The sequence below is a fragment of the Macrosteles quadrilineatus genome, unplaced genomic scaffold (genome assembly GCF_028750875.1).
Source record: "Macrosteles quadrilineatus isolate MER2022 unplaced genomic scaffold, UCM_ALF_1.0 Scaffold_7__1_contigs__length_78375512, whole genome shotgun sequence".
NCBI classification, from domain to species: Eukaryota; Metazoa; Arthropoda; class Insecta; order Hemiptera; family Cicadellidae; genus Macrosteles; species Macrosteles quadrilineatus.
In genome coordinates, this window is record NW_026542600.1 from 32,232,252 (window position 1) to 32,354,147 (window position 121,896).

Here is a 121,896-nt window from a genome sequence, read left to right on the forward strand (position 1 = left end):
TTTCATTCATTTCATTTTCGTTTTTGTCGAAGGAACTAAAGCTCCCCGACGACTACCCGGTACCTAGTTGCCCTTAACCCAGGCCCTATGGCGTAGGCCGGAGCTTACGCACCAACCCTGAACACACCATGGGTGGATGAATTAAGGCCATCAAGCTCACCGGCTGCCAAACGGCACATGCCCATCGGAAAGAGGGTTGCCCCTCAGTCCTAAACAGGGATACCGGCTACTTGGTCCGGCGTCCACTCCACCTGGATTCCACCAGGTACGACACCCTGAAGGACCATAGTGGAATGCCCTGAACGCACCTAGTGCAAGCAACACTTGGGACCTATCTAATCCCTGACAGGCAGAACCCGCCATCAAAGCCAGGAGGAAGGGGACCGTCAGCGGAACCCCAACCACCTATTTGCACCACTCCCCGATCGAGGCCAACCCATTCACTGGGAAACAAGAGGGAGCCAGGGCGATAGATCCCCAGATACCCCTAGCGGGCTTGATCCCAGCACCCGATCTACTTCGTTTGCCCATCTATCCCAACATCACTGCCAGGCCATCAGGGTTTCCCAAAAAGAGGCAGGAATAGAAGTGGGTCCCACCCGGATGAACCTATCCACCAAAGGTGGCGACACCCTTAGCTCAATTGAGGTTCCAGGGAGAACCCCCCCCCCCCCACACTCTAGATAACCATACCTTCCGGGCTCAGAGACAGGGATTGGCGATGGAGTGCGCCTAGCCGTTGCCCTCACACTGCGGAAAGTTACGTTCACCTAGAGTGTCCCCGTGAGCTTACGGGTACTCGCCCGATTTCACCTCCAGGAAAGGCTACTTCCAAAGTGGAGGATTTGCCACACAAAATGTTGATCGCACACAGCAAGCAAGCCGTAACCCATAGAACTATACAGTCACAGGCAGGTGAGAGATTGATGGCGCACTTCCACCTCTCGCAGAGCTGAACATCCCACCAACCTGGATGGAGGAATGTTACTGGTTACTCTCCCCTAAGGGGCTGGCTTGTCCAGTCGTCCATAACTATGGCCTACTTGCAATGCCGATTCCAACACCGAGCAGTTACCTTCCCTTCGGGGGCTTTGCTTGCCCGTTTTTCACCTCCCAGGAAGAGGCTACTTCCAGAGCCGAGGATATGCCTCACATAATGTCAGTCGTACACAACAGGCAGGGCAAGCCCCAAAGAACCACAGCCGCAGGCAGGTGGGAGACCGAAGTCTCGCAGAGCTGAACACACACCATCCTGGATGGAGGAATGTCACTGGGTACTCTCACTTTGGGTACAACCCAAAGAGGCTGGCTTGTCCAGTCGTCCATAACTCCATATAACTGTTCAAAAGATACAGCAAGAAATATAAATTTACAAGATGGTGGCACTTTTTTTCAAAATGGCGGCTGTTCCCAACTGGGATTTCTTGGGACTTTGTGTGGGCCACTCAGGACGTTGTTTTGAACATTTCCACCAATTTTCAGCTTGTTATCAAATTTGTCCGGGTCATAACCTACTGTAATTGCACTGGACTGTTACTGCTTATAAAAAACAGTTGTTTTGTTTTTGTGACAAAAAGTATATTGCATGTAATTCTATCTCTCTTCTCTTCCCTTGATTTAATAGTAACTGGGCCAAAATTTCTTAGTTTACATTATTGTCTGTTGGTCTTTAGTATTGCTTGCAGAAGATCTTCGATTGTCCTACCTTTACAGGCTGATAAAAATACACAAAATATAAATTTACCCCTAGCACCTGCAGACTAAGCAAATCTCTATTTTTATGTGATTGTTTTTTTTACTAAAATATGTCCTTTAACATGACAGAATGATTATCTATTGTGTAAAAAAAACATAAATGTTTAAAGAGTGTACTTCTAGGTTTGCTGCTACAGAGAAAAAAATGTTTTTTTTTTATTGTTTATGGTACAGAGGAAAATAATAAGGATTAGGCCTAAATTTGGCAAAATTGATAAATAAATATCAATAAATAAGCAAACTACAACAGAGTACTTTTTCTCCATAAGAACAAGATACTGTATAGGAATTTTAAATGTGAATTTATTTGGTATATTTTTCTATAAACTTTTAATGTAGCCCAACAACGCTTCAATATAAAAATTGCTGTATTTGTTCTTTTAAATACCTTTAAAGAAAAGCAGTCTAATCTTTGTGGGTATGTCAGAAATAAAACCTGTACAGTTCACACCAAAAAGCCGAGTAGCGAACCCCTAGGCTAGCAATACGGGTGTAGCTACGGGTGTACGGGCCGATTTACCGAATAGACACGGTTGGCACGTGCCTAGGGCATGAGGCAGTTGCCTTTTGGGGGGGCGCCAAAAAATTGGGAAAAAATTATGGTTGTATTTGCATGTAATCGCAGTAAATTTCTGATAATCCCTCGCGGCTGTGTAGACATCGTAATCGTCTACCGCAACTGCGGCAAAATTTTGACTATTTTCCGCGGTTGTGTGAATACATGTGTGGATATAGTAATCGCCTCCCGCGATTGCGGCAAAATGGTAATCATCTCCCGTGGTCGTAATGTAGATCATCATCTTCGGCCAATGAGGCAAAATTCTGATCTTTTCCCACGACCATATGGATATTATCATCGTCATGCGCGATCGTGGCAAAGTTCTGATCATCCCTTGCGGACGTGTAGAAATCATTATTGCATCTCCCACGGTCCTTATGTAGACATCCTAATCGTCTCCCGCGGTCGTGAAGACATCATAATCGTCTCCCGCGATAGTGGCGAAATGTTAAATCCATAGTCGTGTAGTGGAGATCATCATCGTCTTCCGCGATCGCGGCACAATTCTTGCTGTTTTCCGCGGTCGTGTGGACATTATCATCTTATTACGTGATCACGGCAATATTCTGATCATCCCTCTTGGCTCTGTAAGATATCATCATCGTCTTCTGCTATTGCAGAAAATTCTGATCATCCCTCGCGGCCGTGTGTAGACATATTATCGTCTCCCGCAGTCACGGAAACGTCTCTGTTGTCATGCCCGATTGCAGTAAATTGACAATTCCAGGTAGAAATACAAAATTTACGCATAATAACAGTTAAAAAAACTCACGCATGGTTCCCGGATTTCCCGGTTGGTGGACACTCTGTTATTTATATTGGAAAGGGGCGCTGACAGGGTCAAAAACGGGCCTGGTGCAGTTTTCAAGAAAAATTAATAATCAACTGAAGTAGCATGGCTAAAAAATTTTTCAAATATTTTTTGTCATCAGATGTAAAATTGTTTAACCTTCATTAAATACCAGATTTTTCTTGTGTAATGATAACTCTAATGAAAATGTTTCACCCTTTATCTCTAGAACCCTGCTAAACATATTGTTGCAAAAGTTGCAAAAAATATTTATCCATTATCTTAAAGCTACAAGAGAATTATAAAATTACCTGTGCCCATGTTATTCTCAGGTCATCCCCCTTGTAGCAGTAAATAATAGGCTCTTCTTTTACAAGCAACCCTTTGCAGCATTTGTGTACTGAGCCGAGTTTGAGATCGTTTCCTGAAATGGTTAAGTACCAGGGCTGTCACTCTTTGTAAAAACAATATGTGTTCTTATACTAAATTAAAGTTTTAGCCAGGTAAAAAAAAATTCTTGGTATACACCCAATATAAAAAGTAGGCTATACAATAAATACTGAGCAATACAAATTTGGTTCACCAAGTTACTGTATAAGAAAATGGAGTAGGCTTTATAGGCCTGGGCAAAAATTTGTGTTTTATGAATGAGCGAAGAAAAAAAATCTATAGTGTAAATTTGCTCTAGCCTATTTAATTTGTGGTGTAACAAATTCAAATTCGTTTATATAGCCTATAGGTAGCCTATCAATTGTTTTTCAAATCCGCTACAACTCTCGACAAGTATCTATGTTAATTTCTCCCCTAAATATAACAAAAAAACTGCAGGCCCTACACATAACATGAGTTTAACAAATATTTAGTGATCTCAGTAAAAATAAATCAACCCTGGTTTAGCAAATTTCTCGCAATTGGAACCCATATAAAGCGAGTTTCTATAACGAAATTCTACAACTCTACTTACATTGCAACATGTAAAAGTACAATACCCCGTCACAGTAAACCTGCATACTGAGCTAAGTTTCCATTTACCGTAAAATAAATACATTTGGCATTTTTGATAAAAAAGTAGATCCATAAACAAATAAACTAAGTACAACAGTTTACTTATTCTAAAAAAAAAAAAAAACAACAACAACGCTTTGGATTCTAAATTGTATGTTTTGAGTGTCAAAAATGGGGAAAAACAAATTTTATCCCCTAAAACCCTTCAAAAGAACCACATCCCATAGTCTGATCATGCTGGTTTGCGAACTCATTTGAATAAACGTAGGTTTACATGTTTCATTTTTTGCTCAAGTTACCATGCTAATGGACGTATATATAACAAAATTTGTGTAATTTTATCCTAATATGAGTACCTATTATGAGTTTGAACGTATGGGTTTTTGGCCTATGAGGACCTCAACATTAAATACATCCGCCGCAGCAAACCTGCAGAATTTCCATTTATCTGGCTGGATTTCTACTAAAATATTCCCTAAAAATTGTCTGATTTATTTCTTATTTAAATAGGTAACATTAATTTTAGTAAGTTTTTACTTAGGTTTGGTGCTACACGGATGATATTGAGGTGTGTTTTTTATTGCAATGTTGATAGCTTAGTATGCAATAAACCAAATTTCAAAATTTGGTTAAAATATATCCATAAACAAGCAAACTACAAAAGTTTATTTATTCTCTACTCTATAAAACAATAACATGGGAGTTCTAAATTTAGAATTTTTTTCATTATCTCCGTAACCGTTGGGCATAGCCTACAACAACGGTTCAAAATACAAAATTTCTTTTTTTGAAGTCTACAAATGTTTTGGAGTGAAATTATGAAATTTTGTGTTTTTAGGGTAAAAAATGGGAAAAATCTATTTTTACCGCATAAACTCCTGTTTCCATAGTCCGATCATGCTGGTTCGCAAACTTGTTAGAATAAACGTAGGTTTACACATTTGTACCAAATTTCATAAACATCGGATCATTTTTGCTTGAGTTATTGCACTAACGGACATATATAGCCTATATATGAATTTGAACGGATGGTGTTTTTGGCCTCTGGGGAAATCAAAACGAAAAAGTATATTGGTCCCGGGTCTAGGTCTTACCATGAGACCTACGGTAATAGCTTATTCCCTGTATGGGAAATTCGCTAAAACTAAATCAGTCCTGGGTCTAGATCTTACCATGAACCTACAGTAATAGCTCATTCCCTTTATGGTAAATTCACTATAAGGACCCAAATAAACTTAGGAGAAAATGTATCAAATTGAACAAAATAGGCACTTTTAAGAACAGTTGGTCACCTAAACCTTGAGAGCGGATATAAATCATAGGTAACTTAATACTTTATCTAGGTAGCCAAGACCAACTATGTGGGGAGAATATATAATAATCCATGCCTGCCTTTTTCTTTTGTGATTTATTGAATTAACACATGTTTTATTATTTATTTGAAATGACATAGTAAGTTTTAGCACTTAAGTTATTATAGCAAAACTAGACCAAGATCACTCATTAGTCCTAGGCCTATCACCCAACGCAGAACAAATGTCTTGGTTAAGAATGCATTTGTATGGAAACAAGTTTTTAGGTACTTAGGCAACATAAACACACTACTAAACTAACATAACATAATATTTCGAGTCATACAGGGCCGTAGGCCTACTCAGACCGGTTTTCCGGACATTTTTACCGGGGCCCCGCCAAACATATACTTCAAGGGTAGGGGGAACCCGGCCTATTATCTTTACTTAGTCCTTCCATAGCTGGGTACAGCCCTGGAGTCATAGCAATAATTAATTCTTCTCAGCTAAGGCCTAAGCCTGATAGCTTAAGTTACCTTCTTTTGTAGTTACTTCAACGACATCTTCCAATTGTTTGGCTAACGCTACTGCGAGATACAAAAAAATAACAATAAAACAAAAATCATTTTTTCCTGCCATTCCTTTGCAATTATTTGAAAACTAAATACTAACACAGTCAACTAAAGTTTAAAAGAGATTTTACCCCACCAATCCGGCAACCAAATCCAAAATCAACACTAGCATCAAAAACAGGAAAACGGCATATTAAAATTGGGCGACAATAGTCACTTTGTTGCTTCTTGTTCTTCTCTTTGAGTTACCAGCAGGCAAGAGATTTAATCATGCAGTTTGCCAATGCACTACATAGTATAAGCATTAGGATGGTAGAAATTAGAAAACATATGCTGTACTAGCTAATATACAAATATTTTCTCCTGTAAAATCCTAAAAAGCACGGCAGACAAAAATCTGTATATTCTTCTACAGTAATTTGAAACAAAAATATTATATTTTAGTGTATCAGTAGCACATTCAAATTAATTGTGTCAGATTATTTTATTGATGATAAAATTTGATTTGCTTTCAAGAACTTAAATAGCCTACTTGTGTTTTATTTAAAAACCAAATTAAACTGTTATAAACTATAGGCTATGAATACAATCGTATTCATTGCTATATGTCTAAATGTTGTACGAGAGAATTTGGTCATAAATATAATTAAAAAATAATATTAATACACCATGGAACTATTGATCACGTTTCTTGGATGACTAACTTAACAACATATTATGTTTCTGTCTGTTGTCAAATTGTTAGTTTCATTAATTTTCTGCCTAAATTAAAATAAATTGTACTCATCATTTTGTTTTTATTCGAATTGCTTTTTACAATTAAAGTAAGCTTTAACCCTTCTTTTTTGTTTAAAAACTGCAAAATTTTAAGGGGGAGGACCCCCAGACCAGCCCCCCCCCGCTTGCCCACCCCCACCAAGGATTTGGTGAATCGACGCCACTGCACTCTATAAAACTGTAAAACAACACTTGATTGTGATTCTGTGTTTGTACAAGAAGAATGGTCCAACATTTGGAACTACAGTATTTACTATTTTACTAGTATTGTCATTCCAACAAGAGTTTTTTTTAGTTTTATTAGCAGGAGTCTATTGTACTATAAGTGTTATTTTAACCCAATAATAAGGTTCAGGATGGCGGATTTTATAAAAAAAATATATGTTTTCCAAAAGTATATTGAAATCTGTTTTGCATAGTAAGACAACTGAGAGCACCAAGTGCCCTTTATTTTTATCGAGCTCAAACTTTACAGCCTACATTTTTTGCATCACACACTTAGATAGAGGTCACTTGTTCAAATTTGAGTTTTGTTTATTTTCAGAGACAATAACTTATTTTTAACTGTACTAAGAAGTTCGAATGACTCAAATGATTTGTTCGGCCATCAAGCAATGCAATAGGCTATACAGTATAGTCACTCTCAATACAAAATAAATAATAACAAATATAGTCCATCTTGACTTACAAATGCAGCTAGATAATTATAATAATAGGGAAACAAACAATTTAGCAACAGGTGGGTCCCATATGACCGACAACCATTGAAATTTGATCGAAAAACTAAAATACTCCAATTTGACTGACGTCGCAAATGATAAACATCGCATGTTGTCGAAACTGAAATAGTATAATTTGATTCCATCGTTACTCGACGATACATTTGATCAACAAGTTTGTTCTCTCTATGGCAAAAATAACAAGTTTTCCGTTAGTCTCGTTATCTCTCTTCTGAGCTACTCTCGGAAGGAATCGTTTTCAAAATTCACACTTATCCTGAAGAGAAATAATTTTTAATGATTACCTAGTTATTTAACCATAAAGTTAATAGAATTGATGTAAGTAGATTTAGACCAACTTGAACCAATAATGCTATGACTTAGCTAATGCGACTTGTTTTGTTAATTCTGGCTAAATAGTATTCGATTTAATCCTACCTGCAGCCTAGGCCTAGGAGCTAATTCTGGATCAGCAATCAGTAAGGCGGGCCTATATTTCCTTCCGTCTATTGCCAGTGTAACGTCAAAATTTCATGGATACCTCAATACTGTTCATTTATGTTACAGGCAAAGTGCTCGTTCTGTACAAAATGAGGGACCGGAACTGAAACCTCTATTAAATGTGATTATAACACGCCAGTAGTTTTTCGTTTTGGTTATAATTTTGTTTGTTTTGTTTTATAATCTACTTTAAGTATGAAAAGCAGACTTCTCATCCTACAGTAAAATCTGAATCATCTGAAGTGTGTTTCATGTTTGTGTTGTTTGTTTCAAGACCACCTTTAACTCCAGGCCGCGGCCTTCATGAAGTTTCAACTCTGTCAGTAGTGTTGTCATGTTTGGAGGCAGCTGATGCCTATTTGTGATTTTTTAAGAATACGAAAGCTTGGTTACTTGGCTATGAAAAAATTGACCTAAATTAAATTTTTTTGCTAAACCATCTTTAAAATAACTCTGGTTTCAACCCTTTTACCCACTTTTTACTTATACGCATTTTCAAACATTTTGGAGCTTCAAAAGCTGTTATCTCAAAAATTTCAAATAGCAACATGGGTTTCATTACAAACTACGTTGCAACCCTTAAAGTTAGCTATAATCTTTGTGTTTAATGTCTTTTGGTATTTTTATTGGTTAAAGAGCTGAAGCGAAAATAGTGTATTTTAATGTTTTATTAAATGGTATTCAAAGTGTTTGCTGTATTAAATGTACACATTCAGGTCTCAAATAAAACTAATTACGTCTAAAAAAATAAAATACTGCCCAGATTGTTAAACTTGGAAGATTAATAAATAAGATTATCGTGGTTGTGGGCAGACGTGTATGTACACGTCAATCCACCACCTTGGTTTTTTATGGTGGTGGGTTGACGCCTCTGACCAAAAACACCGAGGTGGTGGTTTGACGTGGTGGCGCCTTGACAGTGACCCCCACTACAATACTCCATGGTGGAAGGTGGAAGGAAAATACATAGGTCTGGTGTCACATTCCCGTAATTTGCTGACGTCACCCAGATTACAAACAAAAAAATCAGCTGATTGTATTGCCATATAAGTATATATTTGTTTTGATTTGATTCAATTGTTATTGTTTTTATAATTTTTCTAAATGGTAAAATGGTGTTTGCAATCTGAGTGACGTCAACATTTGACGGGAATAGCACACCTATGAATTTTCCTTCCACCATGACACTATTGACACTACTCACTACTACTACTGCTGGTGCTGGTTGCTTTGCTGGTCGAGTGAGATCGAGATGAGATAATTAATATTAAACCATTGGACGTAAACATAACCAAATTAGTTTTAAATTAGGCAGTCAATGAATCCAGAAAATGCAGTTTCACTCTTGATGTGTTAGGGTACTAGAAACCCTTGATACAATATAGAAATGTATCATCTGTGCCTTTTTAAAGTACATTACTTAAACTAAACTAAATACCCATTTAAAATAATTTGTAGGTTAGTCTGTGAAAGGCTGTGCTAGTCTAATAAGTTAAGTGTTGTCTTAATCGTCATTTTTAAAATTTCAATCTGTTTTATAGTCAGTAGAATTACTGTATTAAATCAAAATGTCTAGTGAATCAAGTCCATTTAAGTATTTTCTATCTGGAGGTTTTGGGGGAGTATGTACTGTTGTTGTAGGACATCCTTTTGACACCATCAAGGTAAGAACTAAGATATGCCTAAAATTGATACCTTATAGCTAACGTGACCATATATTTTGGACTCTAAGGCGGAACACCCCATACCAGGGTGTATGGAATAGGCCCTTGCTAGACAGTGGTCGGGGGACAAATTTTGAAAAATAATAATTGTAAACTAGGCCTAGTGTTATATGCAATCTAGAAATAGGCTAATAATTTAATAAAATAAATTGGTATTTTAATTGGGTTTATTATATTTAACCTAGGCTATCTGATTAGGGTGTTCTGAATAAAAACATGAATTTAAATTCAGTTCATTGGATGAAACTTAGGCCATCCTTACTTAGAAATCTCCTCAAAACAGGATAGCTTTACCAAGTGCACGTAAACAGCAGGAACTGAGCAAAGGACGCAAATTTTCAGATGGAAATTGCGGACAGATGTTGGTGACGTTTAAACACTCGGTTAGAAACAATTTTTATTAGTACGGTACCGAGCGTTAAAAAAAAGTCGAACTCACCCGATCGATGACTTGTTTGTTGTAGCCTACAGATAACTAAATAGGCTAATAGGTCTGTTTTTTTTAGTTTTCCTCAACATTAGGCTACTAACTAGTATTCTTACATGAACAAAAAATTAGTGGGGAAAGGAGAATTTTCATAGTAAGCTTATGTAAATATTTCAAACGTCTGACCTCCGAGCCAAAGCGGACATTTAGGTGTTCCACAGCCGATTGTAGGGACAGCAGGACAATTTCATGTAAAACGGGGACTGTCCCGCCGACAGCAGGACATATGGCCACGTTACTTATAGCCCATTATTACATCTGTGTTGCCAAGTGTACGATAATTATTACGTTCATACAAAATTTTTACTCTTCCCCATCAAAAATAATTTTAGAAAATCGGCCTATTAGGCCTACCATAATTTTTACGATGTGTACCAGTATGATTATTGGCAAGAGAAACTAAGATTGTTTTCTGTTGCCATGAAAATAAAGTATTTAGCCTAATATTGATTCAAATGCATTTCCATGTGTATGCCACAAAAAAAAAAAAACACAACATAGTTTCTTTGCGGTTTGGTCTGATCTGGCAACCTTGGAAAAGCATCAGCTGTGTGGAGTCCAGCAGGCCACAGAGCTAGAGATACAACTGGAGGTAGGACTGAATGAGAGAATTGAGAGATTTGGACGCCATTTGTACTAGGGGTAGAGTATATCGCTCTTAGTACATTGGAAACAGGGGACTGAGGAATTGTTATAAAGTCATGAGTGTGCATACTCTTTGTCATGAGCCAATGTGCTGGTTAATTTCTCTAGTGGGTATCTACATAACTAAATTTCCATACAGCGTCTCGATTTTCTAGCAGAGATGCCATCCTAGGGTAGTGCTACCCAATGTTGTATTTCTAGTTTAGTAGTAAAGCGAGAGCGGTAAGCAGCAGCGGCAGAGAGAGTCAAATTTCCATAATTTCATTCTTTGCATTGCACTTTTATATCATAATATTAAATATGTTATGTGTACAATAATTATGCCCCAAATACAATAGATTTGGACTCTGGCCAATCTGGCAACACTGCATCTGATAAATTATACTTTAATTTTTTTATGATAGCCTATATATATTGTTGAAAGAAACTTACTTGCTCACTGTCTATTTAGAATCATATGGATTATTAATTATAAATCATGTGTATGTATGTTTACCTTGACACATTTTCTGGCTTAACACTGTTTAGGCTATAATAAAGTTTAACAACCTTTAACTAAGATACGGTACTATATTTTCTTTCTTTATTCAAAATATATATGCTAACCTGTCTGGTTTACATAAGCTTCTTTAGTACTTTACCCAGCTAGATGTTTGGTTAAATAACTTATATTAGATAGCACTTAGTGTATTTGACAAAGTAAGCTAGACTTTATGATCGTTGAACAACAGCTTTTAGTATATGAATGCATTGGTGATAGGAACTGTAAGAAAGGGGATTAACCCTGTACCCACAGTATTCATCTACGCAGACACTCTGTTCACATAACACTTAGTCGACCAGTTGGTGTGAACAGAGTTGAACAGTAGCATGAGCATCGATCTACAAATTCCTTTCCCAGCTGACGTGAGCTAGGCAATGACCGGTAGGGCTGACTTCCAAGAAACAGCTTTAACCTATAAGCCACACACCCTATCGGTAATCAGCCAATGAGAAGGGCTATTGAAGAAGGAGGGATGAGGAGTCTCAGAGCAGGAGGACCTCAAAGCATACCTTTATATACCTTCTTTATATACCTTATGTTATGTTATGTTATGTTTATGTACCTTCTTATATTGGAAACTATTTTTTTAGAAAACTTCCTAGCTTTTTAAAAAAAGAAAAAGACAAAACTAAATTTATGAAAAATCTGAAGGCATTCTTACTTGACCTTGCACCTTACAAAATAGAAGATTTTAGTAATTTCAATTTAAAATAATGTAGCCTATAGTATTTTGTTTAAATGTTTCTTATTGCTAATTTAGGTAGTAAGTATAGCTACAACTGAGAAGATTCATAACCAAGCAAACAGATCTCGACATCAGTCATTAGTAATAATTGCTGGAACCAATGATGTAATAAAAAAAAACAACCTCAAACATCTATAGCAATTTGGAAAAGTATCTGACACAACTAAGTAAGGATAAATCATCTGTACATATTACCACAATACCAAATCGCTATGACATAGGCTTAAATGATCCGCGTCATGATGATATCAACTTATTAAATAGTTATATCAGAGAATTAGCAATAAGAACAAACAAAGTGCATCTTATTGACCTGGATGAACTACAAAGATTTCATTTTACACGTCATGGACTACATCTAAATCATAGGGGGAAGAAAAAGCTATCATATATCATTATAAATTCTATCAGGCCTAACAAAGAAATATCAAACATAAGAGGAAAAGTCAACCATAGTCTACCTCCAATAAGTATAATTCAGACAAGCATGAAAAGCATGATTAATAAATTTCAAAACGACGAATCTGTTGGCTTTGCTCACACCATATCTGCAGACCTGGAACATGAAAGGAGTCTAAGTGCTGGTGTGGCAGTTACCTTCCGTAAGGAGTTTGGTAAACCATTACCCTCAGACTGCCTAAGCAGTCACCTAGCTTATCAGAAGACTAATAAGGGAGCTAGTGTCTTTAGCTTAATAACAAAACCAAAATACTATCTTAAACCTACAAACTACGATTACGACTATGCTTTCCAACAGTTAACTGAGGAATTCAAGAAGAAAAACCTTAAAGTTCTTATTTGCTCTGCAATGGGTTGTGTGAGGGATCAGGTGTGGCCAGATCACTTCATCAGGAATCTGGTTCAATTTCAAGAGGCAACCAAAGCGTCTGTGCAAATAATCTGCTACCATCAACACTCGAACCGCCCATTACACAATGGTGTTCCCTACCAATACTTCATCAAACGCTTACAGCAAGTTATTGATCATCATCATGAGCAGGAGTCTTCACCAGTTAATCAAGAACTTCAATTGGCTTCAGTTACTAGGACTAAAATTGTAGAGGAATCCATGGAACACTCATCTGCTATGGAAACATCCTTAAGTAGCCCATTAAACGATGACGTGTCAACCCCTTCAACTTGTAGAACCTCTACTTCAGACTTGAGATCACCAGGATCAAGTAGCTGCTTCTTTTGGCCCAAGTAAAATGAAAAAATGACCCAGCCTGTGGAGGAGTCACCAGCGCCTGTGTCATGTGATGGGGGGCTGTCTGTCAGGGGTTGTGATAGTGTTGGTGCAGTGAATGAAGTACCTTTAAATTGCCAATTGTTCACTCCTGTCTTGAATTCCCTACCCCTAACCTGTGATTCTATTAATACATCATGTCATAATGTAACCACTTTTTTAAGAAAAATAGGCCAAGATCTAGCAACCAATTAACACATTCTGTAAACAGCACTCAAAACTTTCTAATTCTTCATCAAAATATTCAAAATTTATCAACCCGTATAGGCATTTTGGAAGTAAACTTGGATGAAATTAAGCCAGATATTGTTGTTCTAACAGAAATTAACATGAAAGAGACAGATTTGTTTCATTTTAAACTGAAAAATTATAAAATAGCATCCTATTGGACCAGATCTTCAACCACTGGGGGTGGTGTTCTAATACTTACTAGTAACTATGTAAATTTTAAAACAGTACATATTAAAGGAATTCAAATACTTATTTTCGAGAAAGAATTTGAGTGCTGTATGACTGAAATCATACTAGATGGTATGTCGTTTATATTGTTAGGGTTATATAGAACTCCTGAATATAAATATATCCAACCTTTCTTAGCAAAACTGGATATTACTCTAGATTTATTAACAAAAAGGTTCAAGAACATCATATTAGCAGGTGATATAAATATTAATGTTTTAAATCATGATAATGTGTACAATCAATTTTTAAATATCATAAATATATATAACATGTCTTATAGGGTTGACTTTCCAACTAGGAATACTGATAAATCAGCTACTGCAATTGATAACTTCATTACCAGCATTTTTGAAACAAAATTAAATGTCTCAGGCGTTATTACTCATGTATCTGATCATGATGCTCAATTGCTTGAAATACAAAATGTTAACAGTACAAACAAAAAGGTAATGAAGAGGTTATGCAGAAAGTATACTGAAAATAATTTTAAAATGTTCCTTAGGGACTTAAGTAATGAACACTGGTATGATGTTTATCAATCTTCGGTGGATGCAAAATTTAATGTCTTTATGTCTACTTTCAGTCACATTTTTAACACCAATTTCCCCAAAATGATGTGTGTAGAAAAAGTATCAAATATATGTAAATGGAATTCAAATGAAATAATAAGGAAAAAAAGTGAAATCCATGAACTAGTAACATATACTAGAGCAAAAAGGAATTCACTGTTATATAAAACAATAAAAGTAAAGAAAAAACAGTTAAAGGAATCCATAAACAGTGCTAAACAAAAATTTTACCAAAATAAATTTAGAAAATCTAGGAACATAACAAAGACTACATGGAATATAATAAAAAATGAGATTTCACTAAAATCAAAACAAACTGTCACCTCCAAAATAATCTTAGTTCAAAATGATAACCAAATATCAGATCCTGTTGCTGTGAGTAATGTTTTCAACAATTTCTTTACAACTGCTGTTGAAAAGCTTATTTTGCCAAACATTGATTCAACATCAAATCACAACATTTTCACCCAAAAAAAAGTTACTGCCATGACAAACGTTTTTAAATTTGAAACAATAACAGAAGACCATCTTAAAAAAGTCGTGCTGTCATTTGAAAATAAAATTTCTTCTGGGCATGATGAAATACCAATTACTCTAATTAAAAAATCACTACTTTTCATATCAAAACCATTAACACATTTAATAAACTCCTCTCTCATTTCAGGCATATTTCCATCCAAATTAAAGTTGGCTAAAGTTATTCCCATATTTAAAAAAGGTAATCCTAAAGATCCATCATGCTATCGTCCCATTTCAATTTTACCTGCCTTTTCCAAAATTTATGAGCGTATAGTTTATATTCAGCTGTCTAGATATCTTGAAATCAATCAGTTACTGGACAAAGAGCAACATGGCTTTCGAAAAGGAAAATCCACAGTAACAGCTGGTATAGAATTTATAGAGTCTATAATAAATGCAATTGATAAAGGGAAAAAGGTGGTAGGAATATTCTTAGACCTCAGTAAAGCCTTTGACAGTGTGTCGCACAATAAATTAATTAACGTTTTAAATGAACTTGGAGTCCGTGGTAAAGAACTTAAATGGTTTGAATCCTACATTAAAAATAGACACCAGTTTGTTGAAGTGGATGACATCATAGAACATTATAAAATAAACTACATTGAAAAAATTCAATCACAGCATCGGACACTACGATATGGAGTCCCCCAGGGATCGATCCTGGGCCCTCTACTATTTCTTTGTTATATTAGGGGTTTGCCTGGGACTATTCCTGGGAGTGACGGATCCATGTGTCTGTATGCTGATGATTCTAATATCCTGCTAAATGGAAATTCTAATTCTGAAATTGAAACATCTTCTTCAAAAAATCTTCAAGTAACTCATGAATTTTTAAAAGAAAAAATCTTCTTATAAATGCAAATAAATCAAACTTCATATATTTTTCAACCAAACAATCAACAACAAAATTTGAAGCAAAAATTTGTATAAACAATGACAAGATAGACCAAGTTGAACAGACTAAATTTCTTGGTTTAATTATCGACAAAAATCTTACATGGGACAATCTCGTTAAACATGTTGTTAAAAAATTGACTTCTGGTGTATGTGCTTTAAGACAGATGTCTCAGATCTGCAGCATAGACACTTTGAGGATAATATACTTTTCATTACTGCATAGTCACATAGCTTATGGAATATCTATTTATGGAGCAACATCAAAGACCAATTTGGATTTTATCCTTATCAAACAAAAGAGAGCTATTCGTCTAATGATGAAACTGCAAAGAAAACAATCAGCTAAGAGGTATTTTAAGGAATTACAAATCCTAACGGTGTATAGTCTGTATATATATGAAGCATCTGTCTATGCAAAACAAATTCAATTGTCATCCACTTCAAGCAATACTGGTGACTATAACACTAGGTTTAAAATTAACCTACCCCGACATAAATTGGAATTTTTCAAAAAGAAAACTTATTATTCAGGTTTGATTTTTTTGCAACACCTGCCGGCTTATATAAAGACGGAAGACAATTTGAATAAATTTAAAAGAACACTAAAAGACTTTTTAATTAAATTTTCATTTTATTCCATAGAAGAATTTTTAAACAATAAAAATTAGTAGCTTACATAATTTGAACTCCATAGCAAAATTAGGGGAACAATTTAAATTTTCACAATGATTAGTAATACTTTTTCTTTTCTGTGTATATTTTTACTTAAGCCCGGAAAATGGGTATATGTTTTTTATTTTAATAACTGCTAATGTTATTGTGATTGCAATAGTGTTATATTTTTAATATATTCAATTAGAAATTCTTCACTTATCTTAATAGTATATTTTAATTTAAGCACTTTGTAATATGTAGTTATATGTATTTATAGCCTATTTGACTCTATTCAATACATGTTATTTTATGTATAATGAATAAAGAATGATTTGATTTGATTTGATTTGATTTGAAGTAACAATAGACAATAGACACTATTCATGTACGAAAATTTGTACTGTGTGAATAAAGACTCTTTGAATCTTGAATCTTGAAAGAAAAAATCCGGGAGATCATCTCGGGCGACAGGAGTAAGAAGATCGGAGTTTCGGAGTGCGTGTGCCTGTGCATGTGCTTCTGGGACAATTAGCAGTATGTAAACAAATAAATATTAGGCTACTAAGTTTCTTAAACATGTAAAACAAACAAGTCATATAATTTGTTGGTAACTCAATCTTTTAATTTTTATTAATTTTCTTTTCTTGTAAATTTACGTTGTATTTTTTCTTACTATGTTCTAGTTCTTCTTTGTTTTTTCAAAGTCCTTATTTGGTGTTGTCACCCTTTGTAGCTTTTGTTTTCTAAATTTATTTTGTTTTATTACAAGTTGAGTCACACCTTAGCAGTCTTGTGTTTCTTTCAACCTTTCACCTCTCGACAACAGCCAAGCGAGTGTAACTTTTGAGACCCCCATTTTTAGAGAGGCATAGGACTCGCACGGTGGAGGCGAAGACTGTCTTTTCATTCTGGCCTTAACGATAACGATCCTACATTTCTTTTAATACATTATCTTCCAAACAAATTATATGACTTGTGAATTATTTTTATTTTATAGTCAGTTAAGTTGAAATCAGACTCACGATTCGTAAAATGTATAGGGTGTTAATTTAAGATTAAACTTAAAGTCAGAATATGAACAAAACAATATAGGTCACTTAAAAAAAAAACAAAAAAAACTCGTAATTAGCGTAGATAGGCTCATAACGTTTATAGAACCCTCAACTGTAATATAGGTTCATCGCAGTACTAAAACTTAAAAGATAATTTTTGGATTTAGATTTTGAAATTGTTAACATTGAAATATATAGCTTAAACAAAACTGAGGCTTTTAGCTTGTCAACATAAAATATAACTCCCACCCATCCGAAACTCTAGCCAATCTAAGAACAAAGTTAGCTTTTACTTAAGATGTTTTCAAGACTGCATTTAGACATACCTACTAGTTTTGCTGAGGCATTAACAGACTTGTTCTTTAACAACATTCTAGAAGACCAAACAAAAGAACAGTTTAGAGATTTGCTAAAATTCAAGAAAATCCTTCAAGAACCAATATATGACACTGCACACACTTCTGACGACCTAACACAACCTGAAACTGAACATTCACAAAACCTTTACCAAAACAGGTCAACAATAGAACATGAATAGTTGTTACAAAGCTTCAATTCGTTTAATTTATATCAAGAAACCTATCAAAATCATAACCAACTGGAAACCCCTTTTAGAATACATCAACACAAATTGTCTCTCACCCTAAATCACATATAACCAATAAAAACATGGCTGATGATTTAAAAGAGAAACTTCCTTTAATAAAAGCAGGCACATACTCAGGTCTTCCTTCAGAAGATGTACATGAATTTATTCAAAAATTCAATATAAGTTTAGCATCAAGGTGCAATCATTGGTCCGAAAAAACAAAAATTGAACTTTTCCACTTGTTAGTGTCAACCAGACACTTAACATCTAACCCATATAAATTGTTTGCACTCTATAAACAAGGAAACACTGAAACTAGTTGGGCAAACCTAGAAACCGAATTCATCAAAGCATTCAGCCCAGTTGCCTTAATTGATGACTTACAGACATTCCTTGAAAACAGAACGCAAGGAGAAAATGAATCTCCAATAAAGTTTTTATACAAAATCATACACCTTTCCCATAGAATAGATCCCAAAATGAACTATGCAAAAGTAATCAAGTTTGTAATTCAGGGAGTAAAACCGGAAATTTGTAACGACCTAGTGAGGATGGAAAACAACTCACTTAAACAGCTAAACGAGAATCTGCTAAAAATTGAATCTCAAAGAGCGATTAGGGATAAAAATCAAAGACAATATCAAAACTCAGCTGAATGCGTTACCTTAATAAAAACTCAATCAAAATCGGTAACGTATGAAAATGACGAATTAGATAACTTAAAATCAGAACTTAGGGACATAAAAGATACATTATTGAGCCTTTAAAGTCCAATCTGCTGAAACAAACTAAAATAGGAACAACCCAAACAAAGAAACACACCATCGTTCAAGATCTACATACAGAAGAAACATTTCCCCTCATCACAGATATGACAGGTCAGCTGAAAAATATAGGCCCAGAAGCGCTTCTCGAAACTCACAAAATTTATCGAGAAGCTCTTCGCCTTACAACCCACAACAATCCAACAGACACCCTACCCCTAGAACCAGATTAGATTACAGGTCACCACACAGATCACAAAACACTACATTCTTTTGTCACATATGTAACAAAAACAATCAGGCCACAGAAACTTGTTGGTACAATGCTAGAGCTAACCACAGGAATTCTAAATACTCAAATACCCCTTCCAAATTTTGCTCATATTTGTGGGGTCTTGACTGGAATTAACCCAGCTAGATCCACATTTAATGAATATCGTGCTGATTCCACTACCCAATAGCACTCACAAAAAACCCTGCTCAGCATAAGCCAGCTTTGATAGGTCTCTAATAAATAGATTAACTACATTTTATTCAACTCTAACTACTCCTCGCCATTGTGAAACGCCTGCAGCAACTTGCCCTAGAACATGATATCGATAACTGTAAAGTTTAATTTAGTTACTTGAATTAATTTATTGTTGGTTGATCTTGGTCTAATTTAGAAAAAGATATGATTCCCCTTACCCCCTTTATCCCCCAAAAGATTACAACTAATTAGACATTATCGGTACTTTACCAACTGTTGACCAAGGATCAGGACCTCCTTCTTCTTCGGCGACGGATCCAAGACAAACCTGCTTGCCGGCGGTTGGTCTTTTCCGGTTGGAGTGCTAGTCTCGGTCCGACTAGAGCTGTCTGCCTGCCTTTGGATCAGCCGATGGGGTTGACTCTTACCTCAATATATATAATTATTGGCGGTGATGTGGGTTACTCCCACATATTGCAAAAGAAATAACCACACCATTAACCAGTGCTTTAGGTGTCCGGCTAAAAGAGAACAGTTTCAAAAAAACTTCTAAAGCAGGGAAGTCAAGTAACACCAAATAGATATTTGGCTTCCCAAAATAAACAGATACACACAAGATATTTCTGGAACACAACCAAACGTATACCTCATTTCAACAATTCATCAATCTTAAAAACCATACAATAATTCATTCAAATTTTAATATATTTTCACCATTTAGTCCTCTATATCAATACAACTTTCCAACAATTGATGATTCGTTTAGTGTAAAATATAAAGATAAAGTAACCCCAATGACATAATCATTTCTTCTAAGAACCACAGTAACATCAAGACATTTTCAACACACTCAACTCAAGAACCAGGTCAGCACCATTTCTACAGTGTCTGCAGAACCTAAGACGACCATGCAATCAGCTGATAAAGAGGATAACGCACCTCAACAAACGCCTACGTCACAAGCGTCGACTCGCTGCTGCCTAGGAACACCGACTCAGCAACTGACGTCATGGCACCGCACAGCTGATCAGCCCAAGACTCTACTTGCCACATCTGTTACCTCTTCACGTACGACCTTCAACATCGGATAACAGCTACAGCTTGAGTACAACTACATCACTTCCAGGAACCTCTATGGATAGCACGTGGATTCATCAACTGTAGGAGTTTGTTTAACCGCTAGTGAAGCAACAACCCTCCAGAATCAAATCGACAAAGAAGTTTTCCAACAAAGTTCTAAGCACTTAAATTTGAGAACCCTAATTAAATGTGATAAGAGACAATCTAATTGCACACTATCGGATATTTATGACTTAATTTTTAATGTTAAACAAACAAACAAAACCATTCCCTACATTAACACTAAATATTAAAATACTAGAAAATGGACAACTTATTCAGCTACTTTAGATACTGGTTGCAACGATTGCCTTATAAAATCATCAATTGTAAATAACCTATCCTTTCAAACAGATAACTTACCATTAATTGTAGCAGCAAACGATCAACCAGTAAAAGTCTTAGGCCCAGCGCACATGGTGTGACTGTTTTACAACAACTGTTGCAAACCAGTTGCGTCTGGAACCAGTTTGCAACTGAAACAAAACTTCTGTCCGCACACGGTGTGACTGTTTTACAACTACAGTTGCGTCTATTGTGCAATCAGTGGAGTGCAAATTTAGTGCAGTTACGATGTTTTAAGGCCTTAGGTGCGCTTACTACGTCGGACTCAGACGAAGAAGACGTTATTAGCTATTATCAATACCGAAGACAGCGAAGGGTACTGAGAGAGCATTGGGTTCACCTTTATTTGAGCAAGAATGTTAGTACTAGGCTGTTTGTAGCAGCTAGAGCTAGTCGGATAGGAAATTATAAACACTAATAACACTATACGGCCGTCAAAATACCACCAAACACCACAAAACACCCCGTGGTCTCGTGCAACTGAAGTCTGCAACGCAACTGCAACGTCGGGCCCACGGTTGCATGCAACTGGTTTCAAATGTTTTTTGAAATTGCATACAACCAGTTGCGTCGTGTGCGCTTCCCCACTGCAATACATTGCCGAGGTCACAAAACAGTTGCACTCGCAACTAGTTTGCAACGAAAGTTGTAAAACAGTCACACCGTGTGCGCTGGGCCTTAGGAAAACTATTACTACCAACAACAATTAATGGCACTGTGTATGCAACCGACTTTTATGTAATTGAAGATTTAGCAACTAACGTAATCTTGGGAAATTGGTTTTTTATTCCAAAACTGCATGGAATTGGATTTTAAGAAACAGGAAATCAGGCTAACGAATAAAGATAAAGTTCATTGTATCACAATGGACAAATCTTGGTTACTAAATTTAAAACCGTTCGTTCTAAACACACTAACAGAATCTAGAGAGTAGGTGAAAGGTTGAAAGAAACACAAGACTGCTAAGGTGTGACTCAACTTGTAATAAAACAAAATAAATTTAGAAAAACAAAAGTTACAAAGGGTGACAACGCCATATAAGGACTTTGAAAAAACAAAGAAGAACTAGAACATAGTAAGAAAAAATACAACGTAAATTTACGAGAAAAGAAAATTAATAGAAAATTAAAAGATTGAGTTACTAACAAATTATATGACTTGTTTGTTGTACATCTTTAAAAAACATAGTAATATTTATTTGTTTACATACTGCTAATTGTCCCAGAAGCACACACACTCCGAAACTCCGATCTTCTTACTCCTGTCGCCCGAGACGATCTCCCTGATTTTTTTTGAGGTCCTCCAGCTCCGAGACTCCTCATCCCTCCTTCTTCTTCAATAGCCCTTCTCATTGGCTGTTACCAATAGGGTGTGTGGCTGTTGTGGGTGTGTGGGGGTTATAGCTGTTTCTTGGAAGTTAGCCCTACCGGTCATCGCCTAGCTGACGTCAGCTGGGAAAGGAATGAGTGTCTGCGTAGATGAGCACCCTGGGTACAGGGTTAATCCCCTTTCTTACAGCACTTTAACCAATTTATACACTTCAGCTCTGAGGAGGTTTGCATAAAATTTAATTTTATGAGATAATGGTAGATTGAAGTCAAGTTAAAAACTTATTCATCTACTTATCGGTTTTATGTTTAGTAGGGTAAATGTTGTTAGCATAATGTATCCAGATCCAATCAATACATTAGGCTCCTCTATGCTGTCAAGAATATGTTCTAGGCTGAGTGATAAGAAATTTGCCATCAAATATATTTATGGCATGAAATAGCTTTTTTTAGGATTTAATAAACTAAGGTTTCCATCGACCTCCTGTCACGGCCAAGCAATTTACCTGCAATTTACAGTCACCAATGCAGTAATCTTAACTCCACGCACTTCTATCCTTGCTGGTTCCCATCCCTCTGCGAAGATAAGTCTTGTCATAGTAATTGAAAATTACGCGAAGAAAGTCTACGCTCCTGCCAAGTTTTAATCAGGTGATCAAATTTCTATTGTCTGAGGCGTAAACCACTATTGTAGTCCATCGTCGTTGATGGACGTAACTGGAGTAAAGTGATTGAATATAGTAAATATCTTAAGTGGTGTGTAGAGGTGGTTGTAAGCATTTTTACAATGTTAATGATGTTTTTCATGGTGTTAGTTGTGAAAAACAAAAGGCTGCTGACTTTTGTCAGTCTCGTTTGAGACAGTGACCAAAGCTAGGGGAGTTTGCATGTGAATTATAAGGTCACTCGATGAGCGATGGTTAAACTGATAGTGCTCATCAAGACTAAAAAGACAATGATGAACCTTGATAGTCTTAAAAATGTCAATCACCAATTAGGGTTTCCCCAACTTTAGTTACTGTATTAATGGAAACTAATGAATACCTGCTGCCGGCCTCATTGAACAAATCTGTTAGGTCTTTTGCAAAATCTCTTTAAGCCACTTATGAATTTTTTTTACTTTAATTTTTTTAACTTTTACAATAGGAGTTGACCCCCTTCCCACAAAATCTAATCACAGAATATGATTTACTTGGCAGAAACATCTATTTTCTCTCGCTCTCATATTTGGATACTATGACAAAACTGATTTTAACGTACGGGAAGAAACTAGCTGGAATAAGTAGTTAATGATGTGTTAATTAAAGAGCATGGCGCTGATGTAAGATTTGAACTAGTTCGCTTTTCAGTGATGGGACGTTGATGGAAACCTTAATTTATAGACATTTGATTGTATATTTTAGTTTGGTCATTCTTTTTTTTATCAGTATAGACTTAGTAAACTTAATGATTTCTTGGTAAAATTAAAAAAAATTCTTAGTAATATATTTAATCTTACCTGTAATACAATGCTGAAATCCTCATTTAAAAGAGAAATGACTCAGCTACTTGTAATATTTGTTATTAAAAGATAGAAAAGTAAAAGCTTTTTACTTAAAAAACTTGTATAATTTATAATGTTACAGGTAAGACTTCAGACAATGCCAAGGCCAACTAATGGGCAGCTCCCATTATACACAGGAACTTGGGATTGTGCCGTGAAGACTGTTAAGCGAGAAGGATTTAAGGGATTTTATAAAGGTAATTTATTTAACTATTTAATTAAAATTAAGAATGACTATCGTGTAGTAACATATAAGTTTTTCTCAAACAGTTTACTGTAGTACCTATAACAATTTCTTTTTCAATTTATGTTCTTTACTTTATTACTTTCCCAATACAGAAAAGTGCCCATTTAAGCATTTTTTCATCTACTTCAAAGTTAACCATAGCAGTTATTACGTAAAAAGATATCAAATCAATTTGTGTTGTCTTCCTGCTGTAATTTAATCTATCATTAAAAGTGAATTTTACTCTCATGTTTAGCTTCTGGGTCTATCTTACCATCATTACTCATTGAATGTTGTTGTTGGTCTCACTTTTACTTGTCCAAGATCAACCAGTGCAATGATGACTCTTGCATCGAATCTCAGCTTAATTCCACATTTGTGAAATATGTAATATTTTAGGTTTTCTTTAAAATGTTACTACTCTTTTAAGGTAAGTGATATAAAAAAAAAAAAAAAACTGTTGAGGATGGTCTGAGCGCTATAAAGGCTCCCAGTTAAAGTTCCACCAGTCATCAAAGGCTTCTTGCCAAATGTTTGCTGTCCAATTTAAGCAAAACCAATTAAAAAAAGTGTGATTTCAAGACCTTATATAGGCTATTTGTTTGGATGGAAATTGTTCCTACAGAAACTATAAAATAGTTTTATGACAAAATTTCGGGTAGAGAGACAAAATTAGATTTCAATACCGCGGTTTCGTGAAATATTGTGTAATAGTTGTCTCACCTAAAATTTGTCCTGATAACCTAGCCTACAATGAGATTGTCCAGGATTCTAACGTGTTCGTTAATTAATAATTGTCGTTTTGAGTTTATTGGCTCAGAATAATAATTAAAACAATGCTAACAATGTTTAGCTTACCTTTAAATGGATGCATCATAGCCACTCAAAAAATATTTGAAGATATTTTCAAATAGTCTAATAGTTTCTGCTATATCTTATGAGTTGTTAAATTTCCTCATTGAATAGGAAAATAACAAAAAATTATTGTTCAGTGCCATTTGACAATCCTTAGTGATATTCTGAAACAAACTGTTAAATGTAATTTCAGGAATGGCAGCTCCTATTGCCGGAGTGGCCCCAATTTTTGCAATTAGTTTTTTTGGCTTTGGAGTTGGGAAGCGATTACAACAATCAAAAGAAAATGAAACTTTGACTAAACCTCAACTGTTTTATGCTGGTGCATTTTCTGGAATCTTCACTACCGTCATAATGGCTCCTGGGGAGAGAATCAAGTGTTTGCTACAGGTAATTCATTTTACATAGTATTTTTATATTATTTTGTTTTGCTGATAATAATATAAATAATCTACACAAACATAAGGGTGAGAAAATGTGTGGATATCTTATCCTTTTGAAAGATAGGTCTAAGACAAGAAATTTGCTATAACTAGTAATCCGAGTGGTTCTAATACTTCTCTTCAAACCCAAAGGTTGGTCTGCTTTAATCCTGAGATGGACTAATACTAGATTCATTTGCCATTTACTCATTTGAATATTCTAATAATAGGTAGACATTAGACTAAAACAAACCAGCATTTGGATGGTTCACTAACAGAACCATAAAAAATGCCAGTGAAATATTAGTAAATAAAATAAAATAAACAAAGTCAACATTAGCAAAGCTAGGAAGGCACTATGTCCTATCTAAATTATTCTGCTGCCTCTAAAAAGAAAGGATTTCAGTGACTGAAAACATTCGTTGAAATTGACAAATCATAGAACTGCCTTTGGCCAAATTATCCTTACAAGTTAGTACTTGAGAGTTGTGATTAAAGGAACATTTCTTCCTCGTAGGTACAGCAAGATTCATCAGGCCCAAAAAAGTACAGTGGGCCTCGTGATGTCGTCAGAAAACTTTACAAAGAAGGAGGCATTCGCAGCATCTACAAGGGAACTGTAGCAACATTGCTTAGAGGTTAGTTGTTAGTGAATCACAGAATCAATGTTCCCAAGAATGCTGGGGCTGCTAAATCATTGCCTAATGATGATCTATTTGTTCATTCTTATTAGTTTAAATAGGTTTCAAAGTAAACAAAATTTGTACATGCCTGAAAGTTGTTAGTTTATCTAGAGACAGTGGCGGACTTACCGTAAGGTGCACTAGGCACGTGCCTAGTGTTGCCCACGCCACCCCATTTTTAGTCTAAAAACTAATTTTTATAAAACGAAAGAATACTTTTACTGCATTTATATCGGTAGAAGCTTTGTATACTTGAACGCGCACCATCCTAGACGTCCCTGCGTACCACCATTTGGGAACCGCTGCCATAGGGATTGTGAATATTTGTATGCTTTTTCATAAACTGAAGTAAGAATACCTCTGCTCTGTCATCATAGTTAATAAAATCTACTACTGAATAATTCAGTACTTTTGTTTATATAAACTTCTCTCCTCTTTAAATCCAGTAATTCTTTCCAGGCAATGTATCCTGCGATTGTTAGTATCTCACATTGGATTTTGGTTTTGATCTCTTCGCTGTTTTACTTAATTATACGAACCATCATCAACTACTCAGTGATAATTTCATTTTTATTTTTTAAAGTATTACAAGAGAAAAATTAACTGTTCCTTTTTTGCAATAGGCCTATAACCTTTTTTACAATATTACAGGTGAATGATTGTACTCTGAAATTTAAATATTTTATTTTAAAGTATATGTTTTCATATTTACAATACCTACATACAGTGACTTGTGTATTCTTGGCGAGTGGCATTATTGAGACTTCAATAATAAATCCTTCAATGTGTTAAACTAGAGAACATTTTGCATTAGCCAACACAGGAAATTTATTCTACAGATTATTATTAGATACATAATACTTATATTGAGAAATCTTCATAGTTCTACGCTATACAACCCAATTTTTACCTCAATCAAACAAATCATGTCTGGATAAAATGTGTTCAGAACCCTTGAGGTGTGTACAAAATACAAGTAGCCTAAATTGATAAGTTTCAATAACCTTATACTTATGATACTCTCATATATAATAATAAAAATATAATGCTTCACTGTGTGGAAACTGCTGTAGTAGGTACAACTTCTAACAATAATTCAATTTCTGTTTGGATTCTGTTTTCAATTTAGATACTTAAAATGTGTTTTTATATACTCCTAACGGATAAGATTTTTCATCCAGTCATTGATGATTATAAATCGTGGTTACAAAACAATCTCTGACACAAAAAAAAAAATATTTACTTAAATAATCTTCAAAATGTGGCACATTGTTTTTTCCCCAAAAATACATGGTACACTTGAATCGCATAAATTAAAAATCTTACTCCTAGTCCATAGTTGTAGCCTTATTTTTTACAGTCTTTATTTCTACTCCTCCTAGTCCTATTGTTATTATTATTTACAAACAGGCACCAATTTAAAACATCCTCACCTAAATACAAGACATACCTAGAAAATGAGTTGTGAGTTTGATATAAATAATTTCAAGAATACATTTCATTGGTAAGTACTTAGGATTTGAGTAAATACAATTTACTAATACAGGACAGTAGGAAGATTTAATGTTTTCTCATATCAGAAAAATCAAACTCACACAATTACTATGATACCCAATGTGAAGGTCAAACATGGAAAATTAATTTACATAAATGTTTAAGATTTTTTTGTGTAAAATACACCTTGTAAAAGTTTGAGGTAGCTCCATAAATAATGAACAATCCTTCCATGTATATTTGAAATTTAAAATTAAGATACTATTATTATTTTGTTTTATAGACATCACATCATTAACAATGATAACTGTCTAGTCATGATATGGCAAGAGAATTCATGAGTCATTCAAGATAATATGATTGACTCGGGCTTGATTATACTAAGTGAGTAACATTATCTATTGCTAAGCCCTTAATAGTTACACTGATTTATTTTGAGTTTCATCCCTGAATTGCCGAGGTCAATCACTTGTTTCACTGAAATTTTTTTATCTAGACATTTAAACATTGAAGGACCTTATAAAATATAGAATTAATTTATTGCTGTGATTTTTTGGGATAAATTTATTCATATCACTCATGTTAAATTTATTTAACTAATCTATTTCATTCATCCATTAAACAACACTCTAAGCAAAAGATTCTTTTGTTTTCTGTAAATGCTCTGAACATTATAATAAAAGTTTGTTCTAAAACATTAAAATATTTTCTTCATCAATTAAGGCAAGTCAGTTTCACTTTTGGGAACTTCATTTAAGTTTTCCATTGTATTTCTCATCTTCTGTTCCCACTTTTTCCGTATGTCAGACCTTTTCTTTGTTTTGGATAATGGATCAATGTGAATTTTAACATTGTCTTGAGTGTCTGTCTTCTTTGTTGCTGTAACAAATTTGAATTTGCTTTCCAACATTTTCTCCTTTTTTAGGAGTAGTTTGTATTTTTCCCTGTTCCTATCTGTCCACATATGCTGGTTGTCTGGTGTATCTATTATTAATCCTGTTTTCTTTTTACCAATGTTGATGTCTTTCGTTTTATTGAGACCAATATTGGTGTCTTGACCCTCAATCACATATCTTAAAGTAGATACTGATGGTTGTTCAGTGTTTGATTTTGTTCCTGTGCCATTCGTTTTGTTTGAATCACTTACACTAGGGAGCGTTGTAGGGTGTTCATTTACAGTAACTTCACTTTCTATTTTAGGGTGTTCTGATGTATGGTTGTGGCTAATTTTATGATTTATTCTGTTGACTTTTACTGGTTTGCTCTTGAGAGCTTTCTGTTTGTATATCAACTTGTCACATCTTAGATGTTTACGCAGCAGGTGAAACACACTCCAGTTGTTATATCTTGTAGGGGTAGCACATCTTGGGGTCACGCTTTGTTCATAAACATATTGATACATGTGATGAATACTACACATGCTTCCCTTGTCATACCGGGACTGACATAGCGAATTATCAGTGATCTTCACCTTCATTTTGTTGATTTGGGACGGTTCCCATTCATTCATCAAGCAGGTGCAGTGCCACGGGTTTTTATCTAATCGAATCAGTTTTGCCTTTGTATAAATGAATATTCCTGCTGGTAGAGTTGTCAACTTGTTATTGTGCAAGTTGATTTCTTTCAGAGAACGTTGATGGTCGAATAACGAGGGCGGCAAGGTTTGCAGCTCGTTGTGGGATAGGTCCAAAAATATTAGCTCGTAAAGACCGTAAAAAGCATCCATTGATATTTTGCGAATTGAACAGTTTTTGATGATGAGCTCTTGAAGTTTGGGAACCTCTGCAAAGGCATCAAAAGATAACTCATGAATCGTTCCCTCCAACCTAATCTCTTTCAAGTGAGGCATTCCTTTCAAGTATTCCCTTTCAAGAACTCCCAGTTGTATTCCATTTATACTCATTTTTTGTAATTTATTGAAACCTATAAATGAGTTTGGCCTGATTTCCAGTTTAGCCTTTTTGCCTCCAAGGTATAGTTGTTGTGTGTTGTTCATCACTTGGAATGTGTAAGGAAGTATGGTTTCTAGAGGGTTGTGATGAAAGTCAGCCGTAACAAGTGCTGGTAGAGGAGGAATAGAGAACTCTGTTAGGTGGGAAATGTTGTTGTATGAGAGGTCCAGTGTTTCCAGGTTGAGAAGACCAGCGAGACTCAAGCTTTGGAGATCCAACAACTTGTTGTGAGATATCACTAGATGTTTCAGGTTTGGGGTTCCATAAAATGCAAACTCATCTATAAACGGAATCTTGTTCCCTTCCAATGATAAGTATTGTAGTTTCTGCAGACCTTCAAACATTTCCCAGTTGACCTCTTTGATGCCACAGTGGAAGGCCCTGAGGAACACCAAGCCGTTGAGGTTTGCGAACGAAGACAGCCCCGCTCGTTCTTGTTGCTCTCGGTAAACACGGTAGGGAACAATATCCGAATCCCTCTCTTGTGGGACCAGCTGGATGGCTTCAGGCACTATGTTGTTGTCCTCCCCTTGTGACGTTAGTCCGTAGGTCTCTAGGTATTGTGTCCGAGATACTGGCGCAGGTCTGTTCCCATAACTTCTATCTCCCAGAAGATGTACGTGTTGCAGATTGAGGTACTGCAGGAGACTTAATTTCTTGAGTGCTTTGTTTCGTAGTTTCACATGACCAAGTGTGTGTGGAGATCCGTGTATTTCAAGAACCACCAGACTGTGCAGGTTTTCAAAGTATGACTCGTCCAAAGTAATGTTTTCAATACTGAGTCCATGAAGTAATGTTAGCACCTGAATCGATTTAAATATACAATGAAAATTTCATAGAAAACCAATAGGAATATATTACACTAAAAAATACTAATAGCTAAGTACTCCCTAGATACCTAAAGCTGTTTTGCATTTTACCTAAGAATTTCATGAATACACTTGATCGTAAATATTGTAAAAAACATTTTACTGAATATTTTACAGATATTTTTACCAGAGCCTTTTTTTTATCATTAGACACTGTAAGCACAAGTTTTTAGCAGAAACTTCTTTAAGACTACGCATAACATTTTCAATAATGGTGATAAACCTGAAGAGGGGTTATTCTTAGAAGAACATAGCCTTAATTGTATTTCAGTTGGTATCATTTACTCAGACTGTATGGGGTGTTACTGTTATTGCATGGTTTACTTGACATGAAATAGAGATTATTACCCGTTTGAAAGATATATTAGCACTCAGCCAAGTTTAAATTTTGTCTTTATTTGTATATCTGAGTCACTTTTAGTCCCAAATTATATTAAAATCCATGTATTAGCTTCTGAGCTGTAACGTAACTAAAAATAGGCTTTACCTTCGTCAATACAGCTCAAATGGTGTAACATGGAATATTCCCATTCCATTCAATACACGCTCACGAAAGAGCTAAAGAAACACAACGTTGAATTGGCTTTTAGAACGAACAACAAAACAATTAACAAATTGAATGTTTAAGGTTACGTAGGTGATAAAGGTGAAATGAGGTGAGTCAGATGTTTATAAAATTAACTGTGCAAGTTGCCCAAGCTTCTATATAGGAAAGACTGGACTCCATTCAAAACCAGATACAAAGAGCACACTTTATTTCCTAGAGCCCTCAAATAAAAGACATCCTTTGCACAAAACTTGGTTGACAAAAATCACGACATGAGCGATATGAACACTGGCTTAAAAATACTCCACAAATGTAAGAAAGGCAATAGACTGGACGGACACCCTAGAAGAGTTAACCAAAGCTTACACCGAAAATAATTTGGACGATATATTTTTAAACAACAAACTACGGTACAATTCACACTTTATATTCAATAGCATTTTAAATCAGAAAAGGAACCTTAAGCCAGGAGAACAAAGTTGTACTGATAAACTGATAAAGCCACCACATCAGGCACGACACAGGTATCCTCCAGTCGGCGTCTTGCTCGGAACGGGATAATGTCAACCATTATAGTTTGTACGACAGACCTGATCGTTTTTGTAAATTTTGTAAATTTTATTTGTATTGTTCGTGTGTGTTATGTGTTTTGGCTTCCACGACGCTACTTCTGTCGAGGTTTTGTTGTCTGATGATGGCATTGATATGACGAAACGGTGGTAACCAACGCAGTTACACAATTTGAGCTGGATTGACGAAGATAAACCTATTTTCAGCTAAATTATATAGTAAGCAAACATGCTAATAATTTTCGCAAAGTTTGACCTACAAAAGTTCAAATTTTTTCCACGCTAGATTTATAGTTTGTATGATGGAACCCTCCTGATCCTACGTCTATCTGGCCTTAAACCATTGGCCAGTCACCTGGTAAGTAGATCAGGATACAGGTTCCATCATACAGGCATCATTTAAGAGCATTTGTTTCTGTTCGTCAATCATTGTTTACATTTATATTTTTTCCTGTTGTTATTAAACAACATAACTGTAATAAAGTGACTTACTGTTGCTGCATCTTTTTCAGTCAACTATTAAGGATCATTTAAGGACCACCCTCTCTCCTTCTTAAGCATGTACCTTAATTTAACTTAATATTAGATTTACTTTCCTGTTATTAAGTGTTGTTGTTTTTGTGTGCTAGTCGAGATTGATTTGCATTGTCTTTATCAACAAAGCTTACTATTTTAAGTTAAGTGTGGAATGAAACACAAAGCATGTATTTTGATAGTAATTTTAAAAAATTTGAAAATGTGGAGAATAAACCAAACAACCATTTCAAATTTAAAAGTTTTCTAATAAAATAACGTCTTCTACTGAGACATTATAACTTCAGTACCTGAGATTAAGTACCTGAGAACTTAAATACCTTAAGTAACCGAGACAAGTTTAAATTTACTATATAATGTTTTTAGGACTAAAATCTTGTGCATCTAAAATCTGCATCTACTATAAACTTACTCTTGTCGTATGACTTCATGGTAATCCAACTATTTGTTCATACCAGCGTTTGAATCATGAAATGATCTTTTTTTTTTAAAAAAAAGAGGTTGGCGGCCTCTTTCAACCTTGCATTTGCCCGTCCACATAGACTAAGCGCCCGTGCGTGGATCGTTAACAGCAAAGCAAGGAGTGAGCCGGTACAGTACAAAGGTGAACTGTACTGATAAAATGTTATCGGCAGTGACCAGGATCCGAACCCACGACATCGCTGCCTTGGGCCCGAAGTCCGCGACGCTACCGACTGAGCCACTGACTCACTAATAATCTTGAATTTTTGAGGGATAAAAATATAGACTACTAAAACTATTTAGAATCTCTTATTATTAATGTGATTAGCGCACAGTGAGAACTGCAAGAGCCATAATAAAAACAAAAAATAACCTCCACAAAAATTAAATACATTTCTTGTGTCTTATCATTATGGCTGGAAAAAATCCTAAAATAAATCATTTAGAGTAGTTGAGTCTATTTTATTTCTGGATTACTGTGTGTTTAATAGCATATGTTGAAAATTATTTTCACAGTCCTATACTTTGTTAACTCAAGAAAATATAACTGCTTTGTTATGATTACAATGATGCTAACCTGAGTTTGAGATGGTAGGGACAGAAGTAGATTCAGATTGTCCGATGACTGTAGAACACATGTTACTGCTCTCAGCTGTTCATCTCCGAAACTGTGTTCAGCCTCTTGCTCATTAGTTTCATCCAATACCTGTGTTTTAGAACCAGAGTTCACAATAGGTCTCAAAATATCAGAATGCCCCAAAAATATATATTTTTTATGAATTAAAATATTCAGTCTCTTTTTCTTTACACTGTTGACTTGTTTTAAGTAGGCCTTGGTGCAAGTAACTGTAATCTCATTTTTCCTCCTGTGTCCACAGCTGCCTAGAAAAATCTGCTTCTGAGGCGGTCTTGAGATTGAATGCTAGGGCATTGAACACTTTAGGTGCAAGATATAAGTAAAATGTTTTTAAAGCGATTAGATAAGAAACGGTTGGGGACTAGCTAGAATACTAGTTAGTTGGGAAAGTAAAGGACATGACACTTTGAACTAACTCACTTGGTTGGGAGTAGAGCTCATAGATAGAGATTTTAATTTACAGATAGCTATTGTACCATCAGCACAATTATGAACTAGACCTAGACTACAATTTTAGTTATACACCAGGGACGCGAATCCAAACTAAATGGGACCAGACTGTTTTTGTATTATTGAAATGGTTAGATTAGCTGGAATGCAGTAAAATAGCATAATAAAATGAAACATGGGATTCTTATGTCCTTTGAATGGCCATGTATTGCTCCTACGACCACAAAAGCACCGTGATTGTCTCTCGTGATCATGAAAATACCAAGATTGTCAACCGTGATCCAACAACATTGTGATCATTTCCTATCATGTTCTTCTTACTACTCGATGACCTTAAAGGAGAACCAACAGAACACCATTAAAGAATGGATGCTCAGCCTTAGGCAATTGGCTATTACAGTTGAACCTCTATAAGACGAATTTCAAGGGGTACGGGAAAAATTCGTACTATAGAGGTATTCTTAATAAAGAGGGTCGTTTTATCGAGGTTTAATGCTGCTGTTATTCTTCTTATAGAGGGTTCTCCTCGCTCCAAGGTTTCTCCAAACAATGACTGAGGAAGGAGGAGGAATGGATGGGGGTTTCATGTTAAGACAAGCTTCTGTTTGTTTTGAAAACTACGTACTATGGAGGTTAAGATTATGATAAATTCGTCTTATAGAGGTCACGTTCGTCTTGTAGAGGTTTTGTCCTAAGAATATTCGTTTTATAGAGGTTAATCAGTCCTAGCCCATGTCACAAACAAATTCGTCTTATGGAGGTTTTTAACTTAATTACTACGTTGTATAGAGGTGTTTTTAGCATTGACCTATATGAAAGTGTCAAGGGGATTAAAAAATATTCGTCTTATCGAGGAATTCGTTTTATCGAGGTTCGTACAAACGAGGTTCAACTGTATTACACATTTGTTGGTTCCATACAAAATTGATGTGCTATTCTTGATTTTAGTGCCAGCTAAATAATAAGGTTAATTATTTAATTCTCTAATTACACTATTAAAGAACATATAGTTTTGCTTTAGTTTGAATACAACACCCTTTTTCCCTAACAAGTGGTTAGGACTAGTGGGACTCTGGTGAACTTTTATTTTATTAGTTATATATTCAAAATCATTACCTCATTTTTGCTCTGTTGACTTGGTATGTGTTCGTGTGAGATATCTTTATGCTGTGCCTTGACAAGCACTGAGTTTATAGGTAGACTGGAGAAAACTGTAGTTTCACAGGTGCATACCTTAGGACAGTTACCATCTCTCACTGCACCTCCCACCTGTAACATACACAAAACTGTAGTGTCACATGTGCATACCTTAAGACAGTTACCATCTCTCACTGCACCTCCCACCTGTAACATACACAAAACTGTAGTATCACAGGTGCATACCTTAGGACAGTTACCATTTCTCACTGCACCTCCCACCTGTAACATACACAAAACTGTAGTGTCACAGGTGCATACCTTAGGACAGTTACCATCTCCACAGCACCTCCCACCTGTAACATACACAAAACTGTAGTATCACAGGTGCATACCTTAGGACAGTTACCATTTCTCACTGCACCTCCCACCTGTAACATACACAAAACTGTAGTGTCACAGGTGCATACCTTAGGACAGTTACCATCTCCACTGCACCTCCCACCTGTAACATACACAAAACTGTAGTGTCACAGGTGCATACCTTAGGACAGTTACCATCTCCACTGCACCTCCCACCTGTAACACACACAAAACTGTAGTGTCACAGGTGCATACCTTAGGACAGTTACCATCTCTCACTGCACCTCCCACCTGTAAAATACACAAAACTGTAGTGTCACAGGTGCATACCTTAGGACAGTTACCATTTCTCACTGCACCTCCCACCTGTAACATACACAAAACTGTAGTGTCACAGGTGCATACTTTAGGACAGTTACCATTTCTCACTGCACCTCCCACCTGTAACATACACAAAACTGTAGTATCACAGGTGCATACCTAGGGACAGTTACCATCTCCACTGCACCTCCCACCTGTAACATACACAAAACTGTAGTGTCACAGGTGCATACCTTAGGACAGTTACCATTTCTCACTGCACCTCCCACCTGTAACATACACAAAACTGTAGTATCACAGGTGCATACCTTAGGACATTTACCATTTCTCACTGCACCTCCCACCTGTAACATACACAAAACTGTAGTATCACAGGTGCATACCTTAGGACAGTTACCATTTCTCACTGCACCTCCCACCTGTAACATACACAAAACTGTAGTGTCACAGGTGCATACCTTAGGACAGTTACCATCTCCACTGCACCTCCCACCTGTAACATACACAAAACTGTAGTGTCACAGGTGCATACCTTAGGACAGTTACCATCTCCACTGCACCTCCCACCTGTAACATACACAAAACTGTAGTGTCACAGGTGCATACCTTAGGACAGTTACCATCTCTCACTGCACCTCCCACCTGTAACATACACAAAACTGTAGTGTCACAGGTGCATACTTTAGGACAGTTACCATTTCTCACTGCACCTCCCACCTGTAACATACACAAAACTGTAGTGTCACAGGTGCATACCTTAGGACAGTTACCATTTCTCACTGCACCTCCCACCTGTAACATACACAAAACTGTAGTGTCACAGGTGCATACCTTAAGACAGTTACCATCTCTCACTGCACCTCCCACCTGATACTACAAATTAATGTTTGTCATTATAGGACAGTTACCATTTCTCACTGCACCTCCCACCTGTAACATACACAAAACTGTAGTGTCACAGGTGCATACCTTAGGACAGTTACCATCTCCACTGCACCTCCCACCTGTAACATACACAAAACTGTAGTGTCACAGGTGCATACTTTAGGACAGTTACCATCTCTCACTGCACCTCCCACCTGTACATATACAGAAAACTACAATGATTCTACTGGTCATTTTTGTTTATTATGGGCACGTGCATACCTGAACACCACAACATAAGAAGGTCATGGTGGAGGTGTACCAGGCAGAGAGGTATATTGGGTATAATGCGTGAGGCTTCTAGGAAACAAATGAATTAACGTTATCTGCAAAGAGGCCTCTCTATGATTAGGTTTTTTTATATCACCCATCCCATATTTTCAGTAGTGCACAAAACTATATTTATATTTGGATCTTGAAGCAAATATCTGTCTCCAATGTCTATCTCTAATGTATATTCTCACATATTTGTAAATAATAGGGTTATTTTTACGAAAATTGTAAGCTATTAATATTACCAACACAAATATATGGTTTAAGTGTAAGTGTAGGGGAAGCAGGAAGTGATATGGAGATAGTGCTAATGACAGTTTGTGATAACCAGGCTCAGTTGATACTCAGTTTCCCTTTGAAAATGCTATGTTTTATTGTTTAAGTTTCCCATTAAATTTTTCTCAAAATCAAAACTAATTAAGACACACAATTTATCCTTGTTAGTCAGTTAGTCACAAATCTCTTACTTAATGTTATTACAGTAATGATCTTTAAAACCTGCTGGATATTCAAGCATTCTGAAATATCCCATTGAAGATTATACGATTTGTACATTACTTTGCACAAGGTTTACACTTTACACACAACACTTCCACATTCAAATTTCCAACTTCGTGATGTGTAGCAAACCTTAGATTTAGGGATCTACAGATTCTAGGTTTTTAAGAAACACATAGAAAATATAACATATAAATATATAAATGCAGCTTGTAACTCTACTTTTCTTGCCAAAATAGTTATATTTTATAACAATTGAAGAGAGATTCAATTTTGTAAGGTTAAGTCCTTATGGTTTAAACTGATTTTTCATAGGTCAAATCACTAACAACATTAATATTCAAGCTTGTATTTAAATAAGCTCTTATTTATTTAGTTGCAATTCATATCTACTCTCAACACATAATCATATTCTCAGTTTCAACTCCCTAGGGAGTATTCTGACATTTCCCCCTAAAAATATTCAATACATTTTTTAATCACTAAAATGTATTTTCTGTACGAAGCTACATAAAAAAATAGTACACACATTTTTTAAGGGTTTGATCTGAAAATAATCTTTATCTCTGTGATGAGGGACATATTACTTATCTTTATCTAATTGCAACAAAATGTGGTTAATTTCATTCACATTTAACTTACTTATATATTTTACAACCTTTTTTCAAGGTAAACTTGCTTAGAGCACCAATAGGAGCAATAATTATAAGTTAAATTATAATCTTCAGTATTAACTTATGCCCCATAAGGAAGACGTATTGTCAAGAGGTATTAGTATGTATTCTTTAATAAGTAACTTAACACTTGACTCTTTTAGCGAATTTCTCTATAGGGAAGTAGCTATTACCGTAGGTGGCACGGCAAGACCTAGGCCCGGGACAGATTTACTTTTTCTTTTTGATGTCCCCAGAGGCCAAAAACACCATTTGTTCAAATTTGTATTTGTGTATTAGTCTGTATATATATATATATAAAGTTTAAAATTTTGATAAAATTTGGATGAAAAGTGTAAAGCGGGATAAACTGGGTGAGTTCGCGAACCAGCATAATCGGACTATGGCAACGGGGTTTTATGGGGTAAAAAATTGTTTTTCTTATTTTTGACCCTCAAAACACAAAATTTCCCAATTTATCTCTAGACCTTTTTAAAGAACTTAAAAAAAAACATATAAATTAGTATATCAAAGTGTTTTTGTGCGGTTATTGGTAACGGAGAAAATAAAAAAATTGTAAATTTAAAATTCCCATGTTATTCTTATGTAGAATATTGTAAAATGTTGTAGTTTGCTTATATATGGATATATTTAGATCAAACTTGGCAAATTTATTTATTTTATATTAAGCTATTAATATTTTACTAAATAATACACTTTATTAGTTTCTTTGTAGCAGTATACCGAGGTACTTGTTTAGCCTAATTTTATTTAAATACATTTAATTGAAAATCAATCCAGACAAATGGAAAATTGCTTAGTCTGTTAACTGCGGTGGGGGTATTTTATTTTTGTTGTTGTAGAATAGCCTGGGTAGATGAATAGTTAGTATTTCACAAACTTTCTAAAATGCTGAAGATACATGAATTTGTTCTATGAAAAAAAAACAATTTAACAAACTTTGATGATTCAAAACTTGACCTTGATCATTGTTTAAAAGATTCCAAGTTTTATGTCATCCAAACAAAAGCTGTTCTTAATTATTTGCAGTGTTGGGAAGTAGCGCGCTACAAGTAGCGACGCTACAGTAGCGCGCTACTTTTTTTGTAGCGTTAGCTGTAGCTACGCTACTTTTAAGATTTTGTAGCTTTAGCTGTAGCTAGCTACATTTTTAAAGTAGTTGTAGCGGAATTTTAGCTACTTTTCTCGCTACATTAACATTGTTTGAGATAGTGATTTTTATCATAACCTCACTTTACGTGAAACAACCTCTTTCAAACTGAGATTTTAAAAAAATTAAGCCTACTTTCTTGGCTTCATACAGCTGGTTGCAGCCGTTTCATTCCCTATTACAACGTTGTGTGGACATGGAGGCCATTAAATGAGTGTTATCCACATTTTTGGCTCTCATTTCCTTAATTTACTACTCTATGATTACTGTCAGATAAAATAAAATCGCTAGTTGCAGACGACGTTTAAACGTTACCGGTGACAAGAGAAGCTATTGAATGCTTGCAAGTGATTGACAGGGAAATTAGTAATCAAATTATAGTTTCTTTATTATATTGATAGTGTTTCAACTTGGGTTTTAATGGAAACCAACACTAAACCTTAAAATAATGAGAAAGCTGGTCTAGCTTCTCAGCTGTTGATTGTGGTTCATCATCACAAGCCCTTCCTTGGTTAGATTAGAAGATTTTTCAAAGGTTTACTAAATTAACAAACAGGAAATTACCTGATGAGAATTAAGATATGCCTAGACTACATGATAATTGTAACGAACAAATCTCCATAGGTAACATGAAACTTAGATTGAAAAAATAGCATAGTTTACTCCTGCTAACAGCTCTTTTATAGGACTATTCCTAGGCTATTCTATGATTTAAGACGAATACCAAGTTCCAAGTTCAATTATTAGGAATATATCTGTTTAGTCCGTGCAAGAACAAGCCTACTACTATAGCCAACTTGTTACATAGCCAAGTAGGCCTACATGTTATTTTTACTTTAAAAATTTCAACATGTTTAAATCAAAAGCCGATTTCAGGATAAATTGCTGAATACTGTTTTCTGTACCAATTAGGTTGAAGCACAATTTGCCCTATGCATAATGACAATAAAGGACGATTTCTTGACATTGAAAAGTGTTATTCATAGAACAAGTAACTTATGGTTAAAAGTTATAGCTATGTCGTTTTTAACATTAAAAGTAAAGAAATGCAATAAACTCCAATTTCAGTAGGCTAGGCTCTGTAACACTAAAAAGTATTTTTAAATAATCGTTTTACAGTTTTATTGGTCTTAATTGTTGATATAAAACATCTATAAATGAATCTATATTAAAGAAATAAAACGGGTTTTAAAATATAGTTTTGTTGTATGTCCTTAATGAAATTTGTAAATTTGAAAATTGTAAACTTAATGAAATTTACATATAAGATGCTTAAAAAATAATGCAATATTTAAAAATAAGTACTAAATATGATGGGACACCCAACTATTTGGTTCAGTTGTTGTAATTTTAGGTTTATAATGCCAACAAATTAAATACAATCTATAATTTGTTTTCCTAGTAATGGTAGATACTGACATTTTTTGTTTAAATGTTTGTTCAATAAAAATGTAGTTTCAATTAATTTTACATTTACCTAATGTGCGTGGAATAAAAAAGTAACGTCTTTGGAAAAGTAGCTAAAATTGTAGCTGTAGCTACATTTCATTGTAGCTGTAGTTGTAGCTAGCTACTTTTTCGGAACTGTAGCTGTAGCTGTAGCTAAGCTACTTTTATGGAAATGTAGCAGTAGTTGTAGCTAGCTACATTTTAAAAGTAGCTTCCCCAACACTGATTATTTGGATTGTAATAAATGATCCTTGCTAAAGAAGCAATTGGATTCATATAGCAATGCATAGTTATGTTTTCCAACAAAAAAAACTTGATTATACAAATTTTTACGCTGTATGTATTGTAAGACCTTAAGTTCAAAACAATTTCTTTTATTTCTAAAAATAAAAAAATGCATACCTTGCTAACCATATTTTTTGTTTATGGCACATGTAAACAAAAAAACATTGACCATTCATCTCACATTCATCTGAACCCAGTTAGATAAATACATTCGGGCGACTTCATGGTTAGGCGCTCACAACGTATACGTGAGAAAAATAACCTTGAAAACGCCGCAAGTTGATATTGGTGCATACCTATTTAAAAAACCTTGCTAACATAAACAACATTTCTATCACTTTCATAGTGTACATTTTTAGTACATTGTAAATAGATTATAGTATTTTATTTGTATTGTACATTGTTTTGTTTTATTTGTATGTTTAGATTTGTATAAACAGGTTAAGTGTAAGAGAGGGCCATGTGGCCCTAACTTTGCCTGACTAAATAAATCATTTTCATTTCATTTCATTTCATTTCATTTCATTTCATTCATTTTTCTGTTGTAAATATAAAAATACCCCTGCCGCAGCAAACCTGCAGACTAAGCGAATTTCCATTTGACTGATTGAATTTACACTGAAATGTCTATTTAAAAAATAACATTTATTCCCGATTTAAATAGAATTAGTTTTAACAAGTACTTAGGTTTTTCTGCATCAGGGAGGGTAAAACTGTTTTTTTTTTTGTAAAATGTTAATAGTTAGTAAGAAATAAAAACATTTTCCAAATTTGATCAAAATATGTCCATAAACAAGCAAACTACAACAGTTTACTTTATTCTCCATAAGAATAACATGGGAATTTTAATTTACAATTTTTTGGAATTTTCTCGGTAACCATTAGGCGCATAATAGCGCTTCAATATTCTAAATTATTTGTTTTTTTAAGCTCTACAAAATGGTTTGGAAAGAAATTGCTAAATTTTATGTTTTTTGGGTCAAAAATGGGAAAAACCTATTTTTACCCCATAAAACCCCCCGTAAACCCCCGTTCCCATGGTCCGATCATGCTGGATCGCAAACTCGTTTGAATAAACGTAGGTTTACACATTTGTACCAAATTTCATCAAAATCGGATCATTTTTGCTCGAGTTATCATGCTAACGGACACACATATATATATAAATATATAAAAATATATGAATTTGAACGGATGGTGTTTTTGGCCTCTAGGGACCACAAAATGAAAAAAAAATCGGTCCCGCGTCCAGGTCTTACCATGAGTACTACGGTAATAGCAGGGCCGGATTTAGCATTTTTGCGCCCCTAGGCCCAAATAATTTTCCGCCCCCTAGTCTGGTCACAGTTACTTTCCTTCAAACCTTTATTAAAAACTATATCATGCCCATAGGCCTAAGTTAGTTGCTTGAATACCACTCATCGTCGGAATCATTGCAGGTTTTTTTTTAAGAATTGACTTGTTTAGTCTTAACAAAATGCCGTCTTAAACACTTTTAGAAATTTAATGCTTTTAATAAATGCTCACGTTTGTGGCCATGGGACTGAAACAAAACAACTCAACCCACGGAGCATTCCTGCAAAAAAAAATGGCCATTGATTCCAATTCCAGGCCCAAAAACATGAACTCCATACAGTACGTGATACCATAGATTAAACATACTCCTTTAGTAGATTTGTCATCATTTAGGATTAGCCTAGCTGAAAACAATTCTTGTTATTTAAGGAGTATGTTTTATCTATTTTTAAACTTAGTTTATCCAAAATAAAACAATCTAATCATTAACAATAGTTTGTCTCCTGTTTATAGTAGCCTACAAGAAATTAAAACACACATAGAACTAACCCTAAAATAATAGAAACAAAATTACGTCAAAACTAACATCCAGTGTCACCAACATGAACTAGACATGAAAAAATTTTGAATTAACAATTTCATAAGAAGTCGACTTGAGTTATATTTAATCTATGGTTGTACTGCATAGTCTAGGTTATATTTCCAAAGCAAAACAGAGCAATATTCCGGCCAACCATACCGATCCTTAGGTCTGAGGAGAAAATGACAGCATTAATGCTTTGGAGGGTATTGAATTTTCCTAAAATCTAATGCAAACTCAGATTAATATTTTTTGTAAATTTTAAAGGTTAATTCATCGTTGTTTTAATATTCAACACAACATATTATATATTTTGATTACTTATTAACTTTTGTTTTGTGAGGTGAGGGTGGTAACAATGTCTAGCACGCATGCGCCCCTAATCACTCTGATCAGTAGTACCGAGCCCGATCCAGCATAGTGAGTGGCAGTGCAGTGGCAATACGATGCGTACCCTTTGGGCGCTCATCAACGTCAACATCCATACAGCCTACTCCCGTATAACCAATGTTCGTTACCAATTTTGTAACAAAATTGATGCGTAATTCGGAAAAATTGTTTAAATTTCCTAACAATCATTTCTTCTTATGAACCTCAGAATCACAATGCATTATTAGGCAGAGTTTTTTTTTATCAACTATGACTATTTATTTTTAGATATAAAAAAAATTTCCTCTCGGCCGTGCGCCCTCTAGGACCTTGCGCCCATAGGCCCGGGCCTACCGGGCCTATTGGGAAATCCGGCCCTGGGTAATAGCTTATTCTCTATATGGGAAATTCGCTAAAATATGTAAAAAACACAAAATAATCAACTTTATTGCTAACTACAGGGAAGATTCAAACCTCATTATCCTCTCAAATCATCAAGTACAAAATATACTCCTTGGATTAATTGTGGAATAAAAATCTTACCTGAGCACCCCAAATTGAAATTTTAAGGAACAAATTTAACTCATGCATTTTTCTATAATAATCATCTTACAAGTAACGAACCTGAAAACACAACTAATAATATATCATGCATATTTCTCATCATTAATGCCACATACTACCTTGATTTGTGGTAACTCTCCTCGTTCAAAAAAGATTTTTAAATTTTAAAAAGTAATATGAATTATTGACAAAGTTCCCCAGAGAACCGCTAATAAAAAAAAAACTGTTTAAACGTCTAAAGATTTCAAGTTCTAGCTTTTTACAATCACTACATGTTTGGAACTAGCATGTAGGGGTCATAAAAACCTGTCCACTTGTAGGGAGGCCCAACAAACTAAACATATTTTTTATTCCAGAAATAAAAATATTAAACCTGAAGCTCACAAATTATAAATATTGACGTTCTACCCTAAAAATCCTTAAAAGTTTTGACTTTTCCTAAAAAAATCTGTTCAATCTTTGATTCATTGGCGTTAAGAGGGCTGCTGGAATTAGGTATAAATGAACTTACCCATTCCATCTAGCTCAATTTTTTGTAGGGTGATTTGATTTTTTTCTCTATTATATTTTTCTAATGTTTAGTTGTTTTTTGAGAGAAAACAGATGTATTTCAATTTTAAGTCTTATATTCAACCATTGCCAATAAGTCTAGTCATTTATATGATGCACTGGCGTGTAATGCAATAAATAAATAAATTAAATAGGTACGATAGTGAATTTCCAGTAAGTAGTCAAACTTAGTTAGGTAGTGTAATAAAAATTCTGCTTGGCCAATATAAATTACAATCAAGCAGTAAATGTGTTTTGATTTCCTCCTCCTAACTATTCTACTCTAATACGTCTAAAACCGCAACTCATAGAAAGTATTCAGCTAAAATACTTAATATAGGTTAGTTCAAACATAATTTTAAAAGGCAGTGCACTTGAAGATTGAACTTGTTTACTTACATAATTTTATTTAGAGTAGTCATTTTTAAGGTAGGCATACATATACTTTATCTCCTCATAAACTAAGTCTTAACTGTGGTTTAAAAATGCATAAAATATGTTTGATTGTTGTTTTTTTGGAGGTTTGTTTGAATTACTTGATCATATTATTACTCTTGCATGGCTTTTAGTGGAGTCAGTTTTTCAATAAAGAAAATGTTCTTCCGGCTGAAATGCCTATCATTTTTTGTTTACAAACCCACTGGGTTGTGACATGATATGTAGCTAGAAAATGTATGTCTGACCACTAGACCCCTATATTTACATGAACTGATATAGTCATATAGGTGTTTTCATGTATTAAAAAGTTTGATTTCGAAGCATTTCATTAGAACTACAGTTCATTTTTACCATAGTCACTTATGTTGTAGATATTACTCATTGTTTGTATTTCAATTGATTTTTGTTACTTTTTTGAGTTTTTGTTTACAATGCTAATATGTAATTTTAAATATAACTATACATCTCGTTTAGTTTAATTAAATACTTTTAAATTTTATAATTCTTTTGCGAGAGAAATCTGAAAATAGTATTAGGGTTCATAACACAAACCTTTGTTAGCTTTCTCTCAAGTGGTAAAGATTTCAATAATATTTTAACTCAGTGCTGTGGGGAAAATATTTAATTTTTAAAAAATACTGTTTTAGTAGCATTTTTCTATAGATGTAGTAGCCATCCCCTTTTTAAAGAATTGGAAACCATGCCTTTATCCTGTATGTACATTTATGAAACTCTAATTTTTCACTCTAATAAAACACTATTTGATTAATTTACAGCCACCTTCTCATAAAATACACAAAATTTAAATATAATATGCCAAGTCATCCAATTCACAGGCTCATTTATTTTGAATAAAACCCTATAATACATCGGAATTAAGCTTTATGATAAGAAGTCTATAAAATCTAATAGGCCTACATTACAAAAAATCAATAATGGATTAACAAACTGCTAAAAAAATCAGGGTGTTTTTAAAACCATACTATAAAACCTGTAATCCCTATTTAGTTGTATAATATAGTTGATAATTCATCCATGCAATTTATGATAGTTTTAGTCTAGCCTATTTGTTTATGTAGTCATAATTAATTATTTAATTATCTTTAAACTTTCATTCGCATTGGTACTTATTCATGTATTTTTGATGATACACCGATTCATATTAGGTTTGTAATAATAAAATGGTAAGCAAACCTAAGACTTATCCTACAATGGTACTTACACATGATGTTACAAGTGCCACAAGCACGGGTATCAACAAGAGGTTCTTCATGGCACTGCCACATAGGGCTGAATGGCACTGCAGGAAGCTCACATCCCTGTTATCTCAGTTGTGGGTTGACACCTTCCTTCCCCCCTCTCAAACAAATCTCTTATTGTAATTATAACCTTGACATTCACGTCACCCTTAATCTCTATCAAAAAATATTATTTAAATGGTAAAAATATGTTTTCCGTAGAAAAGATTGAGTTGTTTACAGTTTTTGATCCAGGGTATATTTTTTTAATGCAAACCAAATTACAAGTATAATTTAATAAGACCATTTTAAAGTAAGACACATTTTAAAGACAAAACAAACTCATATGTTGGTATCCGTGTTTTCTTTACTTCATTGCCAATCAGCTAATATGCATTGTTGCATAGTTATCTTTGAGTTTTAGAGTTATTGGGAATTTATGTGAATAAGACTCATCATGGTGTTTTCGCAAGCTCAAAGCAAAGAGTATGTATTGTTTAAAGTAAATAATCGGTTTTTTTGCCAGGATAAGTTTAAAATTAAGTTTCAATGTGTTATTTCAGTACTAATAAAATCAACTATTCATAGAAATGTCAAGAATTTAAGGAAATCGAATCTGTAGAAACAAAAAAAACCTAGATGTACACTAGATACTCTATTTGAGCTTGCAAAAACACCACATTGTGTCCTATTTACATTTCATTCTCACCAACACTAAACCTCAGAGATATTTTTGCAACAAATGCATATTATCTGATTAGTAATGAAGTAAAAAAACAGGGATGTCAACACAACATATATAAACTGGTTTTGTCGTTAAAAAGTGTGTAACGGTTGTTGTAATTATTTAGTTTGCACCCCAACTATGCACAGTTAGCACATCTCCGGTCTGCTAGTATTAGCCTTGCAGGGTTCTGTAATTTATAATTTTGTTCAGATGTGCCTGCAAGTGGAATGTACTTCATGACCTATGAATGGGTTCAAGAGTTGTTGAAACCCGAAGGCTCCACAGAGTTTGGAATGCTCCGTACAATCTTTGCCGGTGGAATGGCCGGTGTTTGCAACTGGGGTGTGGGCATACCAGCTGATGTTTTGAAAAGCCGTCTGCAAACTGGTAAGACGATTAACAGAGGGGTATTTTACATCTTTTTTACATTACTACAGCAAACATTCTATTCATTAATCCAGACCACTATGATACAACTTTGTTTGATCTGGACAACTACTTGACAACTGTTTACAAAATTGTCATATAGCTATGTTATGAATGTGTCACTGTAAAATACGCAGTTTGTTGCGTAGCGTGTTATGTAGTAGGGTGCGATAGTTATTGTTTCAGTACAATGTTGCGAGCAGAGAGAGGGTTAGGCATACGAGCTGTTACCGTTGTAACTCTGTACCGTAATTTCGGGGTAGGAGACAAAATTAAATATAATATCGTAGTAAGATGTGTACGCCCCTGTTTGGCTTGCCATACAATGTGACGTAAAAGTTTGTTTGAGAACACAACAAAAGATAATAACGTCGCCTTTGTGAATACGTGTTAGTAATGTCTCACCCAAAATTAGTCACACCTTAAAATTTGATTATAAGATCATAATTACAACAATGCTAATAACTGTATTAGCTTACCTTTAACAAGTGATCATCATAGCCACTCGAAATATGCATTGAGATCGAATTTTGAATCAAAATGCCACGCAAATTAAGAATATAATGGAATAGTTCTACGAGGCTTAATAAAACGAAAATCGTTCATCGTACTTGGTTAACGCCAAAGTAAAACGTGTTATAATAATAACTGGGTAGTTGGATATATTTAAGTTTCATGATTTTAAATAAAATAATTCCTTATTTATATTTCTCCGTTTCAAACAATAACTTAGCCCAAGTAATATTTTCCTCTATTCAGCCACTCTTCCCAACAATACTTCTATCTTCTATCCGCACCATTTTTTCATCTTCCCGCAACTTTTGATTTCAATCTTCATATTCCATTTCAATTTAATTAGTCTCTACAGTAGGCTAAGTAGAAGTGACACCTATTTTATTTATTTCAATAAGAAATTACTTTTTGTTAATCAAACGGACAATGATTTATGAAATAGTGCAATAGTAGTTCAACATGTACATGGACACTCCTCGTTGACGCCGCCATTGTCCAGTGCTTCAAATCAGGTGCGGTACCCCAAACCAAACATCGCTTCAGCGCTAAATTAACCAGGCATTAAGCGCTAAATTAAGGTCTGTGACAGTAATTTTAACATTGTTTTGCACTTTTTTAACAAGATACTAAATTTCAATATTCAAAATTTAGTAGCCTAATTAAGATTGATTCATTTCATCCTACATCTATTAGGATCTATTTATTCACATTTCACCCAACATCGGTCAATCGCCTGAGTCATTCGTATCTAACTTTAACCGATCGCCAGATATTGTTGCGTTGGGGTTCGTGTTAAGTTAAGTTGACGGCTAAAGAACGACTGACTGCTCTGGGCGCTTCTTGAGTGGTACTCTCCTACCCCCCCCCCCTTGCATCGGAGTTGAGAACTACTGTCATCCCCTCCATCTGGCGTCACTAAGTCCAACGTTAATGCGGCCTTTTCGTGAAACAAATCAACGTATTTGGGATGACCGTGAGATATTACCCCCAGTTAATTTTTGACCCGTTGCAGCTCGTAAAACATAACATTAGTAAGTACAAAATGGACATAAGTAAGGTGAAATATATGTATTCCACTCAATACCTTATACTGTAGGCCCTACATACATTTTAGTACATCACCACTGTTTGTATTTTAAAATCAAAGCCATACTCTTTGAGCTTTTTTTAAGATTCATTATATACAAGGGATACCCAAACAATCCCGGAATAGAGCTGCAATTCTTCACATTGAGATAGTTCAATTTTATCTGGTTTCAATACTATCTGGATTAATCAGCACATTTTTGGAATTCAATTATTCGGGTTTACCGTAATACTCATTAATCTAAGTGAAAACAGTACGTCTTGCTTAATATAATTTAATCCTAGTTAAAATATTTGTGTTTACTGTATATATATTACTACTATCCAATGGTTGTGGGAAAATTTTAGTGCTTTAACTCCCATGGTTCATCTATAAAGCTGGAGATTATATTAAAAAAATTACTCAGTTTCAAGCTCAATGCTCTTATTTAATTTCTAGGTTTATGATTTAAATTATTACTGTGTTTATTTAATACAAAAATTATATATTCACCCTTTAACCATTTTTGTTTTGTGGTGAACAATTCCCAGTACTACATTTCCATACATATAATTAAAAAACAATTAAAAATATATTTGTATATAGATACTGTACTTCTTAAGAACTTTAGCCTGAAATTGTTTTTCCCATTAAAATGAAGTCAACGCAAGTAAGAATTTTCATTCTAGTTTGAAGAGTTAGTGTGATAATTTGTAGCTTCCATCAGTCTGCAAATGGTTTCTTGCTTCAAGCTGCAGTTATGCTCATCTACCATTTTTAACAATGGCCAAATATAATGTTTTGCTTATCGTAAAACAATTTTTATTCACTCTCTATCACTGCTCTATATTTTGTTTACAATCATCCACTTTTTGTTGTCTTACTTCCAAACTTTGTTTGCTCTTGCAGCCCCAGAAGGCGCGTACCCTGGGGGGTTACGTGATGTGTTTCGTCAATTGATCCGGGAAGAAGGCGTCACGGCTCTATACAAGGGCTGCACCCCTGTCATGATTCGTGCCTTCCCTGCCAACGCTGCCTGTTTTATCGGGTTTGAGTTTGCCATGAAGTTTCTCAATTGGCTAGCCCCAAGCCTCTAAACTTCGACTGATGTATCAATGCAACTGTTATTCAATCATGATTGTTACTCTTCAGAATATTAGTTCTGATATCATACGCTCATTATCTTAGTTTTAAGTGTTTGCCATGTATTTTATTTTAAGCGTATTCAGCCTTTGTGTTTAAATTATATTATCTTTTTGACAATGGTGTAGGATTGCACAAAAGTAATAAAATTTTCTTATCGTTAGCAAATTGCTGGTATCCGTAATGGAAGTTCTGGAACTGTGTCAGTATTCTTAGTCCGATGGTCCTCGACAACGATTACATTACATCTTCATCATAAACAACTAGCATAAGCCAAATTTACTGTGATCAACAAATTAGGGACATTTCAACTGTTGGGATCTGAAATATGATTCTGTATATTAAATGCATGCTTCAAGAGGTTTTATTTTAAGTTATTCATCATTATTGTATAGCCTACCCTTAACTTTTTAGCCTAGTCAATATTTTACCTCATGTATTAAACTTAATCATAAATAACCTAATATATTATTCAATACCCATTATGTTTTGATGTCAAGAGAAATTGCATTTTATTTTAATTGTGTAAAAACGTATATGCTTGTTGTCAAAGGTTTTAAATTTTAAAATGTTAAGATAAAAACTGTGCATTATTCTTATCATATGTTTTATTTGCTTGAATAAACAATGTATCTTAAAGAGATGTGTTTAGGTTTGTTTTAATTTGTTTTTATTCACATTGAACGTTTACATATTTAACTTTCAACCTCAACAGCTGATTTAGGTTCTTGTATCTGTCAGGTCTATTGTGAATCCTTTGATCAGGCGTTTTACTATTTTCAACCAATCCTGTGTCCACCAGAAACATTTTTTTAATGAGAAGTATGATTGTTGTATTCATGAGGAGAAACATTGTATAATTAATCAAATCAATTTATCCTAGGGTTCAAAGAGTAATTCTTCGTGCTCTGGGGCCCTATTTTTGAAATGGTTGACTGTTGAGTTGAGTGTCGAGTCATTCTATTTCCAATCGTTTCGTATTTTTGAAACGATTGACGGTGGACTTATACAACCAAAACTACTCAACACCTATCGAGCTGTTGAGTGGAGGTTGACTGCACTTTCTTCTTCCTCTCTTTCGGCAAAAAATTACTCTTTTTGAGTCGACGCCATATTGTTTTGTTATTGCTTTAATTTACTAATTGCGATTTAGAGGTTATGTATTTCATTTGTTGTCAATGTCTTAGCAAATAGCCATAAGCTTTAACCTAAATAAAAACACAATTAAAAATAACATGAAACAAAACGATGAAGAAAACTAAAATAAGGTGATGTGTTCTTAAATAGATACGAAGAAAGCAAATAATAATGTATTTAGGATATGCCTAAACTTATAATGAGCTACACCATAAAACAAACAAACATCCATAGTAAATTTTATTGTTAATACTTATAAGTTTATATAAGGTACTTCTGCAATCACTAAGATTAAAGCAAGACATAACCTCACTCAATCTCTCAAGAACGGAGTTGACACGTTGACAGTTTACCTCAGTATCTCGAAATATGGTAGATTGAGATTAGCTGATCCAGATTTTAGAGTAAGAAGAGGTAAAATCGATGATCACAAAAACTCTGCATTGTGATTGGTTTAAAATGACGTCATCTGAATTTCGGGCGGTCGTATGCTCTACATTTCCAAAACGAGTCACTCAACTAGTGATTTCCAACTCACTTCCAAACTGTTGGATTTCAAAAATACCAAATCCTGTTGTTGGTTGAGTTGAGTGTTGACTGTAGAGTCAACTGTCAACCATTTCAAAAATAGGGAGCCTGGTCTGTCACAGTGGCCAAAATGTATGCATCCTATGTTTGCTGTAACTGTGATTATGTACACATCACAACTGAAAGATTAACAACATTGTATGTAGTGTTTGTTATAATTTGTACTCATTTTTAGCATTCAAATCAATAGTGAAAATTATATTTAGATATCTTTAAATATATTGTTATGTAAACGGCTGTTTTCTATATGTCCTGTTGCATAGCTGTAGTACCTCTTTTATCCCTAGAGTAAAGAGAACCAGGAGCCAAGGATGAGTAGCACATTTTACACACTTGTAAACTTGTCCGCAAATTTTTCCAAAAATTAGCTCCCATCAATAAATAAATATACTATCGTATTGTTGGTAAAATTTATTTGGGTTCATCATCGTGTCACATTGCATATTTCACTGCAACAAATATCCCTTTATTGGTTCTTAGATTGGTTGAGAACATGAAATAGTTACTGAATTTCGGAGTATTATTTTAACTGTGCCATAAGGTCATTGAATAGTGATGGTCCTGCTCCAGTAAAGCTGATAGGTTATAGTGCTTGCCTTCAAATATGAAAGTTCCTGGTTGGACCCCACTGGGTTGATCATGGACCCAGATATCATTAGTCATTGATAAATTGATCAGTCATCAATCATCATCAATTGCTGATGCTATGTAACAAAAAGTTTGCGTTAGTAGTAACAAGACCAGGGTTTGGATTCCTTTAAAAAATGTACTTCTACTATAAAACTATTTCTACTTTTTAAGTCAGAACTTTTATTTTGATAGTACTGTATAACCAATTGAATCATAGTTTTAAAACATAACTGTTAGGCACAAGGAATGTATTTTAAGTACTGAAGTAGAACTCCTATCATCCGAATGCCAATTGACTAAATTAATGTTTATGAAAATATGATGTCAGGGTGTAGAGTATTGTTATATCTATATGTTATTTGTTTTTTTTTATAATAAAATATTTTCTAATTACATAATTATGGTGTTGTTATTATTGTGTAGTTACATTATTATCCTAGCTTGTCATAAGAAATTCTGGACTGTACAGAGAATTTTATAGTTGAGTTGTATAGTCCAGTATTGAATACATGACTATACATAAATACTATACATAAATGCATACAGGAATAAACATTTTTAAAAAAATTTCTAATAAAATTTTTTTTTTTTTTACTTTCTTCTTTATTTATTGAAAAACGATAATATAATGAAGTCTGCAGTTTGCGGGAATCGTCTATTGAGGTTGGGGTCCTAATTTCTGTGAATTAACGTTAACTTCCCATCTACCCCCTTGTAACGTTAGTTTCTTGTTTTGAACCCAAATCCTAGTGAGACTGATCACCTCACTAATGACAATATAATTGAAGTGACGCGCGCCTTCAATGTTTGGATGACCATAAACAGAACTGACAGAAAATTGCCAACTCTGCCCTGAAGGCACTAAATAAAGTCCACAAATGTATTGGGCTCAGCGTGGACAGCGCTATCGATCGGTCATTTGCCAAACAGCTGATTGAGATCATGTCTGTACTGGAGTGGAGGAGCACATGTGAACGCTCGTTAACGACGAAGCGGTTAGTAGAGGAGAAGCAGAGCCAACATCGTCAAGGACCCTCAGAGCACCTACACCGGTGGATTTTCTTGGATTCCCATTTTGGAATATTCTGAGGTAAGCAGGGAGAAAAATTAATTAGCTGTTTTGTTGGACAAAAGTTGTTTCACTAAATCAAATTTCCAATTAACTAGTTAGGATGTTAATTAAATCAATGTCGATTGGCCGTACGTTTTAACATGTTAGGGATCAAATTGTGTAGAATAAATGTAATAAATTCCGTAGTTAATTTATAAATGTTATTGTAGAATATTGTTTAACTGTAAATTTCGTTGTTCTGTGTAGGCTAAATTTGAGTTTAATGTCTTGGATCTTTCTAATGTAAAATATTCATTTAAGGTGTAAAATATTCATTTCATGTCTATGCAAACTGGTTTCATGAATATTGTGTTGAGTATTTGTTCTTAAAGCAAAAGTTAAAAATAGTTTATTAGTTATAAAAATTCACCAAACGTTTAGGTAAACACCATTAGGCTAATATTAACTACCGATCAACTGTGTGTTATATTCAGTTAAAATGAGAAAACCAAATAAATAATTCTTTGCTTTAGGAGGTTAAACTTGAAGTTCAGAGCCCTTGATTTGACCTTGTTAGATTGAAAAGTAGCTTGACTGGTTTTGTGGAAAATTTGTTACATTCATGGAAGTACTAGACGTTGCAAAAATAAATGTTTGTAATCTTAAACTAGTAAATTCTGAATTTAAATGTTTCAAATATGTTTTAAAGGTTTAAATGTTGTACTGTATTTGTGTGTTTATAAATTGTTAGTTTCAGGTAAAATCGTTTAACATAGCTGTATTTGAAAACAAAATCATTCATTTAGTATCTAATTATTTTGCCTTTTTAATGTTAGTAAAAACACTTGTAATTCAGTAGCCATTATTTTATTGCCAAATGTTTTATAGTTAAAAATCTGTTCATGAGTTTATGTGGCCTATTCGGTTTAAAAATGTAAATATCTGCAGTTTAAATAATGTGTTTACGTTTGAGATTTTAAAAGATAATTTTGCTAATTTGTTCTACGCATTTGCTAGAAAGATAATTATTTGTCACAGTTAACTAAAGTTCTCACCGTACATAAATTTTTGTGTTAGGAATTTTCCTCAGAAAAAAAATAGTGTTATTAAGGCACGTACTATTAATTTACTGTGTACACACAGGGTTTTTTATACCGACCCACTGCTACCGGAATTGTCACTACTACGAGAGGCTACTGTTTGGACATCTCTGGACGCCGCCTTGGTGTCAGCCGCTCCCGTACCGACCTGCCGCTCACGTACCGACCTGCCGCTCACGTACCAACCTGCCGCTCACAGCCTACCTATCTTGCTCACTCAACTGTTGGACAATACGTTTGCCTCAGACACCGGCCGGATATCTTTTGCCTTTTGCACACTGTGTATGAAGTCTAAATTTGGTGAGTGACTTTACAATTATTTATCTCCTGTGCAACGGACACTTGGACAGTGGCTAGTGTATCGTCGTGGGACATCCAGGACCTACGGATTTATTTGTATATTTGTATATTGTAATATTTTGTGCTTTGTATGTTGTCTGTTATAGGTGTTCCGGTGGCCACCGTCATTATGTACCATTTTGTAGATTTAAGATGGATTCTGTTTGATTGATTATTGATTAAGGGTTACTTATTAATTATTGCTGGATATTGATTTTGATTATTGAATTTTGATGATTATGGTAAATTGATTAATATTGATTAGTGAGTGCCGATTATTGATTATTGTTTGTAGATTATTAATTTTGATTATCTTTGAATATTGATTAATGGTTCTTGACTATTGATTACTGATCTTGTTTATTGATTTTGAATATTGAATATCGATTATTTTGGATTATTGAGTACTGACTATTAATTAGTAAAATTTAATTCTGAAGTACTGCTATCCTATTTACTTTGAAACTGATAATAGATTTCAATTAGCCTACATTTGCTCATTTAACTGTGTGATTTCAACTTGATTTGTTATCAGGGCATGCTTATCTTGAGATAAATAGAGCTTATCATACATATTTGGATTTTTATTTGATATTCCAGTTAGTTTCTATTTGGGGTCAAATTAGTACAGTATAGCAAATATTTATAGCTACACTAGTTCTTAAGTATTTTGAGTGATTTTGGTGACAATTAAATTTAGGTATTTATCGATTAGGTAAATGGTTAGGGCAACTCAAGTCAATGTAGAGTATGGTCAATTGACATCACAGATGTTAGGTTTACCCTGCTTACCACAACTATAGGCAACACTACTGGGAGATTGGTTCCTTGTGACAATCGACAGACAACTTGCCCATATCACAAGGTGGCGCCCTTTCAATTAAATACTATCCATCGTAGTGTAACACCTCACTGGCCTAAGACACATCGCACCCCGCCCATTGAGCTAGTCTGGAGCAAACTTGTTGGCAGTTGGTCAAATTAGTCAAACTGTTACACCCTTCCTCCCCCTACCCTTAACTTAAAAATTTTCAGTTGCAAGGTACCCCTTTTGAAATATGAAATGAAAGGTCATGAAAAAAAAAAATTTTTGGTGAAAGAACTTTTGAAATAAAATTATAAATTTGTGAGATATTTCACGATTTGTAACTAATACTTACAATGATCGCTTCAATATTACATTATTGCCATTATTAATGACTGTATTTACTTAAATGGTTTATTAAAACTCTGTTTTATTTTAAATTATTATAAATTGTTGAAGTAAAATGTATCATTCAAGAGACAAGAGATTTATTGGTCTAAGAACACAAAATTTACAGTGCATACGACCTTGTCAAGTACAATTATTAAAATAATAAAATTAAATATCACAGATTTAGCCTATATGAATAACAATAACACAGCTACCTACAAAAACAATTAACAGTATCACAGATTCAAACATCTTTCATAATACTCCTTAATACAGTAGGAAGGATTGTTGACTAGCAAAAGGTGAATGGCTTTTTTAAAACTAGGAAAAGGCAAACATCTTATATCTAAATTCAAATGGTTAAAAAGTCTAACACCTACACATGAATGGCTTCTTAAAGTTTTAGCTAACCTAGCTTGATCAATATGAACATTTCTACTACTTCTAGTGTTATAGGAATGGATGTCATTATTAAAAACAAGACTTGATTCATTTGATTTTATAAATAACAATAACCTAAAAATTTACAAACAGATAACAGTCATAACACCAGTTTCAGTAAAAAGAGGTTTACAGTGAGCTTTTTTCTTTGAGTTTGTTACTATCCTAATAGCTTTCTTTTGCAACAACAAAACATCAGTTATCCTGCCAGAGTTTCCCCATACAATAATAATACCATAGTCTAACAAAGAATGAAACAAAGCATAATAAACAGACAATAAATAAGTAACAGGAACGTAAAATTTTAAAGTTTTTAACAAATATACAATTTTTGACAATTTACTGCAAACTAAATCTATTTGGCTATTCCAAGTTAAGTTACAATCTATTTGCACCCCTAGTAACTTAATGCACTTAACAAATTCATCTGAATAAGCATTAATAAGATAACAATGTAATCGGTAATTTTTAAAGTGGCATACCTACCAGAATGTGGACTTAGATAACAATAGCATTAAGAATATAGGTAAGAATTAACTTTCACTCTTGTTTGTTGAGGTTTCTTGGAATTTCCAAGTAACCTTAGTTACCCAGGCTCATTCACGGGCCAACGTCAGAGGAATTATTTGGCATTCTTGTGGTGTTTAAGTAACTATTCACTTAATGTTAACCCTCCGAGTGTTATGTGTCGTAAAAGCGACTCATAACACATCCGCTGTAGTGTTATGTGTCGCTTTTGCGACTCACAAACACTGTTTACGGCGACGGCTCTGGGACTGACTGAATCGGATTGAACTGGATCGAGTTAGGTATTGTTTTTTTCAGCAGATTCAGAGCTTTCTCCTAATGTCTGTTTCTATACGCTTTTCATTTTAGTTCCGAAAATATTGTAGCAGACAGCTGACGTGCGTATTTGTAAACAGCTTGGTTAACCTCGCACCGATGACTGATGTGTTTTATTACGTTTATCATTGTTTTAGTGTTAAAAATCAAAAGTAGTGATATACGTGGTGCATTATAAGAAGATTTTAGTGATTTTGAAGGGCTGGTTGATGATCCTGAAGAAGTAGGTAGTGATATTGATGAAAATTATCAGCCAGATTCCTAGCTATGCATTCTTAGCTAAACGCTATGTACCGAAATCTGTTTTTTGCCCATAACTTATTTATTTGCAAACGTACTTCCTTATATTATTATATTTTTGGAATCCTCATAAAATTCTGAACAAAGTGGCTATTTTTAGATATATTTTTAGACTTGTAAATTATAACAATGTATTGAGCGCAAACATAAATTTTTTCATTTATTTTATAATTTTTAAGAAATGTTAACCCCACAAAAATTGTTGAACATTTTTTTTAGTAATGTTTTGTATGTTACATTGAAGCCCATAATTTTCCAAACAAAATGATATATAAAACAGTATACTTTACATTGTTTTTAAGTTTCTAAGATACATTTTAATAAAACCCTATGATTGCGCAATAAATGGGCAAACATTAAGACCAAAACTAGAGACACTTGGAGGGTAGGTATATGGAGACACTATTATTATATGTAATTATTTTTTAATTGGTTGTGGAGTTATGGGGTAAAAATTGCAGGAACGTATGAAAATTGTTTTTAGTTTTGGTTCTCAGAACTAGAGTACAATATCCACAGCAAGAGTTTTCAAAGAGCAGTATCCAAACCAAAATATTTCTCATCAGTATGTAGAACAATTAGTTTGTAAATTTCATGAAACAGGATAAGTAGGTAACATTCAGAGAAGTGGTGTACGAGTTCTTGATGAGCTAAATCAAATTGAAGATTTGGGTCACTTTACAGCAAATCTGTCAATATCTCTCAGCAAAGTTGCATATGAAACTGGGTTATCAGTTAGTTATGTATGTAAAGTAACCATAATGCATAAATTTCCTCCCTATAAAGTTCAGATTTTACACGAGTTGCACAATATTAATTCGGATAGGAGGTTACAATTTTGCAAACAAATGATAACAAAATAACGAAATATCAGTGAAGAAGAGTATATGCTTTTCAGATGAGTGCTCTTTTTTCCTTAACAGTTTTGTTAACAAACACTACTGACGTGACACTAACCCTCAAGCATTTACTAAAGGACATTCCCAGTGGCCACTAAAGTTAAACGTTTGGGCAGGGATTTATGGAGACACCATTGTTGGTCCTTTGTTCTTCGAAGACAATTTGAAAGGAGACAAATATCTAAACTTGAAACAAGAGATCAAACCTCTTATCGTGGATATAATTGAGAATACAGTAAATGAGCATGGCGAGATGGAGCATGATGAGAATGCTGTTTACTTTCAACAAGATGGAGCACCCCCTCACTACCAAACGAACGTAAGAGACTGGTTGAATCTGCATTTTACTGACCGATAAATGGGACCCAGGGGTTCAATTGAGTGGCCCGCAATATCACCAGATCTTATGCCATTGGATTTCTTTTTTGTGGGGGCATTTAAAACCGTAGTGTACTAAACCCTACCCGTTGATTTAGTTGATCTCAGAAATTTAATGTAACAGCTCTTCGAGAAGAAAGAGAAACATTCCAAAAAGTGAGGGATGAGTTTGAGAACTTTATCATTGATTGTATGGCGAAAAATGGTAAACATCTTGAAAACTTTCTTTAGTGTTACGTACCCCTCGTCCAAAGGGGTAGTAACGGTGGGGGGGGGGGGGGGGGGTGGTGTAGCTCAGAATAAATACACTAGGCTTACCTTAACATTCATCTTTACTGTTACTTGGTCCCTGACGCTCGTCCTCCCTTGTTCTGCCCTAAGTACAAAATCTGACTGCCCTCAGCCTACGCGACAGATAGGTCCTCTTCCTGTCGTCTCGCCCATCGTCCTCTCTCCCTCTGCTCTCCTCTGGGGGTTGATGTAGTCTCAGGATGACATCTTCCTCCTCCGTAGTCCCCGTGCCGGGTCCCGCACTCGTCCGTCACCTCCGACTCTCGACCACGCAACAACCACACTGCCTCTTGACTGACTGCCCTGTCTCTAACCCAGTGCTGCCACCTCTCTCCAAACACGGGGAACAGGGTGCCACAGTCGGGGAATTATGATGAGTGATTAGTCCCGACGATGGGAAAATGGGACCCATCGTCATACTAGGTAAGCCAAAATATGATAGGTTTTCAAATATTAATTATTACTTTAAATACATCATGCTGTAAACACTTTCTGTTAAATGTTGTACGTTTCAACTGACTTTTCATTATTAATTGTTTTTCTTGAAGTAAACCACAAACCACAGCTAACAGTAAAATTTACAGATCGTGAAAATATCTCACAAATTTATAACCCGATTTAAAAAATTTTGTTCATGCCTTTTCATTTGAAATGTCACAAAGGATACCTTGCAATTTAAATGTTTTAAGTTAAAGGTGAATGGAAACTTAATGTTTAATTCACAGCAATTAGGACCAAACGTCAATAGACGATTCCTGCAAACTGCAGCTTTCTATCTATTGCAGTTTTTACATAAATAAAAAACCAAATTTAATAGAACACCTGATTATATTGCTCTGACAATTATTAAAATTGTAAATTTAAAGTTCCTTTTTTTTAACCAGAACTAGTTATTAAACATGAAAATAGTTTACTTTCTCAATCATATTTGATCCAAACCATCTAATTTGAATCGGCAACATGGAGTGTTTTGTCAAAAGCGTTGGGTATTGGAATAAAATAACCCTGTTGTAGCTTTAAAAATTAAAAATAAAATAGTTTATTTGTTGAATAAAAAATATTATTTCTAGGCTACAAGATAGCAATAGTGGCAGTACAGTAATCTTAATTATTACATTATGGAAATCATTTCCACTTATAAAATTCATCAGACAAAAAACTTAAATTCCTTATTTACAACATGACCGGCCATTGCATGTTGTATGTTGCAATATTTCTTCTTTTAGCTTATTTTTAACAGTTTGTTGGAGTTCTTGGTAAATATTTTCCATCTGGTAAGGGTCTTGGTTGATGTCATAAAACTCTTTCAAGTATCCAACCTGAAAGTGAAACATCATAATGAGCTTATTATTTGCAAAGTTTTTTTACATTTTTGGCAGATTATAGATGAGTGTGAGAGTGGTTCCAAGCCAAGCTTAGAACAAAGATAACTGATGACTTGTTCTACCTTGTAGTTTACTAAAATCCAGAATGAAGACCTTACTCAGAACTCTCACTCAGAAAATAAAAACGTTGCATTACAATCTGTTAGAATTGAGAAGTGCTGCCATTAAAAATAGTAAGTTTCATTACTAGGACTGAAAGTGGAATTTTCCAGCATACACTTAAGTTTCACAGGAAAACCAAAGAGGAAAACAAAGCCGAGCATGAGAGAGTTATTTTCATGCACAAGGTTAAGCTGAGGATTGGAATAATTGAACAAGTGCCGGAAAATCACTTATGAAATCACTTATGAAAATCACTTTCTGCATGACTTATAAATGATACTTTTCATCATGGCGAAAAATACACACATACAGAATAACAAACCTTAGTAATATTGCAACTATTAAAATTCTCAACTAACAGTTTTTAAAAAATATAAAAAAAATCAAATGTTTAATAGCAAACCTGTATGATAACTTAAAAATTCGACTAGATTAAATGTGCTAGTTGTCCTAGTGTTTATGTAGGAAAAACGGGGCGCACTTTTAAAACTAGATATAAGAAGCATCATCCGAAACCGAAAGCTGACAAACAAAAGTCTACATTTGCCCAACATCTAATGGACAATAATCATGACCTAAATGACCTCAACACTGGCTTGGAAATCCTTCACACATGTACAAAAGGCAATAAATTGGACACCCTGGAAGAATTTGAAATTTACAAAGCACATACAAAAAATGACAATAGCGAACTTATTTCAAATGACAAACTACAATTCAAATCACACGTAATTTTCAATAGTATTTTAAATCAGAGGAAGGATTCAAGACCAAGAGGGCAAAGTACAAATGATAATGCCGCTGCTGACACGACACTGCAAGAATGACTCCAGTCAGCTACTTGCTCTTGTGCGAATATGTGTAATCAACAGGCCTGTTTAGTCAAAAACCCCCGTTTATGTTTATGTATGTGTACGTCGCGTGTGACAGTTTGTGTTTTTGTATATTAACGACGCCACTAAGGCTGAACGTCTGATGATGGCATGGATATGCTGAAACGGCCGTAACAATGTTACAACTTCTATGAGCTGATTGACGAAGGTAATCTTATTTATTGACTAGTCACAAGATCAGCTCAGGGGCTAAAAAATATGGATTTTAATAAAAATGAGAATTTCAAGATTATGTTTACTGTGCTGTTTTCATTGTTGGCGACAATCAGTCATATTTTTATAAGTTTTTAAAGTTTTGAAATACCCACTTCTTGTTCTTAATTTTAGTTTTAGACCAATCTTTATAATTGAAAATTTTCTTTACAACGTATATGGTTTCATGTTTATAGATTTCTCAGATAAATGTAAATCAATACTTCGTCACTTACTTTAACTAGTATTCCTCTTCACATCTTTCTCGTGAATTCTTTGGTGGAAGGTTATTTATTATCTCTAAAGCTTTATCAAATCATCAGAAATATTAAATAAATTTTGAGCAATTTCAAACACACACTATGCTAAAAAAAGCAAAAACAAACTAATGCCAGTTTCTGAATACATTTAGATTGTGCAACAATGAAAACAGCTGATTTAAATAATTAAAATAAACATAGTGGGTAAATGGATAACTAATCGAGAGCGAGGGAAAGTAAGTTTAGAGAGAGGGAAAACCAGCTGTTCGTTTTTCCCTCGCTCTAAATTAGAGCTTGGAGAAAAACTACTTTCTTTGATATCAGCTGTTATCGAAAATAACTGATAAAAAAAATGTCCCTTGTTTATTTGATTAGTGATGTCAGTTCTCTCTTCTACAGTCCCGACATCTAGCCTAGCCTACCAGCCAGGGACAGCAGTGCTCCTAGATACACATAAAACTTATACTCTTTATTCCGGGGAAAAAATGTAAATCAACACATAGCAGAAATTAAAATTGTGTAGGCCTAATCGATTCTGTAATAAAATTGAAAAGAGGAGTTTTATCATGTGATGAATTTAGATCTATTTCTTAAGTCTGGAAAACTTGAATATGAATTAGGAAAATACACAAAATATGAAATATCATCTATGAAAGAAGCAACTGCTAAATACGTACCTCTTTATAGAACTCACAGTAAATGTAATTTTCATCATGAGCAATACTACGAACACAATTGTAAGTGTTATTTAGAGCATCTTGACATTTACATGAAGAGGAGGGAGAGCATTCCTGAAACATCAAATCATGTTGTGTTTAAAGTTGTTTATGATAGTTCTTGGTGTATATGATGGGTGGTTCATGGTGCATATGATGGTTCATTGTGTATATGAGGGATTATAGTATACCTATTGATAATTCATAGTGTATATGATGGTTCATGGTGTATATGATGGGTGGTTCATGGTGCATATAATGGTTCATTGTGTATATGAGGGATTATAGTGTACCTATTGATAATTCATAGTGTATATGATGGTTCATGGTGTATATGATGTCTAATGGTGTATATGATAGTTCATTGTGTAGTTATAAGAAAATTAAAATGGTGAACGATCGATGATCGGTTTTATGTGGGTGAAGCGGAGCACAGAGTTTCAAAATATAATTTCGCTGCTCAATATTTAACTTTTAATATATACAGTGTGCTTGGTATAAGTGTGCCAGCTGTTTTATTCTAAAGTTATAAGAGAAAAATGTTAAATTGTAACTGCCTTGGATTTTTTATTTTAAAAACTTTAGTCAAGTTGAAAAAATAGTTTTAGCTGCCATTTTTCCAATATGGCTGCGAACTTTGATTTTTCTTATGGAAGACCCTATATTTTATGATTTTTCTATAAAGTTAATGCCATTTAAAAACGTTTTTATTCTTGGTATTTTTTTCTCTAAAGCTACTCATTTAGAAGTAACAGTGTGTTAAAACTAAGAAAACATGACTTGCGGTGTACATACTGTGCCATGTAGCTCCTATACGAGTAAGTTTGAAGAGAAAATGCTTGGAGTAAATAAGTCTTAAAATGGCATCTACATTCTAAAATGACCATTAAAAACATAAAAAAATATTGAATCCATTATTTCAAAAATGGTCGCACTTCAAAATGGCAGAAAGTTATAAAATAAGAAAACTATGTATTTTATGGGATTATTGAAATGTCTGTAACTGTTTAGGGATCAATAATTAGTCCAGTAAAAATTTGTTATGGAACTAATTAACAGTATCAAACAAAAACTACAGCCAAAGTGTTGAAATTGAACCCACATACAGACACTGATTTGAATGTAAGCTTCTTACAGACAGGGTGTAGGCATCTGCAAAGTGGCAGGATGAAGAGACGGTTTTTAAGTCTCCTTCTCCCACGTACTCTATGAGAAATGCCCGTCTCGGAGGCAAGGGCTCAACGGATGTGGCCATGGACAGAAAGGAGCGTCCATCCATGTATGTTGGGGGCTGGAGCCCTGCCATGGCCAGTATAGTTGGAGCAATATCTACATTGACTACCACCCCCTCCACAAGACTCTTCCCCCGCACCCCAGGCCCCCGTAGTAGTAGTGGCACACGAATATCTGTTTCATAAGGTTGTCTCTTGTCCCATGGCAGTGAAAATTGACCTGCAAGAAATCGAACAAATGCAATATTAAAATGTACAGCTGCCTAAAACATCGGTTGACTTGAATTCACAAGGTTTGTTTCCATTTTTTTAAGCCCTGCATGGAATTTGGACTACAGAATTTTGTTGAATGTCAAACAATGAAAAAATTCTCTCACAATATGTCCCCAGCCCCCACTTAAAAACAGTTTAGGGAAGGTAACTATTTGACAAGTGGCTTTCATTTATTTAAATTGTAATATACCTTTAGTGGTATTGATTAACTGATGGAGAAATAACCTGGAGATAGAATTTTAAAGGTGTAAATGGACAGTCTCATGATACTTGCATACTTCTTTACAAAACAGAGGTTGATAGCATAAACAATGTCTGATATCAAATCAAAAGTTCTTTATTTATTTCATGCACAATTGCATATAAATAGTGTCACAGTAAAAAACATCCAGTATTCAAACCTTGACTATTTAAAACAATTAAATTGTTCTTGTTGTACATATAGTGTAGGCCTATAAAGCCACAGCAATAGAACAAGTACTTACTCTATGCACTTATCACTTGGAACGCTACTCACTATGGTCCGAGTCACTTTACATCTAACCTTGGTAAGCTATAGTTGTAACCTGTAACTTACTACTAGACCTAATAGTTAAACATGGTGGCAGCTATGGTACCGGATTACCATGCCTTTTTTACAAATTGAATTGATGATTTTAGATCAAAATCAAGAAGTTTGAAGTTTTATTTTCATTGTGCGTGAGTGAAGTATTTCAGTTTTAATATGTAATATCAAATGTATCAATGCTATTGATGAGCATTAGAGTCAATGAGAGCTCTACGTTTGATTGACGATATAACTCTAGGTTTTGAACAGTTGCAATATATTTTCAAGTTTTGAGAATTACAGTCGGAAGAAAACCCACATTATCAAGAGTGGAGATATTTAGTTTCAATTAATCATATTCAAGTACAAGTTTTGCATTTTATTTTATTTTCCAAGATGTTGCAACGTGGTAAATTGCAAAGCTGTAAGCTGCAGGTTTGAGAAGGAAAGTTGCAAGTTCATGCACAAACCTGAAAGTTCAATTGTGCAATTTGTTCATTACGTCTATAAAACTCATATTTACTGTAAGTATTTAATAACAGTACATGGCTACTATATAAATCTGCTGAATTGAAGAGTGAAGATTTTATTGAAGTAGTTGTTGGAAATAATATTTTAAAATTAGCCTATTTTATCAATGTTCTAGGCTAGGCCTACCCATCTTGAGTGAACAATATTTTATAGCCTACATGAATTTCAAATTGTATCTGACTAGGCCTATCATTTAGAAACTACTGAAGTTGCAAATTTTCATCAATTTATCACTTAATAGTCTGTATTCTACATAGGCCTACTTGAAAAAAGAAAAAGTTAGGTAACTTAGTCTATGGATGAGCCAAACCTAACTGCGTTCCAACGTAGGCCAATGACCTGTTAGTACTAACACTGTCTGAGAAGTATTTTGTAGGCCTAGACAGGCAATAAGTCAAGTGCTGGACACTGTTGCGTCTACGTACTGTAGGCCTATTGGTTGAGTTACTTTGGCCTAGGCCTAACTTGGTCAAGCTGAGAAGAAAATTATTGTATAATAGCCTATGTCTTTTATTTTCGATACTATCCATATTTTATGCAATTTCATTGATTTTATGTGTACATGTCTAAATTATTTTATGTCATTTGAAGATGACTGGTTCTGATAGCAAGTCTACAGATGGAGAGCGAGTTGTCTCGTCTGTCAGTATGCATCTACCGCCGCCTTTGCCGGTAGAGATCAAAGGAGATGTTGTAGAGAATTGGAAGTTTTTTAAACTTCAGTTTGGAAATTATAGTGTTGCAACAGGACTAGAGGAAAAAGATGAGAGTATTAAAGTTGCTACTCTATTGTCAGTTATTGGTAAAGACTGTTTGAAAATTTTCACAACACTTGACTTAAACAAAACTCAAAAAGCTAAAGTCAGTGATATCCTTGCAGGTTTTGATAAATATTTTGAACCTGAAAAAAATGTGATTTATGAAAGATTTGTTTTTGGCTCTGCCAATCAGGAACCGAATGAGAAAATTGAACAATATATTTGTAGACTTAGACAACTCAGCTCAACTTGTCAGTACCAATCTTTGGAACAGGAATTAATTCGAGACCGTCTAGTTTTAGGAGTACAGGACTTGGGACTAAGGAAAAAATTGTTGTCCGACCCAAAATTGACCTTAGCTACAGCTATTGACCACTGCAGAGCACATGAAGCTACGGATGAACAACTGAAGCATCTCAACTTCAAGGAGAAGGTTGATTTTAAAGAAGAGGTTCATAAGATGCAAGGTACTAGTGGAAGACATCGCTCACAAGGTAGGACCCTTCCAAATTCTTTTAATAAATCCAGTCAATCCAGAAGAAAATGTTTGTTTTGTGACAAACCTCATGAATTTAAAAGGGATGTTTGTCCTGCTTTTGGGAAAGTCTGTGACAATTGCAAAAAACCAAATCATTTTGCTAAATGTTGTAGGAACACCTTTTCTACTAATAGGCCTAATTCAAAATATAAGAATAAATATGATAAATACTCTAACCGTAATGTTCATCTTGTAGAACAGATTGAAAGTGATGTTGAGAGTAGCTCAGAGTCTCTATATAAAATAGATTGTATTAACCTAGCGAGATCGGATGATCCAACTAGTCGTAAGGGACAGTGGTTTACTAAACTTGCCTTTTGCACAGATAGTAGTAATAACGTTTGTTATTTGAAGTGTCAGCTCGACACTGGAGCCTCTTGTAATATAATGCATAAGAATGATTTGGAGAAGCTTACTGTAGGCCTAAATAAGATTGATGGGATGGTTCTCAGAGAAACTGACACTTTGTTGAAGTGCTATAGTGGTAAAATCATTAAGCCCGTTGGTGAAGCAAAGCTTAAGCTTGTTCATGATGATAAGTTTCATAAATTAACTTTTAAAATAGTCAATGAATCGGCCTACCAGAAACCTCTCTTGTCTGCAGAAGCATGTGAACAACTCGGAATAATTCAAGTTAACGCTAAGCTATGTAAAGTTGAACAAGTTAGTAATTCCGAAGATATCATTGCCGAATATGAAGATGTCTTCAACGGTCTAGGTTGTCTTCCAGGTGTGTATCACCTAGAAGTTGATCCGAGTGTAGTGCCAGTCAAGAATCCGCCACGAAGGATCTCCATTCCACTTAGAAAAAAACTTAAGGACAAAATTAATGAACTAGAAAGTCAGGGAATTATTGTGAAAGAAACAAATCCTACAGATTGGATCAGTAATATTGTGGTTGTAATGAAAAATGACAAAATGAGAATTTGCCTTGATCCTAGAAATTTAAATTGTGCATTACAGCGCCCACATTACCAATTGCCTACCATAGATGATATATTGCCTGAACTGGCAAGGGCAAAGGTCTTTACAGTTTTGGATGCCAAAAATGGGTTTTGGCAGGTTAGGCTGGATGATGAATCGAGTAGGCTTACTACTTTTTGGACTCCCCAAGGAAGATATCGTTGGAAAAGACTTCCATTTGGGCTTGCCCCAGCTCCTGAAGAATTTCAAAGAAGACTACACGAGGTTGTTTGTGATCTCGAAGGTATTGCGGTTATCGCTGATGACATCCTTGTTTACGGATGTGGAGATTCTGAGACGGAAGCTGTAATGGACCATGACCAGAAGTTAAAAAGACTATTAGCTAGGGCTAGAGAAACAAATTTAAAACTCAACAAGAAGAAGATGAGACTGAGAGAAAAAGAAGTAACTTTTATGGGGCATGTGTTGTCTCAAGATGGACTTAAAACTGACATGACCAAAGTGAAGGCGATACTAGACATGAAGAAACCTGAGAATATTAAAGATATTCAACGATTCCTTGGATTTGTAAATTATATGGCTAAATTTGTGCCATCTCTTTCGGAAATATGTGAACCGTTAAGGCAACTTACTCGGAAAGATGTTCCATGGATTTGGGATAAAACACATGATCTGTCGTTTGAAAATGTTAAGAAATGCATCACGTCAACTCCAGTTCTTAAATATTTTGATGTGAAGGAGCCAGTAACTATTCAATGTGATGCCAGTAGTACCGGTCTTGGTGCAGCGATCTTGCAGTCAGGTCAGCCCATTGCATTTGCGTCCCGGACATTGTCAACTGTAGAAAGAAGATATGCTCAGATTGAGAAGGAATGCTTAGCTATTCTCTTTGCTTGTAAACGATTTCAATACTACATCAATGGGAAAAAAGATGTAACCATACAAACTGACCATCAGCCTTTGGTTTCAATTTTTAAAAAATCTCTGCTGACTGCACCGCGACGACTACAATGTATGCTTTTGAAACTACAAAAATTCAATTTCACACTAGAGTATAAGAAAGGTTCAGAGATGACAATTGCTGACACTTTATCAAGAGCAGCAGTATCTCATGACTCAATCAAGAACCAAGAAGACATTGAGACTTATCAGGTATATCAAATCACAAAAGAAGACAGGTGTTTCAAAGCACTAGAAAACATAGATTCAACACAACATTTGAATGTCACACCAGAACGTCTTAAACAGATGAAAGATCTTACAGCACAGGATGTAACTCTGCGGGCCCTGACAACCGTAATTACTGCTGGGTGGCCTAGGAGTAAAGAAGAGGTGAGCGCACAGCTAAGGGAATATTGGAATTTCCGTGATGAACTTGTGGCACATGACGGCCTCGTCTTCAGAGGGAATAGGCTAGTAGTACCTATCACTATGAGAAAAGAGATGCTAAAGAGAATACATTCAAGTCATCCAGGTCTGGATGCGTCACTAAGGAAAGCTCGTGAGGCGCTATACTGGCCCCGCATGTCAGAAGATATTAAACAAAACATTGAACAATGCTCAGCCTGTCTACTAAATTCTCCAAATCAACCACATATGCCAATGCAAACACATGAAGTACCTGATCTACCCTGGCAGCGTGTAGCGATGGACATTTTCACGCTAAGAAGGAAAAACTACCTAGTAACAATTGACTACTATTCAGATTTTTGGGAACTTGACGAACTAGAGGATACAACATCGTCAACATTGATTGAGATATCCAAGAAAAACTTCAGCCGATGGGGAATCCCCAAAACACTGGTTACAGATAATGCAAAAAATTTTATAAGTGAAGATTGGACTAAGTTTGCCAAAGAATGGGAATTTTCCCATGTAACATCTTCGCCCTATCATGCGAGAGGTAATGCTAAAGCCGAAGCAACTGTCAAGATTGCAAAAAATACACTGAAGAGACTTTTTGACAAAGCAGAAGAAGAAGATATCGATATATGGTTAGCCATTCTTGAGTGGAGAAACACTGAAAGTAAAGGTGTGGCCAGCAGTCCCGTTCAACGGATAATGTCACGTCGAACAAGGTCTTTAGTTCCCATGAAAAGCGAGCTCTTCAAACCATATGTTCAGACTCAAGTGAGAGATAGGTTGATCAAGAAAAAACAGATGTATAAGTACCAGTATGACAGGAGTTCAAGACATTTGCCTGATCTAGAAATTGGACAAGGAGTAGCGGTAAAAACTAAACCACAGCAAACCAATAGCAAGTGGGCGATGGGCACAGTTGTGTCAAAACCTTCCTCAAGATCTTACATTATTAAAACACCTGAAGGTTTGTACCGTAGAAACAGAGAAATGCTAAAACCAAGTTCGAGTCCTAAATGCAGCCACACAGCAAAAAAGTCATTGTTCATGTACGATACTCCATTTTCCCAGTCGACAGAACTTGTTGAAGTAAATGAACCTATCAGAGACCATGTTACACCGGAAAGAGCCCAAATGAAGACTACTCGTTCAGGACGTCTCATAAAAACGCCCGAACGTTACAAACATTAAAACAGAAATGAGGTAGAAGAAGATGTTTATTTTTAGTTATGTTTTGCAAAAATTATTTTGATTGAAGAGTGGAAAATATTTTTATTGAAATTTCGGAAGCAGTTTTTTGAAGTTCTAGAAGATATTTTTATTTGAATTTTAGAAGATATTTTTATTTGAATTTTAGAAGATATTTTTATTGACATAAAGAGAAGAAATTTGAGTTTTTTGAAAAAATCCTTGGAGGGAAGGATGTTGTACATATAGTGTAGGCCTATAAAGCCACAGCAATAGAACAAGTACTTACTCTATGCACTTATCACTTGGAACGCTACTCACTATGGTCCGAGTCACTTTACATCTAACCTTGGTAAGCTATAGTTGTAACCTGTAACTTACTACTAGACCTAATAGTTAAACAGTTCTCATTCATACTTTTATTTTTGTTGTGAACAAATAAGGTGGAAAAAGTCATCTAGAAATTCTAGAACCTTGTCAAGTGTGGAGGAGCTACCAAGGTGTTCCAAACAAGGAGGACAGTTTGTGGGTCCTCCCCAGAAAATTTTCCATTTTTAAAGCCGTTCAGTGACTTTTTAAAGCCATTTTTAAGGTCTAGAACTGTGTCCAAAAACCGCAGTTACATTTTTTATAAAGAAATGTATGTTTGAATTTCTACTTCCAGGGTCCAATGGGAGGGGGTTTTAGCTTCCCCTTTCGAACCGCCCCGGTTTATGAAAGACTCGGATTGTAAAACAACAGTGAGGTTACCTAGATGATACCCATGATCTGAGGTGTAGATGATGTAAGTGTTATCCAGTTGGCCGATGTCTGTTAGCTTATTGATGTTAGAAGCCACCATGTCATCAACGGACAGTAATGTTTCCCACCTCCGCGCGTAGTAGCTGTCTACCCTCGCCACTGTCTCTTTGGGCAATGGTGCCACTCCCATGTTTAACAGCCAGTGACGATTCTGCAACATTCAAATAATCATATTATAACATTCAAGTAATATTATGAAAATTTTCCATGACATACCTAGGCCTACATAAAATGTATACTATTAACATAGATCTCTGTTTAACAAGGTCTCCTTAACTGAAACCTCTGGGTCAATTGGTCCTGCCTGAACCAGAACACTGGTTACTGGAATATTCACCAACAAAAGGTGCTTGGCAACACAAAGGTTCGGGCATGGACATCCCCCATTCTCAACGTTGGTACGGATGTGGTCAATCCACCTTTTGGTCTAAATAACCATGCTCAGAGCGTTGAAGACAGTGGACACAATGTACCTGCCTGTACATTTTGTCAATGCAGTTCAATTTTTGTACTGGACTATAACACTTGTTTTGCTGGATATGTTCCAAGCACACATTAGAGTCCCACGAGGATGGGAAAGTCCAAGATTTAAAGAGGCCACCAACCTATTAAAAAAAAGATATAAATGTATATATTTGTATATATAGAGTTAGAAAGAAGAAAAACCGTTTTTGTCAAATGTTAATGGTATAAAAAACTAATTTTCAAAATTTTATCAAAACACATCCATAAACCAGCAACTACATGACGGTTTACTTTTTCTACATGAGACTAACATGAAAATTTTTAATGTACAGTTTTTTTCTAATTTTCTCTTAAACAATTAAGCGTACCGTACAACATTTTAGTAGGCTATGGTAAATTGTATGTTTTTTAGCTCTACATAATGGCTAGAATTACAATTGGACGTTTCCATGTTTTAAGGGTAAACATTTGGTAAAAACAAATTTAAAAAAAATTATACCCTTCCCATGACCCAATTTCGCTGGATTCAAGCCCAGCCCTATACCTGTAGGGCTGGATTAGAAGAGCTAGTTGAAAATGGGAGTTGTGTGATAATAGCTATATAAAAATAGCGATTTATGTGAAATTTCATCAAAATCTTATATATACCTGTATACAAATTTGAACCAATAGTGTTTTTGACCTCAAAATGGATTAGTAAATTGGTCCCGGGTCTAGATATTACCGTCCCCCTACAGCAAAAACTTCTTCCCTATAGGGGAAATTTTGCTAAAAAGTCAAATTGAAATGATATTTCCTTCAACAAAATATGTAAGTAAACATGAGGTCACTGTAAAATTATGGAATACATTTTTGTCAGAAAAAAGTTCTGACCGACCATGACAGGATTCGAACCTGCAATCTTCGGATCCGAAGTCCGATGCCTTATCCCTTAGGCCACACGGTTGTTAAAGGGAGGAGCCAAAATTGTATTTGAGAAACTGTCAATGATTGTGTTATTGTAACTTAGTTGTTTTATTGTTAAGCTATGCGTTTTGTAAACTGAGTACATGAGTGAAAATTTAAAAACGTACGTTTTCAGGAAAAGCACTTTGCAAATTTTTTTCCCCTTTTTTCAAAACTTTTATTATTTTTTTTATTTTATTAACATTTGAAGTTTCATAAAATGTCCATGGTAACGCAATATCTTTGGTAGTTTTTATTTTAAAGAGCATCTTTAGTGGAAAAACACAAAATCCTGTCACGACCATAACGGACGTTTAAATGAATATTAAAAATGGTTAATATTATTTTTATAACTATGTTTTGCTATAAACTAATTTACTTTTATGACCATTATACAATAAAAAGGTCACTGAGCTTTTGGCATATTTGGTCTTTCTAGAAAAAAATAAAAAAACTCAAAAAATTGAAAATAAGCCAATAAAATCTTTTTAAGTTTGTATAACTCCAAAAAAACTTACCTGAGACCCGAAAAATGATTATGTTTGTATAGAGGTGTGCTTTTTTTGTGTATAAAACTTTGAAATATGACGATATTTTAATTTTTGAAATTTTTATGATACAAATCATAAACGTGATGGTCAGGGACAAGCGGTACGGTCGTGAATTGTCTGGAATAATCTAAATCTTTCTAAACAATCCTTCAATTATACTGTTAGTTATAATAAAAATATGTGTTTCAATTGAACTTAACTGTCCAATTTACAATTATATTAAAGTTATTGTCACGACCAAACACACTATAATCCATAAGGCTGGATTGGTCGTGAAAAAACCCGCGATGGTCGTGAAACTTTGGTCGTGAAATTACGTGTTATTTGGCTGTGTTCTGGCAGTAGCCCTGCACCTCATGTTCGAGGATACAAAGTGGACTTCTAGGTTAATCTAGCAATTGAAATATCTAATAAACAAAAAATAACACCATGTCTACTACATCGAATGACTACGTACGGTCATGGACACACCAAAATTACAAAAAACACAATCTTTCCTTTATTAATCTTGTAATTCCTCCTTTCAACTCGAAACGACCGGCACTACAATCCTGACATACACCCCGAACTAGTCTCTAAAACCAACTAAATCCATCGACGCCAGGCTTGCCACTGTCGTGCTCCAAAGTTGAAAATTGTTCCCAAATGGTCGTGACGCCAAATCGAGGGACAGACTTATTTTGTCATGGTAGTCAGTTTGCAATGCCAATAAAATTATAATATGCCCCTTTTATGTAAATTTAATAATCATTGATGACATAAAAATATGGCTTTATATATTTCGGCATGAATAATTAGTCTAAAAACAGCGTGAAAGTTGGAAAATGTGCCCTAGGGACACGTCATGGTCGTGAATTTCGAGACTTTAAAAATACGAAAAAAGTACCTAGAACCTATTTAAAACCAAATAAATGTGTGTAACATGTTGCCCCCGTCCCAAAAAATATTATAACACATAATAATAAACTACAAATCCAGTATCTACGAAGTAAAAGGCCAGGGACATGAAAACGTACGTTTTTAAATTTTCACTCACATATGTCACAGTAGGCCTACAGTGAGACTCTCTAAATAAATGCAAGGAATTATTATTGCTTTTTTTACTTTTATTATAAGGGTTTTTCCTTATATTTCATGTGTTTAATGAAAATACCATGAAGGTTGAAAGAAAATTTGTATATATACATTTGTATAGTTGTATACAGTATCAATTAGTGACATGGACAATTTAAACAAAATTATTTTTGATTGAATTAAAGTTCACCAGTAGGAATTCTTCTACAAATATATTTTACTAAAATTTCCCAGCATTCATTAAAATAACTTACATCTAGAGACAAGTCTCCTGATATTTAAATTACACTATCCATTATGTTTTAAAGTTATACTGTAAGGATTGCTGTTGTGATAAATTTGTGGAGTTATCACAACTAATTAGGACTTTAGACAATTTCTGGTGATTCTATTTATTGATAAGGTTACCTTGAGTTTGTGAGTGTTGAAGTTTGGTGTTCGGGGGACTTTGATTCCATTGTATTTTCCTCTATACTTTGTTTCTGGGGTGAAGGGGGCATGGGGAGCAGGTGGTGCAAGTACCATCAAGAAACTTTCATTCTCTTTATGTCTCATATTCTCCAAAAAATCAACACTGTACTTTTCCTGTAAAATAAGAGACAATTTTTTTTTTAATCTTAATCTATAAAATGTAAAGCCCTCACTGACTCCACTGTCTGACTCACTCATCACTAATTCTCCTACTTCCCATTTACCTAGAATACTGAAATTTGGTAAACTGATTCTGTTAGATATTTTAATAATGTCACATTTAAATGCAGTAACTCAATTTTATTTTATTTAATCACGATTCTATTATGTAACTGAATCATCATATAAACAATAACAAATGAACAGAACATATGTAAATAAACAATTATAGTATAAGCCAGTACATTTGGAATGGACACATCAATCCTCCCCCTTAAATTTGGAAGGTAACATGTGGTTGATATGCCGCCTCCATATAGATCCATCATCCATTTCAGGAACGTAAATTAACTGTCCATCCTTGCTCTTTACTTTACCAAACATCCACTTGTTTTTCTTGTCTCTGAAATCATAAGCTTGAACTCTTTTCCCCCTTTTTGAAGTCTCTTATTCCCTTTGCACATTTAAAGTCATTGTTTGAAGGCATGTTATTTGTTATCATCAAATCTAGTCTTGTTCTCACATTTCTCTGAAACATTAGGAAATAAGAATTTGATCCAGTGGAGTTTCTTGATTGTCTCATTTGCATCAAGAATCTTTGTAACTTTATTTCCATATCCCCTCCTTCATCTTTCATGGCTTGTAGACCTTTCTTTATAGTTTGGACAAATCTCTCCACTTGACCGTTGGAAGAAGGGTGGAATGGAGAGCTTGTCTTGTGTAACACACCATAGTTTTTCAAAAATGTTTCAAAAGTATGTCCACAAAATTGTCTGCCATTATCTGAAACTAAAGTACATGGAATTCCAAAAGTAGAAAACAATTGTCTTAATTTTGTGACACACCAATCAGAAGAAGTATTTTTTGTTTGAAATACCTCGACCCATTTTGAGTAAGCGTCAACGTCAATAAAAAAGTAATTGTTTCCAAAACAAGGCCCAGCAAAATCTATATGTATTCTTTGCCAGGGACCATCAGGGGGTTGCCATGGATGAGGAGTCGTTTGAGGTGGTTTGTTTTGTTTTAAACAACATTGTTTACAAGTCTTAGCCAGATGTTCAATATCATGATCAATGCTTTGCCAATAGCAGTAGCTTCTTGCTAAAGCCTTCATTTTAACTATTCCCAAGTGACCAAAATGTATTTCTGTAAGTACTTTTGATTTCAAATTTTGTGGAACGACAACTCTATTACCTTTAAATAAACATCCATCTTGTAATGTAAATTCATAATCATTGTATCCAAGATTCTCAAGACTCTTTCCTTCTTCTAAATGTTGAATGATGGTTTTAAGGTGTTCATCCTTCAGTGATTCATCTGTAATCTGTTGTTTTGTTACTGGGAGTGTTTCTAATTGGTTGATTTGAAAGACAGAATAATCATCAATTGAGTTTGGTAGCGACTTTTCATGTGGAATTCTCGACAAAAAGTCTGCATTGCCGTGTTTTTCTGTTCCTCTAAATTCAACTGTATATTCAAACCCTGAAAGAAAATGAGCGTAATTGAAGATTCTGGTCGCTGCCATAGTAGGTAATGGCAGGTAGTAGGTAGTAGGTAATGGTCTTTTGAGGATCGAATATGGACACAAGGGGTTTATGATCGGTAATCAAGACAAACTTTCGACCATATATGTATGGAAAGAATTTCTTTAGTCCAAAATAAATAGCTGCTGCTTCTTTATCAATCTGACTATATTTTACTTCACTTTTTGTCAGAGTGCGTGATGCAAATGCAATAGGTATTTCTGTACCATTTCCTAGTCTGTGAGAAAGAACTGCTCCGAGTCCTACAGGTGATGCGTCTGTTGCAAGAGTAACCGTCAGATTGGGGTCAAAATGAGTTAAAATTTGTTCACTTGTTATTTCTTCTTTGACTTTTTGAAAGCTATTTTCACAATCAGAGCTCCAGATGAACTTAGCATTTTTTGTAAGTAATCTTGTCAAAGGATATATTTTAGTTGAGTAGTTTTGTATAAATTTGCTGTAGTACGTGGCCAAGCCTAAAAATGTCTTCAATTCACTTACATTAGTAGGTCTTCTAGCGTTTTGCTACAGTTTTCTCAGGACTTTTGTGTAGACCTTTTTCATCAATAATGTGCCCGAGGTATTTGATACTTTTTTTCAAAAGATTTACATTTGTCTCCATTCAAATGTAAGTTGTGCTTCTGTAGAATTTCTAATACCTTCTCTAATCTCAGAAGAGTTTCTTCGTAAGTTGACCCCTGGACTAAAATGCCGTCGAAAAAACATTGTACGCCATCCATACCTTGTAGTAAGGAATCCATTAATTTTTGCCACAGTGATGGAGCAACCTTAACCCCAAACATCAGTCTATTTACTTTGAACAACCCCTTATGAGTACTTAGTGTTTGCATTTTGCTACTCTCTTCATCCACTTTCATATGTAAATAAGCATTGCTTATATCAAGAGAACAAAAGTATTTGCCTCCACTCATTGTAGAAAAAATGTCTTCAATCCTCGGAATTGGGTATTCATTAATCTCGCTTTTGTATCAATCAGCATATTTTCAATACTTTCTCTGCAAGTCAGCTCATTTTCTAAATTTTCTTCTTCTGTATAGAAGTCGATCTTGTATTGAATTAAGTCATACTTTGATTTAATCTCAGCTAACAAATCAAGTCTAGTTTGGATTTCATTGATAGAAAATATTCCTATGTCCACATACTTCTTTACATTTCCAAGCTGAAACTTGACTGTTCTTCGCAATGATTTCAATTTCCTAACTTTATTTACATCTTCTGCTATTTTTTCTAAATCTTCCATTATTCTCGTCGCCATTTGTTAGATATTTTAATAATGTCACATTTAAATGCAGAAACCATTCCATACCCCGCAGTGTTTGCCCCCCCCCCCCCCCAAGAATTTGGTGAAATGACGCCACTGAATAACAGCTAATTTAAACAAAGCTGTAACAAAAAGTTCTGATGCAAAATGAAAACTGGCAAATACTTAATTGTTGTGGTATTGTGCGAATAGGTTAATTTTATTTTTAAGTGTATAATTCATCGACTTATTAATGTAATTTTTTCCCAAGTTTTTATAAAAAAGTATGTATCGTGTTTGTTTCCACCAAAAATAATGTCTGGATACGGAGTAGAGTGTAATTGGAATAACTTTAGTGTAACTTTAGTGACTTTAGTGCATTACTGATCAAGTCTATGACTTGGATGGAAGGGACTAATATTATAGATATGAATGTTTGGAGTATGTCAATATGAAAACTACTTGACCAATTGAGCAGATTTTTTTTCCAATAATAGAGCCAATATAACCACAGGATTACTCATCTTTTATTTTAATATTCTCCTAGGGCACTGCCCTAACAGCTTATTGAGTCAAATGCTGTTCTTTGAAGTAACCATGAAAAGCCACTCGAAATGCTACCCAACCCGGGACGGCAATCAACAGTTTTATTAATACTTTATTAATACTGAGATATCATTACCAAATTTGGCAAATCGTTACTGCTAGTAGTAAGCTACTTTTTACTTTGGAGAAAGAATTGTTTTCGTCAAAATTTTTGTGTACATGTCACCCACGAGGGGGCATAGGGAGTAAGTTGACAATCTTAATGGTAAGCATAGGTTGATATGTGCATCAAATTAAAGGTCTTGTTGAATTAAAAACGATTCCGCAAATCAGACCTCAAATGGACAATCAAGTAAAAAATGACAGGCCCCATAGGCCGTCCCCCATTGATTGATTGATTCTGTAGGGGCGGACCTTGTCCTGTTGCACGTCAGCCACTGATGGGCTTTTTGCGCTCCCCACATGGTATTTCAGAGCCCGTCATACCTGAGTTGCTTAATGAACTTCAGCATTCTGTCTATGAACTCCTCCTGAGGAAGGTGTCTGCTCCTTGTCATTGCTCCAAGAGTACTGTCCCTTATCTCGTTCGGAGCTGTGCAATCATGGAGTAGGTGATCTGCAGTCTCCTCTGACTGCCCACATTTCCTACACGCAGGTGCAATTTCAGGAAGCCATGGCCAGTGACCATTCCTATGATCTGTCTGAGTTGCCTCCTGTCTAAACGTAGAGCATTGGAGGCGACTGTCTGGGAAGGGGAGAAGAGAGTGAGCTTACTTACCCTTTGGTGCTGAAGCCTAAACCATCTTTTCCTGTGTTCCTCCTGAGCCCATGACATGACTGAGTGACATGCATGCCCACGAGAGATTCCACAGAAAGGCTGTGGTCTCACGAAGTCTGAGGCTGATGCAATATTTAATAGCCTGTCAGCCACCTCGTTCCCTTCTATCCCTGAGTGCACAGGAACCCAACACAGTGTTACCTTGTTGCGCCTGCCCAGGTTGCATAATACAGAAAGGTGGTCCAAGACCACCTTGGAATTGAATTCGTAGGAGTCAAGTGCTTTGAGCGCAGCCTGGCTGTCTGTAAAAATGGAAATGTTGATGTCCCTGAAGCCTAGCCTCAGGTTTTCCCAAGCACATTCCATTATCACAGTCATTTCGGCCTGGAACACAGTTGGGTGAGTGCCCATAGGAAGACAAATGTCCACCCCGTTCTGCACTCCATGAATTCCAGCCCTTGTCCCACTTCTTACCTTTGAACCATCAGTATACCATTCAAGAACGCCTTGTGGAAGAGAATTCCCACCCGACATCCACTCATCCCTGGATGGAAGGAGGACGGTGAATGGCCTGGCAAAGAAGAATTGAGTCGGCATGGGGTCCGAGGGCATGTCCAGTACCTCCCCTCTTACCACCTGGGTGATCCGAGAGTGACCTCGGGATCCTCCAACATCCAACCAAAGGTTTTCGCACTGGAGTCTGTAGGCATTCCAGCTGCTCATTGCGCCCGTGATGATGAGACAGGCGAGTCTTTGGACGACAGCCAGATCTCTCATCGCCGACACCGAGTCCATCTTGGGCCACTACACGAGTGAGCCGTATGTCATGTCAGGCCTTACCACGGAGGCAAACAGCCAGTGCATGAGCCCCGGCTTGAGCCCCCAGGTTCCTCCCACTATCCGTCTGCATGCCATGAGTAACCACTTACCTCGATCAATGACCTTTTGGAGTTGTGGTCCCCATTGCAGCTTTAGGTCTAATACCACACCCAGGTACTTTACCTGATTCTGCATTTCAAGCACTGTGTCTTGTAGTCTCAGAGGTCCTATGCCATTTAGATCGCGCCTCCTGGTGAAGGGGATAACCACCACTTTGGAAGGGTTGATAGAAAGGCCTCTGTGCACCACTGTCCAACTGACATCAAAGCTGTGTTCATGAGGTCGGAGACCGTGTTGTTGAATTAACCCATTACCAGTATCACAATGTCGTCAGCGTATCCTTAATCGAATACACCACTGTCACTGAGAGATCTAATTAAGTCGTCCACAACAAAGTTCCAGAGAAAAGGAGAGGGTAGACCACCCTGTGGACACCCTCGTGTGGTCCTCGCCTCCAGAACCTTATTGTAAAGAGAGAGTCTTACACTTCCTCTTCCTAAGAAGAGATTCTACCCACCTGCACACCACCTCATGGAATCCTCGAGCTCTGGCAGCATTGATGACAGCCTGGGTTTCAGTGTTGTCAAATGCACCCTGGATGTCAAGGAACGCCCCAAGGGCAATCCCTTGAACTCAAACGCCTTGTCGATTCTGCTTACCAGGTGATGTAGGGCAGAGTCACAGGATATTCCTGGAGTGTAGGCATGCTGATGGCTATGTAGGGGATTGACTCTGAGGACTATGTCTCCCATATTCCTGAGCACCAGTTTCTCTAGTGTCTTCAACAGGAAGGAGGACAGAGAGATGGGACGGAAGGACTTAGGATATGTGTAACTAGCCTTACCAGGTTTAGGGATGAAGGGATGAATCTAGGGACACATCCTGTGACTAGATAGAGTTCTACTACCTGCACCGGGACCGTCCGTGTTGTGTGCGTGTGATAGGCCTATCAATGTCAATTAAATGTTTACTTTGTCTTTCCATAATTAAATGTTCGTATTTGTGTATTTATTGTGTGCGTGTGACATCGATGTCTTCGTTTTTGTAACCCTGACGATGCCGTATTTACGGCGAAACATGTAGGTTGTTAACCTCAATCAACATTTGGATTACTTGACGAGGTATTGTACCATTATTATAGTCATTACTAAATTATTAACATTGTACAAAAAAAAAAAAAAAACACTTTTACCTTTCCTGTTGCAGCAAATTTAAGTACTCGTTAAACTAATTATATTTAAATAGGGAATCAGGTTTGCTACGGCGGGGGTATTTGTTTTAAAGTTATAAAGTCGTCCTAAGACTTAATTAATTGTCACCCTGTATGTATAGGGTGATTTTTTTATTGGTGCGGTTTTTAAAACTAATTAAAAAAATGAAAAACAACCTGCATTGACATAAAAATGCATTTATTTGAACTAGTGTCATGACATTAACGTTTTAAAATTATTTCTGGCATATGGGCTCCATTCCGTTCGCGTAGAAAGCCCAATCGAGAAGTCCAATTTTCAAATACTATTTCCAGCAGCTGTGGTTGAAATCCGCCAATAACTCGACGAATGTTAGCTTCCAAGTCATTTAAAGTTTGTGGCTTGTCAGCGTATACATGAGACTTACCATATCCCCACAGAAAGAAGTCTGTTGGCGTGATATCACACGACCGTGGGGGCCAGTTGACACTACCTCTAAATGAGATGATACGTTCACCAAATGTTTCTGCCAAGAGGCCAATTGTGTCGTTTGAAGTGTGGCACGTCGCGCCGTCTTGTTGGAACCAGACATTTTCTAAATCCACTTCAAGTTCGTTTAGCTGAGGAACGAAAAAGTCCCGTAACATTGCCCGATAGCGTTGAAACTTTAAATGACTTGGAAGCTAACATTCTTCGAGTTATTGGCGGAATTCAACCACAGCTGCTGGAAAGAGTATTCGAAAATTGGACTTCTCGATTGGGCTTTCTACGCGAACGGAATGGAGCCCATATGCCAGAAATCACTTTTAAACGTTAATGTCATGACACTGTAGTTCAAATAAATGCATTTTTATGTCAATGCAGGTTATTTTTCATTTTTTATTTAGTTTTAAAAACCGCACCAATAAAAAAATCACCCTTTATTTATTGATTTTGGTTTCCATATTTGTTAAACTTAAAGTAATCAATAATTGGTCAGTTTGGGAATGCAGAAGAGAAAATTATTTACCATATAAAATATATTACAGTCTATACTTACAATAACATTAGTTAGGTATTGATCAGTAAAATGTTGAGCCGTGCCATTAATAGATAAGGTATAGTTGTAGTAGCGAGAATTGCCAACTAGACCGAGCCACCAGTGCCAACCCTTCGGCACGTGTTTGGTTCCACCTGCCGCCTTGTAACCATACTGGAACATGTTATAAATGGCATATTATACTAATTAATTGTAGTATTGCTATCAGTATATCACTAGAATGGATACCATTACACCACGATGCATACAGTATAGTAGTTTTAGCCTTGGCCAATAGTCTTGAGGTACATCTGTATTAAGATTTTGAGACTTGAGATCAATCTAATCCCGATAACAAATAATTTACAAGCCGACTTTACATTTTGTAACCATTTTACTAACATAGGTACTTTAAATTATGGTGTTCAATCACCAACAATTCTCTCGGTTATTTTTTTTATATTTTTTACCAAAATAGTAAAATGTCACTTCCATTAGAGCAGGAAAGATCAAGTCCTTGCAACCTACCTCCAGTAGTTTTACTACCTCTATCCTTAGCCTTGCATGCCTTTCCTAGGTGACCCACTTTTGAACATATATGACATTTATATTTATCATATGGGCAATTGTTAGCCTTATGGTCGGTCTTCAAGCACCTGTAACACTTAAAAAATTTCGTAGCACCTTCACTTTCTTTCATTTTACTACCCCTAGGCCACGTGGTTTTCCTAACATGAAACTTGTTCACATCCTGAAAAGTTTCCTGTTTGCTGAGAAACATGTTTGTGTGCTTGTCTGCCTGTTCAAACGTGAGCGCCAACGCTAAAGTTTTATCAAAATCTTTTTCCTCCGACAATAACTTTTGCCGAATTTGTTCATTGGAAATTCCCGAGATTAGCCTATCTCTTAAAGCGTCCTTTAGGAATGTTCCAAATTGACAAGAAGCCGAAAGATGTTTTATCGCAACCACAAAATCTGAGATGCTTTCACCAGACCTCTGCGAGCGGGAATTGAACAAATAACGCTCTACCACTATTAAACGTTTGGGTGAAAAATGTTGTTCCAGTACTTTAACGAGTTTATCAAAATCTAATTCGTCCACTTTTTCAGGGGAAACTACATCCCGTAACACTGCGAGCACTTTAGGACCTAACACGGTGATTAGAACAGAAACCTTGCTCGTGGCCTTGACATCATTCGCAATAAAATAATGTTTCAAACGCAACAAATATGACGAAATATCTTCTTCACTGGGATTAAATTCTCCCATTCGTCCCACACTCGACATTTTCACCGACTGCGCTAGTATAATATCGGATTACTACAAAGTTAACAGAACCGCACATAAGAAATATACTGCGACTAACCTGTAGTGATAACGAAGACTGAGAGCGGTTCAGAGACACCAGCCGTGACGTCATTGCGTTGGCAGTGCAGCCACACACACAAACTAAATAGCACTACTTACTGCTAGTGCATATAACTTTAAAATATATCACAATAACATACTAAGTTAAATCAAAACCGGCTTTTTTCCTAAAATCCTATTTTTCGTTATTTTGTGGGGTTTTTATGGGAAAATAACATAATTTATACAATAACTATTGAACCGTAATTTTTACAGAAATGGGAGTCCTACCATTTTGTTCAGAATTTAAAGGGCTACAACATACCTAATGTTTATCAAAATCGTTCAGGCCATTTTTGAGAAAATTCTATTTTTCCGTTATTTTATGGGTTTAATGGGAAAATCAAACATTAAAAATCAAAATTTCAAAAAAATTTAAAAAAACATCCGAAGATACCATGGATTTTCATCACAAATTCTACATGCCAAATTTAATCAAAATAGGGGGGAGAAAGTAAAAACAATAGCTGGGAGGGAGGAAGGGGTTGTAAATAATAAATATCAAATTAACATTTTTAGTGTGTTTTTTTTTCACTGCTAATGATATGTAATACTTTTATAAATGGCTAAAAAACATAAACATTAACATGATCATGTTAATTGAGTGACAATATATCTTTAATTAAATAAATTTTTTACTATAAATTGTGGATTAAAATATATTATGTAATTATATACATCATGTATTATATATCTGCTAATATACTTATGACGCACAAGTGCGTCATTAGCAGTGAACGTGTTAAGCGAATTTCCCTATAGGGAAGTAGTTATTACCGTAGGTGGCACGGTAAGACCTGAAGCCGGGACCGATATACTTTTTAATTTTGATGTCCCTAGAGGCCAACAACAGTTTTCGTTCAAATTTATATATATATATAAATATATATACGTCCAAGAATGCGATAACTTGAGTAATTTTTCTCCGATTTTGATAAAATTTGGTTTGAAGGTGTAAGACAGGATAAACTTGAATGAGTTTGCGAACCAGCATGGTCGGACCATGGGAACAGGGGTTTACGGGGGGTTTTATGGAAAAAAATGGGTTTTCTCATTTTTGACCCTCAAACCACAAAATTCCTCAATTTATCTCTGAGGCTTAAAAAAACAAATAATTTAGTATACCACAGAGTTTTTTTACAGTTATAGTTACGGATAAAATTCAAAAAATTGCAAATTTAAAATTTCCATGTTATTCTATGGAGAATATTGTAAAATGTTGTAGTTTGCTTGTTTATGGAAATATTTTGATCAAACTTATTTACAAATTTACTTAAAAATTTATTTATTTTATAGTAAGCTACTAATATTTTACTAAAAACCACACTTTATGCTCGGGGAAGCCTCCCTGTAGCAGCAAACCTAGGTACTCGATCAATTCGGGCAAATAGAAATTTGCTTAGTCTGCAGGTTTGCTGCCGCAGGGGTATTTACTATAGATTTCACCGCGCGAGCTGACCCGGTCACCGGTGGCCAGCGATTTTGGAAGCCATTTTAATGCTCAAAACACCATTTCCAACCTGGATCCTCACTTCTGGTAACAAAAGGTAAGATTTTATGATAAAAAATACAGGCCCTGGGGGCAACCACTGATATTTTCACCGCACCAAATGTGTTAAGACTATGTTTTTAAACATAAGACATACAATTAAGAGACATGTCTATATATTATTTTTATGGATTAGTTCAAAATTATTTTCCTGGATTGTTTTTAAAAATCCAAATTCCATTAAATCTTAACAAAATGTAAAGACTGGATGCTAAGCAATAAGACTTTTTACTTTTTCAATTAATATTTAAATAGATGTTGGGAGAAATTTCTTGTTAAGTTTTGAAAAGCATTATTTAGTTTCAAGTATAACAATTTTCAAGATTGTCCTGTAATTTTATGAGTTAATAACATAATATAAAATAAATAATTAAATACCTATGTAAAACTATCTTTGATCTGGAAATCTTCCTTTATGAAACTCCTTACAATAATTTTAATCTAAATTATTTGTAATAATTTGGAGGTTACAGAGTAAATACCAACTGTGTTCAGGTATTTGCCAGCGTAGAAAGTTGTGTATCCATTGTCTTGTAGTGTTGTTCCGAAGTTGTATGGCTCAAGATGTTGCTGCCAAGACTCTCCGCTGCAGCCGCCACTGAGAGAGTTGTTTACCACTCTGTGGTTATGTTGGTACAAACCAGTCAGAATCGTGCTTCGGCTTGGACAGCATATTGGAGTGCTAACAAACTGACAAAATATAACATACATTGAACTATTTTATTAGGTCTATTGAATTTTTATCTTATCCAGTGCAGTAATTTCCATTTTACAATGGATGTGGCTAGACAACAGTGATGCTGACAATTAAGTAGATATGTATTAATACATCTAAAAATAGCATTGTAGGTTCACATAAAAACAATAATATTAATGTATTTATTTTGAGTGAACCACAGTGACCTATAAGAGGTCTGAATTGTATGATTTGTAACAGGCCCCTACATAGTGTGCTTCAGTGGCGTAACTAGAACATGGCTTTGGGGGGGGGATGGATGAGTTCTAAGTCTGCACTCATGCGGGGATGTCTGGGGGCCCTCCCCCGGAAAATTTGGAAAAAAATTTAACTCCAAACTTGCGTTTTCAGGCATTCCAGAGGTGTAATCACGTTCAATTTTTGTCAATTTTTAGTGTCTTGCAATTCCCAATAAGGACAAACAAATTCAACTTATAGCCCTTGGATTTGCGACCAGTGGCCGGGACTCCTACACTTCAGCACTGTCGTTGTCTACTGTTATGATAGGGATAACATCATTGTCACCTGCCCTAGTGGCGGTATCGTGAACATATATCGCGATTGCGAAGATATATAATACCATTTTCTATCGCAATAGCGGCAAAATCAGGGATGTTATTTTCTGCAACTACGAAGACATCATCATTTTACCTGTGATCAGGAAAAAATTTCTGACAGTTGGAACAAATTTTGCCCTGATAAAATCCCCAATTAAAAGTAATCTTCCCAAAAGATCGGGAATATATGATCATTCTCACTTCGGGGCCTGTCCATCCCTAAAAGATCTCCTCCACGTTACCAAAAAATATGTTTGTCTTGTGAAGTGTGTGTGTTGTCCAGTGAAACAGTTTGGAAAACTCTGCACTAGGGGATTATTGGCAAAACAAGGATTTATTTTGCCTGTTCATGCATGTATTCATGCAGTCATAATCTGCAATCTATGTCTATTCTAGGTTCTCTTGTAAATGCCATATTGGGCCCACCATGCATTATATTCCGGATCAGTTGCTGAAGGTCTAATTCCCGGAAGGTCTAATTCCCGGAAGGTCTAATTAGACCTTCGACACACTTTTTGCAGTTTGTACTTGTTGCTGAGGGTCTAATCTGGTAGTGTGTCGAAGGTCCAAGTCCCGGAAGGTCTAAGAGTACAGTCAATGCAAAAAACTCATCCACTGATACTGTTTTAGACCTTGCAGGATTAGACCTTGGACACACAATGTAACTTTTTTAAATAAATGTTTATAAAATGAGAGTTGCTGAAGGTCTAATTCTTATATAAGGCAATAAAAATACCTGTTAATGTAAACATAGTTCAAAATCCTATTTTTTTTACATCCTTCAATTAATTGTACTGGTATAAGAAACATTTTTGTTGCAATTAAACTAAACTGTGCAATTTACAATGATATTAAAATTTATTTTAACGACCATAATACAGTACAACCGATAAGGCTAATTGGGTCGTGAAAAAACCTGTGATGGTCGTAATACCACGGTCATGACATCAAGTATTATTTGGCTCTTTTCTGGTGGTAGCCCTACATCTCATGTTTGAGGAGACAAATTGGATTTGTAGGTTAATGTAGCAATAATTGCAACAATTACTACAATATAATATCAAAAAAAATTAACACCATGTCTACTTCATCAAATTACTATGTACGGTTGTGGAAACACCAAAATTACAAAAACCACAAATTTACCTTTATTAATCTTGTACTTCCTTTTTTTACTGCAAAACCACCAGTACAACAAAACTAACGCACATCCCGAACCAGTCTCTAAAACCAACTGACGCTATCGCCGCCAGGCTTGCCATTGTCGTGTTCCAAAGTTGCAAATTTTGCCATTATGGTCGGGACGTCAAATCGAGGAACAGACTTATTTTGTCATGGCAGTTAGTTCGCAATGAAAACTAAATTATTATATGCTCCTTTTTTGTAGGTTTAATAACTATTGATGACATAAAAATATGGCATTATATATTTCGGCATGAATAATTAGTCTAAAAACAGCGTGAAAGTTGAAAAATGTACCCTTGGGACACATGATAGTCGTGAATTTCTAGACTTTAAAAATACAAAAAAATACCTAAAATCTATTTAAAACAAAATAAATGTGTGTAACATGTTGCCCCCGTCCCAAAAAAATATTAAAACACATAATAATATAGCCTACTACAAATACAGTACCTATCTACGAAGTAAAAGGCCAGGGACATTTAAAACATCCGTTTCAAAATTTTTACTCTTAGTAGGCCTACAAATAAAGCCAATAATTGGAAACAAAACTATGTATTGACACAGAATATAAAAATAAGCACTACTTCATCTGTGGTACCGTATGGTATTAGTCAAAACACTACTATGTAAGGTAAATACTAAACACATTGTCGCACATTGAGCAAAAGAGAGGAAGAAAATATTTTCAAGTAGACAGTATTTCTATTTGAATTTAAGAAAGAAAAAACACATTATTTTAATATATTATGATAAAACATCTTATAAATTAACTACAGTTGCTTATGTACAATGTAAAATTATGACTGGTTTAGGCTTATAATTGAAAAGAAAAGAACTCACAGCGTTTGTGAAAGTAGCTCCTTGGTTTGCTATTAACTGTTGCACTTGCTTTACTGGAGTCTGGAAAATAATGTAAATATTTATATTAGCATTAACACATGACTGTAAGAGGGCCACCGGCTTCCAAATAGTGGTCCCACGGAACATGCTCGAAAGATGCCCCCTTCCCAACCAACCCGCCTATAATAACAAGAGCTCAGGCTCGGTCGGAGGGAGCAATATTTCTTGCACTTGAAAGATTTTTCTCACTTTGCGTTGCACAATCCGTTGTACTTTGCCTGTCAGCCACACCATTATTTTTTCATGTGTGTAGGGCACAAAGAGTGTGTCATAGTCATAGTCATATAATCTTTATTCAGGAGTACAACATGTTGCACCAGAATGGCGTTATAACATTAAATTATATTGTTAAAACTAACCATAACTTAAATAAAAAGGGCGTTTTTCTTGTATGGTACTATAGTACTTAATTTTGGCATATAATAGTTAGATACCACCAGGGTCGTTTGAAGAGGGGGGCACCGAGCAGCGGCTATTTGTATTAACATAGTATTAAATTATGCGACTGCGACTATTACTGCTGGGGGAGAGGGGGCGCCACCACTACGTTTGCTCCAGAGAACCGCCAACCCTAGGGACGGCCCTGGATACCAAACTTTTTAGAGTGTTTTGAATCAGTGAGTTAGTGAATGATTTCAACAGTATATGTTCATGTTCATGGAATACCGACATCCCTCATGGCAGTAACATCCTCTGTGCTTATGGGTGACCGGCATTCCATGACTTGATGACGACTTCCTGCTGAGTTTATATATATTTTTTTTACTGAACAAGTATTCTTTATAAATATTCAATAAATTTTATTTGTTTAATCAGGTTTGCCTACAAGTTTTTTTTTATATTTTATTTGCAGTCAGAGTGTCAAAGTAATAGATTTTACTGTGATAAAATACAAGTCTTAGTTAAGTCATTGAAAGATAAATGGATTTTAGAAGTAAAATTTATAGTTTTAAAGAAATTTATGTCTAGTTATTTGGATGATATTATAAGATATGCTGCATCAAATGTTTTAACATTTTTTACACTGAAGAATTCAAAAACTGTTCCTATCTTTAAAAAAGGAGACCCGGAATAAATTAGCTATAGGCCTATATCAATACTTTCTGATCTCTAGCAAAGTAATTTTTAAAATCATGAAAAAAAGAACTTTTGGAGTTTTTTAAAAATATAATACGACTTGACATCGGCTACTCAACTGGTGCCCTATGGGGTGCCGCAAGGCTCAGTGCTGGGTCCCCTACTACTGTTCATCTTACACATCAACGACCTAAATGTTGAGGGGGGTGTCCTAATGTTCGCGGAAACCCACTCTCTCAGTAGGAGGTGAAATCTTGATGAGTCCAAAGCAGGCTGGTGATGACTTCAAAGCACTTCCCGTTACCGGACTTGGCAATGAAGATGATCAACAGACTTTTGAGTGATGTTAGGCTACTTAAAAAGAACTGTTTGAGCATGTTTTAGTGCATTGGCTAAAAGATATGGCTTTTTATTCCATTGATGGATTTTTTGCCAACTCTCTCACCGTTTGCCATTTGTACCTTATAAATATTAATGTTAAATGTTTCATATCCAATGTTTTATATATGAAGTGTTGTTTAAATTTTTGTCATGAACAATCCAATTTCTTCTGGTAAAAGTTCACGACGGAAAGAAGGAAGGAAATTGGTATCTTGATCATGTTTAGTGTATTCAACTGTGGTTCAAGTTGAACATATAGACATACCACGAACAAAACAACCTGCGCAGAAACGAAAAGAACACGTGGTTCGCGCCGGTAGGTGTGCCGTACCACTCAAACCTGCGCGGCTCGAAATGGCCCAGGGTTCTTTTGTTTCTGGTATTACTATAGCTCAGATTCTTTGGAGTTTAAAGACCTCCCCTTATGAAAAGGTTTTTCAATATCTGGTGCAAAAATTTTTCAAGTGAAGATAACAGCAACTTGTCTCCAGATTAAAATGTGATCAGAAGAAATAAAAAACACAGTAGGCTACTTTCAAATATTTTCCCTCCTGTTTTCAGTAGGCCTATGTTTTAAATTTGTTTTGTAAGAAAACTTACGGAAATTTTATGTTGCAGTATACTTGCGAGATAGGTAGGTAAGTGCAAGGAAGATAAGACCTCTTGATAATTCCACCTTATCTCATTAGTGTTACAAGTACATTTTCCATTTTATAAAGAACAGAAATATTGGCACTTCCAAGTCCTCATAACTGATACCTTACCTATTTCTAATTCTTAACACCTTCATAATACTCTACATAAAATTCATTCAATATAGGCAACTATATTGAACACACACCACCAGGAAGAGATTTACATAAGGAAATTAAAGGCAACAATTAGAATTTACTTCTTGTACATAAAGATATAGGCTAATAATTGTGTTAAATTGTTGCTCTTAATTAAATAGTGACTGATGTAAAATTTATTTCAAAAGCACTTATTTTGCTTTGTGATAGGTATTAATGATTCATAAAACCACTCACCAAACCTCCTACAAGAAGATCTTGATCATCAGTCAAGACTAAAACAATGTTAGGTTTTCTTGCATCAATGGAAATACAAATGTAGAAATTAACTATAAAAACAATCACGATCTTGGCCACAGTCATTGAAGTTTCAATTTCCTAGAACAAGATATTTTTTTAATTATTTTACTGTGGTTTTAGATAGCTGCAACAAATATATCACATTGACATTACCACACATTTTTTAAGTATATAAATGATTTAAAAAATATGAACTTTATCCAGTGCTGAAATTTTGCTGGCATACAAATTTTAAAATGGAATTTTCAATTACAAACATAATGCGGCAATATGGTTTTATTTAGAACTTGTTTCTGAAAATACAAAACAATTTATAGAGGGAAAAGTACAATAGAATTATGATTGGGTACCGGTAAGTATAAATTATTAATGGTTCTTGTCTAATAGTAAAATAGGGGGAAGGAATGAAAGATGGTGAAGGGTGGAGAGGAATTATAAAAGGGTTAGAATGAAGGATACATAGAAAAGAAAAACAAATTTCAAAATATTCCAGGAATCTTAATAAATCATTATATAAATACTTCTCCAATCGAAAACAAGTGTCTATAAAATGGATTTAAGATAGTAAAACATTTAATATGCTGTTCCATTATAGCCTATAGACTTATTTTTAGATTGTATTGTTAGTAAGACTCAGTTCCATACCAAAACATGTTTTTTTATGAATTCCCATCAACTTAACTCATAATATTACAAAAAACAAAATAAACCGTATCAGCAATCTGACACATACTTTCTCCCATTAGCTTGTCAAAAACCTTTATCATGGGTAAGCGATAAGAGTAACAATGATAGGTAAAATCACAAAATTTTCATTAACTTTTGAACCTTAATTTTAACAAAAATCAGGAGTTCCAATATTTTGTTTGGCACTATAAGGACCATAACAGACACATTTCAATCAGAATGGTTTTTTTTCAAAAATTTAATTTTTCCGTTTTTTATGGGTTTTACAGGAAAATAACATAAATAACTTTTGAACCGTAACTTTTACACCGATGGGGTATTGCACTGTGTTGTTAAGAAAAAGGATCATAAGGAATAAGGACCATCAAATACTATAATTTCAATCAAAAATAATTTTTTTTTATCCAATTTTCTCTTATTTTATGGTTTTTAATTGGAAAATACCCTAACATAAGTTCTGATAACTTTTGAAGAACTTTTTTTTTAACGGATATGGGATTTGTACCATTTTTTCAGAGCTTGAAGGACTAAGTTATACTTATCATATTTACTATTTTTTTATCAAAATCATTTGGGCCATTTAAAAAAAATCTAATTTTTCCTGTATTTTATGGGTTTATTTTGGAAAATCACTATTAATAATAAAAAAAATAATAAAAAAATAAAAAATTAACGCCTGGAGATACCATGGATTAGTGCTGCCTAAGTTACATACCAAATTTCATAAATATCGAAAATCAAAAACCACTTTTTGGGTTCAGGAGGAGGACCCAAAACGAATATATCCACTCAAAACTTCCACTCAAAACTCTTAACTCGAAAGTCTAACAAAAACAATCTCTTTAATACTATCATTCATAGTGTAATGGTATGGTATAGGGGGAGAAATTAAAAAAAAAATACTTGGGACCATAGAGTATTACTCTCTAGCTGAATATAATCCAGCCCCTGCTGCATTATCAAATAAACCAATTGTAGTGTTGAATTACAGTTCACAAGCAAATCGAAATCAAATCACTGTATTTCTCTTTTACACCCCTATGATGACATAAAAATTACCCAAGTCACCTACAGTAGAGATAATCTTAGCTAACTTTAGGTTATACCATTATCTTACCAACGATATTAATGATTCGAAATCGCGACAGCTGCAGCTAATACTGTTAAACTACCAACAACAACAACCAACAACTCAATTACCATTTACCAAGGTGTTGGTTTGTAGTAAGGTAACGATCCTATCGGGTATTTAGGGTAAATGCTACAGTTATTGGCACCTTAACGGTAAGCTTCGGAGAAATCTACCACAGCTCCTTTGCAATACTTTTTTTAATATCTTCGTTTTTTTAATCAGGTAGCAGAATGTACTGAGAATACTGAGATGTATAAAGAAAATATATATATAATTACTTAAGTTAATTAAAAAATTAAAATGTTAAAAAATACAAAAACCATAGTTATTGGCACCATCAACCATAGCTATTGTCACATCTTGGCACAGTTATTGGCACCCATAAAAAAGTCTACAAATATTACATTTTTAAGCGTACTAAGGTGGTCTTTGTTGTCTTACGTGATGTATGCCTAATCATATTATAGTATATAGAAGAAACAATGAAAATTATACAGTAAGTAAAATTAAAATCCTTAAAATTGTTCATGGTAGGCCTAGTTTTAGTTCTTTGGCAACAACTTTACCGAACTTAATACTGTCTTTATACATATTAATTGGTATTGGTTCGTCATAATCAATGCCATCAAACTATTTCCTGTGAAATATTTCATTACAACGTTCACATTTTACCTTTTGTAGGTCTATTTTTTTATTCTCTTTGTTACGTATTTGATCCTGATTGGGGCTTTTTGACGGAATTTTAATGGTTTTAAACATAATATGATGGATCGGTTTTTGGTTTACCCTTTTTTAATATGGTACAAATTAGTTATGAGAAGCTTTGTATCTTTATACTGTATATATAAATTAAGTATATTGGCCTAAATATTTTTTTTTAATAGCATATACTCGTGTAACCATGTTCATGTTACGATAACTTAGAGACTTCCATGACAGTAAATGCTGTTACTGGCAGTGTCACCTGTTACCAGTGACTACAGTCATTGGCATGCCAATAACCACAATATAATTACCAGTGCCAATCGGCATTAGTGTATTTACCACAGTTATTGGCATGCCAGTTACCACAGTTATTGGCAGTGCCAAGGTAGTGCCAATAACTAAATCACTACATATTTTAGACACAGTTGTTGGCACCCTCATATATTAGGTAATTTTAAGTATATGGGTAAATGGGTGACGGGAATAGACAAATCAGTCCTTCCTAATACTAATGAAATAATGAAAACGTTATTTTTAACGTTCAGTTTTAATAGGAAACAATAAACAGGTATTTAAGTCCTTGTCAGATTCTTAAGGAAATGTGAAGAATCAATAAAAATCGGCTAAGCATTTGAAAAAGAATTTCTGTGCAGGTTAGCATGGCCTCTGAAATAACCAAACACACACTGAAGTACAGAGAACTCATGTGGGCATCTCAGCAACTAACTCCCCTCTTCCACCGACTTTTGCATTTAGGTGTACGAGGCTTTGAAAAAAAGGGTATTTACTCAGGGGAGGTACGGAAGAGGCTACGATGACAGCTGTGGGCTTCTTATTAGCTGAGGGAACGGCTATTACCGTAACAATACGGTTTGTGGACAACGGCTTCGGTGGTCTAGTGGTTAGCGTGCCGGGCTGGCGTGCAAAAGGTCCCGGGTTCGAATCTCGCTGGTTGCATTAACTTTTTGTCTCAGATTTTTTCATTATCAGCAAGTTTGGTTGGTTTGGTTCGGTTATGACAGTTTAATTTTATTATTAAGTCATTATACAATTTTAAAGGAGCAATTTCTAGTTTTTTTTAATAAACATAATTATTTTTTCTATTACTAATCTTTTTTATATTATTTAATTATCAGCAAGTTTGGTTAGTTCGGTTAGGTTATGATAGTTTAATTTTATAATTAAAAAAATTATAAAATTGAATTTGAGGCATTTATAATTTTATTTTATGAACAGAACTATTTTTGCGAATAGTAAACCTTCATTGACAAAGTGCTCTCTATTACAGCGCTGTTCGCGGAGGAATTTTGAACTAAATGCCTCATTCGTACCTCCCCTAAGTCAGACCCGAAAAAAGGTGCCAATAACTATGGTAGTGCCAATAACTCTAGCTCTTACCCTACTCAGGGGAGGTATAGATGAGCTTACCATGACAGCTGTGGGCTTCTCATTAGCTGAGGGAACACCGTTACCCTAACAATACGGTTAGTAGCCATCGGCCTCGGTGGTCTAGTGATTAGCGAGCCGGGCTGATATGCTGAGAGTCCCGGGTTCGAATTCCGCTGGTGGCACTAACTTTATGACTTAGATTTTTTCATTATCAGAGAGTTTGGTTGGTTTGGTTCGGTTATGACAATTTTATTTTATTATTAAGTCATTATAAAATTTTAATTGAGCAATTTCTAGTTTTATATAATAAACAGAATAATTTGTTCTATTAATAAACTTTTTTCATATTATTTCATTATCAGCAAGTTTGGTTAGTTCGGTTAGGTTATGATAGTAATTTTATATTAAAAAATTATAAAATTGAATTTGAGGCATTTATAATTTTATTTTATGAACAGAACTATTTGTGCGATTAGTAAACCTTCATAGCCAAAATTGCTCCCTACTACAGCGCTGTCCACGGAGGAATTTTGAACTAATGCCTCAATCGTACCTCCCCTAAGTCAGACGGTGAGCACTTTTTCACCTCAAATTAGTTGACGAATATCGAAACTGTAAAATCGATACTTTTACCGCTCGGTTGGCTCGATTGCTCGATTGTTTTAGAGTAATCGAATCGGTAAATTAGTGTTTTTTACTAGCTACAAGATTATAAAGCGTGTTTCTGTTCTTATTTTCCTCCGGATATTCTTGTGTTATTTTATGTTTGTTAAAATTCGTAGTTATTGCAACAATTATAAACATTTTGTATAATGTAAAAAAGTTATGTAGTAATTCAATAAGCTTTTGTATTTTCCGATATACAGAAAGGTTATCTTTACTCTGCGCTTGTAAAGAGTCGTCATAAATAACAACAACAAAAATTACATTTAACAAACATTTAATAAATTAATTAACTAATTCCATTTTAACTAATACTTACTTACTTGTAAGTAGGCCTATCAACCAATACAGAATTTCGGGAGTAAATTACACTCCCTCTCAGGAAGCAGGAATTTTGGCATTTTTTTCAAGAGCTGGGTTGATACTAACAATAATAATACAAATTAGGTAATATAAATGGCCTCCATCTGATGATATTCAGTTTTGATTCAAACAAATTCTGGTCAATGAACATAACCTTAGCAATAAGCTTTTCAACTGTTGACATTGAATTTTATTCCCATTACTATCTACTGATAAATAGAAACTGAAGAAGAATTTGTTCGTAAGGTATTAACAAACGCAGAGGATACGCGACCGGTAACCGGACGTGGATTAGGCGTCCGGCAGTTACTGTCATAACCTAACCTAACCAACCAAACTTGCTGATAGTAAAAAAATCAAATGAAGGTTTAATTCTCTTCATAACATAAAATTATAAATGCCGAAAATTCTAACAAAAGATGTACAGTTAAGAAGAAATTACATTCAAAGCAAAATCTGTGCCAAAAAGTTGAAGATACCGATGGGTTTCGAACCGGGGACCTCTCGCATATCAGCCAAGCACTCTATCCACTACCCCACGAACACTGATGGCTAAACATCGTATCATTGTGGTAATGGCGTTCCGGGACCCCCTACCGGACGCCTAATCCACGTCTGGTTACCGGACGCCTAATCCACGTCTGGTTACCGGACGCGTATCCTCTGTGATTAACAAATTTATGTATTCTCTTAAAAAATTGACATTTCGTCTCTAGGCGCTACAATTTATTTATTTTTATTTATTTACAGAATGCCATTACATCATAAAATGACAGGACATTTGTCAATGCATTATAATACTTAAATCTAAATAAATAGTAATAAATCCAAATAAAATAATTTCAACACTTAACCCTCCCAATTTCCACTTAAAAATTCATTTAAAGAATAAAATTTTTTTGTCAATAACCATTCTTTACATTTTTGTTTGAACTTTTTTGGATTTGCAATGTTTTTTAAATGATCAGGAATCAAGTTATACAATTTCGGTCCAATATATTGAGGTGATGCTTCAAATAGTGATAATCTATGGCTAGTGGGCTTAATTAGGTTCTTATGTCTAGTGTTATACCTATGGTTTGTGTGACCCTCCCTGAAAATGGACAAATTGTTGAATACCCAAAATAATGCTTCTAAAATATACAGGTCATAAAATGTCAAAACGCTAAAAGCCTGAAAGATGACTTTGCACGGACTTCTTCGGGGCACTTTAGCTATGATTCTAAGTGCCTTCTTTTGAAGCCTAAAAATCTTCTTACCATGGCAAGAATTTCCCCAGACAAGTATTCCGTATGACATTAATGATGAAAAATATGAATGATAAACTGTTAATTGAGTTTTAGTATCTGTAACTTGAGAAATTGTTTTGAGAGAAAATATTGCTGAAGAAAGTTTTTTCCGTAGTTTGTCAATGTGAGGAAGCCAGTCAAGATTTTCGTTTATATGAATACCCAAAAAATTGACTGTCTCCTCAGACATTAACTGATGATTTGTAAAAGTGGTCTGTTTTAAACTATTTCTATGATCTGATCGAAAATTAACTACTTGAGTCTTGTCCATGTTCAAGGAGAGCCCATTTACTCTAAACCAGTCACTTAAAGCGGCCAATTCTGTATCTACTGTGTGCTGAAGGGATTCAACATTGGGTCCCTTACATAACAGCATTGTGTCATCAGCAAATTGAAATACATCCATCTTTAACACATTTGGTAGGTCATTTACATAAATAAGAAATAGACAGGGGCCCAATATTGATCCCTGAGGCACCCCTACTTCAACTTTTTCCCAATTAGAATTTATAGTATGTCCAAATTTGATAATTTTAGTCCTTTGATATCTATCCCTCAAGTATGTAGAAAACCAATTTAGTTCCTTGTTTTTTATTCCATATTTTTCAAGTTTGTCTATTAACAAACTGTGATGAACACATTCAAAAGCTCTGGTTAAATCACACAGAACTCCAGTTGTCTTCTGAGATCCATCCAAGGAACTCGCAACACAGTTTACTAATTTAGTCATTGATTGTTGAGCACTTAATCCTTTTCTAAATCCAAATTGGGAATCATTAAAAATATTATTATCTTCTAAAAAAGTTCTCAATTGTAGGTCAACACATTTTTCGAATATTTTAGATATACTTGAGAGCATAGCTATTGGGCGGTAATTTTCTAAAGTGTTTTTATCATTTTTCTTATGGAGTGGTAAAATTTCGGAGTATTTTAGTTTGTTTGGGAAAATACCGTGCATTAAGGACTGGTTTATGAGATTACAGAGAGGAGTTTGTATTTCATCTATTACATGCTTAAGTAAGAACAATGGAATCTGATCCCAACCGACAGATCTTGTGTTATTTAAGGAAAATACAATTTTCCTTACTTCTGATTCGGTAATTAGTTTGAATTTAAATGTATTTTTGTAGTACTTTGAATCTATAAAATGCAGAGCCTCTTTGGCTTTAGGACTACACCCTACTGATGTATGTGCAGATAGAAAATGATTGTTGAAATTATTAGCCAAATGTGTAAGTTTCAAGGAATCGTTTTGAACATGATAAGGTAATTCAGATTTTTCCTTTTGTTGTCCAAGTTCCCTTTTAACAATCTCCCATGTTGCTGTGGTCTTATTAAGAGAATTTTTAATGTAATGATCATTGTATTTCTTTTTAGAGAGTTCAATTGTTTTTTTGAATATTTGCCTGTATGTTTTTACATAATCTTGGAAGTCCTTAGACTTATTCCATCTTGACTCGATATGGAGAAGCCGTTTTCTTTCAGCGGATATTTTTATACCAAGTGTAATCCAGTTTTTGGATGCATGTTTAACAGAATTACATTTTGATTGTTTAAGAGGGAAAGCTTGATTAAAATTTTTCAGGATGCAATCTAAAAAGCTATTATAATTTGTATTTACAGTTTCAAAAAGATTAAATTTCCACTCTGATTCAATAAGACTATTTTTGAAATAATTTAAATTTTCTGAATTAAATGACCTTTTAAAAGAAACATTTGATCTTTTTAAAGCTGAGGGGGGTGGTTTTAAGTCAGCTAGTGATAATAGTATTGCTTCATGATCAGATGCACCTGCATTGATAATTTGGGTTTCAGCTTTATCTGAAATCAATTTCATGTTAGAAAATATGTTATCAATGCAAGTTTTGGAGGTTGGAGTTATTCTTGTTGGTTGAAAAAAGTGATATTTTAACCCAAACTGATAACAAAGGTATTGTAAACTTCTTGATCGGTTATTGTTTTTTAGAAGATCGATATTATGGTCTGAAGCTATTAAAATGTTTTTTGACTTAGACTCATGCCAAAGTTTAGACAAAAGACAGTCAAATTTCTCAAAAAATATGTCATCAATGTCCAGATTTGGTATACGATAGATTGAAATAAATAATGTATTCCATTCACAAACTTCTACAAAACTACATTCAAAATTATTTTCTTCATTTAAAAACTTGAGATCATCTCTTTTTTTAAATTCAATTTCTTGAGATAACAAAAGAGCTGAGCCTCCTCTAAGTTTTCTGTCTCTACAAAAATAGTCAGCTACTTTAAAACCACTTAACTTATTTAATACATTAATATTAGATTTGTTTAACCAATGTTCATTCAGCGATATTACTTTTATGTTGTTGCTACTATTCTCCAGTAAAAAACACAGATCTGTAGAATGATTACAAAAACCTTGAATGTTCAGATGTAAAAACCAAAAGTTATCTATCTATATATTAATAGGCAAGCATGTTTCTTTAAAACCTTTTTTCTCAGCTCGTGTGCATCGTAGGGAAAATCTACGCAAACCGTTAGAAAGCTATTTTCGTGTAGGTGTGCAGAATCCATTTATAAATTTAAATAGGCTCAAAGATAAGCACAAAAAATGAGTTTAAAGATTTGAAAAAATTAACATGGATCTTATGCGTTGCCATGCTGGTGACGAAATAACAACGAAATATAAACAAGAAATCAAAACAAATGGAAGAAACTCCAATCACATGTTTTATTTACAGTGTGGGGGTGAAAATAGAGAAGTGAGTACATTACATATTTTTGGTCGAGTTTCGACCACTGGACGACCTCTCGTTACTATTATTACTTGTATGCCTTACTTTGTTCCTAAGAGTGGAAATTGGGTCATGTTCCCTAAAAAAGGTGAAATATTTATAAAAGAGCTAGGTCTATTAGTATCATACATGCTTAAATTACTAGTTATGTAGTCCAGTTTCTCAGTTGTTGGTGTATTGAATCCTTTAAAAGGTGATAAAGGTTCACGTGATGGTGGAGTGCTGCTGGAGTCTGGAGTTGCATCTGAGTTGGTCGGGGTACTTGAATTGCTTTCTGCTCCATTTACACACTCACTTACACTGGACTGGCTTTTATCACTCACTTCACTTTGGCATTGGGTGGAAAATTCTGGAGATGGTGATTGTTGTGTGATGGAGGTGTTGCTGTTGCTCTGTTGCTTCTGGGGTGTTGTGGTGACAGGGGCAAGTGATGAGTGTGAGGCTATCAGATTTTCCAAAGTCTTTACAAACTCGTTGTGCGAAAGTCCTCTCCAAAGTCTTCGTTTCGCCTTTTGGTCAGAAGAAACTATAATGACTCGTGCCCCGGTTCGCTGGTGAAAATGGATAATATTTTTTATAAAATGTTGAGGCTTTATCAAGTCCCTAACACAACCCATAGCTGAACAGATTAGGGTTGAAAATTTGTTTGCCACAAAATCTGTTTCAAGCTGGTGAAATGCTTCATCGTAGTCTGCTTCATTTGGCTTCCCAGAGTATTGGTCCTTAGTGATCAAACTGTAGATGGTAGGGCCGTCCTCCGTTCTCTGACGTGCTTGCCTACTGTAGATCAGTTCAGAAGGCTGTGGGCGTCCAAACTTCTCTCTAAATGCCACAGCCACGCCAGCTGTCATGTGTCTCGGGTGATGAAAATCCGATGATATTGTGTGGGCCAGCGCTACAGTAGAGTCTTGCTTGCAGTGCTTGAACAAGTCCCTCATGTTAGCTTCCAGGACTGTTATTCCACTTCCTGCAGGCAGCGGAACAGATGCTGTGGCAGTCCTAGGTCTAGTAACAGGGCCAGCAGATTCACAGGCATTTTTGTGTGCTATCGGGGTTACAAAGATGGAACTAAGCGCTGTGGTACTCATTATTTTTTCACATAAGAGTTTTTTCCCAGCATAGGCCAAGTGTACACCATCCTTTGAATAATACTTGTTAGGTAATAGACTTATATCCACAAACTGACAGTTTTCCAGTTGTCCAGTCATTGTAATACAAATTTAAGTGAAATATATTGGTGTTTATTGGGTGGTTGAGCGGCAGGTCTTTTCTGAAGGGTACACTAATAAGTAAAAGAGAGTTACATTCAGCCTTTAATAAAACCGATTTGAAGCTATTGAATATTCTGTTTAGATCTGAGTCATATGCGTTGTTAGCTCCTACAAACAATATTAATACATCTGCAAAACTACTGTTCAAAATGTCACTCCTGAGCTGTGAGAACTTTGCATTTGGCTTAGTTACCCCTGTAGTCTGTACTTTCCCGTGACTCTCTGTTTTAATTTTTTCAGCTAAACCCCGGCTGTGACTGTCACCAATGACAGAAACTGTTGGTGTATGTTTATCTTTGTTTTTTACTTGACGAGGAGAAAACTTATGTGATTGGCTATTCTGTAGTTCAATTAACTTTTCTTCACCTTTCTTCTGATGTCTTGAATTCGGTAACGTTGTAGTAGTGGTCTGCTCACATGAGAACGGTGTCTTCATAATTATACTGGGTACTTTTTCAGGTTTTCCTAAAACGCTAAAACGATTTACAGTGTTTACATATGATGCTTTAGCTTCCCTTTTATGACCTTTTCTACCAGACTTAACATGGGTCCAGGCCTCGTTGTGCGCTGACTTTATCCCAAACTGAGGAGAGACTGTACAGTTAGATGAAACAATTTCTAATGACTGTGCAGATGATTTATCTGGCACTAGGTTGCTGATCTGCTTAGTGATGAGCTCCTGCAATGTGCTGTTTGAAATTAGTGTGTTGTTTATGACATAAGCCATGCAAGATCGTTTTAATATCAAGTCAGGTTCAGAGAGAAGTAAATTCTGAATGTTGTGTAAATTGATCTTTTTGTTTTTCATAATGTCACATATCAACATCTCTGTTACACACACCATATACACACCACAGTCATAACTATTTAACTGCTTTGGGCCTTTTATGTTTGAAAACCCGGATTCGTTTTTATCTTCGATAAAACGTGCCAACTTCTTACTAATCAGCTTAGCATGGGTTGTGTTAAAATCATCCATAGAGTCATAGTGATAGAAATGGTGGTCCTGCTTGGAGTAAAAGAGGACACTCCAGTGGGATCCTCCTGCTTGGTCTAGACTTGTCGAATCATTGACTGGTATTATAATAAAATCTTTACTCTTAAGGTTAAGTGGTTCGACAAAGTGTGCAAAATCATCAATGCATTTTATCGCATGGCTGATTACAGGATTAATTGCTATTGCTGCATGATTTGAGAGGATGGATGAATTTAATATATCAAAATATGGTTGAATAGTTCCATCAGTTAACCATTTCTGTCCTAATAGTTCGTCAGTTCTTGCTATAGATATACTACTAATATCAGTCTGAGTTTCAGCTTGTTTTGTTATATAAACATGTGTCTGCGTTTGAGACTCCTGTGAGTGGGAGATAGCAGCTTTATCTTTTACTAATTCAACTAAAGCTTCTGTTTTTTTCAAATTTGTTAGTAATGATTTATCAAGTGTTGATTTGCCAAGCTTGTTTTTATTTTGATGTTTTTCAATGCTAGCAGATTTAGTTTTGGCCCTGGTTTGTACTCCATTAGGAAAACAACTCTTTGTATTAATAGAAGGATTTATTTTTATATTGGGACTAACTTTAGGATTTTCAGATCTCATCTTAAATTCAATTTCCTATTTACCAGTACAAAATATGAGCATGCATCAATTAAAACTTTATAAAAACTAACATATAAATGTTAGTAAACAAATCAGAAAAGGTGTAGTAATAACAATTCGACTTTGGTAGAGTCAGAGGTTTCCTTATCTATTGTCAAACTTTATGTAACATGTTAACAAACAACCTGCTTTATGTAGAAGCAGAGCTGCTTATCTGTTCCAAAGGTCAGCTCCTGTACTGCTACTAGCTGCCGTCTTATCTCTGGCCAAATCTTATCTCTGGCCAAATCTTATCTCTGGCCAAATCTTATCTCTGATATTTGCAGGGACTTGATTTTATTAGTAAAATTCCTTTATATTTTACAACCGGTTTATTAAAACAAAAAACTGGTTTCCAAATCTCGAACAGAAATTAAAACTGGATATTTAGATATAAAACACAACTCGTAAAGCACAGAAGTTCCAGGTTAATTTTATAAAAAACTGAGGAGCACAAATTAACAGGTCAAATAGCATCAGGGGCTTCCCCCACCCATGTTCTCTCCTAATGATCTACCATTATTAAATTCAAACTGTCGTCAAGACACGACACAAGTCAAAGGAGAACGGGAATGGGAATGGATAGATGGAGTGGAGTGTGAGTGGACTATCGATATCGCGATGTACTAAATTCTAAAAACGATCGAGCTGTAAAAGTATCGATTTTTCAGTTTCGATATTCGTCAACTAATTTGAGGTGAAAAAGTGCTCACCAAGTCGGACCCATTATATCGCCTCGTTTACCTCTTCCAGGAACTGATGAGAACCTCTTGAGAGTAGGAGTAGGGGGCGTGACGTCAATCTTCAAACTCCATTACCGTAACGAGACTATATAAATCCATCGGTGTTCGTGGAGTTAATAGCGTCTCGGACTGGTTATCTGGAGGTCTCCAGTTCGAACCCCGCCGGTGACACTAACTTTTTGTCCAAGATTTTGCTTAGAATGCGAATACTTCTTAACTGTAGGCTAAATCTTTTGTTAGAATTTGAGGCATTTATAATTTTATTTATAAACGGAACTATTTTTTTTTTTTAATTAGTAAACATTCATTCGATTTTTATCTTATATATTTTTATATTATCAGCAAGTTTGGTTCGTTCAGTTAGGTTATAACAGTTTTTATAATAAACATTTTAAAATTAATTTAAAATTAAAAATTATAAGTAAACCTTCATTCGATTTTTATCTTATATCGCTTTTCGTATTACCAGCACAGCCATTCTTTTGTAACGGACGTGACAAGTAGATGATTTTAAAGTGGAGTAAAAGTAGGAAAAATTAATTACAGTGAATAATTTCTATGCTAAGTCAATAGTAATTTAGGGTTTTTAATTTCATAGAATATTGTATGTATTACGATTAAGTAATGTAAATATTATGCAACTTTAACTGGCTGTAACGGACGTGACAATAAAGTCACCTGCCTTCTGAGATGTGGCACGTCTTGTTACAAATTCTGTTAAGTATTTACATTTAGGATATTGGAAAAATCAAATTTAATTACTTATTATAATATCTATATAGCCATAACAACTAGCTTTTATTATTTGATTTCAGTTAAGAGAAAATAATTTTAATTTGCTGTAACGGACGTGACATGGCTTTGTAACGGACGTGACAAGTATGGTGATAGGTAGAAGAAATATCGTAGTTTGAGGAAATACACTTTATTTATGCACTGTAATTATAATATTATGTTTGTACATAAACAGATTACTTGTTATATAGGATAAATTAATAAGAAATAATTAAATACTAGCCTATTGCTGGAACACAATCATAATATGGCAGATGGTAAACTTCCATAAACATTTCCGCATCTAAGAAAAACACACTTTTGTTAGGGGGTTTTTAAATTATAACACAGGAATTGAACTGTTCTCTTTTGTGCTATGTTATATGCTCTACTTCCAGTTATTCTAAGATGTTTATTTCATCTTCAAATTCATACAGGACTCGATCACCTACTGGTTTGAGCACAGGATCTTTTAGTAGTTCGAGGATGTCTGAAACGGAGACCAGTCTTTCGTCACCTTCATTAATTTTAAACACTTTATGACTTTTGTTGTATGACTTTAAGAATGAAACCTCAACATCCTTATTTTCTTTAACACAACTCTGACAGACCGCTACATACCTAAACTCTTTTCCCTTTTCACTGAAGACTTTAAACCAGTACGTGTGTTCCTGGGACAATATCACATGGAGAAATATCAGTAGATGTCAGTAGATTCAAATACTGATCTTCATCTGGGTAGCGTCTATCACACATATTTTCTTCTTCAGAGTCCGTGTACACATCAGAGTACCGCAAACGCTTTGAAGGCGCAGGCTCTGTAAGGTCTTCTTCTTCTGGTTCTAGGACGATGCAAACCTTAGTCATAAGTGACTCAGATGTTTTGGCAACTAGAATATGACATTCATCATAGGCCCGGAAGTGATGAAACGATTGGATTCCGACAATTTTTTCAATGTTATCCCATCTAGCTTCAAGATTTTTGGAATGAGAACTTACTTCTTTTTCAGAAACGTACAGCACGTTAATGTTTGTACAGTTTTCCTTTGCTACTTGGTAAAATTCTTCAGCTGAGCTAACCACAGCTCTTCTTCCTTTAACCACATTCCAAACAGTTCTTTTAATTGAGCCCCCTACCCCATCAACAGCACCTTTTCCATGTCCAGAGGCAAAGAAATTCCAGTCCACCGTGATATCGAAATCTTTTTCTGAGAAACACACATTTGATACAGAATAGCGGCTTTTAAATTGGCCTGCACAATTGTCTGAAAAAATATGTACATGGTCGATTTCAGAAGAAATATTCTTCACTTCATTAAGTAGAGTTTTAATATACAACCATACCGAATTTTTTGAATGGCTCAAGTCGTCACTGACAATGGCAAAACTATATACTTCCTTACCATGCCATATACAGCAAGTGAAAATCGCAACTTGTGAGTAGCTCCAATGAGCACTCTGTATCTCATCTTGGTGGATTAGTGCATAATTCTCTGAAAAATCTATTTGCATTATAGCTTTGTCTATTGAAACCCCCAAAGAATCTTTGCACTTATCAAAATATGAAGACTGAACTTTCTTCACGTAGAAATGAATCTTGAAAGCACATAATTGAGAGTTAAGTTCAGCCAATATTCTTCCTAAACTTGTGAAATCTTCCACCAGATTTGGCCTATTGTTTACATTTTTCCATTCCTTCCATTTGTACTTATTTTTTAAGTTTGTGTTTTCAGGAAGGAGAGTTTTTAAGTCATAAGTGCAATCATCACACTCATTCATCATACATTTTTCACTCGAAATGTCACAGGAAACTAGGCTGAGAAGGTCCTTGTGGTTGTCTGGAAAACCAGGGATAGATTTTGAAACAGACTCAATCAGGAACATAAAATTTGCATGTTTTATACAAACGCACACAGAGTGGGGCATCTGACTAACAGGCAAGATGTGCTTTGGTCTTAAGTCATAAAACTTTGACAGCGAAATCTGTTCATCTGGGTTCTTGACCTTAAACTCTTCATGGGCTTCTCTAATACTCATAACCATGTGTCGTACTTGATATGTTGTTCTTTTAGACGTTTCTGGATCTTTTATTGATTTCACATCCCTTTTGCCTGGAGCCTGGCGACTGATTTCATTGTTGTTGTAAAAGTCAATTACTTTCTTAATACAGTTTTCGGTTAACTGTCGTGGTCCTTTTTTTTTGCTTCTTAAAAAGTCCCTTACAAACAGACAAGCCAAAGTTCTCTTCTATTAATCTTTTAAGAACTGTTTTTTTCTTAGCCGGACTTGAGGGTAGGGTGCCTTTGGCTTTTTTTAGGGCTTTGCCAAGTGTACGTGGACTTTTATAGGTTCCAAGGTAAGTTTCACCAAGTAGTGCTTTGGCGTTTTCATCATTATTTTTCTTTAGTTGTGCCTTTTTCTTTCTGTAAAGTTGTTGTCTTTCTCTGTCCTTTCGTCTCTTTTGCTCCAACATCAGTTTATTAGCTTTAAATTTCCTTCTTTCCTGTTCTCTTTGCTTCCTCTTCCTTTCACGATCTTTTTCTAAATAATTATTCCATATTTCAGGGTTCTTCTTCATTTTTTCCCTACATTTTGCCATTCTGTTAGCAGGAGCCATGATCTAAAACAAAAAAAAAATATTTTGGTTAGATAGGCCTACTATAAAGACACAAAATAAACACCTGTTAAATTATGTCGCATCCGTTACATCTAAAGACTTGTCACGTCCGTTACACTTAATAAATTGGTATTTAACTTAATATGTCTAAAAAACATATATTTGAATATGGAAACAACCTAACCTTACTTTCTTGGGGTTTAAAATTACTAATTAGTTATAGGTTAAGTGATATTTAAACTTTCGTAGTATTTTTGTAACGGACGTGACACAGCAACTGAATAAACAAGATCTTGAATAAAGTATTGTAATAGTTACCTAAAAGTCTGGAAATTTTGCTGAATGCTTCTTTGATCTTCTTACTTCAGATGTGTTGTAGGTTAACTGGGCAAAAATATCAACTCATTATTTCACAGCTGACTAGAAAACAGCTGATTTCAATATTCAATAATCAGCTGCTTCAGTACCAACTGCAATCAATAATAAAACTGAAAAATATGACAAATTCATGGTTTTATTTGTAATTATGAATTGTATGGATGTTTATGTATAAGGACAAGTAATTAAAATGAACAAAATTAATATTTTAATTTTTTACATAAGGTGTACTTTATAAAAGAATGGCTGAGCAGGTTTGGTTGGTTTTGACAATTCAATTTTATAATTAAAAACTAAATAATTAATTTTATAATTTAAAAAATAATTGTATAATTAAAAAGTAAATTTATAACTACAAAATTATAAAATAAATTTAAAGATTTCCTTAAATTGACGTGAGGGGCTCTCCCACAATCCCCCGCTCCTTCGCAGAAAAAGTTCTCATCAGTTCCTGGAAGAAGAAAATTAGACGCTAGTAGCAAACCATCAATGAACATGTCAGGCGTTTTAACCTAAAAAATCAACAACAAGGTCAGTGTGACCAACCTATAAAACAATAATTCCCTAGTTATTGTTTTAGAGGTAAAGTCATAACTATTCATACCATTTGAGATAACTAGATTATAACTGGAGTCACTACTCTCTGGGAACATTAGAGAAAAGATGCTATCAATGGTCAGTGGCCACTTGTTGCTGTGGTTTGTTAGTCACACTGTCTCAGTTGGTTGGGCTTTGGACTTGCCGTGAATAACGCTCCCCATGGTTCAAATTTGACAGCTATTCAACCAACCGATCAGAGGTCAACATAACAACAACAAAAACTAAAAAAACAGCATAAACAGTGGTACGCTTTTTAAACACAGAGTGGTGACTCCAGTTATAATTATAGTTCAGTGATTCATGATAATCAAATAAGTTAAAGAATATTGTTTTAAAAAAAAAATGGAATTATTATATTTATTACATGTTAAGCAGGTGTTCCCCACTGTATCTAGTATCATAACATCATCTGACTACATTTATTATAGATCCAAATTATTACAATATTTGTCTTATATTCTGCTGCCATAACATTTATGTTCTTTTAAATAAATCAATTCGTTAAAATGCGTTTTAGAATGTTTTATACTTAAACCCAACGAATGGCCAACGATTCTTTCCTTTGTAGGGCCAACGAATACAAGTTTCCGTTGAGCCAACGTTGGCAAATCGTTAAAATTTCTGCCAACCATATCCCAACCGTGCCCACCATTTCCCAACGTTGGGCCAACGATGATGTGTGCTACTTGGGATAGCTGAAGCATACGCGGTAGTTACATCTGTAATATCTTTTTATATTGATTAAAACATTTTGACTGTTGATTAAATAAGAGGAAACAGTAAATAACAAAGTCGTCCTCTGCATAAACTGGATAGAACATAATTAAAATTAAAACTGTCTTCAATAATTAATTGATCATCCTTTTTAATTTCTGAGAAAAATGTTAAGTATGTTTATGGCCTGTAACGCTTGATTTTGTTGATGTTAAAGTTAATTACGCATTAGTAAAGTAACATTTAAAATAGTTACTACTACGAAATATAACTAATTATTAATGAAAACTACTTATTGTCCTCTCTATATACCCTATTTTCGAAAAATAAATAGCAGACAGTAATTTTTTTCCTAAAAGACAGAATATTAGTAGACCTACCTCAGCTCCTTCGCATTTTCCCTTGACAGAGTTCATGCATCAACGGAATCAAGTGTCACAGCAGTCACGAAACACGAAAATCACCCACTGAGCTAGAAATACAACTAGAGGTAGCATTGAGACGGCAATTTTGCTAGAAAATCTAGTTGCTGTAACTTTTTTAGGCTGGTACCAGGTACCACCCAGGGGAATCAGCTCATTACTCGTGACTTTATTAGTGTATGTATGAACAATCTTACAATCCCATCGTTTAAATGTACTAATATGGATTTATTATTCTTGTGGACCAACCAAGCAGGGCAGTTTCAGGTTAGCTCCACCCGGTGTTTTGTTGCTTACTAATTTATTTATTTGTTTTTATGGAACCAATTTAAACTGTTTTACCAATACTTAAACATCTTTATTTTTGAAGTTACAATCTGCATAATAGCGTCGACAAAAATTTCTCTCAAAACAAATTAAAACAACATGTTGTTATAGATAAAATCTAAAAACTAAAGATCATTGTTAAAGTCGCTAAAGGCATCTTAAAAATTCTTCGACACTCTAGTAACAGCAATAGAATGTAGATGTAGCTATTGAACATTAAAATAATAAATAATTGTTGTATCCTTTGGTATTATAACAAAAGAGTAAAAGTGCAAATCGTAAAATATAAAATAGCCAGAGTGGTTATAAATTTAGTGCTCGCCTCCGCCTGGTAATCAAAACCGGTTTAATCCTGAGAAAAGTGAGAAGCTTTTTGATGATATTATCGAAACTGGACCCAGCTGTTCTAGATCATTGGGCTTTAAATTAACAGCTGGTCTTAGTCAGTAACAAAGGCTGAAGTGAATCCATAAAAGTGTAGTAATCCTGTTTATCCATTATTGAATACCAGCTTATATTAAGGCACCAGTTTGAAACCCTAGTTACCCTGGACTGAGTCTTGACACCATATGGCAGACGTCGTCAGCACAAACGTCACACAAACATCATACAACTCATGCAACAACAACAAGAAATTCTTATATGATTCAAGTTGTTGAAACTGGAATGACAAACAATATACCGGGTGTTCCAAAATAGTCCCCCCCCCCTAGTTAATTTTGACACGGCTGCATATATTCAAACGAGCTTCGATACACGTTACTAGGGTAATGTAAAGTACTTTTTGGGGGTATTTTTTAATCCACCCCCCACCCCCAAATAGGGGTTGCTGGGGGTAACTTTTTGTACAGCAACCCCTATAAAGTAGCGAAGTTGTTGTAAATGAGGTGTCACTTGATGGGGCTTTATATTTACACATTTTGAGCTGCCCCCAAAATACCTCTATGGTCCTGGGCAAAATTTTATACTGATCAAAAAGTAGTTTTTACTTTATTGTTACAATAATAATGAGTTTAGTTTATAAGGCATCAAACTCCATTCTACACTCATCCATCAATCATATTTGGGTTTGAATAGGCTACATATCTAGGTGGCGTCCCCGTCTCAAATTATAATACATAATAATAAACAAAACATTGAGCAAGCACAAATGCAGACCATTGACTTGGGATGCTGCAAGTGAACCTTTTATCCTATTGAAAATGTCGAAGCCGGTTTTGATACTGAGCCAGAAATACAACTGGAGGCAGCACAGGACAGGGACAGTGACAGAATGAGTGAAATTGCTAGACGTTTGCTGTCATTTGTACCATAAGACATGACTGCCAAAGGAAGGTTCCACGGTGCCGCTAGACCGTGATTGGTGTTCGATTCGCTGCCGTCGTCGGCTCCTCGCTGTATGCTACCAGCATACACACTGCAGCGGTATGTATGTAAGGCAGTGCAACGGGGTAACAATTTGTATTGACTTTTATATAACAACTGCACAACTTGTATTGACGCCCTTTCAATCTTAAAAATTGCAAATAAAGTATTCTTGTATCTTGTATGCTCCGTAACTACACGGCACTCCAAGTGGTTTACGCCAGAAAATATGCTGGGTGGGTTCCATAATATCGACAACCGTAGAAATTGATCGAAACTGAATTATTCCCAGTTTGTCGACACTGGAATATTCCCACTTAACCGACATCCCAAATAACCGACGTCGCAAATGATCGACACCACAAATTGTCGACATCCCATATTGTCGACAATGAAATAGTTTCACTATGTCGACACTGCAATAGTCCCAGTATATCGACAAGCTCCCGTTCTTCGGAGCTACTCTTGAAAAGGAGTTGTTCTAATTTATCGTTCAGTTCCTCAACTCACGAGTCACAATATTTGATTCCGAATTCCGACGGAACGGACATCTACAAGCTGGCCATTTATGGACTAAAACTGTTATATTGTAAATATTTATCTTTTTTATTTCTTTCCTTGTTTACAAGAAAATAGATGACTCGAGTGTTACAAACAATAGTTTTTAAGGAATAATGTGAAATAATTTTTATAGGATAAAAAACTTAAAAACATTACCAGGCACTAACTTAGGTAAGTCACCAACAAGAAGGTAAGAGGTAAGATACCAACAAGAACCTAAGATACAGCTTGTTCGTAGGCTAATTCTGGATCATAGAGCAATATTATTGCAAATGTTTGAATAGGCAAATCCCTAGGCTCTTAGGATTGTCTCTTATCCCCACTGACCCAGTGTCAACTTTGAGAATTTGTTTATGTAAAAATATTAGTTTAGGCTGCACTTTAGTTTAGGCTATGTCCTACATTCATTCAAATGAAAGATATTAAATACATAGACTATTTAGTATTTTGAATATTGCATTCCTTGAGTTAGGTTAGGTTTTACCCTAATCAACCAAACTTGATATAGGCTTAGGCCTAAGTTTATCGAATTAAATAATCAATATGACTGGGACGTGTGGCGTCGTCCTGTAATCCAGCTACTAAGTTAGGAGGTCACGAATTGTGGATATTTATAGGCATGCACTGTGTATTCGATACTAGCTGGTCTGGATTAACGTCCGCACGAGTGAGTACTTAAGTTACTACGACTCTCCGTAGTACTATCCTGATAATTAGACCAATTCGTATAAGTTAGGCCTATACCAAGGCAATAATGTGGTTCGGATTCCACTATAAACTGTAGGTCCCTTAGTTGCCATTAGCTGTATTGGCTATTAATTGACAGCTGTGTCTAAGGAATGTCGGTCTTTTAGTCACTAACAAGACTACAAGATCGTGCCACTCATCCTACACTCATCTCCATTCATACTTGGCTTAAAATACCTACCTACTTTGTATGGTCGCCAAGTAATAAGAAAGAAAGTATTAAAGAAATATATTCATTGGAATGAGTCTAGGATGTAAACTTAAGTGCTGTAAAATATTCTAGAGAGGTTTGTATTTGGTGTAAGACTACTGTCGGGGAAAAAAGTTTAGACACTCGAGTTTGGAGCTCTACAGAAAAGTAACCAACTAACTTAGAAAAACACGTAGTAGCCTATATATAAATTTTCGTTGTTTTATTCTACGCATTCCTGTGAAAACAAAAAATTTTTAGCTCTTTTAGGAAATTTTTTATGACAGTCGGAAGGTAAAAACTGCCTGTTTTTAGAGTACCAAAAACCATCTTATGACTTTGAAAATTCGCACAATGTAAACTAAGTTAAACGGCATAACTTTATCAAACTTTAATACAATATGGACACATATATAATGAATAAATTTGTGTAGTTTCAGAATTTTTACTCTACCCAAAAAGTTTTTGTTGTAACTTTTGTAGATTAACTTTTTCTCAAAAACGGCAAACGCTAGAAACAAATTTGAAAGCTTGTTTTGGAGGTGATTGGTTTTGTATTAGAAATATTGATACTTAAGTTAGTCATTCACAGTTTTCAAAATGAAGCGCATGTGATTTATTTTTCCAACTGTCACCTGACAAAGTAGCCTTCCTTGGACTTATTATAGCACAAAAAGTTGCTAATTGCTGCAATTTACTTTCTTTTACCGCACTCTTTTTTTTTGCCACACTCCAGTATTCCAACCAAACAACACAAAACAGCAAGGTTTTATTAGACACATAATAGGCCTATCTCGAGTGCAGCAAAGGCAGTTTGCACTTGTGTTACAAACTATATTTTTCTTACAGTTATTATAAAACATATAAATAATTAGTCTTTCAAACTCTGTTCAACATGTTTCTAGGTTAGGTTAAAACCAAACATTGGTGAAATGGTAAGCTGTACCATGGATAAAACATACTCCCTTAGGCTGTACCAGTTGATCGTAGTCGTAATATCTTGAATGGGTAGCCAACTTATTTTCAAGTGTATGTATGTAGGCCCCTACTTTCCACACTCGCCTACGGCTCGTGCGTTTAAACATTTCTCTCATGTGTAGCAAAGTGCCACTTCGCCCACTAGTTACAATAGTTTTTGGTGGAACATGAGGATAATATATAATCTGTATGCAAATTTAGGCTATAGTTTTTTATAACAATTTAAAACTAGGCCCACTTAAAATTTATTTGGATTACCGTACATCTCGTAACATGTTGTTTTAATTAGGCTATAGCCTGCATTTTTGCAAATTGGGAAATAACAATGAATTAATGTTTGAAGCAATTTATTTTGTCCAAACCAAACTATTGATAAAAATTCTAATATTTATATTAACTTGACCCAGATTGCTAACAAATTTTCTTCTACTAGCTGTACCTATTTGAATATCGCAAATCTAGAAGGAGTCTACACTCTTGTATTATTTGTTAGACTAAAATTATTTGTATAACACTATTTTTTATTTTTTGCAATATTTCTGTACAGAGCTGTAGCCTACCAGTAGAATGGGGGCGTTGTAATTAATATCCTCCGACATTGGAGGATACAGGGGAGAGTTGCCAGAGGAAGAGGAGATGGAGGATGGGGCGAAGTAAAGACGAAGATTGAAGAGAACTAACTTATGGTAAGTTTTGCCATTTCCTTAAATTTAATACTTATAAATCCAGGGCCGTGTCCTGAAACCTATGTCGCATAACCCTCCTGAATTCCTAGTATAACGAGCATTTTAACTGGAGAGGTGCCCAAAATTTGCTTTGGTTTTTTAGGAAATGTAGGCTATATTTTTTGACAACATAATTATAATTAATTCTGAATATGACATAGTGTTTACATTTGGTAAGTACTGAAACAAAAATTATTTTAAGAGAAATGGAAAAGCGTTGCCAATGGAAGCAGTTGAAACAAGTAGAACAATTCTGATAGATCAATAAGGTATTTAGTACGACCGAGGTTCAATAAGTCCTTAGAAAAACATAGAATAACAGTTTTGGGATAAATTTGATTTATTTTGTTATAATCTCCTTTTATTTAGCTCTATACACTTATCTTAAAGTTTCTCCAACCTCCTTCAAATGCTGTTCAAATAAATAGTAAGTTACCCTACAAACTTGAAAAGCCTACAAAATACTCTTCTGTTTCAGTGATGACCTCATCATTTGACATAAAACGTTGCCCAAGAAGCCAATTTGTTATCTTAAGAAATAAAAAAGGTCATTCAGGGCAGTTGACAAACAAAATTATTTGACAGTTTTCTTTGCCGCCCTGTCAATCCAGTGTGTGGCGGAGGGTGGTGGGAATAGGGGTGTTACAAAGCCAATGTGCGAACAAATTTTAGTAGCCATGGAGCTGTGGACAGCTGAGCACCATGTATTTTTGAAGTGGAAGTGTTTTTAACACGTTCACTGCGGGCGTAGCCGATCAGATATGGGCCGAGTGTTCAGGTGCTGCCGTAACAGATCAGATACGCTCAGCAATGCCTTTTGTATATGTTCGTTTTTCCTCTAGCGTCGGTCGAAGGCAGACCTATACTTTGTTACCGTGTAGTGGGTGACATGCTTTTGGTTGTGTTGTAGGTTGGTAGACAATTTTCCCATAAAATCCCCGTCTGGCAAACTTAAAAATCAACTTGGTGTCCCGTCCTTCTCCCTCCTATTGGCAATACAATGGGACCGGCTATATTCCAAGCAGTGCTGCTATCTGTGGGTGTTTATCAAACTACGTCAACTCTTCAGGCCCGTTTTTGACCCTGTCAGCGCCCTAGGCACAACTAATAGTAGCACCCCTAATATACATGGTTACCTCCCGCTATCTCCGCGTCCCGCCATCTCTGTGTACCCGCTACCTCCGAATTTCAGAGTGACCCCTATAATCCTCGGTTACTTCCTGCGTTAAGACTTTCCGTCCAAACCTAACCTAACCCAACCCACGGGTTAAATTTTCATTAAATCTCCCATCCACGGGGCTTCGCAGCCGTGGATGCAATGACAGCTATCAACGTAGGCAGTGACGGGATTATAAGGGTCACTCAAGAATTCGGAGATGGCGGGACAGATTTGGGTTCGGAGATGGCGGAACGCGGAGATAGTGGGAGCACACGATATACATAACAGGGTGTCCACAAATCGGGAAAACTGGGAAATCCGTTAATTATGAGTGAGTTTTTTAAACCGGGAATTATGCATTAAATTTGCATTTCTGCCTGGAATTTTCATTTTTCCGTGATCGCGCATGACAACAGACCGCCATGATGATATCAAAGTCACGAGGGATGATCAGAATATTGCCGCGATCACGGAAACCCATGATAATGCCCACGCGACCGCGGGAAACAGCAAGAATTTGGCCACGATCGTGGAAGACGATAATGATCTCCACACAACTGCGGGAAATTATTAACATTTTGCCGAAATCGCGGGAGGCGATTACGATGTTTTCACGACCGCTGAAGACGATTAGGATGGTTACAGGACTGCGGGAGATAGGCCTACGTGAGGGATATCAGAATTATGCCGCGATCATACATGACTATGTGGATAATGTCCACATGACTATGTGGATAATGTCCACATGACTATGTGGATAATGTCCACATGACCGCGGGAACAAATCAGAATTTTTCCATTGACAGAAGACGATGATCTCCTCACGGTCGCGGGAGATGATTACCATTTTCCCCATTCGCGGGAGGCGATTACTATGTTCAAACGATCATTTTACAATTCTTCTGGTTATAACAAAATTAGAATTGTTCTCAATTCCTGTAAAAGGATTAATTACTGAAACAAATCAAACTTAGAAACAATTAAACATTGTACGGTTCAACTTTTGTTTAAATTAGACCGTTCGAACTAAATTACAGAAAAAATCTATTCTTTTTTAAATGTAGCATTTTCATCATTGTTTTTATTCTAGAAAACTTACAAAAAGTAAACATAAATCAACTGTCAAAATTATACAATTAAAATATAGCTGATGTTCAGATTTATAAAATATTAAGCATAAGTCCAGTCAAACATGAGCGTCGATCATAACTTCATCAGTCATTTTCACAGATCACTTGGAACGATATAAAGATGTCTTCACGGCCATTAGGGGTGATCAGAATTTTATTGCGATCGCGCAAGAATATGTAATGTTCGTCCACTCGATCGCAGGAAAATATCAACATTTTGCCTCATTTGCAGAAGACGGTAATGATCTCCGAAAGAGCGTGGGACATTAATACTATTTTGCTGCAATCAAGGGAGGCGATTACTATGTCTACATGACCGCGGGTGACAACTTAATGGTGTCTTTACGGCCGCGAGTCTTGATCAGAATTGGCCCACGATCGCGCAAAGCGATAATAATGTCCACGCGACCACGGTAAAAGATAAGAATTTTGCCTGATTCACGGTAGACGATGATAATCTCATCACGACCGCGGAATATGATCATATATTGCCGCGATCATGGAAGACTATAATTATTTATACACGACCACGTTAAAAGATAATAATATTTGCCTCATTCACGGTAGACGATGATAATCTCACGATACTCCTCACGACCGCGGAATATGTTCATACATTGCCGCGATCATGGAAGACGATAATTATTTCGATACAACCGCGGAAAATAGTCAGTATTTTGCCGCAATCGCGGGAGACGATTACGATGTCCACACGGCTGCGAGGAATCATCAGAAGTTTACCGTGATTGCATGCAAATACAACCACATTTTTTTCCCCAATTTCTTGGCGCCCCCCAAAAAAAGCCAATTGCCTCGCGCCCTAGGCACGTGACTACCGTGCCTATTCGGTAAATCGGCCCTGCAACTCTTGTCATAAAACAGGACATCACGACATGTTATTTGATATTCGTCATACCGAAATATGAAAGCCAATCACCCGGCAATCGGGTTTGTTCGACGCTGCGGGCTGCGCCGCACTGGGGCTACGCCTGCCGTTTGATGGGCCGCAGCGAATGTGTTAAAAGTTGCTATACCTGTGTAGCTGTTCAGTAGACGTTTCAATGTGAATCAAAGAAGAAAAGTCCCAACTCGCAACATCATTTTGGGTAGCAACTTTAGAGCTACTAGTTCAGCATTGAAACTAAAATCAACAGGTCAGCCCAGACGCCAGAGAACTTCAAGAGAGTGAGGGAGGAAGACTATGTGTTGTGGTTGAAAGTGTGATTCGTCGCTCATAACGCAATTTTGTCACGTTTAATCAAATCAATCACTTGTTCTGAAAATGAGATGCACTTTGCTTAGCCACTGGGCTTCAACTGTTGCACGATTGCCGTTTTGTATGAATAAAAAGTGCAGGTCATATCATAAAATTCTTCTACTGAGTGGCCAGACATGTGCAGAGCTACAGCTTATCTACGTCCAGACCCACAGCAAAATGTTGTTTCAAGTTAAGACTTTTCCCCTTGGGCCCACGTTAAAACGTCTACGGGACTACCCCTGAACAGCTACACCGGAATTGCCACTTTTAAAAAACACTTTCACTATAATTTCATGGTGCTCAGCTGTCCACAGCTCCATGGCAACTAAAAATGTCCGCACGTAGGCCTTGAAGCGCCCCTATCCCCACCACCCTCCGACAGGCACCGTCTTCCGTGTTTGAAAGGTCATCATCTTTGTCTCCCATGGTCGGCAGTGGTTAAAATCGTGGGCATCCTCGGGGCAATCGTGAACATCTTTCGCGGTTGCGAGGCCTGATTATCGTCATCCCGCGATTGCTGGTAGTCGTAAATTTCGATCAGGCAATCTTTGCAGACGCTTTCGGCTATCATGAGAATACAAGTTAAACTTGGATTATTGTACCCCCTATTTCTAACAGATTGTGAGAAAATTTATTAAGAGAATAAAACATTCTTTTGAGGCCCCAAGTGAGTCCCCTTCCCAGGCCGAAGCCCTCGGAAATCACAGTGTCTGCCATTAGGGCAATACGGCCCTGATATTTGGAGGCCTATGTTGGTGTGGGGCCTGGTACGAACCCCCCCCCCTCAGTACGCCACTGATCACATTAAATAATAATAGAAGTATGCATAAAAAGACTAGACTTGTTCAGAATACAGTTTTTAATATTAATTTTTGTTCTGTTATATTCCAGGCCTGATGACAGGGTGGATGGCGATGGAGGCATGGAGGTTGGGGGAGAGGAGGCTGAAGAAGTGGAGACAAATCAGTTTAGATTCATTATGTTGATTAGTTTAATATTTATTTTATACATCAGTATATAGGCCTACTTTTATTTACATTTTTTTCTCATTTAGATTATTAAATTCAGATAATTTTATTGTTTTTATGAAAATGTTTTCTTAAATTTTTAATATTTGTTTGTACTTCTGCCTGTTAAAAAAATATACTGTTTATTAAGTTTGTTAAAATGATTACTTTCACTAACTGACCTTGTCTTGGGTGAAAAGAGACATCTTGATATTTAACTAGCAGGGTGCCTGTTCTATGGGCGGGGATCGTATAAGTCAGTTGAAACCTTCTTATATTTTGATACTTAGTAAATTAATCATTTACAACTTTATATGGTATAGATCGCTATTCCTGTATTGATGTACTGAAATGAATAAAATTATATGAAATGAAATGTTGTTAGCGAATTTCCCATTTACTCATGGTAAGACGTGGACCCGGGACCGATTTAATTTTTCGTTTTGAGGTCCCTAGAGGCCAAAAACACCATCCGTTAAAATTCATGTATAGGTATATCTATCTATACTATTATAAAGAAGAGGTGGTGTCTGTGTGTGTGTTTGTATGAGCTAATCTCAAAAACTACTGGTCGGATCGGGCTGAAATTTGGCATGATGATAGCTCTTATTCCCGATTAACATATAGGCATATTTTTATCCCAAAAATCCTTCGGGGCTCCGCCCCAGTGGCTCTGGAGTTTCCCATGTTAACCTTATGAGAAATGGAATTAATGAATCTTAACAGCTGTTTCAATTAAACAAGTTGGTTCTGTTCTATGATGTTCAATAGCATTAAAAGTTACAAGGATTACCAACAGGGTGCAGCACTAGCACTATTATTTCTTTTACATTTATGACAACAGCAAAAGGTGAGTGAGCGTAGCGAACGAACTTCAACCTGGAGGCGAGTGAGCGTAGCGAACGAGCTAACCTGAAGGCAAGTGAGCGTAGCGAACGAGCTAACCTGAAGGAAAGTGAGCGCAGCGAACGAGCTCCAACCTAAAGGTGAGTGAGCGTAGCGAACGAACTTCAAAAAGAACCGAAATTTCTTAAACCATGTCCTCACTCATAACTGCTATAAGCATTTGATACTTATATGCCAACCCCGTACGAAGGACGGGTACTCTGCTAGTATATTTATGAAAAAATAGTTCATATTTATTTGTTTTGTTCATTCAGCCTAGACAGCTGAATCAATCGTTTTCAAATTTTGCATGGTGATAAAGACCATATCGGTGAGTGCCAACATCTATATGGCGTTCAAAAAGTCTCTCAGGAATCCGCCCCACTGGGTCTCAAAGTTTCAACGTAATCCTTATGGAAGCAGTATTTGACACATAAACAAAGACATATGATCAGCTGTTGACTTTTGAATGCAGTAGATAAAGAAATAGCTGATAGCATTATTCCACAGATATTAGAACAGAAACTGTATGGATCATAAATATAATCAAATGACGACACTAGCTTCAGGTTGAGGTGGTCCGTGACGAATCAAGTGGTGAAGGAAGTAGTAAAGGTAAGCAGTCTGGAGTGTGGGAACTGTTTATGACGATTAGATTAAGGTACTGTATCTGCATACCTAAATTTCTATGGGAAGGGAGGAAAACAGGTCCGCGATGTAGGAAGTGGTGAAGGAAGTAGTCAAGGCGAACTGTCCGGAGTGTGGGAACTGTTTGACGATTAGATTAAGGTATCTGCAATCATATTATGCTATTGGAAGAGAAGGAAACAGGTCCGCGACGTAGGAAGTGGTGAAGGAAGTAGTAAAGGCGAGCGGTTCGGGGTGTGGGATCTGTTTGTGACCATTAGACTAAGGTATTTGCAAAACTATGATGCTGTGGGAAGGGAGGGAAACAGGTCCGTGACGTAGGAAGTGGTGAAGGAAGTAGTAAAGGCAAGCAGTCCAGACTGTGGGAACTGTTTGTGACGATTAAATTAAGGTATTTGCAATCCTATGATGCTATGGGAAGGGAGGGAAACAGGTCTGTGACGTAGGAAGTGGTGAAGGAAGTAGTCAAGGCGAGCTGTCCGGAGTGTGGAACCTGCTTGTGACGATTAGATTAAGGTATCTGAAATCCTAAAATGATATGGGAAGGGAGGAAAACAGGTCCGCGACGTAGGAAGTGGTGAAGGAAGTAGTCAAGCTGTCCGGAGTGTGGAAACTGTTTGTGACGATTAGATTAAGGTATCTGCAATCCTAAAATGCGCCGCTATGGGAAGGGAGGAAAACAGGTCCGCAACGAAGGAAGACATGAAAGAAGTAGTAAGGTGAGCAGTGTGGAGTTTGGGAACTGGAAACCGTTTGTAGCAGTTTTAATGTATCTGCAATGCTGAAATTCTATGAGAAGGGATGGAAGCATGCCCACTACATAGGAAATGTTGAAAGAAGTAGTAAAGACTAGCCGTACGGAGTGTGGGAATGTTTGTGGCAATTAGATTAAGGTATCTAAAATGCTATGGAAAGTGATGAATACAGGTCCACGACGTAGGAAGTGGCTTAGGAAGTATTTAAGTTTTAAGTATGAGCATAGTGTGAGATCCGTCTGTGGCAGTTAGATTAATGTATCTTCAATCCTAAAATGTTTTGAGAAGGGAAGGAAACAGGCCCCACGACATAGGAAGTGGTGAAGGAAGTAAGGCTGGCAGTGCAGAGTGGGGGAACTGTCTTTGGCAATTACATTAAAGTATCTGCAATCCTAAAATTCCATGGGAAGAGAGGGAAACAGGTCCACGACGTAGGGGGTGGTGAAGGAAGTAGTAAAGGTGAGCAGTGTTGAGTGTGGGAATGGATTAATGTATCTGCAATGCTAAAATGCTACAGGAAGAGACTGTAGACTATATGTTAAAATGATTACGAAGCACGAATCGATACATATTTTCGATACATGCAATCGTTTACAATCGAAATTTAAGCACGAATCGATACATATTTTCGATACATGCAATCGTTTACAATCGAAATTTACAACTGAGTTGACAACAGCTGATTTTTACTCCATAGAGGCTAAAAACGATTTTTACTCCCTTATTATTAAAAATGCTACTTAGATACCCGAGGCATGCATTGAAAACGAATGTTTTTACTGCAGTATGACAAAAACAATATACTATGAACCCTTGATGACTCCGCTCAATTTTGTGGATGCCTCTGCGAACGCCACCTAGAACACTTCACCAACGCATTTTATGTTGTTCAAGATGAACATTGATGAATTTACAGCCAGCCCCAAACACAGAACCTATATTAATGGATGATGACTAGATTAATTTAATGCAGTTGCAAAGTTTGTGTTTAGTGTAAAATAAACAATATTCTTGACAAAATCAGAAATAGAAAAAACTGCCCTGTTGACTACACGTTTAACACGTGTTTTCAAAAACTTTAAACGTAGCAATTTGAAACTGTTTCTGTTCTAATATCGGTGATAACAGTTACAATAATTCTTTTACCTACGACCTTTTTTAAAGTAACCGTTTCAGTTAAGTCCTTAATAAGTCAACAGCTGATCTTATGTCTTTGTTTTTGTGTCAAATACTGCGTCCATAAAGATAACATTGAACTTTTTAGAGCCAGTGGGGCGGATTCCTTAGAGAGTTTTTTTAACGCCATATAGTTGTTAGCACTCACCGATATGGTCTTTATCACCATGCAAAATTTGAAAATGATTACTTCAGCCGTCTAGGAGGAGATTGCGTGAGTCGACGTATAAGAGCTTCGCTCGCTCCGCTCAATGAGTTATACCATTTTAGATAAGGTAGGTACGGTAAGGTGTTTACATATTTCCAGCATGAAGAACCATTTTGAACAATATTTTTGAAGACTTTCAGTGTTTGTTCGTGTGTCTGATTAACATGGATATATGGATGTCACTGAAATAGCCACCCTGGAAAATACACCACACAAACTGACCTTGTGAAAATAGGGTCAGGAAAGTAAAAACCAAAAACCTGTCATTGTTAGTGTTAGCCCGGTTGTCAGGCTAGTCAAACTAACCTAAATCTATAACTGAACAGGTTACACACACCTACCATGCTGGTTGGAATATACAGGCAAATCTCAATTATTGAGTTTTGTCTGTACATTGCTCAGAATTATATATTTTTGCATTTTATAGCTACATTAAAGAAGCCAAAACAACTCAAACAAGTATCTCAACTGTTCTCCATCGTTGATCTCTCCAGCCGGTATACAATGCCCGAGCGGAAATGCCGGAAATGCCATTGATATCATAAAAGCAGCGAACACAGAATAAAAATAGAAGGGCCATGCGCTATACACAACCATTAATAGGATTGTCGCCAGTCCGCCATCTTTG

At 35.4% G+C, this 121,896-nt stretch overlaps 3 protein-coding genes, 1 long non-coding RNA gene and 1 other non-coding gene across 8 annotated transcripts; 2 read left to right on the forward strand and 3 right to left on the reverse strand.

Annotated features, from left to right (window-relative positions):
• The first annotated feature begins 9,225 nt into the window (after positions 1 to 9,225).
• On the forward strand, positions 9,226 to 52,033 carry LOC128997841 (mitochondrial carnitine/acylcarnitine carrier protein). Its single transcript, XM_054423596.1, has 6 exons — positions 9,226 to 9,634; positions 23,754 to 23,868; positions 24,946 to 25,142; positions 25,692 to 25,812; positions 46,417 to 46,593; positions 49,121 to 52,033. The coding sequence occupies exons 1-6, from the start codon at positions 9,539 to 9,541 to the stop codon at positions 49,306 to 49,308; spliced, it is 894 nt and encodes a 297-aa protein (XP_054279571.1). The 5' UTR covers positions 9,226 to 9,538; the 3' UTR covers positions 49,309 to 52,033.
• LOC128997840 (insulin-like growth factor-binding protein complex acid labile subunit) lies at positions 26,525 to 45,526 on the reverse strand. Its single transcript, XM_054423595.1, has 4 exons — positions 45,464 to 45,526; positions 34,488 to 34,640; positions 32,862 to 32,990; positions 26,525 to 30,106 (listed from the first exon to the last, which is right to left on the reverse strand). The coding sequence occupies exons 1-4, from the start codon at positions 45,512 to 45,514 to the stop codon at positions 28,070 to 28,072; spliced, it is 2,370 nt and encodes a 789-aa protein (XP_054279570.1). The 5' UTR covers positions 45,515 to 45,526; the 3' UTR covers positions 26,525 to 28,069.
• Positions 52,034 to 59,562: 7,529 nt separating the features above from the next.
• Positions 59,563 to 93,959, reverse strand: LOC128998422 (N-acetylglucosamine-6-sulfatase-like). 4 transcript variants are annotated; one of them, XM_054424544.1, is made up of 10 exons: positions 93,942 to 93,959; positions 89,927 to 90,067; positions 87,381 to 87,440; positions 84,549 to 84,752; positions 81,127 to 81,279; positions 73,689 to 73,865; positions 70,195 to 70,396; positions 63,230 to 63,546; positions 62,056 to 62,169; positions 59,563 to 59,865 (listed from the first exon to the last, which is right to left on the reverse strand). In XM_054424544.1, exons 1-10 carry the CDS (start codon positions 93,942 to 93,944, stop codon positions 59,716 to 59,718), a joined length of 1,521 nt encoding a protein of 506 aa, XP_054280519.1. In that variant the 5' UTR covers positions 93,945 to 93,959; the 3' UTR covers positions 59,563 to 59,715. The 4 variants fall into 4 exon arrangements, with proteins under 4 accessions (XP_054280519.1, XP_054280522.1, XP_054280521.1 ...); XM_054424547.1 differs by lacking the exon at positions 93,942 to 93,959 and adding an exon at positions 92,481 to 92,558; XM_054424546.1 differs by lacking the exon at positions 93,942 to 93,959 and adding an exon at positions 91,794 to 91,925.
• Trnar-ucg (transfer RNA arginine (anticodon UCG)) lies at positions 71,584 to 71,656 on the reverse strand. The gene has a single exon. It is a non-coding gene; the product is annotated as a tRNA-Arg (tRNA).
• Positions 93,960 to 110,391: 16,432 nt separating the features above from the next.
• On the forward strand, positions 110,392 to 117,879 carry LOC128998408 (uncharacterized). Its single transcript, XR_008491201.1, has 3 exons — positions 110,392 to 110,573; positions 112,865 to 113,003; positions 117,481 to 117,879. It is a non-coding gene; the product is annotated as an uncharacterized LOC128998408 (long non-coding RNA).
• The last annotated feature ends 4,017 nt before the right edge of the window (positions 117,880 to 121,896 follow it).

Excerpts from the sequence above, each read along its gene's own strand:
- LOC128997841 (XM_054423596.1), top strand. The coding sequence starts at position 9,539 with ATGTCTAGTGAATCAAGTCCATTTAAGTATTTTCTATCTGGAGGTTTT. Across the intron at positions 25,143-25,691 it reads GAATCAAGTGTTTGCTACAG|GTACAGCAAGATTCATCAGG; the intron begins GTAATTCATTTT and ends TCTTCCTCGTAG. Across the intron at positions 25,813-46,416 it reads TGTAGCAACATTGCTTAGAG|ATGTGCCTGCAAGTGGAATG; the intron begins GTTAGTTGTTAG and ends AATTTTGTTCAG.
- LOC128997840 (XM_054423595.1), bottom strand. The coding sequence starts at position 45,514 with ATGAAGAACCTCTTGTTGATACCCGTGCTTGTGGCACTTGTAACATCA. Across the intron at positions 32,991-34,487 it reads GTCAACAGAGCAAAAATGAG|GTATTGGATGAAACTAATGA; the intron begins GTAATGATTTTG and ends TCTAAAACACAG. Across the intron at positions 30,107-32,861 it reads CCCTACCATCTCAAACTCAG|GTGCTAACATTACTTCATGG; the intron begins GTTAGCATCATT and ends AAATCGATTCAG.
- LOC128998422 (XM_054424544.1), bottom strand. Across the intron at positions 81,280-84,548 it reads CTGGCAAATACCTGAACACA|TATGGTTACAAGGCGGCAGG; the intron begins GTTGGTATTTAC and ends AACATGTTCCAG. Across the intron at positions 73,866-81,126 it reads AATACCTAACTAATGTTATT|GAAAAGTACAGTGTTGATTT; the intron begins GTAAGTATAGAC and ends CTTATTTTACAG.